We start from the raw sequence: 100,997 nt of genomic DNA, 5'->3' as shown, positions 1-100,997 counted from the left end.
GGACCGGGGCGCGAACCCGGTTCCCCTGCATCGGCAGGCGGACGCGCAACCACTGCACCACCAGGGAAGCCCCTGACAGGATGATTTTTATTAATTTTATCATTCATCTTTATTGCTTTTATTGTATCTTCTATTACTTTTTATGAACTCTTTGTTCTCAATAAATAACAATCTCTACGCTTTTAATAAATAAATTAGGAGCCTGTAATTTCTTATTAGTTTTAATAGAAACATTGCGGTTAAAATGGTTCACTAGAGCTGTGTCAAGTTAGAATAAATTTTCATTTATTTATGTTTGAATTTTTCTTCTGAGTCTTTGGAGTTATCTATTCTGAGTTGGAAAGCTTTATAATAGGTATATCTTCTACTAAACTATATATATATGTCCAGTGCTTATAGGCAGAAGTCTAAGATGGTCCCCGAGATCTCCACTCCCCCATGTACACACACTTTCTCCCAGGTGTTCAACCAAATACTAACTCAGATGCTGCTGTGAATGATTTTGCAGATTCAATTAATGTCTCAAAACAACTGACTTCAAGATAGGGAGATGGTCCTGGATGGGCCAGACCTAATCAGTTGAGTCTTTAAAAGTGACGGGGCCCTTCCTAACAGAGATTCAAAGCAGGAGGGATTAAAAATGAGGGAGATTCTCTGTTGTTGGCTTTAAAGATGGAGTCAGCCATGTGGCAAGGAATGCAGGAGCCTCTAGTTGCTGATAGCAGCTCCTGGTTAATAGCCAGAAAAGAAATAGGGACCTCAGTCCTACAACTGCAGGAGGCTGAATCCTGCCACATCACACAGGCTGGAAAAAGGACCCCAAGCTCCAGATGAGAATGCAGCTAAGTGGACACCTTGATTTTAGCCTTCTGAGATCCTGAGAAGAGAACCATCTCCACCAGGCCCAGACTGCTGCCCTACAGAACTGCAAGCTAATAAATGGGTATTGTTTTTCGCCAGTAAGTTTGTGGTATTTTGTTACTCAGCAATAGAAAATGAATCTAGTAGGACATGCTTATATTGAGATATGACCTCTATACCATATGATAAGTCAGCACAGTAGGGATTACAGTATTCCTGGAAGCCTTTTCTTTTTTTAAAGAATACCATGTGTTTTTGTTGTTGTTTTGTTTGTTTGCGCCGGGTCTTAGTTGTGGCAGGCGGGCTCCTTAGTTGTGGCATGTGAACGCTTAGTTGCGGCATGCATGTGGGATCTAGTTCCCTGACCAGAGATCAAACCCAGGCCCCCTGCACTAGGAGCGTGGAGTCTTAACCACTGCGCCACCAGGGAGGTCCCCTGGAAGCCTTTTCCATGCTGGACAACTTGGAATGATTCAACTACACACATGAGAGATTGAACAAATATACCCTAGGGAGCTAAATGTCTCCCTCACTCAGCTCTCAACCCTTCCTTAACCATCACCAAAAACAAAACAAAGAACCCCTGTAGACACTCCAGCACCTCCCAACACAAGGGGGAAGTGTCAGTGGAGAGAAAGAACAGAATTCACAAATTAAAGTTTAAATATCTTACTTTTACAAATTCTACCAAAAAAGAAAATTGACCACGTGAACACATTTGCCTTGGAAGGGGTCATGCAAGTGAGGGACCCTGAGCTTAAGATTCCTTAGCTTCTCTCTCTCTCGCGCTCTCTCTCTCTCTCTCTCTCTATATATATATATCCTTAGCAGCTGGCATAGTACCTGACATATGAACAGCATGTCTCAATTCTTTCTTATACAGCTACATGAATCACTGAGTAGTTGTTTCCTGACTTCAAATTTTTCTTAAGTGAATTCATGTTAATGGTGGGAGGCCTGTATACTGAGTCCACCTTCCATTTCCTGTATTCTGGGTCGCTTATAGTCAAACATACTATACAGAGAGTCCCTGACTTACCATGGTTTGACCTAACGATTTTTTGATTTTACAAAAGGGGTACACATTCAGTAGAACATGTACTTCGAATGCTGAACTTTGCTCTTTCCCGGGCTAGTGATATGCTGTACAACACTCTCTCGCGATGCTAGGCGGCACCGTGAGCCGCCGTCACCAGGGAGCCACGCGATCGCGGGGGAAACAATGGTACACTCACAGCCATTCTGCACTTAGACGACCGTTCTGTTTTTCACTTTCAGTGGAGTATTCAAGAAATTACATGATATATTCAACACCATTATAAAATAAGCTTGGTGTTAGAGGACTCTGCCCAACTGTAGGCTAATGTAAGTGTTCTGAGCACGTTTACGGTATACAGGCTAAGCTATATTCAGTAGGTGTATTACATGCGTTTTCAACTTAACAGATATCTTCAACTTATGATGGGTTTATCTGGATGTACCCTATAATAAGTCAAGGGAGATCTGTATACTTACTTCCTCATCTCTGCTTGTTTCCAAGAAAGAAAATGTAAAATAATTCAGTTTTTGTTTCAATTAGTAATTCAAGAACCTCAGTCTGTTCTTTTATAAATAAGCAAAATAGCTTATCTCAAGGTTCAGATGAGACAATCTCACTTTTGGCATTTGGATTTAGTGTTTTTTGGAGTGAAGTGAAACGAGAACCTTCCAGAAATGCACTCAGTTGATTCAAAGGGAGAAAGTGGGATCTAGTTCTAAAGAGGTCTTTGTCTACAATTGATTTTTCTAAAGGAAAAATTAACAAAAATTAGAGTATATCAATGATGAATAATCTGCTCTTTCCAACAGATGCTTTTGTATTATAATTTGTATCAAATGCAGTGTGAAGAAAATTATCCATTTACTAAGAATAAAAAATCTTCTCCATTAAGTCTAGTAATGAAAACTTCAAGATAAGACCCCAAAGTGACGTAAGCCTGCAGTTCTTCTAATAAATATTACAGTACAAGAAAACACTACATTTAAGGAATAAGATGATAGTCAGACTCTACTTGTTTGTACCTTAAACCTTTTAAACTAAACGCAGTGTTTCCCCTACCTCCATTTAATGTAGATTTTTAAAATTAATTTTTTATTGGAGTATAGTTGATTTGCAATGTTGTGTTACTTTCTGCTGTACAGCAAAGTGAATCAGCCATACATATATACACATATCCACTCTCTTCTAGACTCCATTCCCATGTCATTACAGAGCACTGAATAGAATTCCCTGTGCTTTACAGTAGGTTATCAGTTCTCTTTTATATTTAGTAGTGTGTATATGTCAATCCCAATCTCCCAATTTATCTCCCCACCCCTTTCCCCCTTGGTAACCATAGTTTGTTTTCTACATCTGTGACTCAATTTCTGTTTTGTAAATAGGTTCATTTGTACCATTTTTTTAGATTCCACATATAAGCGATATCATATGATATTTGCTTTTCTCTGTCTGACTTACTTCACTCAGTATGACAATCTCTAGGTCCATCCATGTTGTAATATAGATTTTTTTAAACCTGAGACATAAAACACATGATCAACTGCTATAATATTTGGACATAACAGTGCAGGTAGGAAATATGTGCAGGTAGGAGAATATTGATTTCCATAAAATTACTCAAATAAGTTAATGAAAAAGTGGAAATAAATTGTTAACTCTGTTGAACCGTATGAATCCTTAAGGACTTGAGATGAAAGCAAACAGCAATTCCTTTTTAAAAGTCCTTTTTAGGAGATCGTTGTCATTGTATTTGATCCTCAAAAAATTGCTTTGAAATGTAATTTTTAAAACCTGAAAAATATGTTTTCTCTTCCTTTTGCAACTGTAAAATGATTCTTTTTCAGGTCTTTTTTTCAAAAATACTTTTAGAAGTGCACAAAACCGAAACCACAATAAACTTCTTTATAGACTAATCTATTTATAGTAAAATTTTATTGTAGACCGGTTAAATGAAACTGATTTGACCCAAAATGTATCTGATTTCAGATGGTTAGACATTTACTAGATCCTTGTTTTCACTTGATCTCTGTAGGTTGTGGTAGCCAGCTTCTAAGATGACAGTGATCCTCACCTCTGGTTACTAATGTCCTTGTGTAGCCCCTTCCTATGTTTTATCACAGTGGGTCCATGGGACCAGAAGGATACAGCAGAAGTGGTGGGATGTGACTTCCAAGGTTAGGTCCTAAAAGACACGGAGGTTTTGGCCTTATGCTCAATCTCTCATATCCCTCACGCTGGGAGAAACCAGCTTCCATGTCATGAAGATACTAAGCAGTCCTCTGGAAGGTCCATGTGGTAAAGAACTAAGGCCTCAGCCATAAGCCACCTTGGGAATAAATCATCCAGCCCCAATCTAGCCTTCAGATGACTGCAGACTGCAGCCCTGGCTGAAAGATTAACTGCAACCCCATGAAGAGACCTCCAAGCCAGAGCCACCCAGCTAAGCTGCCCCTAGATTTCTGATGCATAAAAATTGTGTGAGAATAAATGTTTACTTCTGTTGTAAGGTTATACTGTACTTTTTCACAATCTGTTTCATTTGAAGAAATTGCTGGGAACTGATCCCCAGATTACTTACATTGAGAAATTTAAAAGAGCGGTAGAAGTACAGCAATGATTCTTGGACAAATTTTAATTAGCCTTGCAGATTTTTCAATGGGAGCCTTTGGATGTAACCTCAATGTTTGAAGAACAGATTTATTTTTTTATTAACTTTTTTAAAATAAAAAAGTTTGGAAAAATAGGCTCCTATTTTCCTCCGTATTAGAAGTGAAAATGTGATTCTTTGATAGTCATTTTCTTCTCTCTCACTCCATATGTTGAAAATTCTGATAATGAGACTGTTAGAAGCAGAGATAAAGATTATATAGGAGGGAGGGGAGCTGGAAGAAGGTTGCAATGTGACCTCGTAATTCCTGGCACCCTTCTCACACAACAGACATCAGCGACAGAAGGTTTTCAGTGTCCGCACCTCCCACTGGGACAGAACCAGCTTATCATGTCCTCAAAAATGGAGAGAAAATGGATTTCCCTTTATCAAAATTTAAAGACCTTTACGGGGAAAGATTAAAATACAATGAAACACTCATGGGAGTAGTAAATGGTTCTCTCTTCAGCAAAATATGAGGTATACTCCTCAGGTACCCGCATTCTCATTCCGATCCCGACTTTTCCAAAGTAAGGACACCGACCAATGAACACAAGACAGAACACGTTCAGGATAAATGGATGAATATGTGTTCAAACCAGAGGGTTTGAAGTAACTGCATGGTCTAGTCTTTGCTGACAAAAACCCAACAATGCAGATAGTAAAATATTACTGATGTTACACAGTTCTATAGGGGTCAGTCTTCTAATATACCTAGATACATTCAAGAAAATCATTCACCTGCAATTTGGTATATACACTCTCTCCTAGTAATAAGGTACTTTTCAGAGTGCTCTCATATCTACCTCCCAGTGATTCTATTAGCAACTGGAATTATCATCTCTATTGAGTATATGACAAAAATTCTCAAGGTCAGCTTGTTGGTGGCAAGAAAGACTGTAATTCAGGCCTCCTGGAATCCCAGTATCGGGCCATTCCCCAGACCACTCTCTCTGTGGAAAGCACTAGGCAACTGTTAAGGACTGAGAAAAGTAGGTAATTTAAGAACACTATTTTGGTTTTTAACTCACTTTTATTTTTTTATTATTATTATTATTTTTTTTTTTTGGCGGTACAAGGGCCTCTCACTGTTGTGGCCTCTCCCGTTGCGGAGCGCAGGCTCCGGACGCGCAGGCTCAGCGGCCATGGCTCACGGGCCCAGCCGCTCTGCAGCATGTGGGATCTTCCCGGACCGGGGCACGAACCCGTGTCCCCCGCATCGGCAGGCGGATTCTCAACCACTGCGCCACCAGGGAAGCCCTTTAACTCACTTTTAAATTTGTTATTAATCAATTCAAAATATTTTATGTAGTTATATTTTTTAATCCACAATTTTATAAAATGAGCTTATTATTATTCCAATATTCACTGTTTCTCTCAGTTGTGCACTTATGTAGGCCCCTTCTATTATGAATGGTAAGTCCATCGATAACAAAACTAACCTACATACGAAAGAAAGTTTCTTCACTCACCTACACACACATTGACTCAGGATGTGAATTTGCAATCATTCCATTTTGACCCTTCAAGTAAACTTCTGAAGGATGAGCAGAATGGAATGGAAGTACAAAGCAATTATAATCCAATAAAGATGTTTAAAAAAAGAAAGAAGAATGGAATGGAAGAGAGAAACCAGTCATTTCTGGCTTTGACAAGTGGTCAGAAATTGGTCATGATTAGAAAAGTAAGAGAGGGAATACTAAGTGAGTTACCCAACAAGAATATAAATGGCAGATGAGGTGGATAAGGTGAACAAAGTACAGTGGAGAGGGCTGCTGAAACATCTGGAATGACGAGTAAAGCAACAGCTATGAAAGATAAGGCCCTTTAAGGCTCAGCTTAGATGGCTCTCCTTCCGCTTCTGCTGGGGAGCAGCTACAAATACAGGTTATCATTAGCAGAGAGGTTTGACTGCACAGAGACCATAGTAAATCAATTGCTTGCAGACATACCAAAACCCTATCAGTGAGTGGCAAGTGACAATTAAGCTGATTGTTACAGAGTAGAGTAGACACAAGCAACACACTTCAGGTGTCACTGTCTCCCATCACCCCAGATGGGACCACCTAGTTGCAGGAAAAGAAGCTCAGGGCTCCCATTGATTCTGCATTATGGTGAGTTGTATAACTATTTCATTATGTATTACAATGACTACCCATGACTTAGCATGAGAGAGACTCTAATCTCCTTTAAGGGAGGGTCTTTGTTGGGCTCATTTAACTCCTACAGTTCTTAGTGGCAGGTTGGAGGTGGAAGACAGGGAGAGGGTGAAGGAAAGGGGGAAATGACTTCAGTGTTTACTTAGTGTCTCCTGAGAGCTTGACACTTTGCTAGACACTTGTGTCATCTCATGAGGAATCTAAGGCTTAGAGAGTTTAGTAATTTATCCAAGATCACTCAACTGATAGGGGGTAAATTCAGGAGTTGAACGGAGTTCTTTCTTCCTCCAGAACTGGTACTGAGCTTATTAGTATATGCAGGAAAATTAATTCTGTCATGGTGTTTAGAAATGGCTGAAAGCAAGCATTTCACAGTGGTTCTTAATTATTTCTGGGTCATGGATTCATGGGACGATCTCTCCCATAAAGTTACATATATGCAAATCCATACAACATTGTGCATATCATTTCTGGAGGATCACAGGGCTCCCAGAGTGCATTCGAGAGCCGGCTAAGGAAACCACGGGAACCAAAGTAAGAACCTACGATTACAGTATTCCAAGCCACTCTTCTCCCATCCCATTCCCCCACTACCTCTCTTCCCACAGTCTGAGAGCGATCAAAACCAGAGAAAATTTAAACACGTGAAAAGTTTGGTTGGGAAGAGTAAATTCAAAAGTCTAATATAATACTCTACTTTAAAATGTCATGGAAAACTTGAATAAGGAGACCTTGAAGAATGTAGCCTTAAACAATCCTTCAATTTCACAGTTATGACCTTCAGACCACATATGATGTAAGACTGAGAGATGAGGTTATCAGAATTCATCCCCAAGGGAGTGAAATAGCTGAAAATCGAACAGAATGGAAAATCCCACGAAGTATCCTATGATTTAAGGGAAGAGAGTTTTATTTCTGTCATTTTTGCCTAAGGAGTTTTTCTTGAAAAAATGTCTTTGGATTTTGGGGCTAAGTAAAGTGTTTAAAATGAAGTTTGTGTGGGTTTTATTTACACCTTGTTTCAAAGAGAATTTAAGACAGCATATAGGCTTAGAGAAAATATAACAAAATATTATGAATTACACATAGAAAAAAATAAACGTCGAGACATAAAATAGAGACAGGAAAGGAGCTGACTTTAAAATAGGAATTTGTATAGTGATTAGGCCTTAACTCCCTCGAGGTAATTTTTAAAAATTATGCAGCACTAAGGGTTTCATATATTAAGTATATGTTTTTCATAATTTACAAAATATCTTCACATATATTATCTCATTTGATCCTAAATTGACTTTATGAGGCAGTTATTCTCTACATTTTCCAGACAAGGAAACCGAGGCTCAGCGAGGGACTTGAAAATCTAGTCCTTGCTCTTTTCAAAGCCACTGATTGTTATAATTCCTGCGCACCAATAACTAACACCTCTCACTTCTGTGCAAGAACCATATACACTTGACTCCTGTGGCCCTGACATTTTCATGAGAGAAAGATTACCACCTACTTTACAGGTGCTTTAGATCTGGAGGTGGACAGACATAAAATTAAAGGACTTCAGACTTGGAAGAGACCTTTCAGGTAACACTTAACTCCATCGCTTTATCAATGAGTGTGTCAAAGCTCTAGGAGGCCAAAAGATTTGCAACAATCATCCAACCAGTTTGTGGTAAGACCAAGATCAAAAGCAGGTTTCCTAAGTCCTCTTCACACTGCATTGCCTCTAAAGCTCTATACATATCCTTTTCTATAACTTTTTACATTCAATTCTGACCTTTCTCTTCCCAGTTTCCCTGGGTCCACTGGGTAAAGTGCCACATGCATCCTGCCATGGCAACAAGCCCGTGCATGACCTGGCACCAGTGACTTCTCCCACAGTTCTCCTCTTCTAACAGTATGGGAAGGCTTCTGATCGTAAGGATGCTAGGCTTTCGTGGAACATCCCCATAGAGTTGTCCTGTTCAGGCTGTTGTGTAAAGGGCATACCGCTGAGAGTAGTAAGAAATTGAGTTTCTCCTGGAAGGAGGGAACTTTCTACATGTCTATCAACAGGAAAGACGTGAGTGAAGGCACTCAGATGGGAGGGACAAAATGGCCTTTAGAACATGGCAGGCCTAAGAAGGGACTTCTCCTCCCCCAAACTAAAGATGGGTGAACTAGATTATGCAATTCCAGGTAATTTTTCACATCAAATTTTTGTGTGCTATTTCTGAAAATCCCCTCTAAACAGTAAAAACAAACAAACAAAAACCTGTGAGTTGATGTTTGGAAAGGCCATTCAAACCATGCAGCAACTAACTGCTGCCAGCCCGGCATGAAGGTTTCGGTAGAATGACAGCTCCTAAAAGGGAGAGGAAACTATTAGGCAACAGGAACCAGAGCCACTAAACCCCAGTCACTTCTGCCCTAGCAATGGCTCTCCTTCCACTGCCAACATTAGAGGCTATGGGTTAGCAAATGAGCTTCCTTATGCAACTTTAAATTCCCCGAACAGATCCAGGACCTTTGCACATTGTTTCTTGCGCCTAAACTTCAGTTCCCTTCCCCCACCTTTTGTCCTTTTGACAAACTCTTCCTTCCTATTTCTGGGCCAGACATCGTCTTCTCTAGATAACCTATCCTGACACTTTTAACTCTGTCTTGCATCTCCTCTTCCAAAATCTGTGTGCTCCTTTAGAACAGTGTCTGCCTTTTAGTTCCAGGGCCTAGCAGTGCACGAAATATAGTATGTACTTAAAGTGTTAGTTAAATAAACAAAAAAGTTACTTTTTTTCCTTTAAGTGCATTTTTCAATAGGTTATTCATGAACACTGCAAAAATTTCAAACTGCCCTTGAAAAATTCAGTGAAAAGTAGATCTTCCCTTCAATCCCATCTCCTCCTTCCCCTGGGTCCCAGTTGTGCCCTTTCAGATTTGACTACGTACTATGGGTCTTTAAGTATATTCCTGTCATTTTTCTACACAATGGTAAAATTAAAAAGTTATTTATATTTATATAACAATAAAATATAGCTTATAAACATACAAATGTAACTTATGTATCACTTACTATATATAAGATAGTTGTATATATAAATAATACATATAACATAAATGTATATTTATACACTGAGTCCTGTGCCTTGTTTTTGCGTAACGTTAAGTCAGGCTTTTTTTGTTTAGGACCGCATAGTATTCCACCGCAGGTGCATATCATGGTTTACCGCATATTCCCTAACTTAGGGTTTCGAATTTACAAATACTTCCATTTTCCCTGTCAAAGCCCCGTCCCGCACCACAGATACAGCCTCGCCCTCCAACCCCGCCCCGAGAGGCTCCATCATTTTCGAACACCTTGTCACGAGTCCAGGGCAGGCCCTGCGCCGAACGCGACCTCCGCCTTCCCACCACGTGTCCCGCGTCCCCACCGCAGGGCGGAGGGACGCGGCTCCGCTCGCGTCGCGGCGACGGAGCCGCAAGGCCCCTCCCCTGCCCCAGCGTCTCCCGCCCGCCGGCGTCTGCCGCTTAAAGGTACCGGCAAGACCGGCGCCCGGCCTCGCCCGGCTCTGAGCCGACCCGGCGGACAGAAGCAGCCGACGCGGCGCCGGGCGGGGCGGGGCGGGGCTCTGGCTGGGCGGGGCTCCGGCCGGCGGGGCCAGGCTGGCGTGCAGGGCTCCTCCCCTTTCCCCCGGCGGCGCCGGCGGCCGCAGCACTTCCGGGTCGGCGCGGAGGCGGGGCGGAGGCGCCGCGGCGGCTGTTATTGTTCAGCTGGGCTTCGCTGGGCGCTGTCTCCCTTGGCTCAGAGGGTGTCGGTTAGTCCCGCTTCCTCTCGGCCCCTCACTCCCGGCGGCTGACGACGACGGCGGCGGCTGCGGCGGGCGGGGCCTGGCGTTTCGAGGCCGAGCGGCGCCGGGGTGAGGGGCGCGGAGGAGGAGGAGGAGGAGCCGGAGGAGGAGCCGTGTGCCCTGGCACCGAGCGGCCGCGGCTATGGCGTACGCCTATCTCTTCAAGTACATTATCATCGGCGACACAGGTGAGCCTCCGAGCGCGGCGGGCGGGGGTCGGCGGCCTCCGGGCCGGGGCTGAGGGGCAAACGGCGTCTGGCTGCGGCGCGGGAGCCGCCGCCGCCGGGCACCTCCCCGCCGGCCGCGCCGCTCCATTTCCGCAGTGCTGGAGCTGGTGACGTGGGCACGCGAGCGGCAGCGGCCTGGCCTGGCCGGCCCGGCCCGCCGCCCCGGCCCAGGCCCCGGCCCCGGTCCTGCAGCTGGGGGCCGCGGCCGCCGTTTCGACACGCGATCTGGGGAGTGTATGAGAGGAGGGCCGGCCCAGCCCGGGGCCGTCAGGGCCTGGCTCTGAGGATCGCACGCGCTGCCCCGGGCCCCTCGCCTTGGGTCTCTTTCCGAGAGAGGAAAGCGGGACCGAGGAGAGCAGACGGTGATGGGAGGAGGGCCTTGGGATTCCTGACGCACACGCACCTGCCGAGGCCCGGGCAGAGCGCTCGCTGGCGTGGGACAGCCAGCTGAGGACAGACAGAAACCTCTAAAAAATAATAATAGTAGTAATATAGGTATGTAGTTTTATCACTGTCAACTACCAAGTCAGAGTAAGTCACATCCCGTTACTTGACGCCTGGGGAATCCCTTTTGAAGTCATTAAAGCATGAAAGAGTTCTGTCGACTTCTGCCACGTGTAAACTTGGGGTTCTTTGATAGTAATGCAAGGCCGTTCAGCGCTCTTGGGTGTGCGCTGGCGTGTGTGTCTGTGTGTTGGGGACACTTTGTGTTTTTCGATACATCAAATCCAGGCTCACAACTGCCAGTTACCAGGTGACCTGATGTCCATTCGAAGCAGAAAGAAGTACAGTTATTTGCACTGAAGATAACATCCCATTGTATTTCGCAGATAAAGTAGTCAAACTCGTTGAAAATATTTTTAATATCTGTGATTTTTTTGGCATTACTTTGAATCTGATAATAAAACTAAGACTTGTTCAGGTGTTATAACTATTAATATACCGGAGTCTGATTTCAGTGATGACTCTTGCACAACTTTGGACCCTTTGCACAACTTTGGAAATGTAAGCAGCAGCTTGTGGTTGCACTAGTGATATGGCAGATTGAATAAGTAGCACAAGAAGCATGTTGATTGCTGCCTAAAAGAAAAACTTTCTGCTGTAAACATAGTCTTTCAGCAAGGCTTTTTGGTGTGCGCGTGGCAACGGGATAGTTTTCTGCGTAAAATCCTGGATAAAGCAATGTTTTGCACGTGTTCATAGCGCATCTGTATACTTTTTTAAATGCTGTGGCATACTTGAAGGAAGTGGGGTTCTAAAGCCTACTGGCAAGTTTTGATGGAGGCTGTAACACTGAGATCTGAAGAGGGAGTTCACGTTAACGGCTGTATGAGTGCGTCTGAGAATAGAGGGAAGAGTGATTATGGACATGAAGCGGTAGTGACGCTTCGAATTAGCCTTCACAGGTTGCCTTCGTTCAACTTACTTACCAAGCATGTGCTATGGGTAAAGTATTGTGCTGGGAGTAGTGGGGTTACAGATATTCACAAGGCGGTGCTCCCTTCTTTTGGAATTTGCCCTCATGCAAAAAACAGTCCCCTAGCGGTTCAAAGGGAGGACATTCTTTCTTGCCATTGCTACCGTTACCACCTAGTTCTGGCGCTGAGCGCTTGACCCTGGACTATCCACAGCATTTACGTTCACCCCACTCCAGCTCAGCTGGTGTAGTTGACCGTCAGACTAACCTTCTCCAAACACAGCTGTTCGGAGGCTGTTCCTCTGTTCACGTTCGTTAGTTTGACCTTCAGGGAACTCCATATTTTAGCCCGTGTTTAACTTCTCTAGCCTTCTTTCCCAGTATTCGCGAGTCTCCACTTTCCTCCTGCCAGTGAGGCCCTGTGCTTTTTCCTGGTCTCTGCCACCCTCTCTGCTTGGAGTGCCTCTCTGTCGAAATTCTGTCATTCCTCAAAGTCTCACTCGAGTCTTCTGTAATCTCTCAGAGTCAATGTTTATTAAGTTCTTTTGATGTGTCAGGCTTTCCTGGTATCCTGGCTTGAAGTGAACACCACTCCTTATCTGGATGTATCCCACTTTGAATCATTCTTCTGATATTAATTCCTGACTGTTCTGTAGACACTTGTGTAGGCATTTATAATTGATTATATACCTCTTGAGGGCAGAAAAGGTGTTTTGTATGGTTTTGTATTCCAGGAAGAGCCTGTAGAAGATGGATGGTAGGTTCCATACATTTAATTAAATTGATGAAAGAACAGCCGAACAGGCCATAATGTTCCTACTAATATACATTAATAACTTGATAGAAGATTTTTTTAGTCCACTTCTGCCACTTTCTTACTACTATCATTAACTTGGGCCAAAATCCTTTACTATGTTTTCTTAATTCAAACTATACCTGTAGTTGTAAGGTCCACTTAATGTGGCCCTCCCCACACGCAAAAAAATGATCAGTAATCAGTAGTGGGAAATCCATCCTGATTTTTTAAAAAGTCATAGTGTGAAAAATATGCATTTTAGAAAGAAGGAAATCACTGTTTTTCCTGATTCTCCCTTTCCCTAGCCTGTGAAGCAATCATTATTAGCCTTCCCTTCTCTCAGTAGAGAGCTAAAATGAGGACAAATGTGGAAGTACCGCATACATTTTCCTTTCCAGAGTTCCCTCTTTCACAGAAGAGACTTTTTAAATGTTTACATGATCATGATACTGTTGAAATGTTCGTTTTCTGACTGCATGGCCAAATGTAGTTAAAATATAGCTTTAAAATTTTTCATTGGTAGTGTCTTGTTCCTGAAAAACTGTTTAGGAAAATGTGTCATTTAAACCTAGATATAAAGTGGAAATTAGCTTTTAACAAGCCTGGACTAATATTATAAGAAGATAATTATCAAGTATAGAGGGAGAGAAAAATTGTAGTAAACCTATAATTGTTGCTTCTAAAATTCCGGCATCTGCCTTCCATTTTAATCTCATCACTAACCCTCCCTCCCCTTTCCTGCCTTTCAGCTAGTCACACAAAAACACAAACCTGGTTGTGTTCTGTCTGAAATACCCTTTCTTACTGTGCTCCACTCCCCAAAGCCCCACTCCCAGCCAAAGTGAAAAGACAGGTTAGGTCAGAACTTTTTCACCTGAGCAACTCCTATTCGTTCATTCTTTTAAGATGATAACAAACCCCACCCCTCCCTGTCACCTGGTGCGGTCGCCTCCACTCTTCTTCCTTCTCTGCCCACCTCCACCTTTTGGTTTGGTTGGCTTGTTTTTGTTTTTGCTTAAACTCTTTCAGGGACAAGTGCTATATAAGTAAATAAACAAGACCAGCCTGGTCACACATTATCATATCATCTGAATGCATTTTCTGATTTGAGATATAATTGACATATAGCATTGTATTAGTTTCAGGTACACAACCTAATGATTTGATAAACGTATGTATTGCGAAATGATTACCACAATAAGTTTAGTTAACATCCATCACCACACATAGTTCGAAAGGTTTTTTTCTCTTCTGATGAGACCTTTAAGATACACTGTCTTAACTTTCAGCTCTTTAATACACTGTTGTTAACTATACTCATCATGCCGTACATTACATCCACAGGCCTTATTTATCTTATACCTAGAAGTTTGTACTTTTCGACCACCTTTACTACGTGCATCTTAATTTTTTTGTTTGTTTAGAAAGTTTTTGACTTTGTCTTAAAAGTAAGGGTAGGCATTCAGTATCAGAAATGTTTAATAGATGAGTGGATGGGCGCTTGGGGGAGGTGCTGCAGGGCTTTACCTGGGAGGTGATATTTGAGCTGAAATTAGAATGCATAAGGATTTGCCAGGTGAGCAAAGGGGAAATGTCTAGTAGCTAACTGGAAGTACATGTTTGCATCTCAATCAATGATGGTTTTAAAAGAGAGAGTGATATTGGGAAGTTAAAAAAGAGCCATACTGTGGGCCATTTTAGAAAACTTTGAGTGTGAAAGAGAAGGAAAGAGTGAGTTTAGAGTTGGCTGCAGGATCAAGTTGGCTGATGTGTGTGTGTGTATTAGGATAGGGGAGACTTGAGGTTGAAAGTTTGAAAATACTAGAGAGAGGGCAGGAGCAAAATCCCAGAGAACTTGGGGAAGGAGTAGTATTTGATTCTCCAGAGCTTTAGGGCTGTAACAGAAAGAAGACCTCTTCCTGTGGGAGGCTCAAACTTGAGTTTCTTTAGATTCTTGTGAGTCACCTAGGGTGTTGGTTTCTTTCTCTTTTTTTTGAAGGATTCAGTGGCCCAAACCCCAGCGATTTTGATTCGCTAGACCTGAGGTGCAGGTTCTTGTTATAAAACCTGAGGCCAGAAACACTAATCATTTTATAAAATTATATGAGCAAGTTTGTTAGATTATTTTGGAAAACAAACAGTAGGAAAACAAACTGGGAAATTGGGAGGTAGAAAAATTCCATTAAAGTTTATTTTAAATTATGAAATATATCATGCATATAAAAACATATGCATGTTATATGTTTACACACTTTAAAGAGTAGTAAAAGTAGTATTGAATCAAACACCCATTCCAGAGAAATACAGAGCCTCATCGTATACCTCTCCACCAGGCTTCCACTAGCCTGAATTCTGTATTAATCCTTTCCTAGCTTTTCTTCAGTTGTATCACTTGCACATCCCTAAACTATATTTAGTTTTGCCTGCTTTTAGATGTGTTTAGTTGTTGTATAAATGAGAGAGCTAAAATGTGCCTGAAACATACATTTTAACGTCATCTAGAATTTCCTTGAAGTTTTTGCTTTATGCATGTTGTTTATAGTCTTTCAGGATTTTTGACTGCCCTTTCTCTTTCTCTCCTAGCCCGCTTATTTCCTGCTTGCTTCCCCTAATATTTATATTGCTCCTGAGACTTTCTAGTGAATCGCAGAGGCCGTGGCCCTATTGTTCCCATTCCTTTTTCCCCTTCTTCTCTCCTGGTGAACCTGCCTCCTCATCCCGGGTCATGGCCCTCGCTCCTCTAGCTGGTGCTCTTGTCCTCTATGCCCACACTCCATTCCTGCTCCGGCGCCAACCTGAGATTAATTTCCTCCTTTCTCCCCCCCACTGCTCCCCCTCCCCCATGTCATCTCGACAGCTCTCCTCCTCTTGTGGTAGCCAGTAATTTTGCTGTTTCACTTGAGCAGATCCTGATTTTGCCAGCTTAGCTGTTTTTCCCCCTCACTCTGGCCCAGCTGTGCTTGCTCCATTTTGTTATTCTCTGCTCATCCTCAGTCTGGGAGGCTGTGTCCTTTGCCACAAAAGATGCAACCACATACCGCCCTTGTCCCTCTTTCTGACTTTTCGTTTTCTGTGAAACTTCCCCATTTGATTTCATCAGCCTTGTTTATTGGCTGGTTTGAAAATACTCCACATTCTAGCTGTTATTCTTCACTTGTAAGTAAAGGACACCTGGCAAAAAGATGCTAGATTCCCTCTGCTATCATACACCCGTAGACACCCCCTTTCATTCCTGTGGTGTTTCTCAACTCAAATGTCTTGGGTCTCGTCCTTGGAGATGCTGTTTTAGTAGATCTGCAGTGAGTCCTGGACATCTGTTTTTTAAAAGCATTGTTTGTAGTGGTACTGTGACATTCCTCTCCTTGTCAACTATGAGCCTTTTTGCCTGTTTTTCTAAAATTGATTCTTTTCTACTGTCAGATTTTCTGCTTTCTGGGATTCTGTTGAAGTAATCCCTAAGGCATATCCAGTTGGATATGAATTTATATGGAATTCTCCATTACGTTAGATTTTGGCACTCTGTCTGCCTGGTAGATTCTTATGAGGGATTCTCCACACTTTTTATAGTTCATACACAATATCAAAAGCTTTTTATCTTTTAATCCTTCACCTGGTATGTGTGAGGTTATCATTTCATAGATGAAGAAACTGAGCTATGTCCTTTGGGGCAGACTGTTTCTTCCCTCTCCTCACCTCTTCTGCTTTTCATAGCTATGATGTAACTCTACGTTTCTCCAGTTCTGTCTTGAAAATGTTGCCATTTTTCAGGGGTAGCTGACAGTTAATTGTGTTTCTGGTCAAATCTGAGAGAGAAAATGAATATTGATGGATGATGCTGAGTGAAGTTCTTGAAGGCAAGACTGCCTGGCACAGAGTTGGTGCCTCAGAAAACGAATGTGTGCTCGGTAGCCTCTGCCGGTTAGGCTACGAGCATTGGCCAATTTATTTGTCCTTGTTTCAGCAACGATTTAAGGGCACTTACATAAAAAATGTTTACAGTTTTTTTTAATGCAAGTAAGAGAGAGCGTATTAGTTTCATGTTGCTAACGTAACAAACCACCATATTCTTAGCAGCTCAAACAATGCAAATTTATTATCTTAGAGTTCTGAAGCTCTACATAAGTTCATGTCCATATATCAGTAGTCTGATGTGTGTCGCACTGGGCTAACATCAAGGTTTTGGCAGGGCTGGGTACCCTTCTGGAGGGTCCTTGCTCGTTCAGGGTGTTGGTAGGATAGAGTTCCATGCTGAGATGTCCGTTTTCTTGCTGGCTGTCATCTCTTCCCGGCTTCCAGCATCTACCCACACCGTCACATGATTTGGCCCATGACCCCCTTCCTTCATCTTCAAAGCGAGCAACAGTGGATCAAGTCCTTTTATGTCACATCTTTTTTTTTTGGCCGCGTTGGGTCATCGTTGCTGCGCGCAGGCTTCCTCTAGTTGTGGCGAGCCTGGGATACTCTTCATTGCAGTGTGCGGGTTTCTCATTGCGGTGGCTTCTCTTGTTGTGGAGCGCGGGCTCAGTAGTTGTGGCGGGGCTCGAACCCGTGTCCCCTGCATTGGCAGGTGGATTCTTAAACCACCGCACCACCAGGGAAGTCCTCTGTCACATCCTTCTGACTCTTCTTGAGTCATCCCATTTCTGATTGAAGCTGGGAAAGGTTTTCTGCTTTTAAAGACTCATATAATTAGATTGGGTTTACCTGGATAATCCAGGATAATCTTCCATCTCCAAGACCTGTAATCTTAATCTGCAAGGTCCCTCTTGTCATGTAGGGTAGCATATTCACAGGTTCCGGGGATTAGGGTGTGTATGTCTTTGTGGAGGAGGGCGGCATTTTTCTGCCTACCACAGCAGGCTAAGGAGGAGCCGTGGGTAGAAACAGTAAATATCCATGTTGTGTATACCTTTTTGAAGTGGGCACTGTACTGAGTACTAAACTGTGCAGAGAACCCTGTTTTCATTTACCTTAATTATAGTATCCATTTTTAAAAGTACGTGCATTCATATACTTATTCCTTAATTGAGTCTTGAAAGGCATTTTCTTCTGATTCTTCTTAAAAAGAATACAGTGTAAAGTAGTGAAAAATGTAAATATACAAGTAATATATTTATACACATAGGGCCTTTTCTAGTGGTATAACTCATTGAATCTGAACAGTAATATCCATGAGGAAGGCTCCATTTTACAGGTAAGGAAAGGGAGACTTATTGTCCTATCACACAGCCATTAAGTGGCCGAGCTGAAATTTGAACCCAGGTCTTTCTGACTCCAGAGTCCATGCTTTCTCTCCCATATCATATGCATTTCTTGATTCCCACAAATTCCATGTCATGGCTCTTGTGTTGGCTTACCAACTGCTTGATCTGTTGAGTTGACGTGAGAGTACACAGTTCCTCAATTCCCTTTACTAAAACAGAAGCCACCTCCACTCTGCAAAACAGGGCAGAACTATTCTACGTAAAACAAGAATAAAGTCTATTCTCTGCTCCTCACAAGCTCTGTGAGCTTGGGCAGCCTCTTCAGTCTCTGAGTCTCGGTGTCCTCATCTATAAAATGGAATGAATAAATGAGATAATACGTGTAACACTGACTCAAGAAATGGCTAATATTTCATCCTCATTTTTTATTCTGCTTCTTTGAATGTTTCAGTAATTTCCCCATATACATTTGAAAAACTAACCCAAACTTGACCAGTGCTGTATAGTGTTTGACTAATGCTGTTCATAACAAAAGTAATTTCTTTCGCCCTCCATGTGTCCTAATGTGGTGATTTTTTCTTTTTTTTTTCCACGTCCCTGCTTAGCTTGCTCATTTATGGCCAGCTGATACTTTAAAGAGTCTGCCATCCTTGACTCTAATTGTTGCTTTCCTAGCCTATGTTGGTGTTTTTTTGTACTTACCAAATTTGTTTGCCACTAGATGTTTTATGGAAGGTTCCTTACTTTATCAACATTGTTTTAGCAAGATTCATTTTATTAAGCATCTATTTTTATCAGCTTTGCTTAATGTAGTCTATACGCCCATCCAAGTCCACTAATGATGTAGAAGGACTGATTTTGTTCTAGGAAGGACCCATTTGATTAAGAAGAACAGAAGCCTACTCCAGCTAGCTGAAGAGGAGAGGTTTTGATAAGAATTTGAAGAGTGCTGAGGAATCCAAGAGAAACTGTAAACAAGTCTTGGGGAACTGGACACTCTGAAATCTTTGTTTTCCTCCCATGGCTTCTCTTTTGAGCCTTAAGATAATTCGGAATGTGTGTTTTTTGTTTTAAACATATTTTTTCTTTTTCTCTCTTCTTTTAAAAAAACAATATTTTTTCATTATTAGTTTCTGGCTTTATTTCACTTAAGTAATATAGACTGCGTATATTGATTCTTCAGTATTTGAGACTAATTTTGTAGCCAGGTACTTGGTCACTGTATATGTCGCATGTGCGCTGGAAAAGTATATTCTTGGGTGTGTGGTGGGCTCAGGGCTCCATACGTGCCCATTAGAGCAGTCCTGCTAGTTGTGTGTGTCACACCTTCTGTATTCCGCATAGTCTTTTGAATTTGGGGGTGAGGTGTAAATATCTCTTATTATGACAGTCGGGTGAGTTTGGGGGATTTTTTGTTTGTTTTGTAGTTTTGTCAAATTGATTCCACCCCCACAGCCCCAGTGAACTTGAGGACTAATTTGTAAGGTGTGTATGGGCTTTATATCTCGCTGAAAAGTTAATTATTCCTTTGTTATTTAAGTTCCCCTATAATTTTACATGTTGTATATTTGGTAGTATACTTTTTAGTATTCAAGTATTTGATATTAATTTTAAATATTAACTTTTTGTTCATATTTGCCTAGTGTATACTTATTTTATCCTCTTTCTTTTGGAATGAAGTTTTTTGTTTGTTTTGTTTTTTTTAGGAAACATTACAGATACAGTTGAAGCCCATTGTATGCGCTTTACCTCTTTGTCCCTAGAGGTAACCAGTCTCCTGAATTTGGTGTTTATTATTCCTATGAAAGTTTCAAATGATTACAACATGTGTATGTATGTACCTATAAACAATGCACAGTATTTTTTGTATTTTTTTCAACTTCATATTAATGGAATTTTACTGTACTTGCTCTGAAACTGTTTTGTTCAACATTATTTTCAGGGTTTTATCTGTATTAATATATTTTGCTCTATTTTGTTGATATTTATTGCTTGATCAGTTTAGTTTTCTATATATTCCGTTGCATTCTAAAAGATAGCACTGCATGGGTTATTCTCATGCCTGCTCCTTGAGCACATGCGCTGAGTTCTGGAGATACACCTTCAAGTGGAACTGTGGGTGGAAGGGGTGCCCCTCTTCAGCTCTACCAGCTAATCTGAATCACTCTCCAGAGTAGTTATCAGTCAACTCTAATTTTTGTTTTAGCCCTACTATGTCACTTTTTAAAAAAATTTTTTTTAAGTATTTTTTATTTTTATTTTTATTTATTTTATTTTTGACTGCGTGGGTCTTCGTTGCTGCCCCCGAACTTTTCTCTGGTTGTGGCGAGCAGGGGCTACTCTTCGTTGCGGTGGCTTCTCGTTGTGGAGCGCGGGCTCTAGGTGCACGGGCTTCAGTAGTTGTGGCACGCGGGCTCAGTAGTTATGGCTCGCAGGCTCTAGAGCGCAGGCTCAGTAGTTGTGGCGCACAGGCTTAGTTGCTCCGTGGCATGTGGAATCTTCCTGGACCAGGGCTTGAACCCGTGTCCCCTGCATTGGCAGGTGGATTCTTAACCACTGTGCCACCAGGGAAGCCCTATGTCACTTTTTTTAAGCCTGTTTTTTTATATAGCCCAGTGATATATTTTTTAAAAATTCAATCTGAGAGGCTGTCTTTTACTAGGAGAATTTAATCATTGGGGAATTTGAATTTTTATCTACTATTAGGCACCAGCCTGGTTCAGCCATTCGCAGGGATCAGGTCATAGGTCACAGGCATGCCCCTTTGCCATGGGCTTTTGGGAGAGGCAGCACTTGTCCCACACAGGAAGCAGGATGGTGGTCAGATTTCCCAAGCATGTATAGTGTCACCTGCCAATAACTCTCGTTTGTGCAGATGAACAATTAATTTAAATTCCTGAGTTTTCTCTTTGTAAAATGTGTACAGTACCGGCTAGTGCACTCTATAGGGTTGTTCACCAGTGCTCTAGCACTGGTTTTTGGTTTTTTTCCCCCAACTTTGTAGCTGTCTTTGAAACTCAAGTGTCAGTGATTTGTTTCCCTTCATTTATTTACAGTTGATAAATCAGTGTAAGTGGTGCCTTTATGCTTGCTCTGCGGCCTCCAGCATTATTAACATTGATGGATGGCTCCCCCTTTAGCATTTGTCCACCTTTAGCAATAACTACTATGCATCTAGAAGGCAAACAATATATTATTTTAAGTCCTTTCTGGGTATTTTAGCTTAGACAGCACTCTTGAAAATTGTCTAAGAGCCTGGTATTTGTAATTAGAGTATCTTTTTTTTTTTTTTTTTTTTTTTTTATTTTTGGCTGTGTTGCGTCTTCGTTTCTGTGCGAGGGCTTTCTCTAGTTATGGCGAGCGGGGGCCACTCTTCATCGCGGTGCGCGGGCCTCTCACTGTCGCGACCTCTCTTGTTGCGGAGCACAGGCTCCAGACGCGCAGGCTCAGTAGTTGTGGCGCACGGGCCTAGTTGCTCCGCGGCATGTGGGATCTTCCCAGACCAGGGCTCGAACCCCTGTTTCCTGCATTGGCAGGCATATTCTCAACCACTGCTCCACCAGGGAAGCCCTAGAATATCTTGATTAGCGTGGTAGCTCCTCTGCTTACTTGTCCCTTGGTAAAGTTCAGACGTCTTCAACTTCAGTTTTCTCATCTAGAAAAAGTTAGTAGTAATGTCTGGCTTATCTACTTCACAGGATTTTTGTGAGTTTGAAATAAACATTGTGCACAGATGCCTTTAAGCTGCAAAGTGATTCATTAATAGCAATATTTTAAAGATAATTTTTCTAATTTGTTGAGTATCCTAAAATTAAGTTAGTTGGGGAGGTCTTGCCTATAGAAAAAGCTGTTCACCATGTTGACCTCAAACTGTAGTTACTTGAGTTGAAGGAAACAAGAGCACATGTTAACCTGCAAAATGGCAGTTCTTTGATCCTGAAGTTCTTTCTGGACTGCATAAAAGAAAAAGTCTTTTCCAAACTCAGATGTCCTCATGAGCCACTTGAGATTGAGAAGAATATCAGGTAGGAGGTGCTCTTTTTCAGTGGTCTTCAGGAAGGAGGTGATAAGGCTGACGCACTCTTGGTACCTTGATATACCTCTTGAATGGTTTCTCTCAATTCTGAACCCTTTTGGAAAGAGGCAGTTCTGTAGATCTACAGAAGTCTTCAGTATAAATGAATCTATTGATCAAAGGTTATCTTCTTATCTCTTTGGAGGAAGTATTGTTGTTTCAGTTTAAACCGTTTCAAGGGGCAAAGTAAAAGTACATGTGTTCAAAATCACTTACGCTCAAAGCTTTGCTTGATACAAAGATTAATAAATAGGGAAATTAGTTACGAGTTAAAGCAGTATTAGTTGTGTGCCTGGTGAGGTGATTCACCAGTCCTTTAAGGAAGGTATTGGTTACACTTTTTCAGGATAACCTTTGGTATGGGGTGAAGAAATTCTTCTGGTTTTGCAGCTAAGTGGATTTTTAACTGGTTGAATGACTGTATCCATAAAGGACTGCCCATGTAGGCAAGCTGGAGGGAGCATGCTGCTATATTCACTCCTGGATTTTTATATTTCGTATTGGCAACAACTTGGATGAAGTCCACTTTGGTTGAAGGAGCTGATGTGTGGATTACACCAGACAGAATTCAAAATGACCTCGACAGCCAGAATGGTTGGCTAAATTTAGCAAAATGGAATTTAATAAAAATGAAGTGAAAGCCCTATATTTACGTTTAAAACAACCATACAAATAAAAGAGGATGGTCACCTGGTTAAATAGCAGGATATGTCTAAAACCTTAAAAGTTTTACATGACTAGATTCAGTATGAGTCACATGAGTAATAAAGCCAACGAAGGAATAAATGTGACTCTAGGTTAGTAGAAGTGTGATGTACAAACAAGGCAGGTAATGGTTGTACTCTGTCAGGACTCAACTGCAATTCGCTTATGGAAACTCTTGTTTCAGAGGGATATCTGCACATTGGAGTCTGTGCTCAGAGACCAGTCAGGGTCTCTGTCAACCATGACATTTTAAGAATGGTTGAAATAACTGAAACATTTTAACCAAAAAAAAAAAAAGGACTTAAAGGAGAATATAATAATGACCTTCAAATACTTAGGTGACTGTCATATAAAAAAGGGCTTAAACTTACCCTTTGTGGCTTTTCGCGGACAGAACCAGGACCAGGAAGAGAAGACTGCCTGTGAAATGGAAAGAGTGTGTTAAGTGGTGAGTTGGTCTGTTATTGAGGCTGTTCAAGCAGAGATTTGACTGACTCATTAGGGCTTGGAAGATAGTATTTATGCAAACAGTAGGGGATTGGATTCGAATTTTTTTTTCTTTTTAAAGAAATGTAAGATACTATGTGAGCATTCCCTGTGCTGGAGTTAGAAAAATGAACAAGACTGCCTCACCCTAGAGGGGAGACCAGTTTGCCACAGAGGTTACAGGATGATGTAATAGAGATGTGTATGTACAGAGAGTACTAAAGGAGCATGGAGAAGGTTCATTCTGACTGGAGTGAGTGGCTCATGGCAGATTCAGATTTTCAGTAAACATTTATTGAGCACCTACTATATGCTGAATACTGTTCTATGGCTTTCATATGTTTCTCACAGTAACCCTAGATAGCTCTTGGCCACATTTGGCAAATGATAGATCAGATGTGACTTGATCAGGCATGGTCTCGTTTGTTTGAGAAATTCTCCACCTAATAATCCCGTAGAATCAGTTTGTACTTTTGCCCCTATTTTTGTATTTGTTATGTGTGGAGAACAGAGAATTGAGCTGAGCTCCTCAGTCTTTTATTTTGCCAAGAAGGGCAGATGACTTTATACCAGGAACGTGATCCAGAGTGTGACGGTGTAGAGTTTTTGTCAGGGTTTCTGGGGGTTGAAGACTGAGGGAATCTAGGGACCATGTACCGTGAAGAGCGTTGTGTGGTGCAGTTTCAAGAGTCGGTTTTGTATCCTCTGGACAGCTTCACAGAAGAAGCCTTATTCCCCATCTCTAAATGGGATAAATTTCAACCCTACACACAGGTTTCTGACAAAGGTTATTGAGGCCTTTCCACCATTTAACCTTATTTTCTTTCTCGGTCTTTTTTTTCCCCGTCCTCTCTGGCTTAGAGTTTCCTTTCTTGGAGAATTTACCTGAGAAATGGAAAAATCGTATTGAATTTGAGAGTGAATATGTGAATTTTGAGCCTTAGCCATGAGTATGTTTTGTTAAAAGAACTGCTGATTACTTATTCTTTAGTGGCTTTTAGGAGTTAAAAAAGGAAATCAAAATCTTCTATTTCACAACACATTATTTTACTTGCAGGCTTCTAATTTTCTTAGCAGACCAATATTTAATGTAACTATTTCTGGTCACACTAGAAGTTTTGCTAGTTATTTAAATGCCACATCGCTATGGAGGTCACTGGATGAGGCCAGAAAAGTATTGCTTATATAGTGTTTGATCCTAAAATAGATTCTTTGAAAAACATTTTTTTAATTGTAAAAATGATGAATGCTTATGGTAAAAAATGAAAATTTAAATACTCCACCACTTTACATAGTATAGTAATGGTTTGTGTATCCTTCTAGAAATTTTCTGTACATCTTTAAGCCTGTGTGTGTGTGTGTCCCAATCCCACCAATATGATTATACAAATTGTGCTGTTCTATACTTTTATTTTTTTCACTTCAGGGTAAATCTTGGGTGTCTTAACATATCATCACATATAAATCTGTCTCATTCTTTTAAAAAACCTGCATAGCTGAACCATTATTAATTCAGTCAGTTCCTGATTCTGTTAGTCCTCATCTGTGGTAGCAAATAGCAGAAACCTACTGTGATTAACTTCAGCAGAGGAAGATTTTATTGTAAAGATTGGATGCACCATAGAGTTAATAGGAAGGCAATATAATCAAGCTTGAAAATGACAAAACCAAGGCAGGCAAGGCACAGCCAAACTCCTGCTGAAGCAGATGCTGATGCATTTGCCAGTCGTCTGTCACCTCCTCTGTAGCCACCGTGGATTCTCGCTTGTTGGTCCCTGATATTGCAGTATTCCTTCGGGATTCCAAATTCTGAACAGGAGCATCTGATTGGCTCAGCCTAGGTCCCATGTGACCACAATGGAAGGTCACAAATCACCTTCCATTAAAAATAAGAATTTAGAAAGAATATTTAATTTTGAGCTCGGTATATATTTAATGTACTTAAATTCAGCAGGCTAGTCTCAACATTATCTTTGTCGACTGATACCAAGTCTATGTTTGGGGGTTTAGCAGCTTGATTTAGTTACTGTTATCACATACTTCTTACTAGTTTAATCTGGCAGCTGCTTGAAGTAGATCTTTCTGTTTACGGCCTCTAATTTTGATACCCATTTATATCATAACATACTACTTAGAGATCATGTACAATAAACTTATTGTACAGTAATTATTTTGTACATTTACATCCAGACACCTTCTTCCTTACTATAGCATCATGAAAAAGTATCCTCTTCAAACTGCATCATTGAAATCTATTTCTGAGATGCTGTAGTTCTTATTTGGAATCTTTACCTTATGAAAGGATTAGGAAAATGGTCAGATTAAAGTATGTTAATATACCTGATATATTCACTGGAACATTGTTGTTGGGGATAAAGTCAACATCGAGGAAGTTGTATATTCATTTTTTTAAAAACCTTCTTCCTTCATTAAATTTCTGCTCTGTCAGAGTTATTTAGCTTATAGAACATTTCCCTTCTTCCTCTTAGTATTGCTGCTAATAATGTGGTAAGTGAGATATCTTCTTTTTAGTTAGGAGAGGTATTGGTTGCAAGTAGTAATATGTATCTGAGAAGAACAAACTCAGGAGGTTGGACAGTATAGTGGAAAAATATGGCTTGGAATTAAAAAACCTGATTTTGACTTTCAATTCTGCCTCTTACTGTGTTAACTTGAGGCATGTCACTTAAGCCTCAGTTTCTTCATCTTTAAAATGAGGTTATCGGGAATTCCCTGGTGGTCCAGTGGTTAGGACTCAGCTCTTTCACTGCCGCGGCCTGGGTTCAATCCCTGGTCAGGGAACTAAGATCCTGCAAGCCGCACGGCATGGCAAAAAAAAAAAAAAAAAAAAGGTTATCATTCCTGCTTTACTGATGCCATAGGCTTACTGTTATGGTCAGATAAGATTGTGTGTGAAGAGGGAACTTATTTTCATCTTCAAAATGTCAAAAGTCAGGCATATATTTTACATAAGACAAGAGTATGTTAGCATAAACGCAATTGTAGAACCCCATAGCTGCAGTAAAAACTACTTGTGTATAGGGAAGCATGTCCTTTAGGTATTTGGCAGGCATCAGGTAGTCTAGCTGTTCTAAGCTGGGGAATTGCCAAAGATACTAAGTGGAAACCAGGGTAACACTGTTTTGAACTTAACCTGTACCGAGGTGAAACATACTTCACTGTTTTCTGTTATACCAAGCATGTAATGGCGTCACACTAGTTGTGTAGCTGGAAAACTAAAGAGGATGAGACACTGAAACCAGCATTTTAATTGGTTGTGTCTAGGCCAGTGGTTTTCAAACTTTAGGGCACATGAGAATCACCTGGGGAGCTTGGTAAAACACTGATTTCAGGACTCCAGCCCAAAGTTTCTGACTCACTAAGTTTGGGGCGGGGCTGATGATTTGCATTCTAGCAAGTTTCCAGAGATTGCTGATGTTGCTGTTCTGGGGACCACACTTTTGAGAATTCAGCGCTTTAGGGAAACCATGTAATTCATCGTCCAAGCTGATCCCTAATGTTTCAGGACACCAGGAATAACTAAGCCTGTCCCTGGCAAACCAGGATACAGTGTCATCCTAATTTTACCTATTTGAAAGATCTTTTTGCAAAGAGGTTTATGTAATAGAATTGTCACCTAGTAGATGACTCATGGTATGTAAGGTAGGTTTATTTATTTATTTATTTATTTATTTATTTATTTATTTATTTATATGTTAAATTGCCAACTGATGATTCAGTCTTTTTTTTTTTTTTTTTTTTTTTTTTTTTGCGGTACGCGGGCCTCACTGCTGTGGCCTCTCCCCTCTCCCGTTGCGGAGCGCAGGCTCAGTGGCCATGGCTCACGGGCCCAGCTGCTCCGCGGCATGTGGGATCCTCCCGGACCGGGGCACGAACCCGTGTCCCCTGCATCAGCAGGCGGACTCTCAACCACTGCGCCACCAGGGAAGCCCATTCAGTCATATTTTTCCCTTGATCCCTGTTCTTGTAAATGTTCATCAAATGAGAATAGAAGTATTCTAGATTCTTTGGCTGATTCGTCTTGCCGTGTTTACTAATGTAAATATTGTGGATGGGTTCTTTCATTGGATATGTGATTGGATGAGATGCTGGAGAATAATTTCCAAGTTTGTTTTTTACAAGCTGCAGTAACATATTACATTGCAACCCAGGGTTCAGATATGTGTGTAAGTGCACATATATATCTAAAACAATAGTTTCCAAACAGCACTCATCCTAACTTTATTTAGTACATACAGTCTAATATTTGCTGGTTTGTTCTAGTTCATTTTTTTACTGCCTAGTTGTAATCCAGTAAATTGATTTCATGACCTAACCGGTTACAGCCTACTGTTTAGAAAACACTGCACAGAGGACCTCTTTGGATCCAGCATACGGAGACATTCTGAGATTCTGAGAGGTAGTTATGCTTCAGTTTTCTTCATTCTGATTCTTCTCACTCTAAGCCATTTTCCACCATTAAAACAAACTAGTTCAGGATAGTCCCAAGAGTGGGAGGAAAAAAGGAAAGAGATGCTATTTTTAACCACGTTCTGCTCTCTTACTTGCTATTAAATTTAATATTCTGTCGTTTATTTCTATGTAAATTAGCAAATGCTCCATTTTATTTTTCAATTTTTAAAAAATGTAAATTGCACCTAGCTTTGTTTTTGTGAAAATATTGCACAAACTAGGTCTTTCCTAAGGATATCTAAACTCGGCTTAAGTTAAAAAACATCCTTGACTTAACCAAGTTAAATTTGTTTTATTTTAATGAAGCATGTATTTTAACCATATTAGTTCTGTCAGTCAGAGTCCATCTAGGAGACAGAAGCCACACAGGAATTCAAACAGGGAATGTCTGGTGTAAGGAACCACTGACTCTAATGTGGGATTAGAGTAATGGGGAGTTGGCTAAGAGCAAGGAAGGAAGGAACAAGCAAATCTGGCATCCAGACTTCTTTAGAGGCTCGCAGCTGAGGCCCACCTGGTGGCTGAGAATTGCACTTGAGGGGCCATGATGGGTTGGGAAGCTGTGGGAAGCCTTCTGTGGGGCGGAGCTGCTCCTGGGAGCCCCTGAGAAGCAGCCTGAAGGGGCGCTGGGGGCCACTGGCCACAGAGAGCTGGAGTGCTACTTTCTGCCGATGGCACTTCCTATCATGCCAGCTGTCAAGGGAGAGACGTCCTCGTCTCTCCAGCAGGACAGAGAAGGTCTGGAGCAGGAGGCACTTGACTGATAACTGGCACACCAGTACACTTGCTAGAGACCTGATGTTTTCAAAGGGAAATTACACTTAAATTAGGGGCAGATACTATTAGGGATGCAGTTCTTAATTTCATGCAGTCACGTTTTCATTCTCTAGCATCATTTTTCTATCTGAAAAAGCCACTATGGGGAATAAAAATTTTTTTGAGAAATTGACTTTTTAAAATGTAGACTAAGTTTGTCATTAAGTAGAAAAGGCGAGTATGTCATTTTGTGATCTTTTCAGCGAGCATGCGATACACATGCTCTTCACTCACTGAGCATCTGCTTTCTAAGCCAGGCCGCAGAGCAAAGTGATTTTCTGCAGGTAGATGTGTGAACTGATAATAAAAGTTTAATGTGAGAAGTGCTTAATAACGTACCTGTAGAGTACTGTGCCGTAGCATGGGATGATGTGTTGGTCTGCCTCTGCGTACTGGGGAAGGAAGAAGAAGCACAGACGTGTTACCATTTATTCTCTGCATGCTGTTTCTTTTATTCCTCACAGTAGCCTTCTGAATAAGGTGAATGGTATGATTACCATTATACAGGTAAGCAAACAAGGCCTAGAGACCTGAAACAACTTTTTCTACCAGCAGCACACACAGGATCCAAACGTAGTCCGGTATTTATCCCTTAAACAGGTGGTGTGTGTTGCAGTGCAGGAGGCTGCAACAGTAAACGTTTACCAAATGTAAAACACAGTTCTAAGAAGAATTTAAAAAGTGAATCAGGTGTGTCCCTGCCCTTAAGGGGTTTATAGTCTAGCAGTGCTGGTAGAATGTGATAAGGGCTCTGATTGAGGTCCTGGAGAAAGCCTGGAACTTCACAGGGTCCAGAGTGCCTTCCTCCTCGGAAAACTTAGGGTAAGATGGCATTTGAGCTGGTCCTTGGAAAGTGAGTAGGGTTTAGACAAGTAAAAATGTTAAATAATCAAACTCTAAAGCTAGGCAAAAACCAGAAAGGTAGTTGTCATTTATTACACATCTGCTAAGTACCATACCTTGTACTTTCCTCATTGCAAACCATTCAGCTTAACCGTAGTATAGACCCTGTGTCAGACAGTTAGTGAAAATAAGGAAAGATAAGTTCATTAGACATGTTGGACTTAGGTAGGCACTAGGTTGTGACAGGTTAAGGTAGAGTTTAAACTTTATTCTGTAGACAGTAGAAAATATTGAAGTTTTTAAAGGAAGGAGTACAGGACTAGAGTTACGACTAAATTAGAAATTAAATGTGTATATACACACCCACATACACATGTGTATGTATATGTCTATATATATTCATGTTGTAATACAGCAGCAGAGACATACTAGATGCTAAATGTAATCCTTCTATCTTTTCTCATCCATCTCTGGTGCAGTCATATGTAGTACAGATTAGAAAGATGGGGTATAGTTGGATGGTTACTACAGTGGTCCAGGTAGGAAGTAATGAAGGCCTATCTAAGGCAATGATAATGAAAATGAAGAGGAGGATACTGGTGACAGTTGGAATTAACAGGATTTAGGGAAGGATGTTGTAGGGAGTGAAAAAATTAAAACATTTGCAGGCACTTTTCCATCTCAGAGGAGTACATACTCCAAATGTGAGCTCTTTTTCATATATTTTTTAATATGAAAGTAACAAAAACACATGATACTGTTAAAACATTATGGAAGGGCAGAAGACTGGATATGAGGGGAGGTGAAATATGACATCATACAAAGAGAAACCAAGCAGGGGGAATACAGAGGTTAAAACTTTGTTAAGCCTAGAGGATCAGGCTACACAGTGACTTCCTTCCAAAGGGTCCAGGATGAAAAGGGAGGGCAAAAGGCTTACTTTACAGTGGAGGAACTTGGCAGACTACCTCAGCCAGGTGACCAAAGTTAACATCAGCAGTAATCAGTCATGTTGATAGTAGGTACCCTTTTGGTGAAAATCATACTCTATCTCTGTCATCTTCCTCCCAAACACCCGTATTCTAGTTAGTTGCAGGGAAAAAAAATCAGACAGATCCCAGCTGAGGCACATTGTACAGTATACCTGACCAGTACTCCTCAAGACTTTTGTCCAGGTCATCAAAAGCAAGGAAATTCTGAGACACTATCACAGCCAAGAGGAGCCTGAGGAGACACGACAGCCAAGTGTAATGTGGTGTCCTGGATGGGATCCTGGGACAGAAAACGGAGGTAGAAACTAAGGGGGAAAAAATCCAAACTGCGGAGGAGGTTTCATAAAGAATGCAGGGTAAGAAATAAACTGCCAGGTTAAGGCTTCTCCAGTCCCCATAGTGGCTGAATAAAGAGAGTGGTTGGAGCTCTTCTAAGCCTGTGTTTTACTCTTCCGTGAGGCCTGCCTTCTTCATCTGTTGGTCTGAGCTCAGGTCTGGATGTGGTTCCTGGAGCCCATGCCACACACAGGGTGAGGGAGATCACAGAAACCTGGCAGTGTTCCTTCCTCTTGCATTTACAGCAGAGGATATTGCTTTTTTCCCAGAAGCCAGACAATTATATTGATTATTTTATATACACACACAGCCAGGAAGTCTCCATATTTAAGAGTCAGAAAAATACCTAACTCACTTTGGGAAGGTAGGCGTGCACTATGGAAGCTTCCTAGAGGTTACAGCATTTGAGTTGAGTTTTAGAAATAAGTAGCTGTTAGCTAAGTGGACAGAAAGTCACTGAGTATTGGAGAAAGAGCTCTTAAAGTATGCTAAATAAATATGTGCAGAGGCCTGATGTATAAGGAGTACTAGCCTAAGGAATCAGAGACTTTTAGCTGAGGTTATCTGCTTTACTCATTTTCATGGTTTTGGTCTCATCTCAGAAAAAGTGTTTTAGTACTTGGGGTACTTCATTATTGTAAAACGAAGATAAAGAAAAGCGGTAGATGATTTGCATCAAGGGAAGGAGGGCTAGTTCTCCACATCTTCCTATTTCCTTTTCATTTTAGTGATTCTTTAGCAAGTCTTTCAGCCTTGTCTGCGTATTTGTTTCTATACCTTCCAGTTTTGAGGAAAAGATGTCTTACGTTCTTAAAGCTACATCCTCTTGAGAACTTTCTTTAATTTCTTTATTACTAAGCTCAGTGCCTGGAATATAGTGAGTACTTAATAAATATTTTTTGAGTGACTGTCTCTTTCCTACCCTCCTAGCCTTCACTGAGAGATTTTTCAAATAAATGCTCTGTATTCCTTGCTTCCTTTTTCCCTTATTACTCACTCTTAATATTTCTGGTGTTTTGAGTCTCTTTATTGATTACAGTAGGAATTATTAGAGACAGAGTCAACAAGACTGGGAGATGAGCAATGTAAAAATCTAACGAGAAGAAGGAAGGCAAGATTACTCTTGATAAGTGCATTGGTTTTCTAGGGCAGCTTAACAAATTATCAGAAAGTTGTTTCAGGGCTTAAAACAATAAAGGGCTGTTTCTCTCACAGTTCTGGAGGCCAGAAGTCTGAAATCCAGGGATAGGCAGGGCCATGCTCCCTCTGAAGGCTCCAGGGAAAATCCTTCCTGCTGCTTCCAGCTTCTGGTGGCTCTAGGTGTTCCTTGGCTGGGGTAGCACAACTCCATTCTCTGCCTCTTGTCTTCATACGGCCTTCTCTCTTGCATATCCATCTGTCATTGGAATTAGGCCCAACCTGAATCCAGGCTGATCTCATCTCAAAATCCTTAATTATATCTGCAAAGATCCTTTTTTCAAATAAAGTCACATTCACAGGTTCCAGAGGTTGGGACTTGGACATATCTGTTTGGGAGCCATTCTAACTCACTACAGTAAGCCACCAGATCAGTATCTAGTTGCAGTAATTGAGAGGATTGCTGTCGTACATGTGAGGGGGATGATGTTTGGAAAACAAACCAGCAGCATGAAAACAACTCTGAAGTCATTTTATTTAAAAGAAAATTGTAACTAGCCCTTTTACATTTATTTATTTCATTTGATTCTTACAACAGTTCACCAAAGTGTAGGCGTTTCCCCCATTTTATAGATAGGATTTTGAAGCTCAGAAAGGTCAAGTACTTGCCCCATGTTACAGCTAGTAAGTACTTGCCCCATGTTACAGCTAGTAAGGGATTCTGACCAGGGTTTTGAGGCATAAATGAAATATTATGGAAATCCAATGTACCATTAGTTCTGCCTGAGGATTGGTAGAATCTTTGGAACAGGAATGCTTTAGTGAAGAAGGCATAGGAATCCCTAAGCTGGAATCTCTAAGCATGAGTTTTGAGTTGCCAAGGAGTGAAGTGTTCCTTGGTAAGAGATATGGGGGAAGAACATGGTGTCATTTCAGAGGACAGGAGATGGTGTGTTATGCTTAAATCTAGGGTCTCTAGACTGTGGTATGATAATATGATCTATCGGAATAACAGTTTTGCAGCCTAACTGCAAAGAACCTTGTTTACTGTTTTGAAGGGCTTGAATTTTATATTTTAAGCAATATTCCGTGAGAGTGGGTTAATCACGTGCATTTTAGCAAAAATTTCACAGAGGTTTATACAAGTAGGTTGGAGAAAGGGCAAAGGCTAAAGGCAGAAAGACCAGAACTAGAGCATTGAGGATTAAGAGGAGGAGAGAGCATGGAATTCAAGATGTTTCTGAGAGAATTGATGAGATTGGTGAGCCGTTAGCTGTAGATGGTAAAGGAGGAAGAGGAATTTTCTTGTTGGTGTGATGCACTGGGAACCAACTCCAGAGATAAAGAAATACTGAAGGAGATGCTGAGTTTGTTCTGAATTGTTGGAAGGATGGTAGGCAGGAAAATGAAAAGGAATGGATTAGGTTTTGGAAGTTTGAGTTTCAGCCCTGAAGGAATTAAAGTGGACATGTTCAGTAGACAGTTGGATGTAATAAAAGTGAAATTAATTAAGATGGAGGCTGGAGAGATGGATTTTGGTAATCACTGACTAATTTATAGATGTAGGTTGGGGCTATAGAACTGGATTAGTTCTCTCAGCTGAAGAGAAAAGATAACCAAATATGAGATGGTGGTGAAACCTCCAGTATTTAAGGCTTGCATGGAAGAAGAAGAGCAGTTGTCACAGAATTAAGGGACCAAGGAGGTGGTTATAGCCTGATAAAGCCAGAAGCGATCATTTTCTAGGAGGTTGTAGGCAGATAAACTATATGGAAATATTTTATGAGCATAAACAGATCCTGTTTCTGGATCAAATAAATTGAGGACTGAGAAAAAGACTAGTTAATTCAATTTTGGCAATCTGGAAAAGTGTTGGTGATTGTGAGCCAGGAACCCCAAGTATTTTATCCAGAATTAAAACAGTGGAAGTCAACATATATTGAATAAGATGAGCTACCTGTAAATTTAACCGATCCTGACAAATGATCTACAGATGGGTGATTAAGGAGACTTGGGAAACACCACAGTGGCACTTGGATATGTTCTCTGCATTGAAAGATGCTTTGATTACCTGAAGAAAGAATATGGTGTCTTGAAAGTGAAGTCAGTATTTGGTCAGAATAAGTGGTATTGTTATTGCTAGAGCAATCCATACTCTGTTGTGAGGTAAGAAAAGGGTTTCAGGCTTTTGTATCATTTAAATGATTACCAGACTGTGAGATGATTCTTGAGGTCCCTCAGTAATAAAGTCTGTGATTTCTAATTATAATTTTTTTCTATACCATATGGGGAAATTTCGAATGTTAAAAATAGAAATGAAGAAAAGAGACAGAGGAATCTTAACTGCATGTTGGTAAGTGAAAGAAGCCAGTCTGAAAAAGCTAAAATACCGTATGATTCCAGCTATATGACAATCAGAAAAAGGCAGGACTATGGAGACAGTAAAAAGATTAGTGGTCTAGGAGTGAGGGAGCGACTGATAGGCAGAGCATAGGGGATTTTTAGGGCAGTGAAACTATTCTGTATGATACTGTAGTGGTGGGTACAGTATACATTTGTCAAAATCCGTGGAATGGACGGCACCGAAAATGAACCCAGATGTAAACTGAGGGCTTTAAGTGATGATGTGTCAGTGTACGTTCATCAGTTGTAACCAGTGTTACCGCTGTGGTGCAGGATGTTGATAGGGAAGGAGGCTGTGCTCCCCTGGGGCAGGGAGTATATGAGAACTTGCTGTACTTCCTGCTCAGTTTTGCTATGAACCTAAAAGTGCTTTTAAAAATAAAGCCTCTTTTTAAAAAACAGAACTGAAGATTCACATCTCAGTTGTTCACCTATTTTGTACTTTAACACTTAAAAAATAATAATTTTCTGTTACAAATGAACTTATTTACAGAACAGAAACAGACTCACAGACTTAGAGAACGAACTTACGGTTACCAAGGGGGAAGGATGGGGGGAGGGGATAGTTAGGGAGTTTGGGGTTGACACGTACACACTGCTATATTTTAAATGGATAACCAACAAGGACCTGCTGTATAGCACAGGGAACACTGCTCAATGTTGTGTGGCAGCCTGGATGGGAGGGGAGTTTGGGGGAGAATGGATACATGAATATGTATGGCTGAGTCCCTTTGCTGTGTACCTGAAACTATCACAACATTGTTAATTGGTTATACTCTAATATAAAATTTTTAAAAACACACAAAGGACTAAAAAAAAAAAAAAAATTTCTTTTCTTTCTCTCCTAGATCTGAAAGGTTATTCAAGGGTGTTAGAAATCTAATGAGTTTGTGCCTTTTGTAATGTAAAAGAGAAATTGTGGATAAAAGAAAGAGAAGAAAACCAAGGTCAAATGTTTTGAAATTCCAATTTTTTTTCAGTTAACTAGAATTTTAAAACATTCAAAAAACTTTGAACAAATAAAATAGTTCCTAAAACACAACCATACACACACACACACACACGCACACACGCACACACGCACACAGAGTAGACCATGTATTTGATTTGTTACTGGGCATTTTGACAATTATTATAGCATTTGACACTAGGGCCAGTCATTCAGCAAAATTATTAAGTGACTTATCTCTGCCTTAAGACAGACAGCAAGTGGCAAGGTATTTGTTGTCCTTCTCTCATTGAGCGGATAATCTAGAAGACATTGAACAGTTTAGTTTGCGTCACTTAAGAAAGACCTTCTCCAGCCCTTCAGTCTCTTTTGTTACTCTTCCTCATAGAACTTTATTTTCTTCTTTCAAATGGCAGTCATTATAATTATTTCAAATTACAGTTCGTATAGATTATTTGCGCACTCATTCTGTTAAATTTCTCTCCCTGAGCTAGATTGTAAGGTAGGAAGCATATCAGTTTTCCATGTGCACAGGTAGCATTCGATAAAGGCTTTTTGAGTAAGTGAATGAGTGAATAAATGATGACTGCCTTTGTGTTTTGTTTTTTTTTTTAACATCTTTATTGGAGTATAACTGTTTTACAATAGTGTGTTAGTTTCTCCTTTACAACAAAGTGAATCAGTTATACATATACATATGTTCCCTGCCTTTGTGTTTTGTAAGTGCAGGATGCTACCAAGTAAGCAGATTCGGTCTAGTGTGAGGTTACGGGCCTGAAAATGAGTAGGAAGTGGTGTGGTAGTCAATATTCAGTTCTCCTCAGAGAGCGAGTAGGATGTATATAGAAAATTTGCCTTTAATTTGGGAATTTGGAAGTTATTCAAAACCTCAATAATAGAGTGAAGGAATGCAATTCAGATTAGAGTCGATCCTGAAATGGATCAGCCAGAAGATAGAGTGAGCAGCTTTTCCCAGAAAAGTAGATCCCGAACACTTACTTGTTTGTTTGTTTGTAGGAGACTAAGATAAAATAAACTGTAAAAAGAGGAAAGTACTATGTTTTTTAAATATTTTCACTACTACAGAAAAAACAGAAGTGCATGAACACTCCACTGCATGAGTCCTGCGGTACAGAGTCTGCTGGGAGGACCTGGTTGGTTGTCTCCGGGAGTTGCTGCCGCTCTCGTCTTTCAGATTGAAATGCCCAATGAATGCAAAAGAATGAAAAGGGTGTTTTGGATTGGTCAACACCTTTCACCCAAATCATCAGTCTTCTCATTCCCTAAGAAATGAGAGCACTGGGGCTTCCCTGGTGGCGCAGTGGTTGCGCGTCCGCCTGCCGATGCAGGGGAACCGGGTTCGCGCCCCGGTCTGGGAGGATCCCACGTGCCGCGGAGAGGCTGGGCCCGTGAGCCATGGCCGCTGGGCCTGCGCGTCCGGAGCCTGTGCTCCGCAACGGGAGAGGCCACAGCAGAGGGAGGCCCGCATACCACAAAAAAAAAAAAAAGAAATGAGAGCACTGAAAAATCAAGGCAGATTGTTCTCAGAGCACCAGAAACCCTAGCTGCCTCTTTTCCAAGTACTCTTATGAAGTATTTCTTAATTTCTGTGAATTTTGTCCCTTAAATTTTTTTCTTTTACCTTTCAGGTGTTGGTAAATCATGCTTATTGCTACAGTTTACAGACAAGAGGTTTCAGCCAGTACATGACCTTACTATTGGTAAGTTTTATAAAGAGAAGCATTTAGAAGTTTTGGGTAGTGGAAATGGAATGTGCTAGAGGGCTCATTCCATCAGTGATGAGTCAGAAATCAGTGAAACTAGATTTGTTGCTGTACAGAGTTTAGTCTCTATCACTTTTAAAAAAATATAAGTATGTATAGTAAAAATAATATTCCCCAACTCTGTAAAAGTGGTTGGAATGCAGCAAGACATTAATACTTGATTTTGATTGTATTTAATGATGAAACAATTGATTGAGAGACAGTATATCATAGGGAGGGGTTAAGAGCAGAGACTCTGGACCAGTTTGTCTGAGTTCATTCACATCAGGGCTCTGCTGCTAACTAGCTGGGCAAGCCCCTTTCCCACTCCATGCCTCAGTTTCTTTACCTGTAAAATGAGAAGAGTAGTGGTAACCATCTCACAAAATTATTCTGAACAGTAAATGAGTTAATAAATATGATGCATTGAAACAGTGCCTGGCAGCATGTTAAGTGCTTTAGGCTTACCTATAATTATTAATTGAGAAAAGCTACCATCAAGCATTTTTTAGTTTCCTCAATTGTGAAGAATAAATGAGACAGTTACTGGTAAGGAATGGTCAACAAATATTAGCTGTTATTACTATTAGCTACACTAGTTTTTATTATTAGTGATATTATTCATTAATATGCAAAAGTATAAAATTAAGTGAAAAACTAAAAACTTTTAAGCATACTGTTTCAGGGTTCTTATCTGTTTTAAAAAAATCATATTTATACCCTGAAAGCTAAAGAATCTAGATTATTCTTCTATGGCTGTAGCCCAGTAACAATTAGAGATTAGTCAACCATGAAGAAACAAGGTAACTGGAAATCTAGTTAAACTTTACAATTGATAGTTTAATGTATCTTTTCAGCCAGTGACTGCTTATGTTCTATAGGTATGATTAACTCACTATTCATAACAAGTTGATTCTCATGTCCTGTGTATTTTTAAAATACCAAATCGAAGATAGACTTTATGAATCAAATTATTAGATCAGTTAATAGTATTCAAGCAAGCCACATGTACTTTGTAGATATATTAAAATCTTTCCTTACTGGCTACTATCAATAGGAACATGCAGATTCCGTTTTCATTTTGACAGTTTTAACTCTATATCCAATAACGATGGGTAAACAGGTACTGCTCTTGCCTGCTGATCCTCATGACGCAGTTTGACTTTGGTGAGCTCGTCTTTGTGTAGGATCTGCTCTTTGCTCCCTAGGTCTGAACCTTGAGGCCATCTCTTAGGCATGATTCAGTCCCGAGACAACTAGCCAGTTGTTTTTCATATAGGGTACTAGACAAAAGTGTCTTCCTTTTCGTCGAAGCTTTCCTGTAAATTTCTAGTTGTTAGGGCACACCTGATTGGGCGGATGGGCCTGAGCCTCACTGCTGTTAGAAATCGGCATAGGCTCTACTTGTGGGAGCCCGTGTAAGGGGGAGTAGAGCAGAGGGGGTTTTTAGAGGACTGTAACCCATGTAACTGTACCAGCTGGCTTCCCTCTGGGCTCGCTGATGCGTGGCGCTGGGAGTTAGGAGGCTAAGAGCCAAGAGAAGCTGAGGGCCTTCTCCCCTCTCCCCTGGGGTTAACCGTGTGCCCTCCGTGGCTTCAGCCACAGCCCCTGCCTGACAGGCCCGCTGGTGGTCTGGCTCCTGGGCTCTGGGAACCCTGGTTTCTCTCTTTGCCCCCTGGCCTAGGGACAGCAGCAGCTCCGGCTGTCCCTAATCTCTGGGTTGCTTTACCCTCTGCTCCTTGGGCTTCTCAACCCTTCCTGTAATGTAAGCAGTTCCCTGCTTTAAATCCCCTCTGTTTTATTTATTTATTTTTTTAATTTTTTTTTAACATCTTTATTGGAGTATAACTGTTCTACAATGGTGTGTTAGCTTCTGCTCTACAACAAGGTGAATCAGTTATACGCATACACACGTTCCCACGTCTCTTCCCTCCTGCGTCTCCCCCCCTCCCCATCCCACCCCTCTAGGCGGTCACAAAGCACAGAGCTGATCTCCCTGTGCTATGCGGCTGCTTCCCTCTAGCTATCTGTTTTACATTTGGTAGTGTATGTATGTCCACGCTACTCTCTCACGTCGTCACAGCTTACCCTTCCCCCTCCCCATGTCCTCAGGTCCATGCTCTAGTAGGCCTGTGTTTTATTCCCGTCCTACCACTAATCTCTTCATGACATTTTTTTCTCTTAGATTCCATATATATGTGTTAGCATACGGTATTTGTTTTTCTCCTTCTGACTTACTTCACTCTGTATGACAGACTCCAGGTCTCTGTTTTAAATACCTACGTATGGTTTCTGTTTTTCTGGTTGGACACTGACTACTATACCTTGTGACACCCATCACAAGAATTTATTTTTCTGACATAAAAACAATTTAGAAGGTAATTAGCGCATGTTTTTTAAAGGAATGTGGGAATGATTGCTAAAATAGGCATAAGGCAGTATCTCGATTCTGCTGCGTACTTGCCTTTGCTTGATGAATAGAGGAAGGTATAATATAAAATAATGATGACAATGGACCCATACCAAATACTTACTGTGTGCCAGGCACTTATTTTGTATGTAGTAACTTTTATTTTTATTGAAGTATAGTTAATTTACAGTGTTATGTTAGTTTCAAGTGTACAGCAAAGTTATTCAGTTATACATACATATATATATGTTCTTTTTCAGATTCTTCTCCATTGTAGGTTATTACAAGATACTGAATATAGTTCCATGTGGTATATAGTCGGTCCTTGTTGTTTACCTATTTTATATGCAGTAGTGTGTTTACGTTAATCCCAAACTCCTAATTTATGCACCTCCCCCCGCCCCCTCGCCGCTATCCCCTTTGGTAACCAGAAGTTTGTTTTCTATGTCCTTGAGTCTGTTTCTGTTTAAATAAGTTCACTGGTATCATTTTTTAGATTCCACATATGTAGTAACTCTTCTAATCTTGAAAAAAAAATTATGAGGTGGGTATCACTAATACCATTTACAAATAAGAGAAACTAAAACACGGAAGAGATTTAATAACTTAGCTTGCTCAAGGTCACACAATTAGTAGGTATCGATTATTGAATGCTCAGTAAATGGATACTGTGCAAGGATGCAAGTACTTACTCTACAAGGATGGTAGTGATCTAGAGGTAATTTAGAAAGTGTGTATTTACCTTCAGAGTATTTTGTCCTGGAAGGTTGAAAGTGACTAACATATCTGAAAAAAATAAGCATCACTCCCTGACTGTGTCAGGTAAATGAGGCCTGGCCTTTGGTTCCACAGACAATTTCTCTGGCAGCCAAATTGGCTGTTAATTGAAAATGTATCTGGCAAGAGAGCCTCAAGGGCATAGGGGATGATGGTTTATCCCATTAAAAAAAAAGAAATAAAGCAAAAGATAAGGAAAACTTTCTAAGTGAGATTCTCAAGCATATATATACTTAAGGAAAATGTTTAATAAAATTTTTTACAATCCAGAAGAGAAGTATGAGGTTTTTGGGTTTTTTGTTTGTTTCTGAGAGTTCTAGGACACTTCAGGTTTCAGTATTTTCTTCAGCCACGTAGAATACAAAGGTAAAACCTGCATTGAACCCAGTTATGAGAAGGTAAATGGGAAAGAGTTAATGTTTTTGAGGCTGAAATTGAATTCTTTGTTTCTGTTTCACTTGATAGTAAAACAGAAATCATAGTTTTTCAGTAATCAACAGGGCTTGTCAGTTTTTTTTTTTGGCAGTGTATACCATTCTTTATCTTCTTATCATCATTCTTTATCTCATTCCTGGATAATACAGTAGCCTTTTAACTAGTTTCTTGGCCTCTTGTTTTTTTATTCTCTGTCCTGACCTTATTAATAAGTGAATTTAAAATAGCAATCTTGGGCTTCCCTGGTGGCGCAGTGGTTGAGAGTCCGCCTGCCGATGCGGGGGACACGGGTTCGTGCCCCGGTCCGGGAAGATCCCACGTGCCGCGGAGCGGCTGGGCCCGTGAGTCATGGCCGCTGAGCCTGCGCGTCCGGAGCCTGTGCTCCGCGACGGGAGAGGCCACAGCAGTGAGAGGCCCGCGTACCACAAAAAAATAAATAAATAAAATAAAACAGCAATCTTATTATATTTACCTGCTTTAGAACCAACCCTGATTTTCATGTAACATGTCTTTAAAATTGGGTATGTTTTTAGGGGCAAAATCTTTGTTTAAGGACTTTTTAAGCTTCAGTAATCTCTTGTGTACTTACTTTGAATAAAGTGATAAATATACCAAAACTCAATTACGGCTTAAGTTAAGGAAAGGGAATATATGGAGTTTTATATAGAACCCACAGGAGGGTGGGGACGTGGACTGGGGAAGGGGCAGGAATGAAGCATCTTAAGAGGCCAGGAAGCAGAGAGCATCTCAGCCGTCCTACAGCAGACGACGGAGCGGTTGCCAGTCGGTTTTAGCGTCTTTCTCCCTCTACCCAAGGTGTCATTTCCAGAGAAGGAGCCGCTGCTTGCCCTCACCTGCCCACCCTTGGTAGCAGTCAAGGGTCTGTTTCTCATTTGCAGTTGTTTTTCATCAAATTTGACAGTATGCATTGGATTTAAGAAATCTTGAATCCCATTGAGCCATGCAGATGTTTTTGGATTGTGGTTAAAAACCCATCCATGACAGTGGAAGGAAAAATCGGATTTCTCTGTGGCTATAAACAATAGATTCAAGAAAAGGCCTCCATTTTGTCAGCTGTCTTGCTGATGTGTAGAATTCTCTACTTTAGAACATTCCTTTTAAATACTGGATATGTCAAAGAACATTTGTCCCCTACTTAGTCACTGCTTTCTTTCCTCAGCTACTCGTTTTCATGTCGCTAACGGTAAGCTGGTGGATGGTTGTTTTGGGTGCCCCCCACCCTGTGGCACACAGTGTGTATGAATAAATGCATGTAGATAGATAAATATGTAAACACTGTAACGGTTTTATATGACATAGGTTTATAATTTTGCATTTTTCATTCTAATACCTCATGACTCCTAGGTCCCTTTTCTTTGGCTTTCCCGTATTTCTGAGTCTAAGAAACATACCGTTAGTTTCTTTGTATTGATTATGCCCCTAGGGTGGAATAAGTAATAAAATATAGAGTAGAAACTCCATCAAGTTACATATCCTGGGAGGCTAAGTTACCTTTGTACTCACTCTCTTAGTCACAGTTGGGGGAATTAACAGGAGATGCTGAAATGGAATTCTGGCACTGGGCAGTATGCCCTTTCCTGGGCAACTAACTAAAAGCAGTTTTTCTGCCAGGATGACAGCTGGTTTCTGGGGACCATGTGTGTCTTCCCTTCACCCTGACTCTGATGTAAATGCTGATAGAACACACTCCAAGCAGTAATGATGTGGTGTAATGTGAGTGATAGACTTCTTGCAGAGTCGCCTTCACAGTTGTTTGCTATTCTGAAATTACCTCCTCTTATTCTCCTCCTCCTATTTTGATGATTAAGTGAGTACTTTCAAAAGAGCTGATACATGCAGGGAAGAAAGCCAGAGTAGTAAACTGATAAGTGTAAAGTTTGTATTCCCTTTGACCTGCAATCCTATTTCCTGTAATTTGCCAAAAATCATAATCATAAGTTGAAAAAATTTCAGCATCAACTACTTAGTGAAAATTTGAGAACAACCAAAATTTGTAGCAGTAGAGTAACCAACTTAATAAAATGCGTGTGTATATAGAGATAACACACACACACAGGAATCTTATGCAGCCATCAAAAACAATAGTATAGTTTTATATATTTTTTGATTTGTAAAGATACTTTGTGGTACGGAATAATGTTGATGACACAGTGACTGAAAAGCAAATTGCAGAACAGCATTTATGTGTTCCCATTTATATAAAATTGTATACTTCTGTGTATATTTTATTCATGGAGCAATGTCTGAAAATATGTTTAAACAATGGTCATCTCTAGTGGATGGATTTGGAGATTTCTTTCCTAGTTGATAACCCATGCTGGGAACCAAGACGATGATGTTGAAATTCATCTGTCCATTTCAGTGAATTTTATACCACACTAATAGTTTTTAAGAAATTTTAATATTTGTGATTAATAATTATGGTTCTTGACTCTCATTTCTAGATTTTTTAAGTATTACAGAGCCTGCAAAACATGAAGACCACAGTTGGTTTCTTGTCTACACTAGACTCAGATATCTTAGTGTTTTAATTATATCCTTAGCCTCTGCCTTAGCTTACACATTTTCTAAGGATAGGAGCTATATTTGTTACTCTGTGTATCACTTGGCATAACATGTGCTAGAAATAGACAGCCTTTTTAAAAAAAATCCTTAAATGTGAAATATATTCCCACTAGTTTGTATAACAAAAGATTTTCTGTCCTATTCAGGTGTAGAGTTCGGTGCTCGAATGATAACCATTGATGGGAAACAGATAAAACTTCAGATTTGGGATACAGTAAGTATAGCAGAAATACACTGTATGACCTCAAAGTTGTTTTATAAAATTACATTATACGTTTGTTCTGTTTTAATGTTATTTTATGCCTGTTATGGTTTGTTAGAAACCAACGCCCCTGCAGCCGTGATGGAAAATGTGGTACCAGAAAAGATTCATTTTTATTATGCAGTGTTTTCAAACAGCAGTACCCGAGGTGTCAGGTTTTGGTGAACATATTTGAGCGAATGCTCAGTCTATGGGATCTAAACAGAAATGCTCTAGAAACTATGTTTTTAAGAAAAACAAGCAGTATGTCTAACATACACATAAGAAGTAAAATACGTGAATGTCAGTATGATAGAGTCACTTGATCTGACAGTTTATTCATTTATTTTAAAAGTATGATTTAGTTCCAACCACTTGAAGCTACCTTGCTCCAGTTCCTGATTCTGTCATTTATATTCATTGAGTGCCTATTACATATCTTGTTATGTAGTGTTTTAATGGCAGTTTCTCATCTGAACCACAGAAAATGATTTGAGTGACTGTTTTCTTTGTTTTCCTATATTATGCATAAAAGAGAAGTTACTTTATTATATACAATGGATGCTTTAAGGTAGAGGTTCCCAAACTTTTTTGTCTCAGAATCCCTTTTTACTTTAAATTAGCAAAGACCTCTCAGAGCCTTTGCTTATGAGGCTTATAGCTATCAATATTTACCATATTCGAAATTAAAACTGAGAAACTTATTAAATAGTTAATGATTAATTCATTGTAGAATAACCATAATAAACTTATTGTATGTTAGGATAAAAGATGCAGTTTTTATGGAAATTAACTGTTTTTCCAAAACAAAAAAACTGCATTTTTCCAGTGTGAAGAGTGCCATTCGGTTACCTTTTGAAAAATCTCTTTTCTGTCTGCTTCGTAGAAGACAGCTGGATTCTCATATCTGCCCCTGTATTGAGTCTTATGTGTTGTTTTGTTGAAGTATATGAAGAAAATATAACAAATAGGTAGTTGGGAAGTGGAGGATCTCATGGATCCTTAAGGACTCAGGGACTCCCCAGGGTCAGAGATCACAATTTGAGTACCACTACCTTAGGGCAGTTAGGACTTAATTCTTCACAGAACCCCAGCTGAGGAAAACCAAAAGGTCTCCTACAAAGAGCATCTCTCTAAACTAGTAAATGAAATATAAAATATGGGGAATTTTTTTTCCTAATCATGCAGTCTTAGTGTCTCACCTGTCACCTTTAATAGCCATTACTGCAGGAAGGCACCTTGAAGAATATTCAGTCTCACAGACTGGATTCGCAAGCAGACCAGGCAAGTTTCTGAAGGCTGATCCTTCCCATGCATCACACAATCATCCTTGAAATGGAAAACCCCAAGTCTCTTTCTTGCTCTGTCCCAGAGTTATACATTGGACTCTGTTTTTATGCTTTCTTATTTCCTCTTTTTGCAGTAAAGATTTATGCTTTTACCATTTCTTAGTGTTTTCCCCTCCCAGCCAGTAGCATCTCATAACTTTCTGGATTTATATTCTTTGAGGCGACATGACTTCAAAACTGCATTTCCATGCAAGACAAAAGTAAAATATGCACAGTCCCTTCTTTCCTAAAGATTGAAAATTAATGATCTCTAACCAAAAGGAAGTATTTTCTACTTCTGTATTAAAAGTTTCACTTCTTGGGCTTCCCTGGTGGCGCAGTGGTTAAGAATCTGCCTGCCAATGCAAGGGACACGGGTTCGATCCCTGGTCCGGGAAGATCCCACATGCCGCGGAGCAACTAAGCCCATGCACCACAACTACTGAGCCTGTGCTCTAGAGCCCACGAGCCTCAACTACTGAAGCCCGCACGCCTAGAGTCCGTGCTCCACAACAAGAGAAGCCACTAAGATGAGAAGCCCGCGCACCGCAATGAAGACCCAGAGTAGCCAAAAATAAATAAATAGATAGATAGGTAGATAAATAAATAAATAAAAAGTTTCACTTCTTTTTCAGAAGTCATTGTTTTAACATAAACCAACTTGCTTCCTTAACTAATAAACTTGTGCAGCACACATCCTGCAGTGTAGTGTGAACCAAACTACTTGCTATTCTTTAATAAATATGTTTTTCATACCTTGTACTTTGCATAAATACCTGCTTTGCTTGAAGTACTTTTTCCCCCTTTTCTTTTTAAGACTAGCTCAGATATCAATACTTGTGGAGCCTTTCTGACCCCCATGGGATAGCTGGTTGTCCCCATAAGATTTTATGCATATTTCTGTTACAGCTCTTACCCCGTTGTTATCAGAGTTTTTTTGTTCCCATATTTACCCTCCTCAGAATAAGCATCATGAGGGAAAGAGCCATCTATGTCTTGTTCAGCTTTGTGTCTTGTTTGTATTCTTAGTTTATACTGCTTGATGCAATGTTTGGTAAATTTTACTGAATGAATGAGTGAAGTAGCTATCTCATTCTGTCTAAGCAGCTTTAGGATCATTGGAAGTGCTGAAAAGATACTATCTACTAAAGTACATGGTTTCAAAAGGAAAGATTAATATAGTAATAAAAATTGTGTGATATTTTAGGCACAAACCACCTCATTGTAGTTCATTTTGTTTATTCAGTTGTTCTTCTATCCTTAAGGTATTCTCTTAAATAATCCCTCCCCTCTTTTCGAAACTTGAACAAATCATTCATTCCCCAGTTGTTTTCTAGATTAACTAGTCATGCCTTCTTTTGATAAATACCTTTTTTCCCCTTAGCTTATGAGTTAATTGTTTTATCTGCAGTGATCTTTCAAAAGAAATGTATAATAATTACTTATGCTGGACAGTATGAAAGGGAAATAGAACAAAAACAACCCTCTTGTTCACACTTCCTCTGAAGGGCAAGGGGTGGTCTTCTTTCCCCTTTGTCTAACACGAAGAGACTGGTGTCTTTGAAGACATCGTGACCCACCCCCCCCCCCCCCGCAAAAAGAATTCCAGGGCTCCCAAATGGAGGGTGCTAGGAACCATGGCCTGTTCCCGATTTTAAGGACTGTTCAAAAAACTCTGTTAACTTATGAAAGTTTCTTAAGTCTCTGCCCTACAGGTTTTCCTCTTATCATTGGCTTTCTTCTTTCATAGCTAACTTCCAAAACTCTTTAATAGATGTTATCTGACACACATTAAGGTTGCTCCCACACTTAGTTTATATCTGGTGAAACACAGTTTCCCATATCGTTAATGTTTTGCAGTGTGTCTATACATTTGTATAGCAAGCTGTGTTTTTAGTAGCAAGGGTCATGGCTGTTCCTGGCCCAGGATATTTACAAACCCATCCCAGAGTCCTTCAGGGAAAAATTTGCCAAATGTTATGGTTTGTTTCATCAGCCTTAAGAAACTGAATTTTTGTTCCCAATGACTGAGTCTCAGTATCTTAGGATGTTTGTCATCCATTGTATATCTGTTTCCATTCACAATAAAAATAAAAATAAATATAAGGTGTTTTCCTTGCAAAATTTCCACATCCAGCATCTTTGCTTTCTTTCAAAAATAGTAAGTACAGCTGCCAACAGATACTCCTTGAAGGCCTTGTCAGAAGCAGGGATAATAGTTATCAGTGTATCCTTTAAAGCACTTTCCGCTGCCCCTGTTGTACCCTTTTTTCTTTTATGGGAAGTCAAATGTTTGATATTCCTGGTATCTGTCGAGGTAAGTCAAAGGAGAAACATGCCTTGTACCCAATTCCATTCTCACTCTCAGACCCTCATCCAGTCTTTACCCACCTTTTTCTATTGCTTGTCTTTTGCTTTTTGTTACTTTTTCAGTTGCCTTCCCAGCTTATCCAAATTTTATTCTCCCCCCAAAATTTGTAGTATGGATGTTTTAAGTCCATGTGTCTGTTCAGCTTCCCTGAAAATATTCTTACATTAGACTGACAAATATTTCTCCCATCAAATAAAAGTTAGTGAAACTATATAAAAAATCATGTGAAACCTATATGCTAAAAGTACCTTTTCAGCAAATCACAGGCATATTTTGGTCCTTTGTAAAATGTGTCAGTTCATATCCAACTTCTTACCCCAAAATGAGAATTTTAGTTGTCTCAGTGGAGCAGCGAGGATGGATGACAGGAATTCAGGGGGGCTAGAGAAAGAGCCTGGAGCTGAGCCCTGGGAAGCAGTCCTGCCTCTGTCACTCCTCTTGCTCCCATCCCCCCAGCCCCAGGAGTTGAGAGGCCTTTGGAGGTCCAGCTGTTTCACCTCCTTTGGCAGCTGTTTATCAACATTTTCTTGAACAACCACAGGGACAGGAAACTATCTTAGACATGTCATTCTACATTAATGTCTACCTTCCACCTGTGGACTCCAGTTTCTCTTATATGGCAGTGTTAGAAGAATCTGAAGTCAGCAATTGCATCCTGAGTCTTTTTTCAAAGGAACTATTCTTAAATTTGTTAAAGCATTCAACATCTCTTCTTTCCTAGATATTCACAACCTTTATTTCTCTTCCCAGAATCTACTTCAATTTCTGTATGAAACTCCCTTAAAAGACCTAGAATTAAATAGTCCCAGTTGACTTTTTCTCCATCCTTGCTGTGGTCACTGAGGCAGCCTAAAAATTACTGTGATTCTTACTAATCTTGCCGTCGTCCCAACCAGAAGTCTTGCTCTTGTGTGTAGATTTCAAAATCTTTTTCCTCGATGATAGCAGTTCCTTGATCACAGGTCTAGATTTTTAAGTTGAGTCTGTTTAGTAAAGTACCTGAGATTCCATGCTTGAGCACTGGACAACTTATTTGGCTTCTTAGAAATCCTTTTTTTCTTTTTGGCTCTTGGCTGTGTTCTGTGTAGCTGGAGTTGTTAGATAAATGACTAACAATGAAAGTAAGAGGTATTACTGTAATATTGATTCTCACAGATCTTAATTTTCTAACCTTATTGGCTGTTTGGGATCAATCAAGAGAACACATTTGAGTGTCCGCTATAGATATGCTTCTGTGTTCTGCGTTAGGCTGTCCCTCAAGGAGAACCAAGGAGGAAGAAAGAGAAGCATTTGAGCAGTGTGTTCATTTTATCTAATCAATAGTATTAGAACCAAATGATCGCTTGAAATTGCTTTTGGATTTGTGAGGAGAAAAGGATAAGTATAGGCTGTGGTAGGCAAGCTTCCTAGCTTTGTGAGAAGATTAGGGGGCTTGAACTGCTCCTCAAAGGGAATAGAAATTGGATAAATAGATAGAGGAGAAAGATTTTTCAGGCAAAGAGTTAAACAGAGGCACAAAAGCAGGAATATTCAGAATATGGGCAGAATACCAGTAGAAAAAAAAATGGCTGTGTGAACAAGACTTTTATTGAATAATAATATAAAATTCTAGAGAAACAAATAGAGATCAGATTCCCAAGAGCTTAGGACTTACATTCAGGGTAGAGATTTTTTTAACAGTAGCTTGATGTATGTGAAGTTGTATATTATGGAGATAACAGAAGAAGAGGAGGAGTTAAGTTGCCAGGCTGGTTACTACAAAAATTGTTTCAACAGAAAGACTTAGGCGCATGGAGAAGCCAATTTGGGGGAATCTTTATCTGGCAATTGGAGGTCAATTTTAAAGGTATTGGGGCAAAGAATCAAGTTTATTTAATTTAACAATCCTCACATGGAAAATGGAGGACTACAAGGCTTCTTTGTCACACGTGTTCTGTGGCTCTAACTTTAGTAGTAAGTGTCCTCAAAATGAGCATGCCTGTTATCTCCCGAGGCGGACTTTTCTGTACTGCTTTTTTGCATATCCGGTATCTTGCTGATTTTTTTTTTTTTTTCCAGAAATCACAGAGCTGTATTGTGAGTTGGCAGCTCATGGTCTACTCTGGCCGTCCCAACTGGGTTTTTCTGGTGCTGTTCACTTAGTTCCTGTCTCATGAAATGCATTTTCCTTTATACCCTTAGCTGCTGTTAGGAGTCCCTTTCTTTCTTTCTTTCTTTTTTTTTTTAAAAAAAAAACAAACAAATCCTGGGCACAGATTTGATTTGATTTGATTTATTTATTTATTATAAATTTATTTATTTAGTTTTGGCTGCGTTGGGTCTTCGTTTCTGCGCGCGGGCTTTCTATAGTTGCAGCAAGCGGGGGCTACCCTTCATTGTGGTGCACGGGCTTCTCATTTCAGTGGCTTCTCTTATTGCGGAGCACGGGCTCTAGGCGCATGGGCTTCAGTAGTTGTGGCACGCAGGCTCAGTAGTTGTGGCTTGTGGGCTCTAGGGCGCAGGCTCGGCAGTTGTGGCGCACGGGCTTAGTGGCTCCACGGCACGTGAGATCTTCCCGGACCAGGGCTCGAACCCGTGTCCCCTGCATTGGCAGGCGGATTCTTAACCACTGTGCCACCAGGGAAGTCCCAGGCGTCCCTTTCTTTTGATACAAAGAGTTCTATATCCTGTTCAGTTCCAAGCTTCTAAAATTTCTTTAAGCCAGCATCTTATAGTGAAGAGGATCAAAAGCATCTATATGCCCTAAGTTGACGTTTTTTTCATTTAAAACAATATCAGTCGATCACAGTTTGGATAGGTTTATATTAAAATGCTTCTTAAAAACTAGATTACTTTGCTTTAATGTGATCAAGATAACCATTGGGCTAGCTTTCTGCAGTTAGTTGTTTAACAGTTTGTTTATAGCTGGAGAAGCCGTAATAAAACACGTTATCGGGCAAGACTTATGTTAAGGCCACCAGCACCACTGACAGAGACTAGGCCAGAGTGTGGGGTGTTGTCCCGACAAGCCAGGTCTCCAGATTTTGGAAACTGTTCTGAACACTGATCTTCACTTATTACACAGTGATCCTAGATTTCAAGGGGCACAGTTACCTTCACAGCCCTCACGTGGGATGTTTCATTTTTTATTTGCTGGAGTTTTTGATTTTGTAATGATGGGCAAAATCCATCCAGATTCAGTATAAAGTGATGCATTATATACATTATTTCCATATTGCAACATGTTTGTTCTTTGTAAAACAGTTCAGGAGGAATGGGAATGGTATATAGATATGTGCTTTTCCTAAACTTGTTCCCTTTTACTATTTCTTATCTAGACTGGAAACACTGAAGTTTTAGATCTTATAATTCTTCTATAAGATCTATAGCAGTGTACAGTTAACCCTTGAACAACATGGATTAGGGTTGCCAACTCCCACACAGTCGAAAACCTGGGTCTAATTTATAGTCGGTCCTTCCTATCTGTGGTTCTTCCTATCCGCAGTTCTTCTGTGTCCGTGGATTCAGCTACCCTCAGGTTGTGTAGTACTGTATTGTTTGCCATGGAAAAAAACTCCACATGTAAGTGGACCCACACAGTTCAAAACGGTGTTGTTCAAGGGTCAACTGTATTCATTTTAACTCCTCCCACAAAAGGTCCCACCGAGATTGATTTAAAGAACTTTTACCGTTGCTCGTTGTTTAGGCTTGGGAGATACAAGAGCCTACGCTTGATTTTCATTTTGAACTAATATTTATCTTTTTTTGTATTGTTTACCACATGATCCTTCCTTGGTATATATAATTCACACTGTTCTAGTCTTTAATTTTCCCATGCTAAGCAGTTAAAGAAGAAATTCCCATAATGCTTGAGTTTTGAATTTGGATTTGAAAGGATTTGGGGGGAAAGATGTGTCTCAATAAATTATATAAAAATAACTGTAATTAATTTCATGCTTCCAACTAGTATCATCTAGTGTTTTAACCTCAAACTCTGTGAAGCGAGTTGGCTATTTTTACAACCCTTTTATGTGATGGCTTTCTCAGTATCTAATTTATCATAAGACATTATTCTAAGTGCCAGAAATGCTTTCAGGTTACCAAAAGAAGGTCTAATCTTTAGTTTCCACTTGGGAGAAGTTATTTTTACTGAATCTTAGTATGTCAGGACTTACTGATGTCCACTCATTTAGGTGGGATGGAGTAATAACCATTTTGTGCATTTGACTGAGACATTAGAATTCATTCTTTCACTCGACAGGCTTTCTCTGCATGCCTGATGTGTGCCAGACCCAGTGCTAGGCACCGGGGCTGGGGGACAGGAGTGTAGTGGGACGGCAACAAGAATTACAGCATGGAGTATCAGTGTTAGCACAGGGCAGAACCTGACTGTCCATGTGCATTCTGAGGGTGGGAAGGGCTTAATATTTACACTTGGAGATCTGAACTCAGAATATGGAAACATGAGTATTTTTCAAGGACTTAGTAGATTTTGAATTCAAAAATTGTGAAAACTGGCTTTGTTTACTTAATTTACATGCTTATTTTTTCTCAAAGGTTGAAATTAAGTGATTAAAAATGAAAAAGTGTTTTTGATAAGAACTGTATCAATTTTAAACTCAGGCAAAAGGCATATCCCACACCAGCCTTTCTTAAAAAGCAGAACATTAGTGCCACTGGTAGAAGGGAAAGTAACTAATTTTGCATAATCTCTGAAGTCTGTTTTCACAAGTGGATGTAAAGATGACTTTTTGTCCTGTTGCCTTTTGACAAGCATTTTATATCAAATAACAGAGAAAATTGATTAAATGTAGAGAAAAAAATTTCATAAATTCAGAGCCGTTTTCTGTTTTTCATAATAAAATGATTGCTCAAAGAATTCTGTCTGATGACTGTTAAAAGCTCACTGCAGTTTATGGTGTAACTGATAAAATCTGCATCCTTGGCCTTCCCGCAACCTTCACACCAGCAGATGGTGGGCTAAAGATGTCACTCATCATTTATTTACAATGGACTTTATTTATTCTAGTGTCAACAGCTGCCCCAGGGAGTGGGTTATTGAATTCAAATGTGAGGCTCTGGGTTATTTGCTTCCTTTCAAATTTGTCTTCAGAGCTTAGTTGCTAGGAGTCCATTCTGTGCTCTAATACTGATTCATGTATTGTGAAGCCATTCAGTAAATTGGGTTGTCAGGGATTGCCAAAAAAGGTTTAGAGGTCTTGTTTTGGGGGGTGGGGGGTTGTGGATTGCATGTGCGTCTGGTTGACTTGAGCAGTAGTGGTATTATGTGACTTTTTCCTAAGACTGGTGAAGTTAGGATTTCTTCTTTTCCTTTATGCACTCATTCCCTACCGGTCCATATTCTACATATGAATAATAAGAAAATGTAGAGGACAGTTTATTAAAGGAAACTATCAACCTTTTCTTCTCTCCTCACAGGCAGGGCAAGAGTCCTTTCGTTCCATCACAAGGTCATATTACAGAGGTGCAGCAGGGGCTTTACTAGTGTATGATATTACAAGGTGAGAACGTGGAAATTTTTTGGTTCAGTGGTCAGTGCAGAGAATTTTTCTAAATAAATATGATTATCAGTAATAAAAGTATAGCTTTGCCTTTATGTCCTGGCTATCTGCCTTTAAAACTTATGTATCTTGAATTAACTTTAAATTTACTACAGAAATCTGTAACTAAGTTATTCTCTTATATGAATAAGCACCCCAAGTTGATCAAGTTAGTAATGATATTTATACATTGGAATTACCTAAAGTGAGGTTACATTTAATTTCTAAACTGAACTATAGCCAGTGAGCTCTGATTCCAGATACTGTACTTAAAATCTGTTTCCTACTTGGACATGGCTAAAAATAATTATCTTTAATGGAATGTATACTGTTCATTGTACACCACTAGGGGAAATACTTTGAAAACAGTAATCAAATTATCATTTATGTTTAGAAGAGACACATTCAACCACTTGACCACCTGGTTAGAAGATGCCCGCCAGCATTCCAATTCCAACATGGTCATTATGCTTATTGGAAATAAAAGGTAAAAAGACTCTTTTAAAGCTTTTTTACATAATGATGAAGACTGGATAGCTGTTATATGGTAACTGTTTATGTGGTAACTGTTAAAGTGCCTGTCTTGTACATTGTCCAAAATGTAAGTTACTGATTTCTTAAATTATAAAAATTTTAAGATACTAAGATGTTTCTTTTGTTTTTTTAAATGCAGATAATAAGCTTTATTGGAAATTATTATTTGAAATAGTTTTTGTTGGAAGCTGTACTTTAAATAATACTCTTAAGTAGTTTTATCTGATTAGTTATTTCAAATAAAACCCACTGATATGTTTGGTGGTTAGGTCACTGTTCAGTATTATCAAAAATACTTGGCAATATAAATAAGGATCTGTGCAGAACTCAGAAAAATATTTTTTTCCCTTCTTCATGACTTAACGTGTATTATATGACTTAATAGATTAATCAGGTGTATTTCTACTTAAAGTCCTGAAACACTTTTAATATTGTTTAGTAGATATCACGTTAGTACTTTTAAGCTTACCTCTAAGACTTACATATTAGTGTCATGCTAATGTTGTTTTTTCAATCTTATTTTACTTTATATATCTAGGGATCATTATTTGCAGTGCATGTCCTTGTGATCTACATTTAAAATGATAGCATAGTACATGGGAAAACAGTTTCTTGACCATAGTTTCTATAAACTTTCAAGAGTGTAGGAAAGTTTTCACTAGTTTAGTAGAAAATTACAGTGGTAACAATTAAAACTAGTATTTTAAAATTTATTTATTTATTTTTGGCCGCATTGGGTCTTTGTTGCTGCATGACGGCTTTCTCTAGTTGCGGCAGGCAGGGGCTACTCTTTGTTGCGGTGCGCAGGCCTCTCATTGCCGTGGCTTCTCTTGTTGCAGAGCACGGGCTCTAGGCATGAGGGCTTCAGTAGTTGTGGCATGAGGGCTCAGTTGTTGTGGCTTGCAGGCTCTAGAGTGCAGGCTCAGTAGTTGTGGCTCACGGGCTTAGTTGCTCCGCGGCATGTGGGATCTTCCCGGACCAGGGCTCGAACCCGTGTCCCCTGCATTGGTGGGCAGATTCTTAACCACTGCGCCACCAGGAAAGTCCTGTCAATTAAATTTTTTGACAAAGATGCCAAGGTTCAGTGGGGGAAGAGGTAATTTTTCATCAAATGGTGCTGGAACAATTGAATAGCCATGTGCAAAAAAATTTACCTTGACCCTTACCTCACACCATATACAAAAATTAACTGGAAATGGATTACAGACCTAAATATAAGAGCTAAAAGTATAAAAAAATATTCTAGAAGAAAGCATATAAAATCTTAGGGATTCTGGTTTTGTCAAACATCACTTAAATACGAAAGGTTAACTTACCAAGTATGGGCAAGGATCTAGAGGAACTGAAACTCTCGCACTGCTGGTGGAAATGTAAAATGATACAACCATTTTGCAAAACAGTTTGGTGGTTTCTTTAGAAAATAAACAGACATTTGCCATACCACCTAGCCACTTCACTCCTAGGTATTTACCCAAGAAAAACATGCTTTACACAAAAAATTTTACACACACTCTCATAGTGGCTTTATTTGCAATAGCGCCAAACTGGAAACAACCCAAAATTCAATTGACAGGTGAATGGATAAATTGTGATACAGCCGTACAATGGAATACACTCAGCGATAAAGAGGAATGAGCTATTGATATATGCAGCAAAGTGGATGAATCTCAAAATAATTATGCTGAGTGCGAAAAAAAAAAAAAACAGACAAAAAAGAAAACATACTATATGATTCCGTTAATATAAAATCCCACAAAATGCAGACTCTTCTCTAGTAGCAGAAAGCAGATCATTAGTTAACTAGGGTACAGGGGAAGGAAAGGATGTATTACAGTGGAGAATGAGGAAACTTTTGGGAGACTGATGGCTTCACCAGGTATACATACGTGAAACTCATCAAATTTTATATTAAATATGCAGTTTTTTGTGTCAATTATATTGCAGTAAAACTGTAAAAAGAAAGTAGTATAACAAATAAATATTACACTGCATAGATTAGATTTTTTTAAGTGTTATTTTAATTGAGGTTTGCTGTTAAGAGAACATACAGTTGTCCTTCCACATCCATGGGGGATTGGATTCCCCACAGATATCAAAATCCTTTTAAGAATAAGGCTCTTGGAGGGAAGCTTTAGTCTTTGTAATATGGAAGTACTCATACTACCATTCAGTGATGATGTGTGAAATAATAAGAGAAGAATATTTGAAGAATGAGGAGAACTTTCATAGTTTTGTCTTACTGGTGTTTTCCTGTGTCTGAAACAAGGTGGCAGCAGCTTCCTGGTGGCTTAACTTTGGTTGCTGCCCATAGTTCAGTTGTGAAAAAAAAGAGCAAAGTATAGTATGTACGAAAGATGTTTCTAATGAGTGTAGATGGGTAACTCTTATCATTAGGATACAGTAGGTGTGGAAAGACATTTTAAGGAAGAAACTAGGAGAAGGGAAAAAAGAATGTATGACATGCAAAGAGTGAATGGAAATGAACAGAGATAAATGAGGGGATTATTATTAGATGAGGTGAATTGGGGTAGACATGGAAACAGGGAATAAACAATTTTTGAGTTAGGTGAATTAAGCAGTAGGGAGCCAGTGGAGGGGTTTGAGAAAGACAGTGACCTAGTCAGAATGACAGATATGACATGGATTTTTCTTAACTGTGACATTTGAAATTGGTTATACAAGAAATAGGACACAGAGTCTGCAAGGATGAAAGTTTTTAATAGTCAAGGGATTAGAATACCCTAAACAAAAAAGCATAAATTAAGAGAATGGTTTAGGAAAGAAAGTTAAGTAGTAAAAGCAATTTAAATGGGATTAATGGAGTGAAAAGTCAAAGACTACAATATGATTTTACACCTGGAAAACTGAGGAAACGAAGAGTGATAAAACAGAAATACAGAGCTTTCTTTTTTTCAAACAATCCCTTAAATGTACACATCCTTAACCCTTGTTGTTAAGATAACATTTGCAAATGCAGGCATCATCAGCGATACTGGTAGGGGAAAGCTGGGAGTAACTTTAAATATCTCCAAATAAGGGATTGTTTAAATAAAATGTGGCATATGCATAAAATGGGATAAAGGGCAGTTAAGGGAAAGTATTTTCTTGAAGATTTTGTGTACCTCAAAGCTAATCTTCCCTTAAGAATGATTGTCAGATAAGGGGACTGAATTTCAGGAGCACGTTACCATGTCACTGTTGCTAGTGTCCCCCCCTCCCCCATTTTTGACGCCTACTAGAATATAAGCTCCACCTGGGGGCAGGGGGTTGGTACTATGTCTGTTTTGTTGAGTGGTCTGTCCCCAGATCCAGGATAGGGCTTGGCACACAGGAGGCCCCCAGATTATAGTTGGATAAATTATCCTCGTCCAGTCTTGCTATAATATTTGCAAACTGAGTTTGCCTGCTTTTTATGTTCTTGTTTTACCACTAGTATTTCATAGCACAGTCAACTTGTAACTATTGATTTTATTTCTCAACAGAAAAGAAATCTGATACAAATCTGTCAAAATAATATGTGTCAAGGCTAGATGGAAGTACATGGATATTATATTTTTCTCCATCTTTTTCTGGGCACATAAATTTGTAGTAGTAAAGTTTAAATTTTTTTACAATAAAACACACTTGAAGAGGAGACTTCTACTTTTTACCCCTACCTTAACTAATACAATTTCAGTATGATAAAAATGAATACCATACTTCTGTCCAAAATTTCTAGCTTAGACTTTTGTTTCTCTCTCTCTTCTTCCATTAACAGTTCTATTGGGAATTAACTGGGATTAAAAATTAATTAATGTTTCTATACTGCTTTGAATTTTATTAAGCGATTTCCTGTAGTTTCTGAAAATTGTGTGGCTTATTTTTATCACATTCATAGAAACTCAGTCAGTCTGGCTAAAGGGTGAGGGGACTAGTGTAACTTTGCTCTCTCAAATTATTATGTTGAGCAAGGTGGTTCCCTTCTTTGGGAACCCACTGTAACTCAAAGGTGGGGTTTGGGCTAGATGTTCCCTTTGGGTTTCTCTAGTTTTAGCATTCTAGGGCTCTAACTTAGAATCTTTCCTTAGTTGGATTGTTAGTTCTTTGAAGCTAAGCAGTGTGCTCTTTTTGACTCTCATAATACATTGAATAATGAAGTTGATTATTATGTGTAGAAAATTAATTGAAAGAATGGTCAGCACAACTTTGAATCTTATGGTACAGTTTCCACAGATGTCTCTAATTATACTATGTTGGTTGATAACTTGGCCCTTTCTTTCCCATGTTTAGTGATTTAGAATCTAGAAGAGAAGTAAAAAAAGAAGAAGGTGAAGCTTTTGCACGAGAACATGGACTTATCTTCATGGAAACTTCGGCTAAGACTGCTTCGAATGTAGAAGAGGTAAGTAAGAGGCCTTTTTAAAATGTTTTATCTTCTTAATAGAAACTTTTTATATACCTTAATATTCATTTGTTGATTATCCCTTGTAAGCTTTTTAGTCACAGATGGTCCTTGAAAGTCGTAAAGTAGAAAATTTCTTTCCTTTGAAATGCCTTGTAATGTTCATCTTATATCAGGCTCTTCAGTTACATTCTGAGCCTTCACTTGAAGCCAAAATGCTTTCACAGATCTTTGTATATACTTTCCTTAAAATCTTTTTTATGTTTCTTGAGAGGGAAAAAAAAAAAACACTAACGAAATTTGGAAATGTTTTAAGACACTAAACATTTGTAGCTATTTGTATCCACTTCTGCTTAAATATGGAAAGTATTATATTATTGCAATGTGACATTATACAAAGCATGGGAATTCTGCCATAATTAATAAATAAAATTTGTAGTATCAGTTATTTCCATTGATCAACCTGAACTATGGAAGTTTTGTGAACACACCATGTTCTTCTGTGCTTTGTGTATGTGGATATGGTATTTATTTATTATACATACAGGAATAGACAGTTAATCCTCTCCTAGGTAAATGTATTACTATACTCTGTTTCATAAAAAGCAGAAATGAGAATAAGAAAATGTGTAGTTTGCCCAGAGTAATGCTGGAGTTTCCACCTTCTGGGCAAGAATCTTAAGAGCAGCGGCAGAAGGGGATTCTAGAAAACAAATGACTGGAGAAGCACTCATCCTAAGGGTGGCAGAGGGTGGGGTCCTAGGCCACAAGTAGCACTGTGCCTTCAACACAGTGAGCAGTGAGTAAATACTTATCAGGAATAATACTTGGAGCATGTCTGATTAACCGTTGAACCCCAAAATTGACTACAGTAGTTCAACAGCATTGGTATTTTCACTGAAGAATTGTTTTCACTGAAGAATTCAACAGTCTGTTACAGTTGTCATTTTACCAAGTCAGGTGAAGTATAAAAAGCATACCTCCCGGGCTTCCCTGGTGGCTCAGTGGTTGAGAATCTGCCTGCCAATGCAGGGGACACGGGTTCGAGCCCTGGTCTGGGAAGATCCCACATGCCGCAGAGCAGCTAGGCCCGTGAGCCACAACTACTGAGCCTGCGCGTCTGTCTGGAGCCTGTGCTCTGCAACAAGAGAGGCCGTGATAGTGAGAGGCCCACGCGCTGGGATAAAGAGTGGCCCCCGCTCGCCACAACTAGGGAAAGCCCTCGCACAGAAACGAAGACCCAACGCAGCCAAAAATAAATAAATACATAAATAAATAAATATTTAAAAATTTTTTTCAAAAAGAAATATCTAGGTTCAGATGGTTTCACTGGAGGATTCTACCAAACATTTACAGAAAGAATGAACACCAATTCTACACTATCTTTTCCAGAAAATAGAAGAGGTAGAACATTTCCTTTTTTATTTTAAGAAGCTAATATTGCCCTGATACCAAAACCAAAGGAAAAAAAAAATAAAAGGGTACAGACTGATAACATTTATTAATATATGAAAAAAATTCTCAACAAAATACCAGCAAGTAGAATTTCAACAATATGTGAAATCATATACATGTGCATATGTAAAATATATACATCATGGCCAAAAGGAATTTATTCCAGGGATACAGAGCTGGTTCAGTATAATCTACCATTTTAATAGGACAAAGAAGAAAAATCACATCATAGCAGTCAGTGCAGAAAATGCATGTGACAAAATCCAACACCAGCCGTGTTTAAAAACCCTCAAAAAAAAAAAAAAAAGGAATTGAGGAGGACTTCCTCAGCTTGTTAAAGAGCATCTACAAAAAAACCTACAACTAGCATTATACTTAGTGGTGAAAGGCTGAATGCTTTACCCGTTAGATCAGGAACAAAGCAAGGATACCTATTCTCATGATATAAAGGCATACAACTCAAAAAGGAAGACATAAAACTGTTTATATTTGTGGATGACATGATTGACTCTGTAGGAATCCCAAGGAATTTTCAAAATAAATAAACTAGAGCTAATAAGTGAGTTCAACAAGTTTACAGGATTTTTACAAGACATACATTAAAAATCTACTGTATTTCTATATACTCACAATGAACACCAAAATTTAAAATACAGTGCCATCTATAATCACACAAAAAGAAAATGAAATACCTAGGTATAAATCTAAAAATGACAGGTATAGGACATGTATGCTGAAGACTACAGAATGCTGATGAAAGAAAGTAAAGAAGATCTAAATAAATGGAGAGACATACACTATGTTCATTGTTTGGAATTCTCAACCTAGTAAAGATGTCACTTTTTCATAAATTGATATACAGGTTTAACCCAACTCTTATCAAACAAAATTGCAGTAAGATTTTTTTTGTAGATAATCTGACAATATTATTATAAAATACATACTGAAAGGCAAAGGAACTAGAATAGCTAAAACAACTTTGAAAAAGAAGAATAAAGTAGGAAGAATCACTCTATTTGATTTCAGGTTTTAACGTAGCTGTAGTTGTCAAGACTTTGTGATATTGGTGAAGAGAAACATCAGTGGAACCAAATAGAGAACCCACAAATATGCCCAACTGCTGTTTAACAAAGGTGCAAAAACAATTCACAGGGTAGGATAGCCATTTCAACAAATGGTGCTGTAGCAATTGGACATCCATAAGCAAAAAAAAGAAAGGACCTGAGTCTCACACCTTATACAAAAACTAACTCGAAACTGATCATGGAATTAAATGTAAAATGTTTTACCTATTTATCTTTTATGGAAAAAAACAGGAGAAAATCTTTTGGTTCTAGCAGTAGGCATGCTTGTCACTAAAAGCATGATCCATAAAAGGAAAAATTGATAAATTAGTCTTTAAAAACTTTTGTTCTATGAATAAGCCTAGTAAGAGGATGAGAAGACAACCTACAGACCGGGAGAAAGTATTTATTTACAAACCAAATATCCGGCAAAGGACCACTAGTATCTAAAATAAAGAACTCTCGAAACTCAGTAGTAAAAAAAACCAGATAGTCCAATTAGAAGACGGTCAGAAGATATGACTAGACATTTCATCAAAGAGCATATATAAATGGCAGATAAGCACTTGAAAAGATATTCAGCATCACTAGCCATTAGAGAAATGCAAATTAAGACCTCCATGAGGTATCACTACACACTAAAATGAAACATAGTGACAGCACCAAATGCTAGCAAGCATGTGGAGAAACTCGGTCCTTCATACATTGCTGGTGGGAGTGTTAAAGTGATATAGCCACTTTGGAAAACAGTTTGGCAGTTTCTTTAAATACTGGATGTGCAGCTCTCATATGACCTAGCAATTGCACCCCTGGGCATTTATCCGAGAGAAATGAAGACTTATGTTCACACAAAAACCCATACACAGATGTTCATAGCAGCTTTATTCATGATAACCAAACACTGGAAACAGCCCACATGTCCTTCAACGGATGAATAGTTAGACAAAGTGTATAGTACATCCACACCATGGAATACTACTCAGCATTAAAAAAGAACGAACTGTTGTTACATGCAGCAACCTGGATGAATCTCCAGAAAAGTATGCTTAATGAGTAAAGTCAGTCCCCAAAGATTGCACATTGTGTGATTCCACTTATATGACTTGGTTGAAATGACAAAATTAGAGAAATGGAGAACAGATTAGTCATTGCCAGTGTTAAGCCAGGGCGTCAGGGTGGAAGAGGAAGTGGTATGGTTATAAAAAGACAGCATGAGGGGTCCCTGAAAATGGAAATGTTCTGTATCCCTTTTCATTATTTTGGTTGTAACCATGTACTATATGTTTCCAAGATACCACCACTGAGGGAAACAGGTGAAAGTCACACAGGATCTCTCTGTATTATCTTACACTTGCATGTCAGTCTGTAATTATCTCAGAAAGTTTGATCAAAACATAATAGTAATAACCACATACAAGCAACTTAATTAAGTTTAACCTGTTCTTTAAGATCACAATGGCAATTTTAAAAATAAAAATTAAGGATTACAAAACCTCACAATTGTAATGAAATACTAATGTGAGAGTATGGAATATAATTTTAAAGGCTTAAGTGATTTTTTTTAATTCATGAAGAACCCAGGATTTCTTTTTCAAATTATTGTCATTATTTGTTAAGTATGGCTCTTTCATGAGTCTGTCACATTCTTACACAGAGCAAATTTTTATACAACCAGTTCCCTCCATGCTAAATGTTGTATGTTTAGCATATGCCTAACAAATAACAGTTACTTTTGTGATTTTTATTATGTATAGACTTCCTTCATACAATTTCTCAGAAGATGCAGAACATGAAATTACACTAATATTCATAATAAAGACAGCCCAGCTATGTGGAATAAAAAAGACCTGGTTGGAAGATAATGATGAGTTGTACAAAGTAACTAAAGGAAGAGCTCCAAAAATGGGCTAAATATTAGATGTTTTGCACTAGTATTTTTTTTTAAAGAGTTCATTGATGACCTCTGTGCATGTCAGACTTTAAAATAATTTTCATCATTAAGTAAAGAGCATTTATATGACAGTACACATTTATCCATTAGTTTATTTTTTTTTTTTACATCCCCTGTATTAAAGCATTTTGGTAGCCTCACAGTAAGATTGATGGAGCTGCTATTTTAAACCGATTTAAATAGTGTCACCATTTTTAAAAGTAAACCCACATATGCATCATCTGGCTTCAGAAGTTACCACCATTTTGACATTTTGATGATCTTATTTTATTATGTGCCGTTTTTTAAGCCAATTCCAGAAGTATTTTACCTACAAATTTCAGTAGCAGTAATTAAAAAAAAAATATGTCCATCATACCATTATTATACCTAACAAACTTAGCAGTAATTCCTTAATAATATCTGATATCAAGTCTGAATAGCACCCCCCCCCTTTTTTTTTTTCATTCAGCAGTTGATGTTGGAAAACAGGTACTTAGTTTCTTTCTTCAAGGTCAGGGAAGACTAACAAAACCTGTTCTTTCTACTTTGAGAAGGGAAGGAAGGAGAACTAAGCCAGCATCTGTCAGACACCCTCCTTGTTACAGCAGTCAGCACCGGCTCCTGCAGCAGGAGAGCTGAGGCCTCAGTGGGAAGCTATTCAGCTCATAAAATTACAGTATACGCTCTCTGGGATTTAAGCAAGAGTTAGCCTGCTAGAATTAGATCCAAAGAGGAATCATCCTGAAAACAAGCAATAAATACATTAGTTTTACAGGGTCTTTAGATTCTTGATCAGTTAGTGACTTAGACTTGGGGTTGGAGAAAATAGTAATTCATTTCAAAGATGTTTGTTCTAAGTGCTATACCATTTGTTTTTGCTTTCTAAGGACTTGGATTTGCCTAATTATGCCATCCTCCATGGGAGAGGCCGTTTAGCACAGTGGGTAGAAACTTGGGCTATGGGCTCAGACAGGAGTTTATCCTCAGCTTACTGCCTGAACTTGAGGACCCTCTGGGAGAGCTGATCATGTGAGGAGTTAAAAAAGTAAGGCAGGTATCCTGAGCACATCCTGGTCAGCTAGTAAGAGCGGTGGTCGGTGTTCGGGCAGCTCACAGAAGGTCAGTGTCTTCTTCTGTATAATCTTTAAAAAGTACATGATTCCTAGCCAATCCTTGGTTCTCATGTGTAGAGAAGTTAGAGAACTCCGGTATTAAAGAAAAAAACTTTCTTAAAAGCCATTTTTAAATATAAATTATTTAAACATAATTATGTTTAAAGATAGAATGATTTATACAAATGCCAGTGTCCTGATTATGGACCATCTGACTAAGGGTTCTTTTTAGAAATTTAAAACTCTGTGGTCATTCATTAAGATTAAGCCTAACTGGTACCTTGATGATTCCTTTCAGTTTAGAACTAGACCTGTTTCCTTTTCCTGTTGTGCTGTGGTCTATTTTTATATTTTAACCAAGGTCCAGTTACCTAATGCAAGTCGAGACCATGAAGTTTAACTCTTGTATTTCCCTGTAAGCAATTGGACAATTTGCAGCATAAGATAGCACCATTTTTGCAGCATTTGTTGCGTTGTTGCTGGAAATAGGTTTACTGTTAATCTCTGGATGTACTGATTTACTCAGCATAATGATTTCGTCCACGAAGGATCTGTTGAGGGGAAGGATCAAAGTGGTGTTAGAGAAAAATGCACAGGATAGCTGTCCACAGAAAAGAATTACCAAGTCCAAAATGTCAGTAACACTGTGCTAAAATAACAGGATATAATTAAAATCAATGAAGTGAAGCACCAACAACTTAGCATAATACATGAATCCTCTTTATTCATTTAGTAGTAGGTAGGATGGTGTATTTTTTGATCTAAAAAAGCTTCATTTCAATGACAACCTGGGGGAGAGAGTGAAGACTGGAAAGTCCTGTTATGAAGGGTCCCACTTCTGTTTTATGGGCTGGCTCTGACCTGTGAATTCTACAGTGAGAATCCTAAGCTGTTTTCATTGTCTTGCTGCTGATGTTGACAGCTGGATCCAAGCTCATTATATTTCTAAACCACACTGATGTCCTCCTCTTTTCCAGTTCAGGGCCCCACTGGCAACATCGTTCAGCGCTGCTCTACTTATAATATTTCAGACTCATATTTTTCTTTTAACTGTAGCCTCTCATGTGCCAAATGTTTTGCTCTTACCTGAATTTATGCTGCTGATCTTCAACTGGGATGATAAATGGAAAATGGCACCCAAGGCTATACTTCCAATTTTTGTTTCAAATTATTTTATAAAGAGCATAAAAATAAAATGATACCCCAGTCTGCCTAAACTAGATACTTACAGAGGTAAGAATTTCTCAGATAGATCTGCTATTTAATAGATGGGTATCATTTTATATTTATAAAATCATGTATAAGATTAACACCACACACAGACTGTATACACACGAAGAAACACTTTTTTGTATACATACAAACATAGAAAGCTCTCTCCACATAAAACCTCTCTGTATTAGCAAACTGCTGTGGTACACAAGTATTATGTTTATTTGTTTCCAAACTGTAAATTATAATTTCCAAGTTACAAGTTATAATAAGAGAATTCACCCTTCCTATGAAGTGGATTCTAGTCAGTTTTATACAACTTGGGGTTGCTCCAAACATGCAATTATCATTCATCCTTTTTGCTATTTGCTGAAGAAATGCACATTTAAATGTGATAGTAGAGGTACACCCCAGAATTCATCTCCTAAATGTCAACGAAATTAAAAAGCTAATTGCAACCAAAATATTCTCGCCTATATGGTATTCCCATAGAAATAGGAGACCAGAACTCATTCTTTACATTTTCAGTTCCCATTACTGATTTTTAAACTTAATATTTGGATGCTATACACATACATTTGAGTGCATAGCATGTGGGGGGGAACCCATATATTTAGTTTGAGTGCATAGCATATGGGGGGGAACCCATATATTTAGTTGTCTACCATTTATTCAAGTAATGTTCATGCTGAATATACAGAGCATTTATAGTGTCATCACATCTTACATTAGGAAAATGAGGTTTAGGCTCTTTTACCTCTGGTGGACAAAAAAGGAAAAAAACGATTATTTTTACCTCCATTTTGCTGAAGATTTTGCTGGTAAGGAAATAAGAATCAACCATATGACCAGCAGTAAATATTTTTGAATATTAGTTTGACTTCCATTTTCAACTGAGACTTAAAGGTTATTGAGGACATCAAGATATCATGCTGCCTGGTAACTGCCCTGGCTTCCCATTGGCTACACGCCTCCTCAGCTGCCACCCTCTGGCAGTTCACTCCAGAACCACAACTTTGTTTAGTGTCCTAGTCTGCAGGGTTCCAGGAAGAACCCTGTGGTTCTGTGGTCTGTCCTGTGACTGACTGAGGAGTTGATATGAAGGGATGCTCCTCCAGTCACTGGAATCTGGTGATCTTGCTTGCAGCATTTAGAAGAGTGTCTCATAAGTGGAAGGTTTCTTTCAGAAGTATTTTCAAATGATTAAAATGTGTCAGGTCCCTGAAATAATAATGTGGTTGTATATTTGTATGGCAGAGTCGTCAGAGTTCTTTCACATACGTAGTCAGGACTCAAACCCAGGTGTTCCGGGTTCCCCATCTGTTCCCCTTCTGTCTGCCACACAGTGGAGAATAGCAGCACTGAAGGTTAGCCTACCCTTCTTTGAGGAGCATGAATTAAAATGATCACTTCTGCATAGGGTTCCGTGGTCAAGTGAGCTTCGGAGGAGCTGGAGTCTACCCCGCTTTTAGGAAACCAGAATTCACGGTAGTAGTATGTTATTACTATTCGGAAAACCCGCTGTTAAGAAATTTGTTGGCTTTTATTTAACCTAGAGTTTTCCAAGTGTGATTTAGCCATTCCCACCCCCCTCCCCAGTGGAATTGGGGTGGAGGGTGCGTAATAATAGCCAAAGGATTGATGTCCTTTAGTTTTGCTAATTCTCTTACTTCATGGTAACACAGAGGTTGCAGTGGGGGAAGTGGAGACTACTTTCTTCTTAAGCTCAGAATATCTTGTAAAAATATTTTTTTCCAAATCAGTTGTATTTAGAACAGTGCTTCTCAAACATTAATGTGCATTCACTTCACCTAGGAATCCTGTTAAAATGCAGCTTATGATTCAGTAGGTCTAGGGTGCGGCCTGAAAGTCTGCATTTGCAGCTTGCTCTCAGGTGATGTCAGTACCGTGACCCGGGCTCCCTCTGGGGAGCGGAGAGGCTGGAAAGTCACCCGGCTGTGAGTGAACGAGATGGTCCAGCCAAGTGCTGTCCTTTCCCTGCTCTGCAGATTCATGATTTCTTCAGACCTCTCGTCATCTTCATCCTCTCCTTTACTGATTCTTGGCTCTCGGCATATAATTACATAATCAGGTTTCAGCCATCTTAAAAACAAAACCCTATCAGTCCCTGTTCTCCTGGGTATGTTCTCTTCTAGCTTCTAGTAAGATCTACCTCTGTTTCCTCATTGGATTTCACACCTCGGTTCACAGTCTGACTTCCTCCATCATGGCCAAGGTCACCCTAGACCTCCTAGTTGCCTCACCTAACAAATGCTTTTCTCTTCTTACCTTGAACAGTCCCTGGGGGGTATGTGATACTTTTGACTACTCTTCTATCTATAAACTTGCTCTTTCCTTAGCTCCATGATATCATGGTCTTCTCTTTATTTGTGTTCTCTAGCCTTCCAGACTCCTTTACCATCTCCTTCTTCCACGTTGAAATGTCACCTAAATCCATGAATACCCTTCTTAGGCTGTGTGTCTAGCTCTACTTGGACAGCTCTGCATGAGTGGGTCTCAGACCCTCCGGTTTAACACATTCAGACTGAACTGATAGCCCTTCTCTGCTCTAGTTTGCAGATGTTCACTCTCGTGTATCCTAAAGCAACCCCCTTCCCTACCCCTTTACACTCATTTCTTCAGTTAATATGTATTGCTTTCCATGTGTGTATTATTATTTCTGCCTGTTAAATATCTCTTCAAATTGTCCTCTTCTGTGATTGCTTCCTAATTGGACTCCCTGTGTTCATTTTTCAGTCCTCTACACTGTTGCCTATAAGATCTTTCTAAAAATGAAAATCGAATGTCACTCTCCAGCTTTATTAAAACCCTGAGGTGGTTCCTCACAGCTTCTGCATCAAACTCCTTAGCTTGGAAAACAGGTCCCTGTATTTGCCAGTCCTCCCCTCTGTGTTCTCCCTGTTAAACTAGAGAGTGCGTCCACAGGGCAGTGCTCCTGACCTGCTTGCACAGAAAGTATTCTCCACACTTGAAATGCCCTCCTTCCCACCTGATCATTCAAGGATATATAGTGAGTCTGATTCCTCCTCTTGGAATGCGTGACACGTGACACACCCTCCTGCCCCCTTCACCACTTTTATGTGCTCCTTTCTCTGTATTTAGTCATTCCTGTGTCATGGGCTTATTATCTTCGCACTCTCTCATGACTCTGTCATGACCCTTGTTTCTCACGTTGGCTCAACATGAGGACAGAGTTCCTTGAAAACATAGGCTGTCTTTTCATCTCGGCATCCCCAACGCCTAGCACAGTTTCTCCCCACACAGTAGATAATTGTTTGGATGGTAATGTATTTATTTAAATACTTTAACCTTACTCCTCTCCCCGCAGTCTTTAATCAGCTTATGCTTTGGTCCCACTTGTTAACTTGTAGGTGGAATTCTGTCCGAAACCTTCTTTGCCCTAAGCATTGTGTAAAACCTATGAGTTTTGAAAAACACAGGTGAATAGATTGGCTTCTCCTTTGATTGGGAGCTCCCTCCAGTAGCCGCCTGGGGTCTTTGTGGTTTGAAAGAGGTTTTTTAGACCCAGGAATAACTGCAACAAAGATTATGGCAGGCTAGGGAAAGTACCCCTTCCCAGAGGCCTCAGGTCAACTTTTTAAAGGTGTCCGAATATTCTAGAAGTGATATATTTACTTCTATGATTCCTTCCTTGTTTTTCTCTGTGTATTCCCTCTAAATTAAAATTTCATTTTCTCAGAGTTGTACATTACCAAAACTTAAACAGTATTATATTTCCTTTAGGACCCAAAGGTGATTGTGGTGTGAAATAAACATATTGTGTGTCAAACAGTTGTCACTTTGTCAAATATTCTCAACCTCTTAGCCATTTGATGGGTGATTTTTCCCTAATATTCATCAATTTTACTTAAAATTAAGATTGGAAATTTATGCGAAACCAGAAAAATATATAAACATCAAAAATTTTTGAGGTAAAAATTTAGTAATTAAAAGTATCTTAAACTGTTGAAAAATCAGGGCTGGAAATTCCTGGCTTAGCTGCTAAAGCACTAAAGATATAGCCAAGATGATAGCTGAAAATACAGCCACCTAACCCGAAGACACTGTAGTAAGCTGCCAAGCCATCTAACCTGACAGGGTCAGTGGGTTTCTGTGTCGGGGTGGGAGGGATGGGGAAAACACCTGACAGTAAGACTTTAGTGACTAAGACCAGTTTCAAGGCACCTTGTGAATACTTGTGTCCTGTCCTGCTACTTGAGATCTACAGACAGAATTTGGGTTGAGAGGACATCTTCCTTGCCTTGGGCTGTGTTGTAAGTGGTGGAACAGATGTTTCTGTAGAGCTGGAATGTGGCTGTAAACTGAAAGCTTTGTTACCCCTCAACCCTGTTCTCAGTGTCGTGGGTACCACGGGGCTTTTCACTGGAAATCTGACCTGACCTTATCAAGCTTCCAGCATCCCTTGAGGGGAGCTTAGTGTAATAAATATTTACTGCTCCCTTCCACAGATTGGAAGGCTTTGCTGACTAGCGTCAGCTTCTCTGCTCCTCGTTTGGCCATCACCCTAGGGAACTTCAGGGATGATCCAAACCAAACTAACTCTGACAGTTACGTCCAATTTCTCTACTTCTAAACCAGGGTAGCTAAACAGTTCTGAAGAAAATCATGCTGTTATGTGCATGTTATGCACTTACACAACTATATAGATCACCAGCTACCAAGACTTTCCCATCAGCATTAGAGATCCTTCCATGTGTCAAAAGTAAACTCTTCATTCCCTCCTTGAAACCTGATTTTCTTCCTTTTTTATTTATCTCAGTTCACGGCATACCCTTCCACCTCAGTCACTTAAGCCAAAAATGGAGTCATCCTTAAACATCTTACCATCCTTACCCTATTCTTTACCAAGTCCTGTTAATTTCTCCAAAGGAGATACTAAGTTTGATCTTTGCCTTCCATTCTGGTTGCCACTGTTTGGTCAGGCCTTCATTTCTTATCTGATTATAGTTCTAAGCTCCTTACTGGCCTTCCTGTTGCCAGCCTCCCTCCTTAGAATTCCTCCTCTAAACCACCCTCTGATTTTGTCCCCAGCCTGCTTCCTACCTTTTCAAGGTTCCTTGAGGTCTGTTGAGCCCCCTGTCTACCCTCATCTCACATGGCTCCCTGTCCCCAGCTTCCACTGTAACTGAGCTTAAAATCTGCCTCTCTGTCCAGACTAGTCTTTCCTCCCCTTAATTTTCCTAATAAATGAGTGGGAGCTTACTTTCCTTCAAGCCTTCGTTCACGGGGCTTTCTCTCTTGACAGTTTTTTTACCAGCAGAAGTGGTCATGCCACGTTACCCTTCTAAACAGCTGCTGTGGAAGTTTTCGTGCTGTGTGCCAATTTTGGATTTGCATCTGTCCTGTAGTACTCCCACATCCTTGAGGTCAAAGACATTCGTGTACCCAAGTATATAACTGAGTATATGCTCTGTGCCTGGTACAAATCAGGCACTCAGTAAATGCTTGTTGAATGGAAGAACTGAATTACTAAGGAATTAATAAACATATCTGTGTGTTATAAGTAACACAGATATTTTGTACTTCCAAAAATAATCCTAGCAATCCACAATAATTTCTAGCTAGCTGGAAGGTTTTTAAGAGGATGTGATAATGGGGTGCTTTTTATGTTCAATTTTAGTGGCAACATAAGCAAAATAAATGAAAATTCCTTCGAGTTGTGTTAAAGATACGTGATCCTAATAAAGAGAGGATAAACGTGGGCAGAATATTAATCCTGCTAACCCTGCTTCTGCTACAGCTGTGCCCGGTCTCGGGCAAGTCACTTCTCCTTGGCAGCCCAGTGCCGTCTGCGCAGTGAGAGTTAGGACAGGTCAGTAGATTTAGCAGCAGCCCTCTTCCTTCTAATGAAACACAGGAAACCGGATGAAAGAAAGAAGAGCAGAACAGCTCTACTTTGGAATAGGGGACGCCGCGGAAAATGAGGGGGAGGAGGAGGAAATGGTGGCCCCCGCGGGATGTCCGGGAACGCAGCTTGAAGCCATTGCGTCGGGCGCGGCGTGTGGGAAGGCTCTCCTGAAGCTAACGCAGGTCGAACCGGAATATTTTCCATCACGGAATTCGACGAAGCTTCATGTGTAAGGCGCCTGTCTTGCTTCTCGTCTGATGTTCTTTTCGCAGGACTTTCGTGTCTCTGCGTAATACCGAAGTCTTACCTCCATACATTTTCTTCTTTCGGCTCACCGTACACATTACATGTTGCTGACTTACCTTTTGATGCTTAGTTCCGTCTAATCAGGATATTTTAACTCGCTGAGGAGGCTGCTCATGAGTACCCGCTTCTCCTCTTGTTCCCGCGGTGTTGTGCTCCGACGCCCCCGTGGTGCCGAGCGCTGACGTGTGCCGAGGCCGCCTGCGAGCCAGCGGGTCTGTGTGGAGTAGGCGCCACGGTCGCCCTCCTTTTACAGAGAGGCTGAGCAGCAGGGCCAGGCGACACGTGTGGTAAGAGGTGGCGCTGGGCTGTGACCCCGACGGCCTGGCTCAGAGCCTCCCCCGCACCATTGTGCTGGCAACTTGGAGGCGCAGCTTCAAGCCGCAAACGTAATTTCCTCATTTTTACACATATTTTGAACTTCTTTTCAGAAGTAACGAGAACCTGTGTAAATCACTTAGTATAGTGACTGACCCATAGTAACTATTTGGTAAATATTGGTTAGTGTAAGCTTTGGCGAATGGACGGACACCTGGAATGTCCATTCCTTGTTTAGCAATGGAGAAGAAAGTTAAACAGCATCCTAGTTCTCTGTTTCCCAGTTCTCAGAGAGAACCAAAGACTCACTTATTTTACAGGGTACTTTGCTCTTTAGCATCTATTCAAGATGTTTAGATAAAACCAAGACACTTCAATTTATTTTGAAGTCTTACCTAACAGATGCTGTAATTTTTGTCTTGCCACCAGGTGGCAGCATGTTACACAAGGAAACAATTGAAATGTTGCTCTGTTGTAGACTAGTTTTCAGTATTTTGCCTTAAAAACTGTTAAACCGTAATAAAAGCAAAATATTATTCCGTGCTCCCCTTTGTCTGTATTCCCCCTCACTGGTTGTGAAGGCCCTCGCAGCCCAGTGTCCGTAGCCCACGGCTAGACCTGCCTTGGTCCTGCCCTGCACGCGCCGTCCCTCTGTCAGCCACGGCAGAGAGTTCACTTCTCCTGCATCTGCAACCGAAACGTAAGCCCTGGTGCTGGGCTCCTCCCGCTAAATTGTTCTGGTTCAGCAGCAGCAGGAGCTACTGCAGTCGTCCTCCTCCCTGGACCTTCCGTGGTACCCAGAGAAGTACCAGCTCTGTGGCAGCAGTTGAATAGGTAGGTGCCCTTGGGTAACGGCCAGGTAATAGGTAGGGTATACATTTTTAGTTCTTTGTAGTTATGTTCATTTTGATTTGTGCTGTAGAAGTCCCTGAAAACTTACTTACGTTTAGGTATTACCAGAATCATTCAGATAACTACTGCCAAGGGTTGAAAGATTAGTGTCTGAGGTGGAGGGCAATTGATGGCTGATGAAGGTAGAGGACTGGACGTGGCAATTAATCAAAGTAGGGCAGAGCAGGGAGCTAATGGGAAAACGTAGAGAGAGCCAGGCTTCAGATAACTGGCGGGCAGCGCTGCGTGGGAAGGCCAGGGGCTCGCCAAGGTAAGCTGGCTGCAAGAAAATCTGCTTATACTTCTTAATCGTGGATCTGCCTAGTTTGTTTCACAGGGTTAATGAAATCCTTTCACATCAGTTTCTCAGCAAATGTTTTTTCCTATTCTCTAACCTATTAACTAATATTCAGATTTGACTATATTTGAAACATGGAGTATAGATGAATATAATGTTTGTAATTCTGACTTGTCACAAAACCTGCAGTGATATTTAGGATGTCATGTTTTTAGAGTATTATGTTAATTAAGTGCTAAAAATTTTCTGGAGTTATGCCATCATCTTGCTTCATTTTTCTGATAGTAAGAAAATAACTATTCCAGATAAGTTAATTGTTACAGAATCTTTCCCTGGTAAACATCAAAACTTGTAAAAATAATGAAGACGTTTCAAGAACGTGTTTTGTGTTACTTATGTTAAAGAGCAAATCCTGAGTCTCTCTCCCCTCGATGACTCGGGCCACCTTGGCCAACACGTGCCCTCTTCATTCAGGAGCTGTGAGCCCGTCTGCACACGGGCCCGCTGTCCCGCAGCCGCTGCCATGTGCGGGCTCCCCCGTGGCCTCTTCCCCAAAACCGCACACGCACGTCCCCGCTGGCCGCTCACACAGATACACCCTCACACTCACTCTTCCCCTTTCTCCTTCCCTCTCCTTTTCATAATTTGCTTCTGTAGCCTGGGGAATAGAAAAAGTAAAACTACTTAAAATGATGTCTAAAATTGGAAGGAATTTCAATTTAAGACTGTCCTATTAAAGCATGAGCTTTAGGGAATTCTCTGGTGGTCCAGTGGTTAGGACTCTGCGCTCTCACTGCTGGGGCCCCAGGTTAAATCTCTGGTCAGGGAACTAAGATCCTGCAAGCCACACAGCACAGCCGGAAAAAAAAAACAAAACAAAAAACCATGAGCTTTAGTGTAAAGGCTTTGTAGTGTCTATTTAGTTAACTTACTGTTGCTAATTTCTTCCTTTTTTTCTTTTCTTTTTTTTTTTTCCTGTGTTCTAGAGGTATTTCAGATTGTTACATCTCTTCCTTGAAAAATATATATGGAGATTGATTTTTAGTGACTGGAGTGAAATGAGCAATGAAAGAAAATTCTAGCCAATTATTGTAACAGATATGTATCTCTTGTCTTTTTTTTTTTTTTTTTTTTTTTGCGTTACGCGGGCCTCTCACTGCTGTGGCCTCTCCCGTTGCGGAGCACAGGCTCCGGACGCGCAGGCGCAGCGGCCATGGCTCACGGGCCCAGCCGCTCCGCGGCACGTGGGATCCTCCCGGACCGGGGCACGAACCCGCGTCCCCTGCATCGGCAGGCAGACTCTCAACCACTGCGCCACCAGGGAAGCACCTCTCTTGTCTTTTTGAGTTTTTGAAGTGCTTTGCAGCTTTAGTGGACAGTTATTGTCCATGACAACCAAGGCTGTTCTCTTAGAAGTTTTATTTTATCTCTACTAAGCCTTAACGGTATTTGGTTAATGCTCATTATGTTTGGGAACTCAACAATTTCAGTCCATAGCCACATACTTTGAAAAGAGGTGTACTAATGTCTAGAGTTGTCACATTGGTTTTAAACTCTTAAGTACTTCTTAAAATTGATCATTAATTAATCACTTAGTAATATATATTAAATATTAACTTTTGCCATGATGTAAATAAAACAATCCATTTTTATAGTGTCCTCTCTATAGTGTGCTCAGAGAAGTGGAAAATATTTTATTTCAATGTCTTTAATATGTAATCAGAGAGTTGGATGACAAGTAAATTGTAGCATTGTCCAAAGAGTATTTATTTCACTGAGATGATGGGAATTAGAAAAGATAACCATTTGCTATATTTAATTATAATGAAGTTAATTGCATGTCTTTCCGATATAAAATACCTCTTACGTCCATTGGGTACAGCTATTCTTGAAGGTGCTTAAATAAAGTATTAAGTATACTATCTAAGTAATAAAATTAGTAGTGACTTGGAAAATTTAGCATAAATAAAGACATAGCTTTCTTAAGCCAGTTTTTAAAGTGATTCATCAACAGATTAGCAAAAAGCCAATTTATTTACATCTGTTGGCACATGTAATAATGACTTTTATAATATAAATGCTTGTTTATATGAAGTTATAACTCATTTATGGGACCCTGTAGTTCTAATGTTCTAGTGAAATGTACACATGTGGGTGCCCCTGGAAGGAATTCCAACTCTGTGAATTTATGAATCTGTTGACTTCAATATTTAGTTAGCCTGGCCATCACTGTAATTGACATGTTATTGGAAATAGAGTTAGGTTTTCCCTTATTTATAAGGATAACCTCCATTTTGAGGAATGTGAATCAATTCATAGTTGGCTGACAGCCAGTTTCTCCTTCACTTGAGCTCCAGCACACACTGGAAAAGCACACTGGCTTCCGAAGTGCCTTGTGAATCTGCAGTGATTAATTCTTCTCATTATTTCGCTGCAAGTTCTCGTGACCCTCTCTGATGGTTCGATCAGCCACTTAGAGTTGATGCATATTCATTCCTCTGCGCCCCTGCCGCAATCGCTCACCCCCCTGCGCTGACTGGTGTGTTCTTGGTGCAGTAATTGAGCTACAGTAGATTGATTACTCTGGGGAGCTGTAAGGCCTTTAAAGGTGAAAACATATCAGTCCTGTTAATTAGGAAACAAAAGCTCTGGTGGCAGGTTCAGCAGTCAGATGTTTCCAGTGTAGAAAAGACGAAAGATATGATGTGTTCCTCTCCGTGAACCTGTTTACTTTTTAAATTTTGAATTAAGTCTGTATCAGTAGTAATGGAGAACAGCCTTCTTTTACAAATTTTTATAGAATGCTAATTGAATATAATATTAATACTATTATCGCTCAAATCTGATAGTTTGGAACCTGAGTTTGTATACACCTTCTGTAGCATTGGCAGTAGTGTGTAAAATATCTTAATATCTTACATAAATATAGAATGTTTTTGGATTGTGTAAAATATCTTAATGTCTTACATAAATATAGAATGCTTTTGGATTAATTTTGGTGTTTAGAGGCTTAATTTGGTTACAGTGTTCTAATGCTAATTTCTTGTCATTTAGTAGTACGCTCTATGGGAAAAGGGTGAAACTTTATTCAACATGGCATAGAAGTTGAGCTGCCTTTACCTCTTTATCATAAGCACCCTTTGATTATTCTCCCCCACCCCCGCCCCGCCAAACTGTATGTTAAGTAATACATTGTCTGGGAAAAAGGATCCTGTATGGAACGGTGGCCTCCAGAAGTAAGCTAGTTTCAACATGGAAATCTGTGCAGCTTATCTAATTGACATGTTTTTCTCAGATGTGCTGTTCTTACGTTATGGTCTCCCCCTCCCCCTTCACCTTCTCCAGTCATGAATTTTTTCTTTTGAGATATAATTCACATACCATAAAATTCACCCGTTTTTAAAGGGTACGGTTCCATGGGTTTTAGTGTATTCACAAAGTTGTGCGACCATCTCCACTGTCTTCCAGAACATTTTCCTCACTCCCTTCCTTCCCCTAACCCCTGGCAACCAATAATTATTTTCCTTCTGTGGATTGACCTCTTCTGGACATTTCATATAAATGGAATTGAACTATATGTGGTCTTTCATGTCTGGCTTATTTTACTTATTAGCGAGGTTCATCCTCCTTGTCGCATGAATCAGTACTTCGTTTTTTACGGCTGAATAATATTCCATTGTATGGTTATACCACATTTTGGTTTTCATTCTTCAGTTGGTGAACATTTGTGTTGTTTCCACTTTTTGGCTATTGCTGCTACTAGCGTTAGTTCCCACACGTCCTTGTCTTGTTCGTGATCTTAGGGGGAAGGCTTTCAGACTTCACCGCTGGGTGTGACATAGGCTGTGGGTTTTCTTAGATGCTGTTTATCAGGTTGAGGAAGTTCCCTTCTATTTCTAGTTTGTTGAATGCTTTTATTGTGAAAACGTGTTAGATTTTGTCAAATGCTTTTTCTGCACCTATTAAAATGATCATGTGTTTTTTTGTCCTTTATTAATATGGTGTGTTCCATTGGTTGATTTTCTTATGTTAAGCATTGTAATATTTTATAGAGCTTTTTATATAATGTTCTCTTACTGTGTGGTTTTAAATAATTTGAACCAATTTCTCTACCTTATATTTCAGGCATTTATTAATACAGCAAAAGAAATTTATGAAAAAATCCAAGAAGGAGTCTTTGACATTAATAATGAGGTATATATATATATATATATATAAATATTATTGGCTGATTAACTTAGAATTGAATTTTAATTACTTGGATTCAAGATTTCTATTTTTTAAAATTCCTAAAATGGATCTGTGATGTCAGTTAACACATTAGTTTATAATCATCTCATTGAAAATTTGTCATATGCTGTATAATAGCTAAATGTTTATGTTCTAGTGAAGCATCACTTTATCTATGAAAATGGATTAAAGTAAGTGACCCTACCCATTTATTGCAAGCAATGCAAAATAATATAAATCCTCCAAAGAGAGAAGAAAATCCACTTTCATCTACACATCCATATGGTGTCATCTGCTTTGGGAATAATTTTCTAGTGTGTAAATGCGCGTGCGACGTTAACTAACGCAAGATGCTCTCTCTGTTGTCTGGTGCGGAATAGGGAAATGTCCAATTTGGAAATTACTCCCAGTTCAGCATACCATGTTTTCAGGAGACTGAGTTAATATATGTAATTGGCAGTTGGCACCAGTTGTTTTATTTGTTTTTGTGGGTTTCTTTTCTTTTCCTTTTTTTTTTTCTTTTTTCTTTGTAAAGTTATTTTGAGCCAGTTTTGATCAACATGATTAGGATAAAATGTAACTTTGAAGCAAATAATTCAAAGTGTTTACCAAAGGCCATCGTTTTGACCTAAATCACCACTATGCATTTGTCCTTATTTATTTCAGAATTTTTATGTGGATAAGAGCATATTATTTACTTTTACATAAATGTTTCTGCCATCCTATAATAAGACTTCTTGCTTCCAAGCGAAAAACCCTTATTCCTCCCCCAGGTGCAGTGAGGAAGCAGCGCGTTGGGAAGACATTGTGTGTGCATCTCTTGGCATGTGCAAGAGAGCCTCTTTATCATCTGCCTCACTATTCTTTGCTAAAACAAACAGCAGTTTGCCTAGGGTTTCCAAAAAGTGTTTGATTTTCCAGTTCCTTTTAATTTGTAGTGATAAAGTTTCTAACCCATATTTTCCAGGCTTATATGGCAATAGATCTTGAGTTAATTTAAAGGCGACACGATTCAGAGACTAATGCCGTATAAATTGAACCGTAATTGGGCGTCTATGTCAAGGGCATGTTCATTGTCTCTGTCTGGTTTCATATAGTAGCTGACTGCTTTACTGTGCCTGGTGTGGCTTTGATTGTAATGTGCTGTCAGGAGCCAACAGGCCGTGCGATTTATTTGGCCTAATGCCAAGTCTGACTTCTTGATTCCTCAAGAAGTTGCTACCAGCCCAGAGGGGGCAAAACCAATGAGCCATAGGGCATGCTTTTTATTAAAGAGGAGTCAAAAGAGCGAAAAGAAACCACATCAGCTGCTGTCAATACTGAGCTAGTGCCAGAAACCCCAAGGCTACTACTGTTGCAGAACAACTGCCAAGCACTATAAATCTGAGATTTACTGTGACGTAAAGTTTCCTTAAGAGCTTAATTTCTGAAGCTACTGTATTACTTTTCTCAGAGTGTTGTATTTTTAGGTAAAATCCACTTGAGGGAGTGAGGGTTGAGACATAAGTGTGAGTTTGATGAATGAAAGAACCACTCTGTGTGTGGGTTCTTGGCAAGCTGCCATGTCTTTGGGGATCATAGAAATTATTGATGACACAGAACACTCATATGCCCTTAGCCTGTACAGCCGATTCAACACGGAACAGAAACGCTGTCTAGAGGAAAGATTGTACATCGTGTTAGAGGAGCACAGGCTTTGCATACTTTTCGCTTTTAAAGATTACGTTTTAAACAATCTCTCCATTGTGAGAATTCCCTTAAAGGCAGCACTGCAGTTTCTGTCAACGCAGTACCTGGTATGATAAGGAATTGTTTGCAGGAATATTTCCACAAATATTATTTTAAAAGGAAGGAACATCCCCTGAGAGAGAGTGTTTTAATTGTTGTAAAAATCGGCTTAGCATATGTATACATATATAATTTTTCTTAGTTGTTTGTTAAGATTGTGCCCCTAAGAAGCCAAAGGATTTCTTAAATTTAAATTATACTCTCTGGTTGGCCCCAGTTACATTTATTACCCTTCTGTCTTTCATTTCAGGCAAATGGCATTAAAATTGGCCCTCAGCATGCTGCTACTAACGCCACGCACGCAGGCAGTCAGGGAGGACAGCAGGCCGGGGGAGGCTGCTGCTGAGTCTGTCTCACCGTCTCGCTGCCCAGAAGGGGCTGCTCACCTACTCTTTCGCCCGCTCCTGCTCAGCTGAGACGTGAAACTCTTCGAAATGGCTTTATGTCACAGAAGAAGACTTTAATCCTTCAAACTCTTGTATAACTTTGAATAAATGGTTAATGTTCACGTAAAAAGGCAGATTTTGGAGATTGTATTCATATCTATTTGCATTTGATTTCTGGGTCAGTTGATGTGATTATTTTTGTTAAATGTTGTCTTGTGCCCTTACCTACGAACTGAATTGTATTGAACACTACAGAGTCATCCTCGGTATTTTAAATCGGTTTGTGTAGTTAGGTTTCCCCACACCTGTGGTTACCTAATGTTTAATATTATAGAACTGTCCTCAAAAGTTTGTCAGTTTTCAAGGCTATAAGGAAAACCGAAGGACTCTTTTAATTCCGTATGTATCATTTACTTTCTGTATATATAGTTTAATAACCTGCTTGGGTGTAATTTGCCAAGCTTGAATTCTTTAATGCATTTGCATAAATTCTATACTGTTTAGAGCTTAAAGCTACAGAAGCATCGTTAGGAATTGCTTGGACACTGAATTTTAAACTTTTTGACATTGTTAACAAGCATGTTCATCTTTTTCTTGTCACTAGTCCGAGAGAAATATGCTTAATGTACATTCTAAAGGCTATGTATGCGTTAACCTGTTTTAATGCCAAAAGTTTGCTGTTTGTCCACAGTTTCTTTATGACCTCTTCGGAAAAGGATTTGTTTGCCTTAATGCATACTGTTGGGTATAATGAGTGAGGCGGGCGGAAGAAAGAACTCCCCCCCCCCCCCCCCCCCGCCTGAGCGACTCCAGGAGGAGTGAGTGTCCACATTTAGACGGCACATTATGAGGACTTTAATCTTTCCTTGAACACAATAATGTTTTCTTTTTCTTTTATTCACATGATTTCTAAATATATTTTTCACGCAGGACAGTTTTTCAACCTTGATGTACAGTGACTGTGTAAAATTTTTCTTTCAGTGGCAACCTATAATCTTTAAAATATGGTGAGCATCTTGTCTGTTTTGAAGGGGGTATGACAATAAACCTACCAGATGGAAAATCTTGTTAAAAGTAGGAAAGCTTTAGTAATTTGCTCAGTGTGGTGGTTTTATCCTTCTTTTTCTTTTTCTCCCTTGGACTATAATGAAATTGTTATAGCAGTGCAAAATAAAATCCTATGTATAAAAGTGTTCTTTTTTTTTTTATGACCACATCATTTTTTAAGAATGTAATTTTTCAGTCCATCCACAGCTTTTACATGTATTAAAGCACGTTTTTTTTTAAGGGTCAGGATGTTTAACACTACCCTTTTTAAAAATTTTGCTAGAACGTGATAAAAATCTTTTTACCGTATTGAAGTTCTTTTTGTTATTGACGATGTAAGCAAGTATTTTAAGTTTGAAACTAACTACTTTCAATCCACTCACTGACTTCAGCTTTCTACCGGTCTTTCCTGAAGTTTCAGCAGCGCTCTGTCAAAGCTTGGACAGTTACTCTTGTGGGAGGTCACCCAATGCTATCTTAGTTTTTTGCTTTAACTGGCTCCTAGAGGGCAGAGAGAGACAGGTGAGGGAGATCGAGTTTCCTGAGTGGTTTTATTCTAAACTTTTTTTCCCTTAAGTGGTCTTACCAAATTCACCGGTCTTACCATTCACTCTCGGCAGTGGCAAGTAGGACAAGTTAAGACAACTCGGACTTGTTCCGCTCTGTGCCAGGAAGAGGAGGATTCTTTGGGAGCTGTTACTTTTAAACTGCTGTTAATTTTCCAGAAACGTAATGTGTTTCTTTTCCATGCTGTCTCCTCTAATTCTTTTATAAATCAAGTGTAAGAAGAGAAAGTCATGGGAAAAACAACAACAAAGCACATGTATTTTAATAACCTAAGAAGAGCTGGAGCCCTCAGATGCAGCCCCTGCACAGCAGCCTTAACCTGCCTCGGTGTTGGGCCACAGGGGCGGGTAGAGGACTTCTCCGCAGTTGTCACCACTTTCTCTACAAATTTCACCTGCCATTAAGGAACATACGTGATGAATCCTTTACGTCAGTCGACAAAACAGTGTTACTGTTACTGTCTGGTTTCTACTCTGCTGTTTTATTACCCTTGTCACAAATAATGTAATAGTGGCACCTGGAGCCAAACCCTTTAATACTGTAATTAAGTCTTTAAATGATCTTTGGTCAATTTTGGTAGCACCTATGGACATGTTTTAAGAGCTAGAAAATCAGTCACAAAAAATAAATAAAACTTTTAATGTCTCAACATGTAACATTCCAAAGTTGTAATCTTCATAAATATAGTGTTATAATTTGCCTTCTGGATTTAACAAAACTGGATTAAGACCAAATTTTTGAAAGAGTAGTGTATAATTAGATATACAATTCAAACAGTACATGAGAGCAAAACTATATCTTCCTACACAGTTTGTTTTTAATTTTTTATTGAAGTATAGTTGATTTACAGTATTGTGTTAGTTTCAGGTGTACAGCAAAGTGATTCGGTTATACATATATATGTATACATCTATGTTCTTTTTTAATTCTTTTCCATTATAGGTTATGTTTTTAATTTTAAAATAGCCTGTTAACAGGAAAATAGTCCCTATTTCTAATAGTTCTAATAGTCAAGAGAGTAGGAATGTATATGATACCAAAATGTTGTCTAACCTCTCAAATTATTTGTGTTTGGAACACATTAAACGTTTATTCCCTCATAGGTAGCGAAGCTCCATCTAAGCTCAGTACTAAGGTTGGCAGCACAGGGTTTGACTATGTGAGCTAAAAATTCATACCAAAAAAACCCATAATAATGCAAAAAGATAACCCTGTTCCATAATAAATAATTGACTATACAAATGCGTGAACATATCAACCTGTGTCTCTTAGAAAGTGTTCACATGGGCTTCAGTGTTCAAATGAGAATAGAGCCTAACCCCATAAGTAGAGTATCTCATGTTGCATTGGTATATACTGGATAACACTACTTACTTGGTTGAAGTCATGATGGGAAACTTTAAGGTGCACGTGTATATATTCAGTGTTCATTAGGTTTAGAAAATCATCAGGCCAGCTCTTAAAAATTGAAAGACAAAGGACCAAAAACCTGATAGGAAACATGGAAAAAGACAGTTCACCAAAAAAAGAAGTAAAAGTGTCCCTAAAATATGTTTTAAAAATCAGACAATTAGAAATGCAAATTAAAACTGAGATGCCATTTCTCAACTATGATATCGGAAGAAGTTTAATACAAGTATGACAACACATTCTGTTGGTGAAATGTCTCATACGTTGCTGGTGGAAGTGCAGACTGATACTAGCTTTCTGGAGAGGAACTCAACAATACCTAATAGAACCAGGAGATACTTACCTGTTTACCCAGCCTTCCCACTTCTAGGAAAATACCCTGATGATACCCTCCAACAATGTGAAAGCACATGTGCGCAAGGTTGCTCGCTGCAGCATTGGCTGTAATTGCAAAATAATTGAAAATGACCTCAATGTCTTTACATAGGAGAGTGATTCAGTAAGCTGGTACGTCACACGATGTCCTGCACGGGTGTGAAAAGTATGTGGAAGAGCTCTATGTACTGATGTCATGATTTCCAGGATATATTGTTAAGCAAAATGAGAAAAGCGAAATGCAAGCGTGTCTGCAGTTTACCTTCGCTCATTTAATAAGGAAGGCAGGAGACGGAAATATACATGTATCTGCTCACCTGTGCAAAAGAAACACGAGAAGAATAAACTAGAAACTAATGAGATTGGTTACCTACAGGGGGTGAGTACAGAGTGGAAAGTAAGGCGAATCGGGACGAGTAGCACCTTTCAATATACAGTTTCGTTTAACTCAAAACTACAGTAATGTTTCACATACTCTGAAAATAATTAAAATCAACCATGCAAAAAAGCAAAAAAAAAAAAAAAAAAAAAAAATCAACCATGATGTGCCAGGAACTCGAAATAAAAACTAATGAGAACCTACCAATAGTATTAAAAAGTGACATTACCACACTGCACAGTTCTGTGGAATTCTTGCCCAAATTGTATAACGTCAACCTAGTCATTGGGAAACCTCAGACGAACCCAAACTGAGGAAAATCCTACAAAGTAAGTGGCCAGTGCTCTTCAAAAATACCAAGGTTGTGAAAGATAAAGAAAAAGGCACACAGATTGGAGGAGACAGACATGACAGCTGAATGTAATGTGGGGTGCTGGATGGGTCCTGGAGGCGGTTTTGGTGAGGGAGGGGCACACGGAGGGCTCCTCTGGTGCATGTTCTGTTTCTTGACCTAAATGGGGGTTACACGGATACTTGCTTTACAATTCTTTAAACCGTGCGTATGTGGTGTATGTACTTTCTTGTAAATTAAGATTTTGTCTCCATCAGTCAAAACTGCTGCCTTCTGAGTTGCCCTCAGAACTGGACTATGTGACGTCCACCCCACCCCCTTTTCGTGGATTGAACTGTGCTCCCACCAGCCCCCCAAAAGATATGTATGCTGACGTTCTAAGCCCTCGTACCTCAGAATTAGTCTTTATTTGGAAACAAGATGGTTGCAGATGTAATGAGTTAAGATGAAGTCGTACAGGAGCAGGGCTGGTGTCCTTATCAGAAGACGGCCATGTGAAGACACGGAAGACCATGTGGACGAGGCAGCCTCAAACCCGGGAGCCCCCGAGATGGCCAGCAAACCACCAGGCTCTAGGATGAGTCCTTCACGGGTTTCAGGGACTACACCCCTGCCGACCTCTTGACTTCTGGTGTCGAGCCTCCAGAACTGTGGAAGAAGTTCCTGCTGTTTCAAGTCACCCAGTCAGTGGCACTTTGTTACGGCCACCCTAGGAAATTAATACATACCTTACATCCTATGCATGAAGACATTTTTGTGACCCTTCAGTGAAAGGTCGTGTTGAAGCCGTGGGTTTATGGGAGAGTAACAGCTGCTTCACTGCATAGCACATGTAGAAATCAGCGTGAGAGAAGCAAAGTTAATCTCTAGGAATATTTTTACATCTTCTTGCTTCAGAGTAATTTACACATCCAGATGCTATTCAGAATATGAAACATTTTTGTACATAGGGATTTCATGAAAAATCATAGCTACAACACAGGACTTTCCTTATGTTAAAGATAGCATTTTTAATGTTACTTAAGCCCAGAATTCATTTTAAAATTGAAGCAGATGTCAGTGTGTACAAGTGTGATCTTACGATGATTATGATGCTGACAGTGAAAGTGGAGATGTGACACAAGTTCAGCAACGACATCCTGTTGTGAAAGTAAGCAAGTTAAAACAAAGTAGGTGCAAGCTGACCAAGAGGGGTTGTGTTTTGAGATTGAGATCCTGAAATCATTTTTTAAATTTTATTTATTTGTTTGTTTGTTTGTTTAGTTATTTTTGGCTTCTCTTGTTGCGGACCACGGTCTCTAGGTGCGCGGGCTTCAGTAGTTGCGGCGCACGGGCTCAGCTGCTCTGTGGCATGTGGGATCTTCCCGGACCAGGGCTCAAACCCGTGTTATTTATTTTTGGCTGCTTTGGGTCTTCGTTGCTGTGCGCGGGCTTTCTCTAGTTGTGGCGAGCGGGGGCTACTCTTCATTGTGGTGTGCGGGCTTCTCATTGCGGTGGCTTCTCTTGTCGCGGAGCCCGAGCTCTAGGCGCGTGGGCTTCAGTAGTTGTGGCTCGTGGGCTCTAGAGCGCAGGCTCAGTAGTTGTGGCACACGGGTTTAGTTGCTCCGCGGCATGTGGGATCTTCCCAGGCCAGGGCTCGAACCTGTGTCCCCTGCATTGGCAGGCGATTCTCAACCACTGCGCCACCAGGGAAGCCCCTGGAATCATTTTTGATCATTTGAATATTGCTAACAAGGTACAGAGAGCATCGAGAACAAGAGTGAAGGCGACTAGCCGGAGGGTGAGATGGTCACTCGGGAGAAGGCCACTGCAGTCTTATACTCGACAATTAATTTTGCATTAAAATTGCCACATTCCAGTCCCCAGGAGCTGCTGCACAGAATTCACATTTACGAGAACGTGGAAACAGGCTGCAGTCGGCCCTCCGCTGTGTCTTTTCACGTGCGCTTCTGCGTGAGTTGGGCGCAGCCGGGACAAGTATCCATACTTCATACTATTCCCTCAAGCAGGTGCTGATTTGTGTTAAAGCACTAAAGTTTAACACCCTCTTTGCAATTAGAATTATGAAAGCATTTGCTAAGGACTGTAATCAGAGATGGCTCTGTCAGGGGCTGTGGCCGCAAAGCTGTCTGTTCCTGGGACCTGTCCTATGGAAACTGACCGTCTCCAAGGACCATGATTTATTCCATGGGACCAGCCATTACACGATGGGTGAAGCATTTATGCAACTAATGTGCCTTTTAAGGGTGAAAAACAAGGGTTATTATGTAACGCTGTATTAGTTTGCTAGGGCTGCCAGAACAAAGTATCGTAAACTGGGGGGCTTAAAAAACAGAAATTTATTATCTCCGTTCTAGAGGCTAAAAGTCCAAGATCAAGGTGTCGGCAGGGCTGGTCCCTTTTGACGGCTGTGAGGGAAGACTGTTCTAGGCCTCCTTGGCTTGTAGATGGCCATCTTGTCCCTGTGTCTCTTCACATCATCGTCCCTTTATGTGTGTCTTCGTATCCAAATTTCCTCTTTGTATAAGGACACCAGTCATATGGGTTAGGGCCCACCCTAATGACCTCATTTTAACTGGATTACTTTAAAGATTCTATCTCCAAATGAGGTCACATTCTTCAATACTGAGGTTTAAGATTTCAACATACGAATTTGGGAGGGGAGGTACGCAGTGCAGCCCGTAACAAATGTGGTTATGGGTTATGGATTTTAGACAGTATGAAAGGAAGGCACTCAGCTCTATAATCAGCCTAGTCTGTGTTTATGATAAAGCCTTGGGGACCACCTCATGACGTGAACAAGCTAGGCATAGAGATTTTAAAGATTGCTCCCTTCAGGTTCCTTATTTTCATTTGTGTCTACTAAATCTAGAGAAAAGCTCAACCGTGAAGTAAGCCCCTTCCTAATTCTGAATGTCTCACTCCTTAATCAAGACCCATTGGAACCTGAGCCCTTTGCCACTTGGGCCTCCACAACTTCGTGGGGCCGGCACACGTGGGTCTCCATGATGCTGCCTGGTCTGTGGGCCATGTGTCATCCTATCAGGCAGCATCGCCGTCTGCAGAATGAAGTTCCTGAAAACGGGGCGTGTGCAGTGGTACCAAGCTTCCTAATTCTTCTTGCCTTCCCACTCCTTTCTCAGCCAGAATACTTCTTTCTTTCTTTTAGACCGAAGTGACATTCACATAACAAAATTAAGCATCTTTAAGTGAACAGTTCAGTAGCCTTTAGTACTTCACCGTCTGTGCAACCCACCCCTTCTATCTAGTTTCAAAACACTTTCATCATCGCCCCAAAAGAGACCCCGTACCTATTCATCGGTTACCGCCCTTACCCCTCCACCCAGCCCCTGGTGACCACTGATCTGTGTTCTGTCCCTGTGGTTCTACCTAGTCTGGACATTTCATATAAATGGAATCCCACGACATGTGGCCGTCTGTGTCTGGCTTTTTTCATTAAGCGCGTGACGTTTTTGAGGCTCCCACGTGGTGAAATGTGCATCAGTACTTCATTCCTGGTCATGTGACTGAATGATATTCCACCGCGTGGGTAAAAGCACCGTTTGTCCATTCAGCCACTGACGGACATTTGGCTGGTCTCCACCTTTTGGCTATTATGACCACGGCTGCAATGGACACGCGTGTGCGTGTGTGTGTGTGTGTGTGTGTGTAAATCAGTCTGATTATCTGATAGTACTTGGTGCCAACCTGGTTCTGATTTTTCTACATTTAAATAACAAAAGCATGACTTCAATGTTTTATTTTTTTTTAAGTATGAAAATGGTATTGTGTGTGTGTGTGTGTGTGTGTGTGTGTGTGTAAATCAGTCTGATTATCTGATAGTACTTGGTGCCAACCTGGTTCTGATTTTTCTACATTTAAATAACAAAAGCATGACTTCAATGTTTTATTTTTTTTTAAGTATGAAAATGGTATTTGCCCATAGTTTTTAAAAAGACGAATAGTATTAGAAGATTTACAATAACAACAACCGTCGCTTGTCCATCCGGCCCCATCTCAGCGTCTCCTCCCAGAGCCCTCGGTCCAGCTCCTCAGCTGTCGCTCGGGTCATGCTTGCCCACCTCCCGCCCCCGTGCTGGAGGGACGGAGGTGCGCACGTCTCCAGCTCCCCTTCCCGGGTGACCCGCTCACTGTTCACAGACCTTCCCTCTGCTAAGTCAGAACATTGTGGGCATTTCTCTTTTTTTTTTTTTTAACATTTTTGTTTATGTGGACCACTTTTAAAGTCTTCATTGAATTTGTTACGATATTGCTTCCGTTTTATGTTTTGGTTTCTTGGCACGGAGGCATGTGGGACCTTAGCTCCCCGACAAGTGATCGAACCCACACCCCCTTAAGTGGAAGGTAAAGCCTTAACCCCTGGACCACCGGGGAAGTCCCGGGCATTTTATACACTGCCAATCTCCTCTCCTATCCCCTTTGTCCTTGTGTATTTGTACATTTTATTCCCGTAGAGCCATTTGTTGAGGTCTTGGCGGGGGAGATAAATGCATGTGTTCAACCCCCCTTGTTTGACTAGAAGTCCAGTGAGTTCCCTTCCCGGGTGACCGGCTCACTGTTCACAGACCTTCCCTCTGCTAAGTCAGAACATTGTGGGCATTTCTCTTTTTTTTTTTTAACATTTTTGTTTATGTGGACCACTTTTAAAGTCTTCATTGAATTTGTTACGATATTGCTTCCGTTTTATGTTTTGGTTTCTTGGCACGGAGGCATGTGGGACCTTAGCTCCCCGACAAGTGATCGAACCCACACCCCCTTAAGTGGAAGGTAAAGCCCTAACCCCTGGACCACCGGGGAAGTCCCGGGCATTTTATACACTGCCAATCTCCTCTCCTATCCCCTTTGTCCTTGTGTATTTGTACATTTTATTCCCGTAGAGCCATTTGTTGAGGTCTTGGGGGGGGAGATAAATGCATGTGTTCAACCCCCCTTGTTTGACTAGAAGTCCAGTGAGTTCCTTTAAAAAAAAACCAAAAAGCAAAACAAAACAAAAACTTCATCTTCCTTTATAACTTGTTAAAATGCGATCTATTTTCTGCAGAGAACATAAAAGAAGGAAAATGTAAAACTGCTCTCCAAGTTTGGATACCCCTCAAAGCCCCCTCTGAGACAAGTGCCGGGTGCAAGTGATCTGGGGGGAGGGGATCCCCGGGGCGCAGTGAGGACCTGCAGAAACGGGGAGCGGAGGCGGCGCTGGCGAAGGGCGTTATCGGATGCGGTACTGCCGTAGGTGCCCCGGCGACCCTCTGAGACCCCGAGCAGGACGCCCCGCAGCCGAGGGCCCCTCCTTCATGGGCGGGCGTCGCTCCTGGGACCTCAGCCGCCCGGCCGCCCTGTTCACCGCCGAGCGGGCCTTTAGGCAGGGAATTCTTGGCCTGTAATGACGGACTCGAGCTGGTGACTCGAGGGTGGGGACCAGGGCACCAACAGCGACCGCTCAGATGACCCAGCATCTCAGCACCCAGAGAAAACGATTTCACAGCTTGCTGTATTTCGTTCCCGTCTCCTTCTGCGATCACGTGTGCACATGTGCTTTTACGCTAATGGCCTCCCACAGTGCACGTGGCTTTCTTTCACTTATCATCGCCGTGTTGTTACAGAATCTCCTTAGTTGTAGTGAGGAGGAATGCGGGCTCAGGGGCTCCACTGTCACGTTCAGATACAGGCGGGACCGCTGACCAGGGAGGGATGGAACCGCCTCGTTCAGGTTCCTCATCTATAACGTGGAAGGAGCGATCGCCCACCTCATACGGTGGCGGGGAGGGGAAAACACGTTGTCACGTGGAAAGTTCTTGAAAATTTGCTTGACACATAGTAAGCGCTCAGTAAATGTTACCTTGTACTTTCGGCGTGGTGTTGGTGGCCGTATAGCATTTCACTGTGTGGAGGTGAAATGCTGTTTGCTAGGGTTAGAAGTATTTAGAGACAGTAATCAACACTCAGTTCACAGCCTTATCACTAAATCTTTGGGCACATCAACAATTATTTCTTTAAAATACATTCTTAGAAACGGAATTACTGGTTCATAAAGTACAGACATTGTTAAAGATTTTATATATGTAATTTCCCTTGAGAAATGTACCAATTTATATTCCAAATAGACCTTGAGAGTGGCCTGTTTCCTGTACTCAATTACCAAAAATGGGAATTTTTACTTAAAAAAATATGCTTTTGGCAACTTGAAAGTCTTTAGGTTCGGTGTCATTTATTAAGCAGCTCATCTTTTCCTCATTACATTTAAATGCTTTAATTTCAGACAAAAAACTTTATATGCATATTTGGACTTGTTTCTGACATTTTTATTGTGTCACAGACTTCTACATTTCTATGTTAGCACCCACCACCTCTCAAAACCCCCCAAATTCTATTGGGATTTTTAAAACTTGTTTTAAATGAATAGTTTGACTTGGGGGAAAATTGACATTGTTTGATATTAAATGTTCTCATCCAGGAACAAGATATGTCTTTCTTTCTTTTTTTTTTTTTTTAATAAATTTATTTATTTTTGGCTGCATTGGGTCTTTGCTGTGTGCGGGCTTTCTCTAGTTGCGGTGCGCGGGCTTCTCATTGCGGGGGCTTCTCTTGTTGTGGAGCACGGGCTCTAGGCGTGCGGGCTTCAGTAGTTGTGGCTCACAGGTTCTAGAGCGCAGGCTCGGTAGTTGTGGCTCACAGGTTCTAGGGCGCAGGCTCAGTAGCTGTGGTGCACGGGCTTAGTTGCTCCGTGGCATGTGGGATCTTCCCGGACCAGGGCTTGAACCTGTGTCCCTTGCTTTGGCAGGCAGATTCTTAACCACTGCGCCACCAGGAAAGCCCCAAGATATGTCTTTCTGTGCAACAAGGACTTTTAGGATAATGACATTCATTCCAGAAACAGAGTTTTGAGGGGCTCAGTTTGTTTTCAAAACTCTAAAATTAATCTTACTTCTGCATTTTCAAATTTGCTTTTTTTTTTTTTTTCTCGGCCGCACCACGCGGCTTGTGGGATCTTGGTTCCCCGGCCAGGGATTGAATCCGTGCCCTCGGCAGTGAAAGCGCAGAGTCGTAACCACCGGACCGCCAGGGAAGTCCCCCATTTTGCTTTTTATTTAACCAAATCTAAAGCATTTTATGATTTCTGCTCATTTTTATTCATTTCTCATCTATTTTTATTTTTCAACTGCTTGTTTTCTCTTCTATACTCCTCTTAGTTCATTATCCTATAAAACAGCCTTTCTCTTGTTTTAGTTATAAAATGTCAGCCCAAAATAAACAGCAGATATTCACTCAGTATGCATTTGATTCAATTCAATATAAATGAACATTCAGCAAATACTGGGTATTTGCCAAGTAAGTATAGTAAATCATGTGACTGTGCTACTTGATAATATAATGCATCCAAATCATTGAAAAATAATGACTATCGGAGTCCTTGCTTGTGGCCTAATTGAGTTTTCCACATGGTGTCCTGCCCAGCAGGCGGGCTCTTTTAGCCTTGTCCCCAAGACAGATTGCACTGATTGGCTCCATGGCACCTTTTTACCTGAGAGACACTGTAAAGAGGAGTGCTCTCTGCAGACCAGTGCCCATCCAGTGCCCTTGGCCCTCCTTCTTCTACCTGGCTTGGTACTTCCTTCTGACTTTCTCAGCCTTTCTGGACTGATTTCCTCCCCCTCCCTTCTTCAGGCATCTTGCCATGTCTCTGGGATATTGATTGCAGTCAAAGATTGGAAACAACTTAAACCTATCGATAAGGGAATTTTAGAATAAATTTTAAATCTGTTCTGCAACTGACTAGCATTGTGATCTTGAGCAAGTTACTTCACCTTTTTATACCTGCTTCCTTGATAAAATGGGGATACTAGCCATACCTATTCCATGGGGTTGTTATGATGATGAAATGGGCTAATATTTATGAAGCACTAGAAGAGTACTTTATGCCCAGTAAGCAGTATATAAATGTTGACTCAATAGAAAGAGAAAGAAAAAAGAAAAAAAAATTCATGTAACACTAAACAAGGGTAAAAAAAATCAGGATTCAATATATATGACATTATTAAGTAAAACCATTTATATAATATATAAATCTACATATACAAGACATTGTTAAGTTAAAAAGTACAATGCAGCATAATACATATATTACGGTCATATATATATACATATATACACATGTATGTGTACATATGTATCACACACAGACAGAAAATTATATAGAGGAGTACCTCCCAAACTTTGGACTTAATATCTAATTTCTGGATGGAGAATTCTTATTTTAATTCTATACACTTCTACGCTATTTGAATTTCTTAATAATAATACTACATTAATATATTACCTGTATAAGTGAAAATTTATTTTAAAAGAAAAAAACAGGCAAAAGACATGAACAGACAATTCACAAAAGAAGAAATACAAATTACTTCCAAACATATGAAAAGACGTCAAGATCAGTAAAATAGAAGTTGAAACAAAGAGATGCCAATTTTTGCCTACCAAAAAATAAAAATGCTTAGTAACATCCAGGATTAAAGCTTTACTTGGTCATTAAATGTTGATGGAGTTTAAAGAGGGGAAATTTTATTTCTAGCTTTGTGTCGTGATGTCAAATACTGACAAACTCACGTCAAGAAAGAAATTGCACGCAGCATAATATTTTAAGATAAAAATGTTACGCTGCTTTTTTTTTTTTCGCATTTGAAATTTTACACAGAGAAGAGATTCTTGAAAGAAAAATATAAAGGTTAACCATACTCTGTTTATATGATCCGGCAATAACTCTCCTTAGTATTTACCTGTATTAGTTGAAAACTTATGTTCACACAAAAACCCTGCACACGACTGTTTATAGCAGTTTTATTCATAAATGACAATACTTAGAAGCAACCAAGATGTCCTTTAATAGATTAATGGAAATACAAACTGTGGGGCATCGAGATAATGGAATAGTGTTCAATGCTGAAAAGAAATGAGCTATTAAGCATGAAGAGACATTGGAAGAACTTTCAATGTGTAATACTAAGTGAAAGAAGACAATCTGAAGTGCCACATACTGGATGGTTCCGACTCTGTGACATTCTGGAAAAGGCAAAATCTACAGAGGCAGTGAAAAGATCATTGGTTGCCAGGGGTTTCGGGGAGGGAGGGGTGAATAGGTGCAGTGCAGGGGATTTCTAGGGCGGAGAAATTATTCCATAGGACACTACCATGGTGGATACATGTCATTATACATTTGTCAAAACCCACAGAATGCAACACAAAGAGTGAACCCTGATGTAAACTATTGACTTTAGTTAATAATAATATATCGATATGCATTCATCAGTTGTAACAAATTATCACACTAAAGCAAGATGTTAGTAGGGGGAATGGGAATGGCTGATGAGGTACGTGGAAACTTTTCTATAAACTTACAACTGCTGAAAAAAAGTCTATTAATTTTTTAAAAGTGTAAAGATTGAGGTTTATGCTTCCTCCCAGATCTCCTGATGGGAGCGCCACAGGCAGAGCCCGGTAATCTGCCACAGCTGAACCGCTCCCTGGGTTAGAGGCACGCCCAGACACTTGAGGAAGGAAGAAGGTAGCATGCAGACTTGGCTGGTTTCTTTGCATGAGCAGAAACCCCATCAAAAAATTAAAAATCACTCTCCTCTCTGCCCCGTAATATCCCTCCAACACCCACCTCGACACCCATCTCCTGCATTTGTACTCACCCCTGAACCAAATTCTATTGTCAGACTGTTTCTCGAGTCTGTTCAGAGCCACACATGAAACTGGCCCTCGTGGCCTGACCTCTGACAGGTCCTGGGCAAGGCAGGTGGGCTGCTTCTAAACTCACGCCACCTTTGTGCCCCGTGTGCCTGCAGCATAACGGGTGGCTCTCGGCCACGGTGGCATCCTCTTCCTTCAGCTTCATCCACCTGGATTCCTCTGTCCCAATTTCAGATTCAGTTTTCGCCAAAACGTAAAGTCCAGGAGGGCAGGGAACGCTATTTTCACTGTTCTGTTCTCTGATATGTCTCCCGCACGAAAAACAATGCCTCATTCATAAAAAGAGTGTAAAAAATACTTGTAAAAAATAAATGGATGAATAAAGGAAAAATATATACATATATATATATATTTTTCCCAAACTGTTCCTTTTTTGGAAAAAGCTCTTTTTTTTCTCTAAGATTATGTCCTTCCTACTTCTTTGGTGTTAAAATGTCTTTTCTCAAGAAATAGTGGTTGTCCCTGTGGGAGGGACATTTACTTTTCCCTGTCATCCTTCGTACATTTTGATATTACTATTCAAAATAAATACAAATTTTAAATAAAAATAAAGTAATTGAAGTCCTTGCTCTTATGATGGCAGTTTTTTAAAAAATGCCCATAATTGGCAAAATAAAAAAATTTTAATTGCAACCTTGGATTAATTTCCTAGATTTATTTAATTTGATGTTTGTTTGTTTCTAATAGCCAGCCACCCAAATTCCGCAGCGCTGAGTACAGGGTCTTGCGCGTGCTTGGCGCTCGAACATTTGATGAGTGAGTTTACCGCCTCTAGTTTGAAATGCCTGAGGTTGGTGTATGGACCTCACAACAATGAAAATGTGCGTCGTGACACTGTTAAGGGACCTTGTCACTGTCACTGTACTCTAGTGACAAACTCCTAATTGCTTTCCCCAGCAAGAGGCTCTCCCGCGGTCTCCATCTCACACTTCCCGCATCGTCTACAGCGCCCTTGGGGCCGCGCCGGGCGGGGGCGATGCGGGATGGGAGGATGGGGCCCTCGGCCAGCCTCCTGGAGCCCGTGGCCCTGGGTTGCAAGTGAGGCTGTCGGCTGGGGCTTGTTACAGGGCCACGGACTCGAAATGGGGCCTGGGGGTGTCCTGAAATGAAGCTGGAAAGACACCCTGCGAGGCTTTCACGCTGCTCTGCCCTCTCCCCCTCCAGAAGAGGTCTTCCTCACCTTCGCATCCTGGAGGCTGGCAGAGCGTGACCTTATTTGGAAATAACATCTTTGCAGATGACATCACAGAGGAGTTGGGAAAGAGGGGGCTTAATCCAACACGACTGGTTTTTCCAGAAGAAGAAAACACCCTGTGAAGAGGCAGACACCCGGGAGAGGCCACGTGCCACCCGCGGCGGAGATGGGAGCGCTGCGGCCGCGAGCCAAGAGCGCCGGGCGGCCGCGAGGCTGGACCAGGCCGCGCGCACGCGCCCAGCGTCGGGGAGGAGCGGCCCCGCTTGCCGGCGTTTCTGCTTCTGCAGAGAAGCGAGGCCCGCGGGTGGCGCAGGGCCGTGGTTCCTTGTTACAGCAGCCCTGAGAAATGGGTGCCTTCTCCCATTTCTTTGATTTGAGCGCGCCCACCAGTTTTTTGTTTTGTTTTGTTTTTTTACCTCGCAGGTGATAATACAATTTGAACTCCATGTATCGGTCGAGCTCCGTGAGGTTAAGTACTCCTTTTTTTATTCCCCCCAAATTTCCCACTTCCGGGAAACAGATGCTCACATGACACCCACAGTATCCGAGGGGGTTCCCAGTTCACCAGCTCCGGACACTCTTGCTTGGTCTTCAGCTGGGGTGGTGTTGGAGGGAACCCGCGGACCCCGTTCAGATGCAGGTTCGGATTCCACAGGTCGGGGTACAGCCTGAGCCTCTGCATTTCCAGCGCGGTCTATGGTCACGTGGATGCTGCTGGTCACCCCAACATGCTTGGAGCACCAAAGCTTTAGTTCACGCCCCATCGGGATCCGGTGGGAAACTGCCGGCTCCTTTAGTGGACAGCCAGGGCCGGACTGGGGAAATGTCCAGAACAGGCCTCCCAATCATGGGTTGGATCAGGAGATAGAACCCTGCCAGCTCTGGGTTGCTCGCTCCCGCAGTGACGTCCCTTCTCCAGGGTTATTTATTTTTATTGCCAAGGACTTATCTTTTGGATTCCAGTATACTGATGAAGAAACGGTTAAAATGCTTTGCACGAGATCGTGGAGATTTTGTTATCAGCTCCACAGTTTCCAGCTTGTCAGTGCCTCTGATTCCTCTCTGGGATTTCAAAGCTCTTCCTAAGTCCAGATGCCCTGAACACTTAAAGCTGCTTGAACAATACTAAAACTAGTAACTGTGATATTTAAATTAAGTAATAATTGAAAAAGAAGTCTCCTTTTTTTTTTCACTTGTCAAACATCTAATTGTTAAAGCAGAGAAACTGATCGTTGGGGCGTTTTAGCCCTCTTCTTAGGAGTGATGGTGGTGGGATAAAATACAAGCTAGTGTTGCTTTTTTATGTTTACATTTGACAATGTGAGAAATGGACTTTCACAGATTAAGAACAGCCTTACCGATAGATATATCAGAAGCCTGTACCTCAAATAAGCTTTTGTTCCTTCTGAGGACACAGCATTAAATTGAATCGTAACCCGCACTTCATCACTATTGCGACATGCAGGACGCTGAGAGGGCACCACGGTCCCCGGACGGCCTCTGTGCTGACAACTCTCTGATTGCATTTCTTTAGGGGGTTTCTATTACTGCGAAGAAAACCTTTTTTACTTCTACCACATGGTTTGACGCTAAAAATTATTAGAAAGAACTTAACAAAACCAAAGCCACAAGAACAACAACAGAAAACCAGTGTTTTGTATGTGTATCATTTTTATGCTCCAGACTGGTTTTATTGTTTTTGGAACTATTACAAGACTTCTGTTAAACATGTTGAATGTTAAGAGGAAACAGACTCTTGGCAAATGTGGAAACCCAGTTACAGAAAGCGTCTCTGCTAGAGCTGGAAAACCCAGGGCGGGACAGAGGAGCTTGTGCGCCCCTCCACCTTCTCCAGCTGCCGAACACACACAGACAGTGCGTGGCCTTGAGGAAAAATACGACGGTTGCATCGTTGTCTTTACTTTTATATTTATGGGCAAAAGACAGAAAAATGACACTTCTCAGTTAAATCTACTTGTAATGTAGTAGGGTACAACATACAATTGCTTTTCTTAAGGTAAATCTGATGTACAGGAAGTAATAAATAAATAACCTAGAGTATGATTATTTGCTCTACAAAAAGGAGAAAAAAAAAAACCTCGCCACTAATAAATCAAATGACCTTAAATTTTAAACACCTGAATTAGAAATATTAATTTACTCAACTTTTGAGAGCATAACTGTTGTATACAGTGTGGTAAGAGCATGCTATCGTGTGAATACTAATTATAAGATATACTTTTATCTACGTACATACTGACAAGATTGAAACAAATGACACTTCAATTTGGAATTGATTAAAATTTGAAAAGCTAGAAAGCTGATCTCGGGAAAAAAATCAATAGAGGAGATTGATTTTCAGCTGTGATTTGGCGATGGTTTCATGATGTTATCCATGTGTTCGGTGCTGTGCTAAGCGCCAAGATGCACAGGGGATTAAGATGCGGTCTCTGACCTCAGGGAGCCTCCAGTCTTGGAAAGGCAAGGCAGCAATTCAAAAACGATGTGGTCAGCGGACAGTAGACGCAGCCCACACGGAAGGGGCCCAGGGCGTCTTCACAGCGTGTTCGGGGCAGAAAGCGCAGCGGCCTCGAGGGTCCAGGTGTACGGGGAGGAGGAGTTTGCTGTGAGAGACGGAGAAGATGCAGCAGGGCCAGGCCGCAGGCTGCGCTGGAGGAGTGGGTCAGGGTCAGAGCCTGACGGATGTGGGCGGCATGCAGGACCAGGAGAGGGAAGGAGATACACGTTGAGTCAGGCTTTTTGAAAAGACTTTTAAGAAGTGTGGGCAGACTGAAAGGAATCGGCAAAGGAAGGCATCTGGGGACCAGCATCCCCACCAAGACTCAGGGGTACAGAGAGAGGATGGCATTTCCAGAATCCGGCTGTGTGCTGGAGCCCAGGAAGAGACAGTGGCCACCTGTTGAGTGCTAAGAATACTAATACAAAGAGAAATGAGAGTGGGTGCTTGTTACTCGATTTAACGCATTTCTACACACTTGTATGATGTCTTAATACTTGGATTTGAGAAATATCAGACGGTAAGAGCTTAATTATGGACCTTTGTTAAAAAAAAAAAAGTCAGTGAAAAGACAGCCACTGAGGAATAAGAGGCCAGATGGCTCTCTCTGTGGGGTCTGCAGAGGTGTCTCCCCTGCCCTTCTGGGCACCTGGGCTGTTGAGACACTGAAGCAGCTCATGCCCGTCACCCACTGGTGGCAGGGGGCTTGGGCGGGTCGGGCTTACCAGGTGCTGTGCCACCCTCCACGCTGCTCTGTGCGCTTGCCTGCCAGTGTTTCACTGCCGACGGAGGCCTGGTGACCAAGGACAAAGAGCCAGGAGTGCTGCCGTGGGTACGGGGTGGGGAGTGGAGGACAGCTGAACACAATCCTTTCACCCCTCTCAGCCCCCAGAACGTCAAATCCGAACGCTGATCCTTCATCACAGAAGTGAAACAGACTTAGCCAACTCAATTTCCAGTGATAATTAGCCTCAGAAATCACATGGATTAATGAGTCACAAGTGATCCCCTTCAGAATGATTTTATTTCTAATTTCTTAACCTCCTGATACAGGCACTTGGAACAAGTGAAGACAGGGACTGAGACAGACTGCCCTCCCCCCTGTCTTGGGCAGAGCTACAGATACAGACTATAATGGCCACTAACTCTTGTGGCCAGTGCCTAGACAGAGCAAGGTAAATGCGAGGGACAGGGACCCTGTACCCTTGGCTGTCATTAAGGATGTGCCACTTTTCAGCTAAAGATACAGACTGAAGAAAAAAGGCAAAAAAAAAAAAAAAAGTCTTAAAGGCACAGCCCTTTGCCTCAGCTTTATGCTATGAGCCCCCCAAATTCCTGCCTTGCATTCTTGATTCCTCCTCCCTTCTGGGTCTTGTGAAGGACTGGCTGATTTGTAAGCATTCAGACACTAACTGAATGACGCCAGCGCCTGCTCTGGGACTGACACCAATTAGATGCAGCTAACACGGCCAATAGGTATTATGGGGGTCCTGAGAAGCAATAGGCCAGAAAGAAGAAAAAGACAAAAGACAGAAAAGCAGAGGGTGAGGGGACTTGCTCATGGGCTACTGTCCGTGTACATGTCTGTTTAAAAGAGAACAGGAGATGCAAATCTGAGGGGGTGTTTCTGTTTAAAAATGATATAGGGATGCTTCACTTTCTGTAGCAAAATAAATACAGGTGGCAATCGTGTATCTACATGGTCACCTGAAACATAAATGAATGACAGGGCTAATGCAAAAATATTTAAATGTCTAACTGTCAAAAAGAACTGATAAAAATGAATAATCATATCCATAGAAGTAATTAAGTCTGCCTAGTGAGTGACTGAAAACACAGAGCCAGCTGCTTTGAGCAGATTCAGACAGGATTTTAGGCCCGAGTCCCAGCTCTACAGCCACCAACTGTCTGACCTTGGGCAAGCTACCTGACCTCTAGAGCTTCAGTTTCCAAATCTTTAAAATGGGGATGCTTGTACCTGCTCCCAACATTTTTGTGAAGCTCAAAGAAGACACTTAGAACAGGGTTTGGCATATACCAAGTGTTCCATAAATATTATCACTCTATACAGAATAACCTATAGTTATACATCAAATACCAAAGCAAAAATCTTAAGGAAAAAACTCTCTGGAAAAGTCTTAAACTTATTTGGTAAGACATTGCATGCCTTGTAGACTGTATCATATTACCTGCTGCTTGTGTTTATTGTAAACAATTTATTTTTATCTCACTCAGCTTAACCTCTAAATTTTAATAACTTTTAACTAAAAATCTGTTTAATTAGGAAAATCAACAATTTAAATACTAGAAGCTTAAATAATCAAAACTAAATTTGCTGAACTCACAGACATCCACACAACTATTCATGTTTCATTTCTGGAGACAGCTAGAATCTTTATGCTGATGATTTCTCCTTTTTCATTCCTTTATTAGGATGGGTTAAGGGTGAGGGAGCCTGCGACAATTGTCATTTGAGGAAGCTGCAACAATGTTTAAATTTTTTCCTTGTATTTCTTCCCTTACCGTAACAAATAATGGCGGGGGAGGGGGGCAATTTCAAATTGGTATAATTTTGAGGAAAGTCTGTAAAACAGATTTCTGTAACATCAAATCTGGTTTAGTGGAAATCCCTCTATTAAGGAATGAGGTCATGTCTCTTGCAATGAATCATGTCCATTAACTTTATCTTCTTTTCTGGATACTTTCGTTCCTTCATTGGTTTGTCATTCCCAAGTCTCTAATTCTGGTTGATTGCTCAATTAAATGAAAGCGCTGATTTTTTTTTTTAATTTTGAAGAGGGCATAAAACTGAAACTACAAAATATTATCTATATCAACGTGTGTGCTTTTAACTCTACAATAATTTTTCCTACTCAGTTTTTTTAAAAAAGCAAATACCGACTTAATTTTATTCAAAACTCTCCAAACATTTTCCATTTCTGTATCTCTTATTCATGTGTGTCTTCTCTCCTTTGCCACCTTCCTACGCCTTTGATACTGGGAACAAAATAGGAAAGATGGTTATTCCTTATTATAATATTCCATTACCTAGAAAACTTCTTTAGGATGAAAGAAAACCTTGCTTTTCACATTGACCAATAACTGACTGATATCCGTACATTTCTCTACTGCTCATTTTCCTTTATGCCAAAATTACTAAAAGACTACAACTTCACTTAAATAACTCCCATATATTTTCAAAGACAATCTTAGGAGAACTGTAATCTCCTCAAGGGTTCTTTAAAAGGTCTCATCTATTCCAAGGCCTTGAGATATGATCCAGTACATAGGATGTATCAGAACTTTACGCCTGGAATCAGACTCAGAGTTATTTTTACAATGGAAGCAAACTTGGAAAGCGACCAGTCCAGCGTAAGGACACTAAGACCTAGAGAAGGTGCACTTCTAGAACAAGGTTGTTTCCTATATACATGTATGTATATATGATATATATATTGCTTAAATTTTTATAAAGGATATTCAGAGGAATTATCATAGATCCTAACTAAAGAAATCTTGAAGACAAAACAGCCGTTTTTATAACTGTTGGCGCTTTTCAATTACCTTAGCATTTTTTATCTTAAAGGAAACCTTTATGTCAAACACAAATGATTTTATTTCCTAGTGGAGATGGTTTTGTATTTTGAAACAGCACCTCGGTTCCATTCTCGGATGCCATGATCTCGTGAAAGTTAGGTTTTCCCACTCCGGGTTCCCACCGCTGCAGGGACTGCGGGCCGGAGGGACCGGGCCGCCCCGGGACCTCGCTGCGCACCCATCTTGCTCAGTGGAAGGGCGGCGGGCAGAGACAGAGACGGCCGCGACCAGACAATGTCCTGCATTCACGGGGGCCTCGGCCAATCACAGGCCGGCGCCTTCCTGCCCCGCGCGGCGCCACCGGCCACGCTCGGGCCGGAGGAAAACCTGGCCTCCGGGCGGCTCTCTGCGGCCATCCCGGGGCAGGGGGCCGCGCTCCGACTGCGCCCCGCCCGGAGCAGGGGGCCGGGGGCGGCGGGCGCCGCGGCGTCCCCCGGGGCAGGGGTCGCGCAAGGAGGGCAGGACGCGCCGCCCCCTCTGGCTCGAACGCGGCGCTGTCCCTTTAAGACGAGCCTCCTCCCGGGCCGAGGAGCGCGTCGGCGGCCCCGCCGCGGGGGGCAGCGACATCCGGGCTACCGGGCTGGCGACAACGACGGCCCCCTTGGGCAGCTCCCAGCCCCTGAGGGACGCCCGGCTGGCCGCGGCTGGGGGCACCGCCGGGGCCTGCGGGGGCCTTCGGCGCCACGTGAGCACCCCAGCCCCCGAGCGCCCTGCCGCCGCCCGCCCCCACCTCGCTGTCGCCTGGCCCCGAACGCCTGGGCCTGGCACGCGGGTCGCGGACGCTTCGCTCTCGGGGCCGCGCCGCGCGCGCGCCCACGTTGGGCCCGCCCCACCTCCTGCGCGTGCACGGGGGGCGGGGCGCCCAGGAGGCCACCAATCAGCGTCGGCAGGCCCGGGACCGCCTCTGAAGTCCTCGCGGGGGGCGGCGCGGGAGGCCGAACTTCGTGGGGGGCGCGGCGCCGGGAGGCGGGCGGGGGAAGCGGGAGTGCGGAGCTGCTGGGAACCCGGGCGCGGAGGCCACCGGCCCCGACTCTGAAGCTCCGCGGAAGTGAAAGGGCGGGAGCGGCGGGGAGGGGCTCGGGCCGCGCGTGAGAACCGGCGCGGGCGGGCGGGAGGAGGGGGGCGGCGCCGGGAGCAGGTGGTGAGGCCGGAGGGGGGAG

General features: G+C 40.7%; 1 protein-coding gene and 1 long non-coding RNA gene across 3 annotated transcripts; both read left to right on the top strand.

The window, feature by feature from the left end:
- Positions 1-10,393: 10,393 nt before the first annotated feature.
- On the top strand, positions 10,394-81,913 carry RAB2A (RAB2A, member RAS oncogene family). 2 transcript variants are annotated; one of them, XM_024127064.3, is made up of 8 exons: positions 10,394-10,712; positions 37,033-37,104; positions 43,501-43,568; positions 52,713-52,795; positions 53,229-53,321; positions 57,638-57,749; positions 76,351-76,419; positions 78,494-81,913. In XM_024127064.3, the coding sequence occupies exons 1-8, from the start codon at positions 10,667-10,669 to the stop codon at positions 78,587-78,589; spliced, it is 639 nt and encodes a 212-aa protein (XP_023982832.1). In that variant the 5' UTR covers positions 10,394-10,666; the 3' UTR covers positions 78,590-81,913. The 2 variants fall into 2 exon arrangements, with proteins under 2 accessions (XP_023982832.1, XP_054947230.1); XM_055091255.1 differs by lacking the exon at positions 10,394-10,712 and adding an exon at positions 11,226-11,246.
- LOC114487898 (uncharacterized) lies at positions 19,039-19,991 on the top strand. The gene is made up of 3 exons (XR_003683437.2): positions 19,039-19,138; positions 19,596-19,653; positions 19,875-19,991. It is a non-coding gene; the product is annotated as an uncharacterized lncRNA (long non-coding RNA).
- Positions 81,914-100,997: the final 19,084 nt, after the last annotated feature.

This window comes from Physeter macrocephalus, chromosome 15 (genome assembly GCF_002837175.3).
Source record: "Physeter macrocephalus isolate SW-GA chromosome 15, ASM283717v5, whole genome shotgun sequence".
Lineage (NCBI taxonomy): Eukaryota > Metazoa > Chordata > Mammalia > Artiodactyla > Physeteridae > Physeter > Physeter macrocephalus.
The sequence above is the reverse complement of the archived record's forward strand: the minus strand, read 5'-3'. Positions and strand labels throughout refer to the sequence as shown.

What these genes read in the sequence shown, in the direction of transcription:
- RAB2A (XM_024127064.3), top strand. Translation starts at nt 10,667, where the DNA reads ATGGCGTACGCCTATCTCTTCAAGTACATTATCATCGGCGACACAG. An exon ending in CTAGTGTATGATATTACAAG is followed by an intron (nt 52,796 to 53,228) that starts GTGAGAACGTGG and finishes ATTTATGTTTAG; the next exon opens with AAGAGACACATTCAACCACT. An exon ending in ATGCTTATTGGAAATAAAAG is followed by an intron (nt 53,322 to 57,637) that starts GTAAAAAGACTC and finishes TCCCATGTTTAG; the next exon opens with TGATTTAGAATCTAGAAGAG.